This window comes from Tenrec ecaudatus, chromosome 18 (genome assembly GCF_050624435.1).
Source record: "Tenrec ecaudatus isolate mTenEca1 chromosome 18, mTenEca1.hap1, whole genome shotgun sequence".
NCBI lineage: Eukaryota > Metazoa > Chordata > Mammalia > Afrosoricida > Tenrecidae > Tenrec > Tenrec ecaudatus.
In genome coordinates, this window is record NC_134547.1 from 1424822 (window position 1) to 1568477 (window position 143656).

Genomic DNA, 143656 nt, shown 5'->3' on the forward strand with positions numbered 1-143656 from the left:
CTCCCCTGAGCTCTGCCTTATTCTTCCAGTTGTGCAAAAAGTTTTTAGTGGTCCTTTTCTCTGAAGTGGGCGCCGATTCCCTTTGTGTGGCCTATTCTTAGTCTGGAAATTCCAATGAAACTTGCTCATTTGGAACGAATAACTCGGTGTTGGAAATATACCTGGCATAGCTTCCAGCATCCCAGCAACAAGCGAGCCACCACAGGAAGACAAACTGACTAACTATTGCTGGAACATTCCTCCCTGCCTCACATTCTGTCCGTCCACAGGCCTGCCTCTTACCTGCATGGCCTTCCCAGAACCTCTAACATCTCTTCCTTTCGTGGGGAACAATATGTTTCCTAATTTTTACACATTGTAATGCTGCACAGACATTATGGTGTCATGTAGTATGGTGGCCGTGAATCAGAATTCACTGGCAATTGGAATGTATAAGAATGATCATGTACCTTGTGCATTTGAGAGACATGTATATGTGTGGACATACATGTGTGTGCATTAGACACATACTTACTTATATGATATAGAGTTGATGAAGGATTGTGTGCTTGGTTGTTTGGGTGTGATTGTGTAAGGGAGACATGCTAGGTTACAGGAAATGTAGGTTTGTAGTAATAATCCCATGATGGGATCCACCACAACATACCCCACTCTGCAGCCCCTTGATTAGATAAGACCTGGATAAAACTGAAAGTAAAACAAGGGTGTGGCCTGCTTTTTTGAATTCAGCTGATTTGCATAGTTAGTCACTTCAGTAGGGTCTGTGTGCTGCCATTGATTCATCTTCCTGCCTTCACATCGAATCTAGATCCTAGAAGCTCTCAATGGACTGTCAATTTGGAGTCATTCCACCTTCCACCAATCAGCCTGTGGCCATCTAGTTTCCTGCTAGTCAACAAGCCAGGAGAAGTCTGGAGCTTCCCATCTGACACGAACTAGATTGTTCTCAACAGCTCCTACAATAGGTACGTGGTAGAGGCTTATTGATTACAAATCCCTAGCTCTATATATGTAGGAGCATTCTGGCTCGAGAGCTTCAAGTTGGACTGGGATCCCATGGTCAGCAGTTGGAAACCACTAGCAGCTCCATGGGAGAAAGGCTGGGCTTAATATTTAGTAAAAATTTACTGTCTCAGAAACGCAACCAGGCGTCTCTGTGAGCCTCCATTGATTCCAAGGCAGGGAGTCAGTTATTCCTGGAGAGAGATGGCAGAATAATGTTCTTTCTTATTGAACTCTGCTTATACTTTGGGTTGTGTGTTTTGTACTCCGAATAGATTTATTTTAAGAGGACTATATTTGCGTGGTTGTTAATGGTAGTTATTTTTGCTCCATTTTAAATTCCTTTGCAGAATATGTTTTGCTTAATAGGCAAGAACCCATCATTTTTATTGCCTTGACAAATTTCATTGTTGGGGTAGTCTTTATACAGAGTAGGTCATGTTACTCCAAATGCAGACAGATGGTGTCAGTTTTGCATTTTTGCATGCCCTTGATTTCTGTTTGATGTCTAGTAGCTCCAGCTAAGACTTCCAGAATGGTATTATAGAAGTTGCTGACAAAAGGCAGGCTGTCTGGTTCCCATTGCAGCGCAGAATCATTTTTCTCATCGAATAGATGCTGATCCCTCATTTACTAGTTATGGTCATTAGCATATTAGAGAATTTCCCTTTCAATGCTACATATTGTCCTTTATAAAAGGTTAGTGGCCTTTGTCAGATGCCTTCTCTTCACTGATTTATATAATCGCCATTTCCGCTCCTGCAATGCGGAATCACCGGGAGTTGAGGAGGGCCAGCAGAGCCTTGAGTGCCTTCCGGCAAGCAGCCTGTACGCTGTCAGGACTTTTCATGACTGGATCCTCCCTGTGAATCCTCCCACTGTCTGCTCACACCTCGGTTCCACTGTGGAGGATCTGAAAACAGACTAGTCTATTTCTCTGATGATTTTTCTCTCGCAAACTTGCTCAGAGAGGGAAATGAGAGGGATTCGCTGGGGAACGACATTCCTTCAACTCCTCCCCTTGACTCTGCCCCCCCAGCGGTTCAAAAACTGTACAGCGCTAGAGCAGGTCCCGTCCCAATGTCACCAGGATGTGCTGTGATCTCGGTTTTGAACTTGGCTCGATTAGTGCTGGGTGGAGCTGATAGGGCTGCTGTATTGTGGACTAATATGAATATGGCCTGTTCTGCTTTCTGCAGATTACGTGAACAGTCCACCAAGAAATCATGAGTGCTCCGAAGATCCGCGGTGTCATCCAAACACAAGGACAAAGGAAGGGGATGGACAACCTGGGAGGAGCTTCCATTGAAATGGTGGAAGGAGAGAAGGAAAGCAGACTGGTCATGGTTTTCGACTCGCGTTCATTTGTAGGGGTTTTCGAGCTAAGTGCCATCACAAGGACCGTGTTTCAGGACTCTGGACAGGGGCACGTTTGCCTGAGTCTGGGATTTCAAAACAACTTTTCCATGAGCATTACGGACTTATCCTGCAGAGAGGCTGAGACGCTGAAGATGTTCCTGGGCACTGGGACAAAACGAGAGAAAAGCATACCCATCTGCAGGCAAAGTACTTGGCACAAGTCAAGGCATGCGTCCCTGCGTCAGGAAAACAACACAAGCGGACCGTCTGTTCTTGAGGAAATGCCTTCCATCAGGTCACAGTCACCAAGGCCTGAAGCGAAAGGGTTCACAAACCTAAAGGACAAGAGAGGAACAGAGCTGACATCTCACAGAGACAAGGGTCAGGGCATTTTGAAAGAGAATAGCTCTACACCCTTCAACACATTTGTGGACAAGGACTTAAATGACACAGAGAGCACGAAGAAGACGCGATGCCTTTTGGAGCATGGAGGAAACAGTACGAACCGAAATCATAGTCCATCATTCGACACCAGCTCCCAGAGAAGTCCTCTTCTAGATAAGAATGTTTTTGCCACTGGGAATCTCTCTGCAGAAAGACCTTTGGCAGTTCCATCAGAGCCAGATCGTGGTGACCAGAAAGAGCCTAGATGGAGTCAACCCCAGCTACCCCTTAAGATGCACCCCAAGCCATTCGGGCAAGGTTTCCCCAATATGGGGAACACCTGTTACATGAACGCCATTCTACAGTCGTTGTTTGCAGTGCCATCGTTTGCCGAGGACTTAACCCAGCAAGGAATCCCATGGGAGATGTCTCCCGCAGGAGCCTTCAGCCTACGCTTGAGCCAGCTGCTGGTGTTCAAAGATCTATGTGACACACAGACGAAGGCCGAGTTTCTGGTGGATATTCAAAAGTCCATTTCTCTGGTGTCTGACATCTACTCCAGCAACCGGCAGAATGATGCGCAGGAGTTTCTAGGACACTGTTTGAGCCAGCTGAAGGAGGACATGGCAGAGCTGAAGAGCACTGGCCAGAGAGTCAGGAAGACGGCTGGTGCGCACTCTTTAGAGCCTCAGGTGCTGGCTGCTCAGGCTGCCCCGAGAGACTGTGCTTGTCCTGTGAGGGCCAACTTTGAGGTGGAGCTGCAGCATTCCATTGTCTGCCAAGCGTGTGGTGCGGTCGTGTGCAACACAGAACCGAACAACTACCTCTCCATCAGCCTGCCCCAAGCACACCCAGGAGCGTGGTCTCTCCAAGATTCTCTGGACTTCTTCTTCAGACCTGAGGAACTTGAGTACAAGTGTGGGAACTGCAAGTATGGCCGTTCCGTTGTGATCCACGAAGTCAGTAGGCTCCCCAGGGTCCTGATTGTCCACCTGAAACGCTACACGTTAAGTGCTTCAGAGTCCCTGGTGAAGGACAAGCAGGCCGTTGGTATTCCCAAATATTTGAGCTTATCACCTCACTGCAAGGACGATGCCAAAGTGCCTCTCATCTTGGACAGCCATGCACACGCCGAGGAACATCAACACCTGAACGTGTCTCAAGACAGAATTTCTGGAGCTACCAACTCATCGGGTGGCTGTGAAAAGTATATGGAAAACAAGTTCTCCGGTGGATCTCAAAGAGCAGTTGAGCTTCTTCTCCAGCCTGCTGATAGGATGAGACACTATGAGGACTTTCAACCATCACGTCCTAAAGATCTTGGGCAAGCAGAAGTCTGTCCCCAGCTTCTGCCTCAAAGCCTCAACAAGGCAGACGCCCGGAAACACTCAGAGGAGGAGCCGATGAGATCTTCAGGCTTCCCGCGGCAAGACGACAACCTGAATCCCTCCAGAGCATTGGCAACTGGTGAGAACCCTGGAAGCAAGGGCAACGTAGAAATGGTGAAACCCAAAGTGGAAGCCAAGGATGCCAAGAGGAAGACAAGGAAGCGAAGGAGAAATCGAAGGAAGCCAGGAAATGGCGATCCCCAGAGTGGCCGCCAAGAGGACTCCCCAGAGTGGAAGCCAAGGGGAACGGGACAGCCTCAGTGTTCCTACAGGCTCATCAGTATTGTCAGCCATCTAGGGAGCTGCACACAGTCAGGCCACTATGTCAGTGACCTCTATGACTTTACAAAGCAGGCCTGGTTCACGTACAATGATCTGCGGGTCTCTCAGATCCAAGAAGACTGGGTGCGAAAGGACAGGTGTCAGGATGGCTACATCTTCTTCTACATGCACAACGACATCTTTGAACTTCTGCTCAGAAAGGCAGAGAACTCTCAGATCATGAGCGAGGAATGATAGTGAATGCAAGGCTTTTGCAGAGACTTTTAGGAGGGCTTCCCTCTGAACCATGGCCCCTGTGGAAGAAAAATGCTGAATTCTACCCATAGACACTGAGACAATAATCCCAGGAAAAACCCTAGCATATTTAATAAGGAATCATGTTTTCCAAAACTTGGGGGTGAGGTTTTTAAATGGTCATCATTACATGAAGTTATAGAATTGGGTTAAGAATTCAATTATGTCTCTGATGTGTGTGCCCACTTGGCTAGGGTGTGGTTTTCATATTAGATAATTCTTCTTCAGTGGTTGTGCTATGTCATTAAACTGTGTGGTATATCTAACTTCTAATATAAGATTGAGGTGTGAAAATGCTAGTTATTATGTTATTTTGCTACCCTACATGATAACAAAATTAAGTTGTATTTTGAAATACACCTTGTTAAGATCTAGCAGGCATGGGCCACATCGTTGAAAGAGGCCCGGACATTTACTCCAAACTCATCAATCCTTGACCTTGACATGTAACCTTGTATTCACATCTCGAGCCTCCCAGAACGTTGTCCAATAAAGGTCTGCTTATGAGAGGCTTCCATTTGTGATATTTCTGTCATTGCTAACGTATAGGGGAACCCATTTCAAATGCAAAATCTTGGGTCCTACTTCAGACCTGGTGAAACAAAAAACGGAGTGAGAGCGCTGTCTAATACACACAGTGATTGACCAGACAGTTTGAGAACCACTTGTGCTGTGCCTTGGCTAGCGGCCATCTAGCTCAGAAGCAATCAAGCCCACATGGAAGAAGCACACCAGCCTGTGCGATCACGAGGGACCGAAGGGATCAGGTAGAAGGCATCATCAGAACAACAACAAAAAAATCTTACCATCGTTCATGAAGGGGGAAGTGCAGAGTGGGGACCCAAAGCCCATTTGTCGGCCCCTGGAGATCGCCTTGAAGAGGGGTCTAGGGGAGGTGATGAGTCAGGCAGGGTGCGATGTAGCACCGATGAGGAATACAGCTTTCCTCTAGACGCTAATTGTTTCCTCCCCGCCAGAGCCCCTCCCCACTATCATGATCCGAATTCTACCTTGCAGGACTGGATAGGGCAGAGGTTGTACACTGGTGCATGTAGGAGCTGGAGGCTTAGGAAATCCAGGGTGGATGATGCCTTGAGGACCAGGGATGTGAGGGGCGATACTGGGAGGGTAGAGGGTGAGAGGGTTGGAAAGAAGGAACAGATTACAAGGATCTACATGTGACCTCCTCCCTGGAGACGGACAACAGTAAAGGGCGTGAAGGGAGACATCAGACAGGCCAAGATATGACAAAATCATAATTTATAAATTATCAAGGGCTCATGGGAGAGAGGGGAGCGGGGAGCGAGGTGGGAAAAAAGAGGACCTGATACAAAGGGCTTAACTGGAGAGCAAATGCCTTGAAAATGAGGAGGGCAAAGCATGTACACATGTGCATTGCACAATTGATACATGTATGGATTGTGATAGGAGTTGTATAAGCCCCTTATGAAACATTTAAAAAATAAAATAAAATCTAAAAAAATGTTTAATAACATAAAAACCTGCCATGCTCAGATGAGACAGGGTTGCTTCCTGAGGACGTGAAGCGCTTGCTGATGAAGATGAGAGATTGCAGCAACTCAAAGTAAAGAAAGGAAAAGTCTGATAGGTAGACCAATAGATCGCACCACGGTAAATCAGGGAACCGTTGGAACACTCTGGGATGTCAATTTGCTTCGATGCACAATCAAGGTCATTGGAAGCAGAGCTCAAGAGGTGAAATGACAATGGCCACGACATGTGGAACAGGGGACCCGTCTGTGAAACCCACGGAAACACTCCAGACCTCAAAGAGAAAAAGACAAACAATCCAAATGAAAACGGTGCGAAAACCTGACCAGACGGTTTGCCAAATAAGGCATCCTGGCAGCCAGCAAACACACGAAGAAGTACTCCAGATACATTATAGCCAATGGAGAGTTGCCAACATGACCACCAGCCATTGAGGACACATTCCAAAAAGGACAGAGAATAGCAAACGGTGAAGAGGGTGTCGATGGCAGAGCGGTCATGAGATGCGGTGCAGAGTCAACCTTTCAAACCACCAGCCATTACGTGGGGGGAAAGGTGAAGCGTTCTTCTTGCATAAAGACGACAGTTGTACCCTGTCCTACAGGGTCCTGAAGCGTCAGAATCGGCTCCATGGCAGTGAGGTCGGCAGGCATTTGGGAGAGGGCGCTGAGCTGTAGGACCCTCCGTAGGACTGTCACACAGTACAGCCGCAGTGGAAAGCAGCTTTAAGGTTCCATAAAGAGCCGGGAAGACAAATACCATAGGACTCACTGAGAGGTCTGCAGATTAGGGACCAAGGGGGTGGTTCTCTTCCCGCATGCCTGCACTAACAAGTCTCAGCTGTGCACGCTGCCCAATAAAGGGGGGAAGGAGATCAGGCACAGTAAGAGGACACCTACGGGAAAAACCCAAACTGAGCATGGGCACAGGAGAACCAGCTAAGGCCAGGTGAAACCAAGCTGGGGCAGAACCTGGGTCCATGACATCACACACGTGAGACTAAACTCAGCCAGTAAGGTCGGCCAACACCTTCAAACAGGCCTCCCCCGGTGGAGGAGGTGAAAGGCGGCTACAGGGAGACCAAGCCCCTTTCACCTCTCTCCTGGGCCCGCGTGCTCAGTAAAAGGAGGGTAGAGACTCTTGACCTCTGGGATTTCCTGGCTCCACAAGCATGGCGTGGTGCTCCAATTGCTGATCTTTCCCCAGGGGTTTAGCGTTCGGACTTGAACCCTTGTGTGGTTTCCACGCAGTCTTGGACGCTTTCCTGAAAGGAGCCTGTACTTTCTGAGACTGTAATCACGGAAATATGTCTTTGCCTCCTAAAAGTCACTTGGATTACAAACGTGCTTTTGCTGTGGCAATTGTTTTAGCACCTCCAAGCAAGAACCAAGGTACCCCACTCCAGAAAGCTAACATGACCAATCCCTCGACATGGTAAATGCCTGAAAGGAATCAGGAACACTGCACAAACCAATACATACACACCCATGTTCGTTGCTAACTAGCCCCAATAGGAAGAAGAAGGAAAAATGCCTAAATACCTAATTAGTGAAGAATCAATAAACAAATATGGGGACATACACAAATCAATATGGGGACATACAATACTGCTCATCAGTAAAATGTAATGATAAAACTGTGAAACAGCTCGTGAAAGAATGGATTTGCAGGACATATTGCCGGGTGAAAGCAATCAATCCTAAATGGACAAATATTATAAGACGCAAATGTAATATTTAAAAAAAAGCAGGATAAAGGTTTTCCTACAAGAGGAAACCAATTCTGAGAGTTACCAGGAGGGGAGGGAGAGGGAGGGAAGGTGGGCTGGCGGGTCTTAACTTGGGAGAAAGGGAAAGCCATATTCTACGAGTTGGAGAGGAGGGGAACCGGGCAACCCACTGGAAGATTTCATAAGTTGACCAAGCTATTCAAGGCAAAACTGGTATCTGCGATGTGACCCCCTCGTCCAACTATCAACAGGTAGATTTACATGTGAAAATCAAATGGCATACAGCTCTGGACAGATGTGCGGTTCAAGACCTCTTTAAAATGATCAAGAGCCAGATTGTCACTTTGAGGATTCCGGTGCCCCCGATCCAAACACAGTGTTTCAATTGCTTCCTGTGCATGTGAACGTGGGAAAACGGATAAGGAAGCTCGAGGAAGTGTTCGCGTGTGGGGCGGTGTGGTAGTTCCACAATCTTCTGTGGACTTCCTAGATAGAGTGATGGGTGGACTCAAGTCTGCCAATCAGGTCACAGGCAGTTGCTACCTTCCTTATGGGTGTGGCCTTTGCATCAGGAGGGTCCTGAATACTTCCCCCCCCCCTCTCTCAGTGTTTCACCTTCCTACCACCTTAGCAAGCCACTAGGAGCTATGCTGATGTAAGCCGAGCCCAGTGATGCCACCACCACCACTGGGTCCACAAGACTTTGCACCCACAGAATACAGCGAGGTTCCTGCTTTCTGCAGGGTTGCATGTGGCTGTGTCAAAATCTTCCTATCAGGACTAGTATTAGTCTTAGAGACTAGAATTGGACTTGGGGACTTGATCAAGACTGGGCTGGGATGTTTGCTTGATACACAAGGGGATACCCAATCCTCCAAAAGAAAAAACTACCTCTGCTGGGTGGCGCTTCTCTAGTACACACTTTCCAGCTGGGCAAGCATGGAGCAACTTGCCCTGAGTAAATGCACCCAGTGGCGTCCTCTGGGAAAGTTCTCTCTGGTCACAGCGGATTTTTTCAAAAGACAAGTGTTGCCGGAACCTAATTTTTTTTTGACGGCCGATTTAAGAGAACAGCATTTGCCTGTGATATTTGCTCCCTGCTCGGCAAAATGCCGCAGAACCGGTTGAGATGTTGAACAAAGATTACAAGGACAGCACTGTGGGAGTAATTTGGAGTGGTTTTCCCTTTTCAAACAAGTTGAACTGTGGATTGATCACAACCCTCACTGTGGCATCCATCACCTTCCCGAATGGACGAAAATGTCAACAAAAGTCATGCCCTCTGCCCTAGGACCATTGGAGAAATGGGGAAGTTGTGTGGACTCTCCTGTGGCTGCTACAGTGAATTTTAGTGGAAGATTTGAGGATGAGAAGAGTCACTGCAACACTGTGTCTCAGGTTCTGACCGACCAGAAAAAAATGGGTGGAGAGCAACCACACAGTGGTTTCAAAGAACAGCACCAAAGCAGCTCAGAATTGGCCCCAGGGTCGTTATTGGTGAGGAGACACGGTGCTACTCTTAGGACCCCAAAAGTAAATACAAATCAAGCCAGTGGAAGAAGCGATCATCACCTACCCCCTCAAATGCATCGACAAAAATCAATCATCAAAAATCAATTTTTATAGTCTCTCTGCGTTTATGGAAGGGCGATAGAGCGTTTGAAATTCATTCTGCCAGGACGGACTGTTAATCAATATGATTTAGAGATTTTGAAAAGATTGCGTAACAGTGTAGTACAAAAGAAGACTGATTTGTGGCAGACCAGGGACTGGTTTGATCACAATGGCAATGCGCCTGCTCACCAGGCAATCACAGAGTGCGACTTTTGGGAAGAAAAGAGCATGCCAACTCATTCCCCACACAACATACTCACTTGACCTCATTCCATGTCACTTCCTCTTGCTTCCTCCCATGAAGAGGCATGTGAAAGGATAGTACTTTGGAGATGAAGAAGAGGGGCTGGGCGGGGCGGGGGGGGGACAAATGAGCTGAGGTGCTGTCAGCCATCCAAACAGATGAGTTTGAAAAATGTTTACAAGAATGGAAGCTAATATTTGACAAATGTATTCCGTGCGTGGAGATGATTTTGATGCTGATAAGGTTGTTTTGTAAATTTGGGAAATTAGGATATATTTGTTCATGTGAGTACATGCAAACATTATACAGACAGGCACACATATCATATAAAGGTGGAAACAGCATGTGTTACTATATGTACGTGAATCTTTGTTTCCCAGAGACAAACTCTGTTACAGGAAATGTGACCTTCTGGACACCCTGTGTTGGTATTTACCATAATCCAATCAACTCAGACACATCAGCAGTTGGGTGATGCTTTCAGTAGTTAATCCTCAGGATGCAATCAGAGGAAAGATAACTCAAGGCTTGGCTGCCTTATTTAAGCACAGGCACACGCAGAGGGAACGCTCCTCCATTCTGTTGGATATGCATACTGGAAGAGGTGCTCAGACCTGCTACCTCATCCTGCGGACCCTGGGAGCCATCACCAGCCTGCAAGCCTTGGGTTCCTTGCCCTTTCCATCCACCGGTCTGTGGTCCTTCTGCTTTGGACTAGACCAGCAGCCCCACCGACACAACTCAGAGGAAGCCTGGACCTGACCCACAGAATCGACTTGGAGGGCATTTACCTGCTGCTACAACGAGGTGAGCCATTTTTTCCTTAAATAGCTGTATTGTTTCTCTACAGAATCTAGATGAACACACCACCTTTTGTCATCGCGGTGAAGATCAGTGTGTTCCATTCTATACAGTCTCCATCTGGATCTGGAATGTGTTCTATCTCATAGTGGCAACCTCTTGTTGTTCTTAGATGCCAATGGGGTTGATTCTGACATTATGCACTGGGTTCAATAGTGACCTCATGCGCGAGAGAATGAAACCCTGCCTATTCCGGGACCATTCTCACAATTGCTCCTGTGTTTGAGCCAACGGTTGCAGCTGTAGTGTCAATCCATCTCCCCTGAGCTCTGCCTTATTCTTCCAGTTGTGCAAAAAGTTTTTAGTGGTCCTTTTCTCTGAAGTGGGCGCCGATTCCCTTTGTGTGGCCTATTCTTAGTCTGGAAATTCCAATGAAACTTGCTCATTTGGAACGAATAACTCGGTGTTGGAAATATACCTGGCATAGCTTCCAGCATCCCAGCAACAAGCGAGCCACCACAGGAAGACAAACTGACTAACTATTGCTGGAACATTCCTCCCTGCCTCACATTCTGTCCGTCCACAGGCCTGCCTCTTACCTGCATGGCCTTCCCAGAACTTCTAACATCTCTTCCTTTCGTGGGGAACAATATGTTTCCTAATTTTTACACATTGTAATGCTGCACAGACATTATGGTGTCATGTAGTATGGTGGCCGTGAATCAGAATTCACTGGCAATTGGAATGTATAAGAATGATCATGTACCTTGTGCATTTGAGAGACATGTATATGTGTGGACATACATGTGTGTGCATTAGACACATACTTACTTATATGATATAGAGTTGATGAAGGATTGTGTGCTTGGTTGTTTGGGTGTGATTGTGTAAGGGAGACATGCTAGGTTACAGGAAATGTAGGTTTGTAGTAATAATCCCATGATGGGATCCACCACAATATACCCCACTCTGCAGCCCCTTGATTAGATAAGACCTGGATAAAACTGAAAGTAAAACAAGGGTGTGGCCTGCTTTTTTGAATTCAGCTGATTTGCATAGTTAGTCACTTCAGTAGGGTCTGTGTGCTGCCATTGATTCATCTTCCTGCCTTCACATCGAATCTAGATCCTAGAAGCTCTCAATGGACTGTCAATTTGGAGTCATTCCACCTTCCACCAATCAGCCTGTGGCCATCTAGCTTCCTGCTAGTCAACAAGCCAGGAGAAGTCTGGAGCTTCCCATCTGACACGAACTAGATTGTTCTCAACAGCTCCTACAATAGGTACGTGGTAGAGGCTTATTGATTACAAATCCCTAGCTCTATATATGTAGGAGCATTCTGGCTCGAGAGCTTCAAGTTGGACTGGGATCCCATGGTCAGCAGTTGGAAACCACTAGCAGCTCCATGGGAGAAAGGCTGGGCTTAATATTTAGTAAAAATTTACTGTCTCAGAAACGCAACCAGGCGTCTCTGTGAGCCTCCATTGACTCCAAGGCAGGGAGTCAGTTATTCCTGGAGAGAGATGGCAGAATAATGTTCTTTCTTATTGAACTCTGCTTATACTTTGGGTTGTGTGTTTTGTACTCCGAATAGATTTATTTTAAGAGGACTATATTTGCGTGGTTGTTAATGGTAGTTATTTTTGCTCCATTTTAAATTCCTTTGCAGAATATGTTTTGCTTAATAGGCAAGAACCCATCATTTTTATTGCCTTGACAAATTTCATTGTTGGGGTAGTCTTTATACAGAGTAGGTCATGTTACTCCAAATGCAGACAGATGGTGTCAGTTTTGCATTTTTGCATGCCCTTGATTTCTGTTTGATGTCTAGTAGCTCCAGCTAAGACTTCCAGAATGGTATTATAGAAGTTGCTGACAAAAGGCAGGCTGTCTGGTTCCCATTGCAGCGCAGAATCATTTTTCTCATCGAATAGATGCTGATCCCTCATTTACTAGTTATGGTCATTAGCATATTAGAGAATTTCCCTTTCAATGCTACATATTGTCCTTTATAAAAGGTTAGTGGCCTTTGTCAGATGCCTTCTCTTCACTGATTTATATAATCGCCATTTCCGCTCCTGCAATGCGGAATCACCGGGAGGAGAGGAGGGCCAGCAGAGCCTTGAGTGCCTTCCGGCAAGCAGCCTGTACGCTGTCAGGACTTTTCATGACTGGATCCTCCCTGTGAATCCTCCCACTGTCTGCTCACACCTCTGTTCCACTGTGGAGGATCTGAAAACAGACTAGTCTATTTCTCTGATGATTTTTCTCTCGCAAACTTGCTCAGAGAGGGAAATGAGAGGGATTCGCTGGGGAACGACATTCCTTCAACTCCTCCCCTTGACTCTGCCCCCCCAGCGGTTCAAAAACTGTACAGCGCTAGAGCAGGTCCCGTCCCAATGTCACCAGGATGTGCTGTGATCTCGGTTTTGAACTTGGCTCGATTAGTGCTGGGTGGAGCTGATAGGGCTGCTGTATTGTGGACTAATATGAATATGGCCTGTTCTGCTTTCTGCAGATTACGTGAACAGTCCACCAAGAAATCATGAGTGCTCCGAAGATCCGCGGTGTCATCCAAACACAAGGACAAAGGAAGGGGATGGACAACCTGGGAGGAGCTTCCATTGAAATGGTGGAAGGAGAGAAGGAAAGCAGACTGGTCATGGTTTTCGACTCGCGTTCATTTGTAGGGGTTTTCGAGCTAAGTGCCATCACAAGGACCGTGTTTCAGGACTCTGGACAGGGGCACGTTTGCCTGAGTCTGGGATTTCAAAACAACTTTTCCATGAGCATTACGGACTTATCCTGCAGAGAGGCTGAGACGCTGAAGATGTTCCTGGGCACTGGGACAAAACGAGAGAAAAGCATACCCATCTGCTGGCAAAGTACTTGGCACAAGTCAAGGCATGCGTCCCTGCGTCAGGAAAACAACACAAGCGGACCGTCTGTTCTTGAGGAAATGCCTTCCATCAGGTCACAGTCACCAAGGCCTGAAGCGAAAGGGTTCACAAACCCAAAGGACAAGAGAGGAACAGAGCTGACATCTGACAGAGACAAGGGTCAGGGCATTTTGAAAGAGAATAGCTCTACACCCTTCAACACATTTGTGGACAAGGACTTAAATGACACAGAGAGCACGAAGAAGACGCGATGCCTTTTGGAGCATGGAGGAAACAGTACGAACCGAAATCATAGTCCATCATTCGACACCAGCTCCCAGAGAAGTCCTCTTCTAGATAAGAATGTTTTTGCCACTGGGAATCTCTCTGCAGAAAGACCTTTGGCAGTTCCATCAGAGCCAGATCGTGGTGACCAGAAAGAGCCTAGATGGAGTCAACCCCAGCTACCCCTTAAGATGCACCCCAAGCCATTCGGGCAAGGTTTCCCCAATATGGGGAACACCTGTTACATGAACGCCATTCTACAGTCCTTGTTTGCAGTGCCATCGTTTGCCCAGGACTTAACCCAGCAAGGAATCCCATGGGAGATGTCTCCCGCAGGAGCCTTCAGCCTGCGCTTGAGCCAGCTGCTGGTGTTCAAAGATCTATGTGACGCACAGACGAAGGCCGAGTTTCTGGTGGATATTCAAAAGTCCATTTCTCTGGTGTCTGACATCTACTCCAGCAACCGGCAGAATGATGCGCAGGAGTTTCTAGGACACTGTTTGAGCCAGCTGAAGGAGGACATGGCAAAGCTGAAGAGCACTGGCCAGAGAGTCAGGAAGACGGCTGGTGCGCACTCTTTAGAGCCTCAGGTGCTGGCTGCTCAGGCTGCCCCGAGAGACTGTGCTTGTCCTGTGAGGGCCAACTTTGAGGTGGAGCTGCAGCATTCCATTGTCTGCCAAGCGTGTGGTGCGGTCGTGTGCAACACAGAACCGAACAACTACCTCTCCATCAGCCTGCCCCAAGCACACCCAGGAGCGTGGTCTCTCCAAGATTCTCTGGACTTCTTCTTCAGACCTGAGGAACTTGAGTACAAGTGTGGGAACTGCAAGTATGGCCGTTCCGTTGTGATCCACGAAGTCAGTAGGCTCCCCAGGGTCCTGATTGTCCACCTGAAACGCTACACGTTAAGTGCTTCAGAGTCCCTGGTGAAGGACAAGCAGGCCGTTGGTATTCCCAAATATTTGAGCTTATCACCTCACTGCAAGGACGATGCCAAAGTGCCTCTCATCTTGGACAGCCATGCACACGCCGAGGAACATCAACACCTGAACGTGTCTCAAGACAGAATTTCTGGAGCTACCAACTCATCGGGTGGCTGTGAAAAGTATATGGAAAACAAGTTCTCCGGTGGATCTCAAAGAGCAGTTGAGCTTCTTCTCCAGCCTGCTGATAGGATGAGACACTATGAGGACTTTCAACCATCACGTCCTAAAGATCTTGGGCAAGCAGAAGTCTGTCCCCAGCTTCTGCCTCAAAGCCTCAACAAGGCAGACGCCCGGAAACACTCAGAGGAGGAGCCGATGAGATCTTCAGGCTTCCCGCGGCAAGACGACAACCTGAATCCCTCCAGAGCATTGGCAACTGGTGAGAACCCTGGAAGCAAGGGCAACGTAGAAATGGTGAAACCCAAAGTGGAAGCCAAGGATGCCAAGAGGAAGACAAGGAAGCGAAGGAGAAATCGAAGGAAGCCAGGAAATGGCGATCCCCAGAGTGGCCGCCAAGAGGACTCCCCAGAGTGGAAGCCAAGGGGAACGGGACAGCCTCAGTGTTCCTACAGGTTCATCAGTATTGTCAGCCATCTAGGGAGCTGCACACAGTCAGGCCACTATGTCAGTGACCTCTATGACTTTACAAAGCAGGCCTGGTTCACGTACAATGATCTGCGGGTCTCTCAGATCCAAGAAGACTGGGTGCGAAAGGACAGGTGTCAGGATGGCTACATCTTCTTCTACATGCACAACGACATCTTTGAACTTCTGCTCAGAAAGGCAGAGAACTCTCAGATCATGAGCGAGGAATGATAGTGAATGCAAGGCTTTTGCAGAGACTTTTAGGAGGGCTTCCCTCTGAACCATGGCCCCTGTGGAAGAAAAATGCTGAATTCTACCCATAGACACTGAGACAATAATCCCAGGAAAAACCCTAGCATATTTAATAAGGAATCATGTTTTCCAAAACTTGGGGGTGAGGTTTTTAAATGGTCATCATTACATGAAGTTATAGAATTGGGTTAAGAATTCAATTATGTCTCTGATGTGTGTGCCCACTTGACTAGGGTGTGGTTTTCATATTAGATAATTCTTCTTCAGTGGTTGTGCTATGTCATTAAACTGTGTGGTATATCTAACTTCTAATATAAGACTGAGGTGTGAAAATGCTAGTTATTATGTTATTTTGCTACCCTACATGATAACAAAATTAAGTTGTATTTTGAAATACACTTTGTTAAGATCTAGCAGGTATGGGCCACATCGTTGAAAGAGGCCCGGACATTTACCCCAAACTCATCAATCCTTGACCTTGACATGTAACCTTGTATTCACATCTCGAGCCTCCCAGAACGTTGTCCAATAAAGGTCTGCTTATGAGAGGCTTCCATTTGTGATATTTCTGTCATTGCTAACGTATAGGGGAACCCATTTCAAATGCAAAATCTTGGGTCCTACTTCAGACCTGGTGAAACAAAAAACGGAGTGAGAGCGCTGTCTAATACACACAGTGATTGACCAGACAGTTTGAGAACCACTTGTGCTGTGCCTTGGCTAGCGGCCATCTAGCTCAGAAGCAATCAAGCCCACATGGAAGAAGCACACCAGCCTGTGCGATCACGAGGGACCGAAGGGATCAGGTAGAAGGCATCATCAGAACAACAACAAAAAAATCTTACCATCGTTCATGAAGGGGGAAGTGCAGAGTGGGGACCCAAAGCCCATTTGTCGGCCCCTGGAGATCGCCTTGAAGAGGGGTCTAGGGGAGGTGATGAGTCAGGCAGGGTGCGATGTAGCACCGATGAGGAATACAGCTTTCCTCTAGACGCTAATTGTTTCCTCCCCGCCAGAGCCCCTCCCCACTATCATGATCCGAATTCTACCTTGCAGGACTGGATAGGGCAGAGGTTGTACACTGGTGCATGTAGGAGCTGGAGGCTTAGGAAATCCAGGGTGGATGATGCCTTGAGGACCAGGGATGTGAGGGGCGATACTGGGAGGGTAGAGGGTGAGAGGGTTGGAAAGAAGGAACAGATTACAAGGATCTACATGTGACCTCCTCCCTGGAGACGGACAACAGTAAAGGGCGTGAAGGGAGACATCAGACAGGCCAAGATATGACAAAATCATAATTTATAAATTATCAAGGGCTCATGGGAGAGAGGGGAGCGGGGAGCGAGGTGGGAAAAAAGAGGACCTGATACAAAGGGCTTAACTGGAGAGCAAATGCCTTGAAAATGAGGAGGGCAAAGCATGTACACATGTGCATTGCACAATTGATACATGTATGGATTGTGATAGGAGTTGTATAAGCCCCTTATGAAACATTTAAAAAATAAAATCTAAAAAAAAATGTTTAATAACATAAAAACCTGCCATGCTCAGATGAGACAGGGTTGCTTCCTGAGGACGTGAAGCGCTTGCTGATGAAGATGAGAGATTGCAGCAACTCGAAGTAAAGAAAGGAAAAGTCTGATAGGTAGACCAGGAGATCGCACCACGGTAAATCAGGGAACTGTTGGAACACTCTGGGATGTCAATTTGCTTCGATGCACAATCAAGGTCATTGGAAGCAGAGCTCAAGAGGTGAAATGACAATGGCCACGACATGTGGAACAGGGGACCCGTCTGTGAAACCCACGGAAACACTCCAGACCTCAAAGAGAAAAAGACAAACAATCCAAATGAAAACGGTGCGAAAACCTGACCAGACGGTTTGCCAAATAAGGCATCCTGGCAGCCAGCAAACACACGAAGAAGTACTCCAGATACATTATAGCCAATGGAGAGTTGCAAACATGACCACCAGCCATTGAGGACACATTCCAAAAAGGACAGAGAATAGCAAACGGTGAAGAGGGTGTCGATGGCAGAGCGGTCATGAGATGCGGTGCAGAGTCAACCTTTCAAACCACCAGCCATTACGTGGGGGGAAAGGTGAAGCGTTCTTCTTGCATAAAGACGACAGTTGTACCCTGTCCTACAGGGTCCTTAAGCATCAGAATCGGCTCCATGGCAGTGAGGTCGGCAGCCATTTGGGAGAGGGCGCTGAGCTGTAGGACCCTCCGTAGGACTGTCACACAGTACAGCCGCAGTGGAAAGCAGCTTTAAGGTTCCATAAAGAGCCGGGAAGACAAATACCATAGGACCAACTGAGAGGTCTGCCTAACACTCACTGAGATGCCTGCACTAACAAGACTCAGCTGTGCACGCTGCCCAATAAAGGGGGGAAGGAGATCAGGCACAGTAAGAGGACACCTACGGGAAAAACCCAAACTGAGCATGGGCACACGAGAACCAGCTCAGACCAGGTGAAACCAAGCCGGGGTAGAACCTAGTCCCATGACATCACACAGGCGAGACTAAACTCAGCCAGTAAGGTCGGCCAACACATTCAAGCAGGCCTCCCCAGGTGGAGGAGGTGAAAGGCGGCTACAGAAAGACCAAGACCCTTTCACCTCTCTCCTGGGCCAGCTTGTTCAATAAGAGGAGGGTGGAGACTCTTGGCCTCTGGGATTTCCTGGCTCCACAAGCATGGCGTGGTGCTCCAATTGCTGATCTTTCCACAGGGGTTTAGCGTTCAGACTTCAACCCTTGTGTGGTTTCCACGCAGTCTTGGACGCTTTCCTGAAACAGCCTGTACTTTCTGAGACTGTAATCACGGAAATATCTCTTTGCCTCCTAAAAGTCACTTGGATTACAAACGTGCTTTTGCTGTGGCAATTGTTTTAGCACCTCCAAGCAAGAACCAAGGTACCCCAATCCAGAAAGCTAATATGACCATTCCCTCGACATGGTAAATACCTGAAAGGAATCAGGAACACTGCACAAACCAGTACATACACACCCATGTTCATTGCTAACTAGCCCCAATAGGTAGAAGAAGGAAAAATGCCTAAATACCTAATTGGTGAAGAATGAATAAATAAATATGGGGACATACACAAAATACAATACTGCTCATCAGTAAAATGTAATGATAAAACTGTGAAACAGCTCATGAAAGAATGGATTTGCAGGACATTATGCCGGGTGAAGGCAATCAATCCTAAATAGACAAATATTATAAGACCTCACTGGATGGCAGTGAGGTCGGCAGGCATTTGGGAGAGGGTACTGAGCTGTAGGACCCTCCGTAGGACTGTCACACAGTCTAAACCACTGCCCCTGTGGAAACATAATGCTGAATTCTACACATAGACACCGAGACAAAATTCCCAGGAAAAACTCAAGCACATTTAGTATGGAATAAAATTTTCCAAAACTTGGCATGACAAGCATCCTTCCCTCCTCAACGAGAAGTGTAGAAATGTTCATCATTACTTGATTTTATAGAATGCTAAGAATTAAATTATGTCTCTCTGATGTGTGTGCTCATGGTTCTCATATTAGGTCATTATTCTTCATGTGGTCACTCTATGTCATTGAACTGTGCTGTACAGCCTACTTATTAAAATATGATTGAGAAGCGATGGATGTTAATTAGATTATTTTGCTACCATGCATGATGAAAAAATTAAATTGTATTTTGAAATACAGTCTTTTAAGATCTAGCAGACCTTGGCCGCGTTGTTGAAAGAATGCAGGGACAATTACCCCAAACTCATCAATGCTTGCCTTTTGCATGGAACCCTGAGTTCACATCTGTAGCCTCTCACAGCGGTGGTCAATAAAGTTCTTCCTTTTTTAAAAAAAAAACAAACATTTTATTAGGGACTCATACAAATCTTATCGCAATCCATACACACATCAATTGTATAAAGCATATCTGTACATTCTTTGCCCTCATCATTTTCAAAGCATTTGCTCTACAGGTAAGTCCTTTGCATCAACTCCTCTTTTTTTTCCCTTCCCTCCTCCCTCCCCCTCCCTCATGAGCTCTTGATAATTTATAAATTATTTTGTCCGATCTTGCCCTGTCCAATGTCTCTCTTCACCCCCTTTTCTGTTGTCCGTCCTTTGGGGAGGTCACATGTAGATCCTTGTAATCTGTTCCCTCTTTCCAACCCTCTCACCCTCCCAGTATCGCTCTCACACCCCTGGACCTGAAGTTATCATCCGCCCTGGATTGCCTGTGCACTCAGCTCCTATCTGCACCAGTGTACATCCTCTGCTCTATCCAGACTAGCAGGGTAGAATTTGGATCATGATAGTTGGGGGTGAGGAAGTGGAAGAAAGCTGTATTCTTTATTGGTGCTACATTGCACCCTGACTGACTCATCTCCTCCCCTAGACCCGTCTGCAAGGGGATCTCCAGTGGCCAACAAATGGGCTTTGGGTCTCCACTCTGCACTTCCCCCTTCATTCACTATGGTAAGATTTTTTTTCCCTGATGATGCCTTATACCTGATCCCTTTGACACCTCATGATCACACAGGCTGGTGTGCTTCTTCTCTGTGGGCTTTGTTGCTTCTGAGCTAGATGGCCGCTTGTTTACCTTCAAGCCTTTAAGACCCCAGACACTATCCCTTTTGATAGCCGGGCACCATCAGCTTTCTTTGCCACATTTGCTTATGCATAAATTGATTTTTTAAAGAATATTTTCTCACAGATTCCTTAGGATAAACTCTAACAATATGATACCTATCTGAAAGATTGAGATTACTTTCCAAGTTTGGATTGACTTCCAGCAGAGTGAGTCCTGTGGAAGCATCTGTCCAAGTGTGGTCAGGGAGCATCTAAACACTGAGATAAAATATCGGGATCCCTTGATCTCATCCCCTTGCTGGGAAGTAATTATCATGCCTCTCATTGTGGTGACAGTGGGTGCAAAGGGGTTTCAGATGATCTCTGAAATCCTTGTGTGATTTGTACAAATCACTAAACCGTATTTAAGAGAATTATAAAATAGGTCACAACAGGAGAGGCATAAGCACATGGGACATGAACTAATAAAATCTGAAGGGAAGATGAGCGCCGAACGTGGAAATCTGTTCAGTGAAGAAGAAAGCTCAGCCAGTGTCTCTCCAGGAACTTTACGTGGATTTGAGGAGTCTATGTTCAAGATAGGGTGCATTTCCACTCCTGAGGACACTGAAACAGTGCAGGTGCGGGAAGAGACAGTGAGCGAATAGTGAGAATATCCAAGTGGTATAAATGGACATGAAATGTGTGCTGTGTATTTCAACAACGATTAATTGGGTACTGACTTATTAGTGCTGCCATAACAGGAATAACACAAACGAGGGACGCTCCCAAACAGACAGTTTTTATCACCCTTGCAGGGGATAGAAGTTCAAATTCAGGGTGCTGGTGTAGGAGCCTGTAAGAATTAATACTAACTACAGCAACTGGAATTTTCTAAGAACTAATCTGTGAAATGGAAGAAAGTGAAACCATTTCGTTTCAAATGGCTCAAAAAAAGCCTTAAACTAATTCTCTCAGAAACAGAGTGATGTCAATCAACTATCTAGACCCTAGAGAAAACATCTGAATTCCAGGGGATGTGCGCAAAGGAATAACACAGACCAAGATCTTCAAGTACATCTGAGGCAGCTCAACCTCATCCCAACACAAAAGATGACCTCAGCACTTCATCCTTTTCACGCTCTTTCCTCCTCTTTGAATCCTGCTGGTGGGGATCCGCATGGGAAGCAGTTCAAAATCACCAGCAGCTCCCAGCTTTCTACTCCATGGACAGCTACAGTCTTGGAAACCCAGACATGGGTGGTGCATTTGGCTTTGGCCCCTCCTCTCTACTATAAAACCCTTTGGCTTCAGATGAGCTTTCTGTTAAGGTCTTTTCACACCACTTCCTCCAGATCGCTGGCATCGGAATAAACTGCTTGTGAAACGATTCAATTCCTGTCTCTGTTCTTTGGCTTCATAGTGAACTCACTCTTGTGTTAGATTGATCAACCATTTAAGCTCAAAGGGGCCACATCTGATTTGCCCCAGGATGGAGGGTTGGAAAAGAAGGATGAGAGAAAGGAAGTAGGAAACCACGGGAGAAAGAGGGATACACCATGGTACATTGAGGGGATTTAAAATGAAGGAGTTGACACAAAATGTGTATACATCTTTAATGCAATGCTAGTGACCTACTTTGTTAACCTTCACCGAATTCAAAAGTAAACATTTAAAGAAAATTTTTAAACAACCAGGAGGGGTGATATTTGCTATAAAAGTTTTTTCTTTTTAAAAGTATATTATTTTTGCTGTTGTTGAAAATATGCATAACAAAACACACCAATTCAACTATTTCTATATGTACAATTCAGCGGCACCAATTACATTTTTTTAAATTTTTAATCATTTTATTGGGAGCTCTGACAGATATCTTATCACTTCACAATACATTCACATCAAGCAGTATTTCTATTAGGGTACAAATGCTACCACAATCCATTTCAAACCATTTTCTTTCTTCTTGAACTCCTTAATATCAGCTACTCTTTATCCCCTCCCTGCCCTACCCACCCCTCAAACCCCTTATTGATTCTCGCCTATAATAGTCCCACCCGCCACATATCTTACACATACACTTCCGTTATTCGATCCCATTGAGTGAGGTTATACAGTCACCAATGACATCAGCCACCTATTCCCCTTCCCACCCCCACACACTAATTATATATTTTAAGTTCTGCAGCTATCCTCATCCTCTTTCACAAAAGCATCAACATAAACTTGTGGCCCCTTAAGTTTCCTATCTAAATATTTGCAGTGGCTATTGTCAATTTAATCCCAAATAGGTAGAACTTAAAGAAGCACAATGCTCAAGGCAGACGTTCTTTACGGTTGTTGGTAAATATCTAGTCTGTCTGACTCATAGCAACAGAATAAACACTGCTGTGCCTGTGGTTAGAACACTTAGAAGATGTCCCTGTGGTTCTGCCAGGGTTGGAACAAACACAAATGACCATTTTGATTTGTGTGTTCTTGGAGAAACTGAGTACCTAAAACAATCCGTCATTAAATTTCATTGATTATTTAACTTTATTTGTTCATCAGGTACATGCATAGTGTTTTTTTTAACACATTAAGAGTAAGTTGAGAACACTGAATGCCTTGAACAATGAATATTTTGGTGTGTGTTTCCTAAATCAAGAGACAGTCTCTTGCAGAGCCTGATTACAATGTTCAAAACCTGGGAAACGTGATGTTGTTGTTGTTGTTGTTGTTGTTGTTGTTGTTGTTAGGTGCTGTGACTCTATGCACAACAAAAGAAAACGTTGTCTAGCACTTCACCATCCTCACAGTTGTTCTTACGCTTGAGCACATTGTCGCAGTCACTGTGACAATCCATCTACTTCGGGTCTCCCTGTTTATTGCTGACCCTATACTTTATTAAGCACGGTGCCCTTTGGAAGACATGTATATTACAGCAAAGTGTGGTGGGGAAAAAAATCAGATGGTACCTAGCTATCAGAAAGAATAGCATCTGGAGCCTTAAAGACTTGTCTTAAAACAAGCAGTTTTTTAAGTGAGATGACAGCTAAGTTAATACAGGGGCGGGGGGGGGAACACACCAGCCCGTGTGATCCAAAGACTTTAAATCCAAAGATTGTAAGTAGCAAAATCTAAATTCAGAGGAGGAAATGGTATTGCAGCTTAGACTCTTGACACCCAGTTTGTAGAAGGGTATGAATGCCAGTGAGAGCCCCAAATCCATTTCTAAGGTCCCTATTGGATGGAGCCTCTAGCAACTCTTTTTCTGACCATTGAACAGGGATGTAAATAGCCTTGCTCTGAGACAGAATGCATTGGGACTATGGCAAATGTAGTTAGGTAACAATTTAATACCTTATCATTTGTTCTCTCTTTTGGCCCATTTTAAATTTGTTCTACTGTTGTTCTGCTTTAAATAGGGTCACTATGAGTTGGAACTGACTCAATGGCACCTAACCACACCACAAATTTCTATTATTTTCTGTTATCTTTTCAACAGAGGTTTTCCTGTGTTTTATGTTCTTGTTGTTATTGGATTTTTGGGGTGTGTGTGTATAGTTTTCTATGAAATCCAGGATATACAAATAAAAAGACAGTAACTGGATTAGTAATTTCTTAGAATTACGAGAGGGGAGGTTCAAGGGAAATGAGGAGCTAATGGTGAGTATAAGAAAGAAGAAAATGTTCTAAAATTGATGGTAGTGATGATTCACAACTTTTTAATATGTAAACTATTGAACTGCAAATATGTGAATTATACTGTATGTCGATAAAATGGTTTTAACAAAATTTGTGAAATATGATGTCCTTTTCCAGGGAATGTTACCTCCAGACAACATGCACAAAGCACGTGAGACGAAGTCTACCCATGCTCATTTCCAATCGGCACTGTAGTGGTTATTTCTTCCAAGATAGATTTATTTGTTCTTTTATGATACTTCCAATGTTCTTTGGCAACACCATAATCCAAATGCATCTATCCATCTGTGGTCTTCCTAATTAATTGTCCAGCTTTCACATAAATATACGAGGTGACTAAATACAGGATGGCTTGAGTCAGGTGCATCTTAGTCCTTGAGTCTTTGCTCTTCAACACTTTTTTTAAAAAACAATTTTATTGGCACTTCATTTACATACCATACAATCAAGAAGAGTTGTATAATCTTTACCATAATCAACTTTAGAACATTTTCTTCTTCTTTGTAGTCACTAGTATTCAGGTATTTTTCTTCAAATTTGGCAAGAATACACTCAACAAAACATCCTCCAATTCAACAACTTCTACATGTATAATTCAATGTCATTGACTATACTCTTTGTGTTGTACAACCATTATTGATATCCATCTTGAAATTGTTTCACCACCATTAAAATCAATGTTCATTAAAATGAACTCAATGCCCCCTACTTAAAAACTATTCCTCCTTCAGCCATGATAACAATAGGGCAAGTTTGGTTGGGTTTTTTTTTTTTTTTAGTATTTTTCTTGATATAATACTGACATATCCTACACTTCCATGGTTAAATCGCTTTTTGAAAGAGTTGTGTATACATCATCACAATCAGTTCTAATTCCCCCTGCCCCCTCTCATCAATACTTTAAAGAAGTCTAGTGCAGCAGGTTTGTCCATTGCAATACATCATTTAACTTCTTGAATGCTGCTTCTATGAACATTGATGTAGATCCAAGCCAAATTAGATCCTTTTAATCTCATTTCCGTTTATCATGATGTTGTCCACTGGTCCAGTTGTATTTTGTCTCGATTCATAATGAGTTGTAATGTCAAGTTGATAAAATAGAATTAAATAATTCACAGATCATATCCAAATGCTGTCAATTGTTATATTAACATCTGTCATTGTTAACGTGCGCGATTGGGGAGAAGTCACCTCCCATCCGGAAGAGATGCTAACCATTGAGTGTAGGGAACCTAGGGGGACAATGATCCAGATTTTATGGTCATGGTGAGACACTACGAATACCTTTCTACCCAACCCTCAGTGAAGTATATGTCCTGGACACCATGATGTCCTTGGACCCTGACTTTTGTTGTTGTTGTTTGGACACTGACTTTTTGAGGGCAGCGTGGCATAAGCCAGGGACTACACCAGGAGTTAACATAGAAGCTGGGCAGAATGAACTGAGCCCTGCCTCCAAGGTGACTGCACCCTTGGAGTGAGAACTGCAGTATTCAGATGGGAGAAGCAGAGTGGCCCAAACCTGTGGAAGTGGTGGTCACTGGATCTTGGCGGGAATCCCTGGTTTGATGGGTGTCCAATGGAAAGGGACTCAGAATCACCATATATTTAGTACCTCAATGCCTCCTGAGCAGCGACATGACAGGCTTTGATCTGTCGAGTAGGGATTTGAACTTGGAAGAACTGATCCAGGGAGTTTCCACCTGGCACCAAGCCCCATGCTTAAGTTAAACAGAGCCCAATTAAATGGGAAATGGAATTGTGTGAAGCAACAACTCATGGTTTGCAGCTCACCCAGAACTATACTTGCATACACTCCTCATACCTACAGTGTGCAGTGATGCATCATTGCAAAAATTGAGGGTGTTACAAGTGCAATCGCATTATACCCCAGGGGGGTGATTGACAATGTTTTACTTTTCTGCTTCTATGGGTTTTTGTTTTCCTGCCTTTAGTTTACTTGCTTTTATCCTTTATTGTCTGCTAATTGGTTTATTGTTGTTGTTCAGGTGGTTGGTCTTATGGGGCTTTATTTTTTTACACATTGTTTTATGCTAACAAAACAACTTGTACATTTTAATGTTTAAAACTGAGCATCTTTCCTTTCCAGTGAAACAAAAAGTTTAAAATAAACAGGTACAAAATTACAATCGAGATTGTTAATTCCAAAGAAGATCCTACAGGTTCTGCTGATTCTCCCATTGAGTGGCAGGGTTCAAAGTCATCATTAGGAGAGAATTTTATTTTAAAAGTGTCATCTTAAACTGCAAGGATGTCCATTAAACATCACAATTAAACATGCCAAAGGAGAAGCCATGTTGTCAAAATGCCCACTTAACCCACCCAAACATCTCAAACCACCCTCAAAGACCCCCTTTTTAAAAAAGTGTTTTCCTTAAAAATAAAACAAAACAAAAAAAACACAAGAGAAAGTAGACAGATACATTTCGGTAAATGCTAACTGTCCATGTTCACATAGAGACATAGTAAAATCTCTGAGCCCAATATACAAAGAAAGGAGGAAAAAAGCTAGAATTCTATGCACTACTACACAGGAAGCTAGCAGCCTCCAGCTGCTAGCAGAGCCAAGGGGCAGAGGGCCTTTTTTTTCCTCACAGCACGGTGGTGTATAGATTCCATAGTTTTTGTTGAGACGGGAAGGGATAAAAATTGACAAAGAACAAAATTCATATCATTGTGTGCTCACCTCCATGATATGATCGCTGAAAACAAATGGGTGCATAAGCAAATGTGGCAAAGAAAGCTGATGGTGCCTGGCTATCAAAAAATATAGCGTCTGGGGTCTTAAAGGCTTGAAGGTAAACAAGCCTGGGGTCTTAAAAGCTGGAAGGTAAACAAGTGGCCATCTAGCTCAGAAGCAACAAAGCCCACAAGGAAGAAGCACACCAGTCTGTGCAATGACGAGGTGCCAAAGGAATCTGGTATCAGGCATCACCAGAACAAAAAATCCTATCATAGTGAATGGGGGGGGGGAATGCGGAGTGGAGACCCAAAGCCCATTTGTAGGCCACTGGACATCCCCTTACAGAGGCATCTCAGGGAGGAGACCGGTCAGGGTGCGATGTAGCAAAGATGAAAAATACAACTTTCCTCTAGTTCCTAAATGCTTCCTCCTCCCCCACTATCATGATCCCAATGCTACCTTACAAATCTGGCTAGACCAGAGGATGTACACTGGTGTAAATAGGAACTAGAAATGCAGGGAACTCGTGGCAGATGATCCCTTCAGGACCAGTGGTGTGAGTGGTGATACTGGGAGGGCAGAGGAAGGGTGGGTTGGAAAGGGGGAACCGATTACAAGGATCTACATGTGACCTCCTCCCTGGGGGATGGACAACAGAAAAGTGGGTGAAGGGAGACATCAGACAGGGCAAGATATGACAAAATAATAATTTATAAATTATCAAGGGTTCACAAGGGAGGGAGAGCGGGGAGGGAGGGAAAAATGAGGAGCTGATGCCAGGGGCTTAGGTGGAGAGCAAATGTTTTGAGAATGATGAGGGCAATGAATGTACAAATGTGCTTTACACAATTGATGTGTGTATGGATTGTGCTAAAAGTTGTATGCACCCCTAATAAAATGATTAAAAGTTAATTTGAACACAAGGGTTTAGAGACTCTTTTCCACTGTATTCTACTCAAGGAATTATTCCCATACCCCACCCCCCAAATAAGTTGAGAACCATAAGGTAGAAGAGAGAAAAGAGAACTCAAAAACAGGGCAACTGAGCACAAGAGAAAAAACAAACAAACAAAAAAAGACTGCAACTTGCTCCCAGGGATGGAAGAAAATTTCAAAAGGTTGGAATCCATCAGTGTTCTGTTAGTCATCATCTCCTTCATCCTCCACTCCTTCCCCTCCCTCACCATCATCTTTATCTTCTTTCCCTTCATCTTCATCCCCTTCATCAATGTTTTCTAAACCTTTTTCATCATCATCACCACCTTCTTCTCCTTCACCTTCATCATCATCCATATCAGGAACCAAATAGTACTGTAATGGATTTGGCCAAATATCCTCTTTGATGACTTCTCCTAACTCATCTGCACTTGGTTCTTCATGCTGCCTCTTGAATGTTTCATCAAGTCCTTTCCAAATTCCCATCTGATTTCAATTGATTTTGAAGATGGATCACCACTCTCTTTCAGATGAAATTCTTTGGAGAGAACTTTATTTTTGAAGTAAGCATTTTCAACAAAAGAAAAATCGATTCTGTAAACTTATTTAATATCTTCAAATTCTGTCACTTCAACTCTGGTCAAATAATGCAGTCCCTCTTCATCCTCTTCCCCAAGCAAGGCAGACACTTGTAGATGGTTGACAAATGTTGTCAGGCCCAAATTCTGGATTTGGGTGATCAATTCTGACCTCTTCTGAAAGAATGGTTGGCAGAGATTGTTATATTTCTCTTCTACTTTCAAAATCTCCTCACTGGCTTGTCCATTGCCTATTTATTTCATTCCATACTTCATCAAATTGCTTCCTGCTGCTCTTTTTCCTCCTTCGAGAGGCCAGAGTCCCCTGCAGCTTAGGTTTCTTCCTTTGAGACAGGTTCGAAGACTGGCGTTTAGGAGCCATCATGCTGCCTGTCAGCTGTCTGAGAAATGCAAAAGATGAGCTGCTAGCCTCTGAAGGAAACAGCCTAATAGTTAGTTCTGATAACATGGCCCTACTCGATACTCATCTTCATGAAATGATCATTGAAAATAAGGGTGCTACAACAAAGTGTGGTGAAGAAAACAGATGGCGCCTGTCTATTAATTGGAATAGTGTCTGGGGGCTTAAATGCTTGTATTCAAACAAGCAGTCATCTAAGCAAGAAGTCAACTAAAGTCCACATGGAAAAAACACCAACTTGTGTGATCCAAAGAGGACAGTAACAAAATTCAAATATGACAAAGGGAAAAGCATCAGAGCCTAAATTGAAAACACTCGATTTGTATGCAGCTATGGAAGACAGTAGGGGCCCAAAGCCACCCACCTGAAGACTATTTAGTCAGATTAAGCCACAGGCAGATCCACACTAGCCATAAACTAGTGTCTCAAACAGTTTTATCGGGTAGGGATCATTGTAATTGTGATTATACTGGATTGAACTTGACACTTGTCAGGTTGACCTCCCTCTTGACCCAACCTAAAATTCTTTTAGGTGCAAGTATCTCTTGATAGCTCCATGACAAAAATGTCTTCCCTGGTCTTTTAAATATTCACGGCAATCTTTTCTTTCTTACTATTTGTATTTTTACTTTTGCATTATGATTTTATCCTTACCACTGTTTCTGTTGGGTTTTCTAGTATGTGAAGCACAGGAGTAGATACATAGAGATAAGAACAGATGCAAGGGTTTATAGGGGAGGTATTGGAGGGGGTGAGAGATATGGAGTGGAGGGGTGGGATCACTAGAACTGGTGATTACACACCTCATTTTAAAAAGTGATTTTACCATGGGGGGTATTCTTAAATTAATTGTGGCATTGATTGTACAACTCTTCTTGATATGATTGAACTACTGAATTGTTTGATATGTGGATTAGGGGCCAATAAGACTGTTAAGAAGGAAAAAAAAAGGTCTGGCCATCTGCTTCCAAAAACTTCTGCCATCGGGTCTATTTCAACTCATCGTGGCCCCAAAGGACACTGCCCCTGTGGGTTTCCAATACTGTATACTTTGGGGTGAGCAGAAAGTCCCATCTTTGAAAGTTTGATCTTATGGATCACAATTGCATTCTAATATGCCTGGGGTCACCATGAGTCAGAGTGGACTTGAAGCACCTGTTTGATTTTGTTTTTACATCTAGACTGTAAAATGATATGACTATGAGAGAGACTGGATACCAGGTGTTAGTGAGGTGGTGATGTGACTGGATTACTCATACCCTGCTGCTGTGAATGTAAAATGCTACAACTTTAGAGTTCAGTCTGCAGCAGTTTCTTTTTTTAAATTACACATCCATCGACACTTTGGCCCCTCCTGTCCATTCCTAGATATTTTACTCAAGAGAAAAAGTACATCTATCTAAAAGCAATAGTTGATTCCCACCAGATCCAACATCTCTAACGTTCAGTGGTACCTGCCTATGGAACTCTGGTCTTCTCTACAGGTCTGAGAAACAGTGCTTCTTCCACAGTACTGGAGAATGTGAGGCAATCCCTAGAACAAGGAATTCAACTTGTGCTGTGCTCAATAGCACAGGAGGAGGATGTCAAAAATTTCCCTCTCAGGACATCCTCTGGGCTTACAAAAAATTCTCAGAGCTACATCACACGATTAGGTTCACAGAGCTCTGCGGTTCTACCTGGCACTTCCTGGGCAACATGAAAGTTAGGTCAGACTTAGCCAACAGCTGTTCTCTGCCATCTTCTCCCCATGATAGGCACAAAACGCTGTGGGGGTGGGGGGTGGGAGGAGCACAATAAGTTCCTCTTTTCATGGTGGTAAACCCAATTCTTTTCCCAACTCCCTTTGCACTATGAACAGAATACTACCCCCCACAAAAAAAAATGGATTACACAATAAGGCATTATACAAACCAGACCAGCAAGAGGAAGGCAGTTACAGGGTTAGGTGACTCAGAAGCAGGGAAAATTCATCACAGCTCACACATGTACAGCCAACATCATCCATGAAGAGGCACCTTTCTGGAAGCATTGAGTGGATCCCAGCTGAAAGCCTTTTGGCCAAAGTCATGCCATGTACACTCAGAAGCCAGTCATAATGGAGAAAATGATCAGCAAGTGTGCTCAAATAATTATGATTCTCTCCAGAATAGGAAAGAGAACACTGAAGTGTGCATCCCCAGATCATGTTGGGGTGACGGACACACAGTATGGGACTCTGATGACTGGTAGCTATAAGATGGCTTCCACCATAGGCACTGGCAGCGATAGAAACCTAGGACAACAACCCAGGAAAATTCAGAATGGAACTCACAAGAGCTTCCAACGTACATGACACTCAATGGGAATGTCCCCAGGGTGATCATCTGAATGGAAAAGGTTAACCTGCTGCCTAATAGCAATCTCACAAAGGGTACTCAGTGCTGAAAGAACTACTGAACTGAACAAGGTGATAGCCTATTCACAGAAAAAAAAAAGAGGAAATCACCTAAATGTCCATCAATGGAAGAATAAATAAACTTTGGTAGATGCGCACAGCGGAATACTATATAATGTTAAAGAAAAAACATAAATTTGCAAGATACTTCAAAACATGGATGAACCTGGATTACATTATGCTGAGTGAAACTAGTCGGTCACAAAGGGCAAATATTATATGAGAAAATTATTATTAAAAAAATCAAAACATTTCCATATAAAATAAACACTGATGGATACCAGAGGTAGAAGGAGGAAGTGTTAGTTTTGGTGAAGGAAAAGCCAATAGACTACAATGAGGAGCTTCAGAAAAAGTCATGGAGACAGGAGAAGACAATGAAAAATTTTCAGAATTAGAGGCAACCAAGGCAAATACTGTTATATACGCAATCTTGCGGTGGTGGTGGTCTATGAGTAGATGCTTGAATTGACACACGGGCTAAACAGGTGTAGGAAAGAGAGTGAGTGTATACCCACAAATGTGTACAGGTTTGACAAGGTTATCTGTACAAGGGTATATCCATGAATGTGGTGGAGCTTACGAGGGCAAAGTGTTTTATATATATATATGTGTGTGTGTGTGTGTATGTGTATGTATATATATATATATATATATATATATATATCAACTTAGATACAACCAAACAACTTGAGGGAATGAGGGAATGAGTTTTGGGGACTGGGAGAACCATAGTCTCAGGGTAAACAAAGGTCAGCTGGAATAATATAGTCAACAAAGACAATATTATATATTCTATTTTGGTGAGTAACAACTGGGGTCTTAAGAGCTCTAAGCAACCATCTAGGGTGTCTATATTAGTTTCTCTTCATCCAGAAAACTGATGGAAATCTAAAGATATTTTGTAAACAATTAGTCCAGTGGATTAATGTACACATAAACATCAGTCTCCACAACCATTAGACAAGAAGAATTAGATGCTTCCTGGCTATCAATATCAACTTCAGGTCCTGGAAAGAATGGAAGGAAAATGTGAAGCAGAACTCAAAATCATAAGAGACCTGGGTTACTGGTTGGACAGACTGGTAGGACCCCAAGACTATGGCCCTTAGTCACTGAACTCACTCCCATGTTAGAATAATCAAGCATTCAAGATCAAAGGTCAGCATCTCTCCAAGGACACAGTCCAGGTTAGGAAAGGAGGAGGAATGGAAACGTGTGATAAGCAATGGTACACTAAGGGGATTTGTGTATGAACTGTCAAGAGTAAAGTGGATGATCAGCTCTGTAAGCCACCTAATTCACAAAAATAAAAACGAAAAACAAGAGCAATGAAACAGTACATTTTATGCACGCATAAAATTATTCTAGTGTGAATATTTTGGTATAAACAATTTATAAAGCGACAGCTAAATGATCACCAAAATCATTGCAATCATGAGGCCTTTCACCAGTGTGTACTTTCTTGTGTCGAACAAGATGGGAGCTTCTGCTGTAGGCTTTCCCACATTCACCACACACATAAGGCTTTTCTCCAGTGTGGACTCTCTGGTGTAAAACAAGGCTAGAGTTGCGGCTAAAGAATTTCCCACATTCACTGCACTCATAAGGCCTAGCTCCAGTGTGGACTTTCTTGTGTTGGACAAGGTGAGAGCTACTGATGTAGGCTTTCCCACATTCACTGCACACGTAAGGCCTTGCTCCAGTGTGAACTCTCTGGTGTAGAATGAGGCTGGAGTTGTGGCTAAAGCATTTCCTACATTCATTGCACTCATAAGGCTTTGCTCCAGTGTGAATTCTCCGGTGGACAATGAGGTTGGAACTATGGCTGAACAATTTCCCACATTCACCACACTCATAAGGCCTTTCTCCAGTGTGGATTTTCTGGTGCTGCACAAGGGTGTCTTTGCGGCTAAAGGCTTTCCCACATTCACTGCACTCATAAGGCCTTACTCCAGTGTGAATTATTTGGTGCTGAACAAGTGTGTCTTTGCAGCTAAAGGCTTTCCCGCATTTGTTGCATACATAAGACCTTGCCCCTGTATGGACTCTCCGATGCTTAATGAGGCTGGAATTATGGCTAAAGAATTTCCCACATTCAATACACTCATAAGGCCTTGCCCCAGTATGGATTCTCCAGTGCTCAATAAGGTGGGAACTTTGGCTGAAGAATTTCCCACATTCACTACACTCATAAGGCCTTTCACCAGTATGAAATCTCTGGTGCTGAACAAGGGTGTCTTTGCGGCTAAAGGCTTTCCCACATTCATCACATTTATAAGGTCTTTCTCCAGTATGAATTCTCTGGTGCTGAACAAGGTGAGAGCTCCTGCTGTAGGCCTTTCCACATTCACTGCAGTCATAAGATCTTTCTCCCGTGTGAACTCTCTGGTGCTGAACAAGGGTGTCTTTACGGCTGAAGGCCTTCCCACATTCGTTGCAAGTATGATGCCTTTTTCCTGTATGAAATTTCTGGTGTGTTCTAAGGTGGGATAGGTGAGTGAAGGCTTTTCCACATTCCTTACACACATAAGCTTTTTCACCACCGTGAGTTTTTCTGTGTTTTATAAGAGCTGATTTCTCCTTGAAGTCATTTCCACAGGTGAGGCATCTGAAGGGTCTTTCAGTCTCAGTGATCCAGTTGTCGAGCAGAGCAAAGGTCTTCAGAAAGGCTTCCCCATACTTGCTACACTTGAAGAGGGTCTGTCCAGCATGGGCATCTTGGTGCTGCCCCAGAGCTGAATTCTGAGGGAAGGATTCTGTGCATGAAGTCCTTTTGGATAAACTCATCCCAGTCTGTTCCTGGAAGAGACAAGGGCTGTCCAGGAAGTGCATCTCTTTCTCCCTGTACATGAAAGGCCACCTTGAAATGTAGACTGCACAGCTCTTTTCAAATGAGGCCTGACAATCATCCTTTCTAAAAGGCTTCTCTATATTGTGTTGCTCCTGCTGCTGCTCAAAGTTTACACGAGGAAAGAAGTCTCCTCCACTTGACCCACAGATGTGTGTTTTCTGCGTGAGAACTGATCCCTGGTGCTGAGCCAGTTGTACAATGTCTTCTAAGAATGGGCCACAGTTCTCACAGAGGTGGGCTCTCTGGGTGGGCAGAATCATGACCTGTGACATTCCTTCCACAGAAACATCCTGTTCAGATAGTGTCTCCTCCTCATCACGCCAACAACCTGAAAGCAGAAACATGCTGGTGAATACAGACTGACTTGGGTGCAGAGTGGAAGGCTCATAATCAAAGTGTGTGTGACATAACTAGAAACTAGCCTATGGGATTGTTGGTGGCATTGGAGAATTAGAATCAGTGATTACAAGTCAATGCTAGGCCTCTAGGGTTCACAAAATGAAGGAACATTGGGTAAAGACACAATGATGGTATATAGAACAGAGAGGAGAAACAAGGTCCAAACCCTTGCAGCTGTCAGGTGAGCCCTGTGAAGAAGTGTGAATTCAGGCTCAGGAAATTGTGACTGCAAGGAAACAGCAGGTGTTCAAGGATATGTTAGTCTGGGTGGACTGAAGAAAGAAATTCATAGACACACATATGAGGTTTATACACAAGAGGAATTGAACATTGAGAAAACCCAACCCAGTCCAGTCCAAGGTTTTAAGTCCGATATTAGCCCATATGTCCGGCAGCAATCTAAAAAGTCCTCTTCAGACTCACGAAAACACATGCAATGACACCGAATGTAGATCACAGGCCAGTGGGTAGAAAGTCTTTGGTGGTAGAAGCATCTCAGCACTGGCAGGGGTCTCCACGTGGCCATTCCAGATCTCAGGGCTGCATCAAGGTAGGTCCATGAGGCATCTCCTCAGGGATGCCTCGCGGGAAGTCAGCTTTGTCAGTAGACAGTCTCCAAGGGAATGAACCGAGAAAGATAGAGGCTCCTACCTCCAAGAAGGAATTTCCAGATTTCCCAGAATTCTCAGGAGAAGGCTATGCCCCCATAGACGTCTCACTGGCTATCTCCAGATTGACAGGCTAGACTCCACCCCTACACTCTTAATCCTTAAACTGACACCATATTAGGTGACTACCACAAAGGACTAGTAAGGTTATGTGCACACGGCATGACACAGGAAATTTAGACAATGCTGCAGAGCACAGAGAGGAAGTGTGAAACAATAAGTCAAAAGAAGTGGGGGATATAGTTAAGAGCTGAAAGACAGAAGAAATGATCACTGTTGAGGTGAAAATAGGTGCTTACATGTGGCCTTTTACCTTGGCTCTTTGGAAAAGGAGCTTGAGAGATTTTTCCATTAAGCCCTGCGGAATTACCTTTGCTTGGTTGTGCTGTGAGATGTGCATTGGCTGCTAACTCTAAGCTCAACGGTTCAACACACCAGTCACTGCACAAGGAAGATTGCTGCTATACAGATTTGGTCTTGCAAACCCTGTATATGGTCACTGTGAATCAGCATCAACTTCATGACAATGGGTTTTGTTCTCTACCCCAGAGAATATGTTATATTTCCTGGGTAATTTGTAAACAATTTGGTTTGATACTTTTTGCAAGGTTCTGAGCTGTAGCTTGTCCTGTGATTGGTATATACCTTGACGGGATTGATCAATAGATTATGTAAATTAACTTAGTCATAACCTACTATGCAAATGAGGTCTACTGAGAGAGAACTGGTCAGTTTGAGGCCCTGCTGGGATGGGGTGGGTGGGCAGGGGTCACGCTTTGAAATTAACAAGAAGTTGTATATATTAGCAGTCAACCCCACAGAGAAGCAGACGAAGAGTGAAGAGAATGAGAGATGGCAAGGAGCCTCCTACAAGAGTTATAACATGGGCCAACGGCTTTCACACTGAAGATAGCAACAAGGCCAGAAAAAGCCCAGCAGCAGAGTTGGCAGTGAAGACAGCAGTGCTAGGAGTGACCGTAAAGCAGCCTATCCTGAGGAACCAGAGAGGAGCTTCCTGTGAGGGCTGAGAGGAGACATGCATTGCCAATAGGTAACAGTACGAGATCCTACGAGAGAGTAGAGGAGCAGGCTCATGACCATGAGGCAGAGTAGTGAGTTTCTTGGTCCCTGACCCACAGAACAAAGCAGAGGCTAAAAGACCATGTGGCTGAGAGGCCAAATATCACAACAACATAACTGCCAACATGGCTAAGAAAAGGTGCTGTGGACAAAGGAATGGTACCCTTAATATTGTGTGTCCTGTTTGCTTCCTCAATAAGTTTCATAATTGTGATGATTTTCTCGGTGTTGTCATTCCAATGAATTATCATCCCCAGCAGAGAAGTGGAGTCCCATGGGAGGGATGACTGCTCTCAGAATAAAGTAAAATAGGATGGAGGACGGAGGAAAATCAAGCCTCTGCCTTAAGGCAATTAGCCTTGAACTGGTGTGGAGTTGGAGTCTCCTCTGTACAGTCAGAAAAGGTCAGACGTGGCCCCAAAGAATTTCCTCCGGGCCTGTGGAAAGCAACCTTTGATGCCCTGATCTTCTTGCCTTTGTGGAAACCTCCTAACTGAATTGTACGGTAAACTAACTCATTTCTAAAAATCCCACAGCCGTCAAGTTGATTCCAACTGTTAGCAACACTGTAGGAGAGAACAGAAGTTCCCCCTCTTCCCACCCAGGGTTTCCTAGGCCGCCATCGTTACAGAAGCAGGCTGCCTCGTCTTGCTTCTGCAAGCAGCACATAGGTTCCAAACGCTGACCTGTCCGTTAGCAGTGCGCACTTGAAATCACTGCCCCAGCAGGACTCCCCATTTCTAGGAATAGAATATGACAAACAAAATGGAATGCCATTTTTGAGAGAAGAGTATGAAAGAACTGGATTCAATCCTGGACACTCTCTCTTGACTTTTCTGAGAAAAGCTAGCGTCCATATTATGGGGATGCTCTCATGACAAGGAACTAAGGCCTCGGGCTAACAAGGGACTACTGTTCACAGACCAAAAACAGTGAAATCTTGCATGCAATCACGTGAATAAGCTTAAACGTGGATTCTTCTCCAGGTGGGCCTTCAGATGAGGCCACAGATGTGTTCAGGAGCTTGACTGCAACTCATGAGAAACCCTGAGCCCAAAACATCCAGGTAAGCTGTCGCCAGCTTCCCAATCCTTTTAAAAAAGAGGGAAAACCAATTTCTGTTGCTTTTGACTGCTAAGTTTTACAGTGACTTACCACTTAGCAATAGATAACTAAAATAGGAACTTACCCAATGAGGCCACCAAGGCAAAGTTCTCCAGCATAACATCACGGTACAGAAGTCTCTGAGCCTCATCAAGGAGCCCCCACTCCTCCCGGGAGAAGTACACGAACACATCCTCGAAGGTCACGGAGTCCTGTGAGGATGGGGACAACTCAGCCCACAGGTAACATCTCTCCCAGGGCTCCCAGGCTCCCCACTCACACATCGACCTCCTGCCCACTCTATTAAGTTCAAAAGCAGGGGCCAGGCCTCATCTGAGCTGATCATCTGGTCTTTTCTCCCACAGAGTGACTGAAGGCTTCAAATCGCCAACCTTGCGGTTAGCAGCCAAATGCTTAACCATTGTGCCCTCAAGGCTCCTAAGCCTCCAGCACTGGGGTCTTAAGGAGTTGAATTCATGCTCCTCCCAAACCCCGGCTCACAGCATGTATATAGCATCTTCCATGCCACTCTACACATGGCACCTATGGCGTGCTTGTAGCACTTACATAATCCGTTGTCAATTTGAGATGATTACAAGTGAAGGGGTGGAGTTTAGCCTGTCAATGAGGTCGCAGCTTGATGACCTCATTTGGAGCCACTAAGCAGATAAATAGCTCACTGGAGGAGGGACACACGCTCATTCCCCGTGAGACATTCCTGTTGAGAAGACACATGGAGCTACGCTAGAGCTCTGGAGCTGAAAGAGTCAAGTAGAGACCCCTGCCAGCGCTGAGATGCTTCTACTGCCACTGGATCCACAAGACTTCCCAACCTCTGTCCTGTGCTCTTCCTGCATTCAGTGTCATTGCATGTGTTTTGTTTGTCTGAAGAGGACTTTATAGATTGGTATCGGACCTTAGGGACCTGATCTGGACTGGGATGTTTTCTCAATATTCAATTGGTCTTTTATATAAAGCTCTTTCTTATACACGAGTGTCTATGAATTTGTTTCTCTAGTGATCATCTGTCCTTATAACACTCAAACCTCAGGTGCCCAAATAAGAGACTCAGTGAAAATTAAAAAAAGACCCAGTCTCCACTTTCTTATTCCCTTGTTCACTACTGGCCCCGCCACCACGACTTGAAGATAAACCAGTGCTGCTGAGTTGATTCTGACTGATGGTGACCCAGTGTGTGTCAGAGTAGACCAGTATTGTACAGTCTCTTCAATGGCTGTGGGCTGCCAGAAAGTTGAACAAATATGTTTGGGAAAATGTACATTCAGAATGTTCCTCAGAAGCAAGGATGGTAGTAAAGATGCTTCATCTCGTGTACTTTGGGTGTGTCATCAGGATGAATCAATTCCTGGAGAAGGGCGTCATGCTTGCTAAAGCAGAGGGTCAGCAAAAAAGAGATAAGCTTTCAGTGATATGGACTGACAAATGGGCTCAAATATGGACACAATTGTTGGCAGAGGATTGGGCAGCTATTGCGCTGTGGTACCGATGGGCCACTATAAATCACAGCCAACTCAACAGCCTGTACCAACAAAACAGGATCATTCAGAAGCTTATCAGGAGACCGTCTGAGGTTCCTCTGGTTGCACATGAACTCTTTGGTAAGTTACCAAGTACAGCATGTTCCCGACCCAGAGATTACTGACCGGATTCATGGTTCCATCTGACTCCACTGAACTACTACCCAGGACCTACATACCCAGCTAGATGCCTCAAATGAGGGCGTCTCTGGAACACCTCAAAACCAACTCCTGACCCAGTCCCTGAAAATAGCTCTTAACCATCAGCTCCCTCAGCTGATGACACACCCATCATTCTTCCAGCTAAAACCAAAATGCCTAGGAGCCCTCCTTTCTCCTTCCTTCCTCTAGCTCACCTCTCGAATCAGAAAATCTAGCCAATGAACTTAAAAATCAGATAGTGAAGCCAACCACTTTTACTTCCCATCACCATCAGCACACATGGGACCCATTACAATGGGCTCTTGCCTAAGGCTAAGTTAGGTCAGCTGTCTCATCTCCGCACCATCCCTGGCTTTCTCCACCCTCAGAACATAGGCTCAGCTCTTCAAGCAGATGTTCCTCCTGACTCTAGTCCCCTGCTCTGTTCCAAGAAGCACAATTAAGACACTGTTCCTTGAACACAGGAGCCCTGATGGTATAGTGGTTACGAGTTGGGCTGCGATCTGCAAGGTCAGCAGTTGGAAACCACCACATGCTCCATGGGAGACAGACAAGGTTTTCAACTCCTGTACACAGTTACAATCTTGGGAATGCATAAGGGCAGTTCTATCCTGTCCTGCAGGGCTGCTAGGAGTCACCATCAACTTGATGGCAGTTAGTTCTGTTCCATCGTCCCTTGAACATTCCCAAATAATCCTCACCTCCAAGCACCTAAAAATGCCCATTCCTGGGTCTATTATACTCTCTGGTCTTCATCCCACTGGTCTCCAGAAATGGGAACCTCTCCATTTAAACCTTTGGTCTGAATTCTGGAACCAGGGTCCCCAAAATCAAGTGAAGACAAAGGGCAGTAAACCTGGTTGGGCCTACTTAAAAAAAAAAAAAAAAGCATACAAAATCAACCCACTTCTCTAACTTCCATAGCCACCACTCTGGTCCCTTGACCTGGATTACCACCATCATGAGTATTACTGCAGCAGAGAAGTAGACTCTGTCCTGGCCTCCTACCTGTAATGGTTAGAATCTTGTCAACTTGATATACCTGTGCATAGGTAGGGGTGGAATCCAGTCTCTCAATCAGTCCATAGCCTGGCGAAGCCCCTTTGGGAGTGGGACCTTCTTATTAGAGACACTGAAGAGGATGAGCTCTCTTGATATTCACCTACCTACTTGCCTAGGTGGCCCTGGGCGCTGGGGTGCCACACGACTCTTCCACTAGCCTGTGATCTCCCTAGTTCTCCCTTCACTTTTCTGCCTTATCAGCGGGCAGCTGCATCAGTCTGAGAGGGTTCCAGCTAGCTGCGGACCCACCTTTTCATGATACAAAGTTCACCCTAATATATATTATATATATATGTCACTAGTTTTGTTTCTTTAGAAAATTCAGTCATCCCAATAGTGTCTCCACTCTGCAGACAGAGGCGACTTGCTACGGTGGGAACTAGAACATTTTCAGTTTCTGTAACAAACCTGTGTGGTCCCCACACAAGTTCACCTCTCCGGTTCGCCATGTCTACCCGTCTCCTATCCTCTGGATCTCTCACACCAAGAGCCAAAATTAAGACTCCAGGATCCCGAATTTGTCCAAGGATTTGTACAAACTGGTTCCTCCGCTTTGGGCACCCTTCCAGAGTTCATCCCACGGATCGCCGGGAACTGGAAATTCTCCCACAACCCCCGAGAGCGATTGCCCTCCGGGGGCCCAGGTACTGGAGGTGAAAACTCAACTCAACTCACTGCCGTCAGGGTAGAACTGCGGACGTCGTCGGATGTAACGCTTGGCAGGCGCAGGCAGCCTCACCTGTCTCCCGCGGAGCAGCCTGAGAGAGGAAAGCGGCGCGCGCCAAGTCACACCATCCATCCCCGGCAAGTGAGCGGGGGGCGCACATGAGACCCTCTCTCACCTGAGCCCGGTCCGTCCGCGGCGGCGGCGCCATGGGCTCCCGCGGGCTGAACCGAGTCCCGGGAGACTGACAGACGGGGCGCGTCGCGACCGAAGCCTGACACCCCAGCTGGCCTGTGACCTCCGGCTTCCGCGGGGGAAATGGCTGCACCCTCGGGGGGCCGCGAGGTCAGGCGCGGCGACCCTCACCGACCTGGACGCGGTTCGCAGCAAAGGCGCGGGGAGGGTCCTGCCCTCGTCGGGGCCCTTCCCAGCCCAGTTCAAAGCAGAGGCTGCGAACCGGGCTGACAGAGGGGCGCCCGCAAATGACGTCAATGGCGGTGACGCCGGAAGTACCGCCCTAGCAGCCTGGAGCGCCCATGTTCTGGGCTGCCATTGGCTTAATGTGCCGCGATGACTTATGGGCAATGTAGTCTGTTCGCTGCATCCAAGCCGACGCTTAGCACCCTTCCCTAGCTGGGAGACAGTGGTTTAGCGGGCTGCAGCCTTCAGTGGAGAGTGCACAAGCCCGCATCCTGAAGCGACAAACTCCTTTAAAAAGGGACACACCATCCGCCCCCACACCCACCCTTAACCCAGGAGGATGAACAACAGAAACGTGGGTGAAAGGAGATAGTGATCAATGTGAGATATGAAAACAAGAATTATTTATAATTTACCAAGGGGTCATGAGGGAGGTGGGGGAGGCAGGGAAAAAAGGGCTGATATCCAGGGCTCAATAGAAAGTAAATGTTTAGAAAATAATGATGGCAACATATGTACAAATGTGCGTGATCAATTTGATGGATGGATTGTTGTAAAAGCCCCACGCAGAGTGATATTTTTTAAAAAAATAAAAAATAAAGAGGACACACCAAGATTGCCCTGGCCACCAAGGACAAGGCCAGGGCGCTCAGAAGTCTCCAAGCAGCTGGGAGGTTGGGGGGAAATGGGTAGCTAATAACGATGAGGACAGGAGTGGAGAAAATGTTCTAAAACTGGTTGTGGTAAGGATTGCACAACTCTTCTTGATGTGATTGAACTGCTGAATTGTATGCGAGTTATATGCCAATAAACTTGTTTAAAACACGATGGGGGGAAATAAAAGGATCTCCAGCAGGTGGTCACTTCATCCCCTTCGCACCTGAAACTTTGGGAGAACTCTAAGCTTTGTGGACTGTGATTCAAACTGGAAAACGAATGAGTGGACCTTAACTGTGGGATGGTGCAGTGGTCATGCATTGAGTTGCTACTCGCACGGTCAACCGTTAGAAACCATGAGGGGCTCCTTGTTAGAAAGCAAAGCTTGCTGCTCCACACAGAACTGCCGTCTCGGAAACCCACACGGGCAGTTGTACTCTGTCCTACAGTCACTATGACTCAGAATCAACTCAATAGTGGTGAGTTTTTTAAATGTTTTCAGCAGCACTGGTGATGGTGGCATAGTGGTTGTCTTAAAAAACAAACAGCCAAAAGAAAAAATTTTTTAAACAGCCATTTAACCCATATGGAAGAAGCACACACTGTGTGATGGAAGCATTGTAAATAAAACCCAAATCTGAAGGTTTCAGAGTTTAAATTGTGAACACCTGGTTTGCAGATTATGGAAGCCCAAAATCCATTTGCAGGGTCCACATACGGAGTAAGCCCCAGTGAATGCCCTCTGACCAGTGGAAAGATGTGACTAGTCTTATCAGAGACACTGGATTATGGCAAATGTAGCTAAAATGTAATACCTTATCATATGACCTCACTTTTGACCCATTTTTAATTTTTTCGGTTTTTTTTATCTGTTCACTGTTGAGCTTTTTTCATTTGCCTCCTGTTTGTGTTTTGCATGATTTTCTTCATGTGAAATCCAGGAAAGGTGATGGAATGGCAGGGAAGGATAAGGGGGAATGGAGAGCTGATGTACCCCAGGAGAAAATGTTCTGAAGCTGATTGTGGTGATGACTGCACAAACCTTGATATGACTGAATGATTATATCGTGTGATGTGATATATATGCCAGTAAAGCATTTATAAAACATGATCTGACACGTAGACCCCCAAAATAATCCACTAAAAGTTTGGGAAGAATTGGAAAAAAAAATTGCTACCAGGGTTGTGACTGTACAAGTTTATTCCAGACAAAATGTGTTTTCATGTGTTCCTGGGATTAGTGGATGGCAGCAAACTACTACTCTCGATAAGACACTTCATCTTAGTTTTGTTTAGGTGCCTTTTAAAAAGGTCCGATTGGAGCAGTGGATTCCACAGCAATCTGCTGGGCCAGTTCAATTCAGGGCAGAGAAGTCTACTCAAAAGGTTGTCAACTGTTTGGGGGGGATTCCCAAGAGGCAATCTTAGTAGATATCCTCAAACGACACAGGATGATCAGTTTATTAGGAAGACTTTAAAAATAGATAGATAGATAGATAGATAGATAGATAGATAGATAGATAGATAGATAGATAGATAGATAGATAGAAAAAGTAAGTAAATAAGAGCATCACTAAGAAAAAGGCCAGGAAATTTGCTGAGTAATTTTTCTTCTATCACAATGCATGTGTCCGTTCTTTGCACATAGCCAGGGCTGTGCTACAAAAATTTCATTAAGAATACACACCCCATCCACCCTACAGTCCTATCTTGCCCCATTGAGACTTTTTCTCCCCTAAACGCAAAAGTTTTTCAAAGAAACACAATGACGTATCCTGAGGGTGTCCAAACTGTCCTTTTAATGTGGTGTAAATGCAAAAGCAGATATCTTTAGGGAAAGGACAGAGAGACGGAAACAGTGCCGTCATTAAGTGTATAGAGCAGTGATTCTCAAGCTGTGGGCTGTGACCCCTTTGGGGGTCCACTGACCCTTTCACAGGGATTGCCCGATTCATAACAGTAGCAAGATTACAGTTATGAAATAACAACAAGGACAATGTTATGGTTGGGGGTCCCCACCACATGAGGAACTGTATGAAAGGGTTGCGGCATTTGGAGGGCTGAGAACCACTGGTGTAAAGGGTATATCCAGACACAGTCACTTTACATTCTAATATTTTTAAATAAAGGTTTCTAAGATTTTGTAGCAATAGTCTGGTTTTCCTTTGTACATACAAATCAATGACACGAGATCCTTCCACTTCTGACGTCCCACTACCCTTCCCCACAACAGGGAAAGGACAAACTGACATAGGCTTGGTAGGAAGCATGACGTAAACTGGTTCCATGTGTTTCTTGTTCTACATCCCCGTTCTTTAAAAAAGTCATCCGGCGGTAACTGTGGAGTGTAACCGCAGAGGAGAGATGTGGCCAAAGGTTCTCCTAAGTGCACAATAACCACTTGCTCTTCGCCCTTAATCAATTCTCAGATGTGGAGCCAGTCTCGAGGTGGATTCGTTTCTAAAATGCCTCTGAAGACTGGTCATGATCTGCCTGGAATGCTTTCCCGATGGGGGTGAGTCTATCGGGAGTTCCCTTTGGTGTAAATGATGAGCTACCGAGTAAGCCGTTTCCTCTGACCAGTTTCCTCAGTGGTTACATTCAGAGAGTCTCTCCCCAGGGGCAGGCCTGGGAAGTCGACTCAAGCTTTCTCATTTGTGAAAGGTCTTTCCATGTCTGGTGCGCTCACAAGACTTCTGTCGCTATGCGCCTTTTGGTGCTGCGTGAGGGACGAGCTGTGGCTGAAGGCCTTCCCACATTCACTGCACTCATGGGGCTTCTGCCCGGTGTGAACTGCGGAATGTCGCATGAGGTTGGTACTTCGGCAAAAGGCTTTCCCGCACTCGGAGCACTCGTAGGGCTTCTCCCCGGTGTGAGTGCGCTGGTGTCTCGTGAGGTGTGACCTGCGGCTGAAGGCCCTGCCGCACTCGGTGCACTCGTGGGGCTTCTCCCCGGTGTGGATGTTGTAGTGGCGAATGAGGTCCGTCCTATCGCTAAAGGCCTTCCCGCACTCTCTGCACTCAAACGGCTTCTCCCCGGTGTGGCCCCTTTTATGGAGCACGAAAGTTGAATAGTGGGTGAAGGCCCTCCCACACTCGCCGCACTCATAAGGCTTCTCCCCGGTGTGGATCCGCTGGTGTTGCTTCAGGTGTGAGCGGCGGCTGAAGGTCTTGCCGCACTCAGCGCACTCGTAGGGCTTCTCCCCGGAGTGGATGGCGGAGTGTTGCACGAGGTCTGCACTCTCACAGAACGCTTTCCCACACTGGTCGCATTCAAAGGATCTCACTCCAGTGTGAGTCTGCTGATGCCAGGTGAGGTGTGCCCTGCGGTTGAAGGCCTTCCCACACTCGGAGCACTCGTAGGGCTTCTCTGCTGTGTGTATGACACAGTGTCCGATGAAGCCTGCCCGGTCACGAAACGCTTTCCCACACTCTTTGCACACAAAAGGCTTTTCTCCCGTGTGGCTCCGCTTGTGCAGGACAAAAGTGGAGCGGTGGGTGAAGGCCCTTCCACACTCAGTGCACATGTAGGGCTTCTCCCCAGTGTGGATCCGCCAGTGCCGTGTCAGGTGTGACCTGCGGGTGAAGGCCTTGCCACACTCAGTGCAGTCGTAGGGCTTGTCCCCGGTGTGAATAATATAATGCTGAAGAAGGTGTGTGCTCTTGCTAAAAGCTTTCCCACACTCTGTGCACTCATGGGGCTTTACCCCAGAGTGAGCCCGCTCGTGTACAACAAGGAGGCAGTTCTCATCAAACACTTTGCTACATTCTTTGCATTGACAGTGATTTTTCTCTTCTTGAGCTGAGGGATCTTTACCTGGTCCTGCATTATGAACAACGCGAGTATCTCCTGGAGAGATTCGCTTTTGTACGATCCACGGATGGGGATTTTCATCTGTCCACGCGCCATCGGGTTCTGGACTCATGTTTGTGGGGAGCAGCTCCTTCTGGCGGTCTGTCTTTGGAGTTACATTGTCTTCCTGAATACACCATGGTCCTTTCTGGTCTGTGGTTCTCTCCAACCCGAAGCTCCCTGGGGTACCCTGCTTCAGTTTGTCCTGGGATAACACTTCACCAGACAAGGCCAGCTCACACGGGATAGGTTTTGCTGTCTCATCCGTCTCATTCTCACCTGAAGGGAGTGCAGTGCACAGATTAGTTATCAGTGATTAGCATAGCACCCATGAGGCTGATACAGAAGAAACAATATCACCACTTCAGTGAGAACATGTAAATGGAAATCATGCCTCTGTACTTGCTGCGTTTTGATATGCCTAAAAATCGGGTTTGACACTTCTTTTGCTTCTTATTCAGACTTAAATTAAATCTTTAAAGAGAAACCCAGAGGGCGAGCCTGGGGAGGAGACACAGAGTCTAGCATGGAGAATCATGCTTATAGTCAAGATTGGCACCAAGAGGCCAGAGGAATACGGTGAACATACTCCAAACCAGGACATCTCAAGGTGCTACAAAGAGTCATGGAAAGGGGGCTGAAGGTAACCCGGCTGGTAACAGAAGAGATCCCGGGGATGTCACAAAAGAGGCATCTTATAAGATATACCCTAACAGAGAGAAAGGATAGATTGAGAAGGGTGACACGGAGGTCACTACCACTCCTAAGCCAGGGTTTGAGAGACAGAACTAAACGGGATCTGGGTGGACATGCTGAGGTCCGGTATGCTTGATGAAAAGACTAGCAAAAGTGACATAATCTGATATGATTTTTGTCTTGAATGTCTTTAAGGCAGGCATTAAAGATCTATAAAAATAGAGATCCTTAGAGGGGTTTGAGAGGGGAGATGGGTCAGTCAGGGTGCAAGGTAGTACCGATGAAGAACACAGCTTTCCCCCAGATCCTGGATGCTTCCTCCCCCCAACTACCGTGGTCCGGATTCTGCCTTGCAGGGCTGGATAGGGCAGAGGTTGTACACTGGTGCATGTGGGGGCTGGAGGCACAGGGAATCCAGGGTGGATGATACCTTCAGGAACGGGTGTGAGGGGCGATGCTGGGAGAGTGGAGGGTGAGTGGGTTGGAAAGGGGGTACTGATTACAAGGATCCACATGTGACCTCCTCCCTGGGAGAGGGACGGCAGAGAAGGGGGGGAAGGGAGACTCCGGATAGGGCAAGATATGACAAAATAATGATGTATAAATTACCAAGGGCACATGAGGGAGGGGGGAGCGGGGAGGGAGGGAGGAAAAAAAAGAGGACCTGATGCAAAGGGCTTAAGTGGAGAGCAAATGCTTTGAGTGAGAATGATTGGGGCAGGGAATGTATGGATGTGCTTTATACAATTGATGTATATATATGTATGGATTGTGATAAGAGTTGTATGAGTCCCTAATAAAATGTAAAAAAAGAAAAGAGGAGGAAAAAAAAAGAAAATGATTAGGGCAAAGAATGTACAGATGTGCTATACACAATTGATGTATGTATATGTATGGACTGTGATAAGAGTTGTATGAGCCCCTAATAAATTGTTTTTTAAGAAAATCTATAAAAAAGAGACCCTTAGAGGGGTTTAGGAGAGGAGATGGGTCAGTCAGGATGCGAGGTAGTACCGATGAAGAACACAGCTTTCCCCCAGATCCTGGATGCTTCCTCCCCCCAACTACCATGATCCGAATTCTACCTTGCAGGACTGGATAGGGCAGAGGTTGTACACTGGTGCATATGGGAGCTGGAGGCACAGGGACTCCAGGGTGGATGATGCCTTCGGGACCAGGAGTGTGAGGGGCGATGCTGGGAGTGTGGAGGGTGAGTGGGTTGGAGGGGGGGAGCTGATTGCAGGGATCCACGTGTGGCCTCCTCCCTGAGAGATGGACAGCAGGGAGGGGGGCCAGGGGGGACTCTGGATGGGGCAAGATATGACAAGATAACAATGTATGGATTGCCAGGGGCACATGCGGGGGGGAGCGGGGAGGGAGGGGAAGAAAAAGGAGGAGAGGACCTGATGCGGGGGGCTTGGGTGGAGAGCGGATGCTTTGAGAATGGTTGGGGCGGGGAATGTATGGATGTGCTTTGTGCAGTTGATGTATGTGTATGTGGTGGGAGTTGTATGAGTCCCTAATAAAATGTAAAAAAAGAAAAGAGGAGAAAGAAAAGAGGGGGATGATTGGGGCAAAGGATGTGCGGGTGTGCTTTGTACAGTTGATGTATGTGTATGTGTGGACTGTGGTGGGAGTTGTGTGAGCCCCTAGTAGAATGTTTAAAAAAAAAATAGAAACCTTAACACATAAGGAAACAGAATGTGAAGATGGCAATATCTACTAAAAAACTGAATTTATATGTAATACAGTAAGGATTAAAAAACAAATTCAGGTAACTGTTGTTTCTGCAGATGTGATAGTTACATAATCTGTTGTCAACTTGAGACTCTCGAGAGTGAAGTGGTACTTAGCCTGTCAATCAGGTCACAGCTTGATGACCTCATTTGGAGGTGCTCAGGAGATAGCTCTCTGGAGGTAGGACGCACTCTCACTTCCTGATGACAAGGTATTCCTGTTGGCAAGACACGTGGAGCTACATGCTGATAGGAGCCAGAGCCCTGGAGCTAGAAGAGACACGTGGCGACCCCTGCCAGCCCTGAGCTCCTTCCACCGCCACGGCATCCACAGACTTCCCACCCACCGCCTGTGATCTTCCTGCATTCAGAGTCATTGCACGTGTGGTGTGAGTCTGAAGAGGAATTTATAGATTGGTATTGGACATATGGGCTAATATTGGACTTATGGACTTGATCTGGACTGGGATATTTTCTCGATATTCAATTGCTCTTTCTCATACACATGAGTGTCTATGAATTTGCTTCTCTAGTCAATCCGGACTAACACTGCAGAGGAAACACAAATGGAGGAGAAGAAGACAGGCATATCGGTGGTCAATGTACACAGGACTGTGCTCTAATGACTCTTGTAAGCCAGCGGTGACATGAGTGTAATACTTCCCATGCCTTTTAAGTGGCTGCTATTATTACATTTTATTACCAGGGACTATAACTCCGAGAGGGTTCTGAACTGTACAAGGGAACATCCACAGGTGAACAGAAGATGTCAGCAAAGTAGGCACTGCTGTACAAGACAGAGGAGCCCCTGTGGTGGGCACAGTGCTTGTGAGCTGGCCTGCTAACCAGAGTCAGCAATTCAAAACCGTTGGCCAGTCCTCCGGCTTCTCTACTCAGAAACCCACAAAGGGAGTTCTACCCTGCCCTCTAGGGTCACTGTGAGTCAGCATCAACTTGACAGCGGGGAGTTTGGTTTTGGTTCTAAAATGACTAACTATATAATGTGTAAGAAGGAAAAGAAATGATGCGTTTGTCCTAACTAGAATATGACGTAAGTTGGGGACTACTTGTGTTTTCATTCTTGGGTTGGCTAACGTTATTCAAGGCATTATTTTAAAATCGAATGAATGAGCAAACTAAAAACTACTTAAGTCAGAAGCATCCACGGACCAATGATGAAAGGGTGTCATTTTAACAGAGGCTTACAATTTATCTCAATCAGTAAGTCTGAGGCCCAGAAAAGAAACTTAGAGAATAATTGAGTACTATGATGGCGTTTGCACTCCAACCACCAAAGAAACCTAGGCTCAAGTCGCAGAAGAACTCACTGTAAGCCACTCAAATGCCTACGTCTCCGTTTTCCCTCCTAAAAAAACAGGTGAAAAGAGTCCATCTACAGAACTGTAACATGGATAACCTTGAACAGTGACCATACCATACTCACTTTGATTATGGGACAGTCAAGTAAAATGCAGCTAAAAAAGAAGTTGTTGACGGTGTACGCACGTGTACAATAACCCCGAGGAGTAGTATAAGATTAGGCTGCAAGATGCCTAATGAAGTCAGAGTCGGCGTGTTAATCAGAGAACGAGCTCCAGGGAGAACTGGGAAAGAAAGGCCCACACACGACGCCGTGCCGTGCCGCACACTAAGTGCATGTCATCCAGGGATTGAGAGTGACTCAGATGGCATTGGACACATTCTTTACTGCACTTCTAAGTCTCAAGTTTCTCATCTGACAAAGGGAGAAACTCCCGGTTCCGGCCTCACGGCCTGTCATGAGAGTTGAATGGGAAAGTGTTTGCAAACCGCTCTCTCTGCACAGAAGCAGCAGAGTAGGGTGTTTGGAGCTCTTAGTCATTGCCGCTGGAGGATAGGTGTGGCCTCCTCAAGGAAGGTTCCCATGCGCCTGTGCAGAGGAAGCTCACATCTGGGCCTCACAGAACAAAGGGGACGATATTACCGAGTGTGAATGAAGAAGTGGAGCAATGAGTCCATTTCCACAAGGATAGTGGGAGTCGGAGATGGTACAGTGTAGGACAAAGAATCTGATTTGACCTTTCCTACTAGGTTTCTGCAACTAGCCGGAGTAGTTAGGGAGCCTGGTCTTTCTAAAATAACCACACAGAGGCTGCATGGGCCCCATCCCCGATTAACTAACTTCAGGAAGACGCAGAGGCATGACGCAGTCATGCAGCTTCCTGAGTGGAATGTTCACCAAACTCACTGCCACCAATGCCGACTCACGACAACCATAGAGGACAGAGCAGAACTGCCCCGTGGGCTCCCCAGGTTGAAATCTTCATGGGAACAGAAATCTCTGCTTTCTCTGAGGTTTGTACCACTAACCTTGCAGTTAGCAGCATGCCGGTCATACACATGCACTGAAGCCTTAGAACACGGTCTTGAGGCTTCTGGGAGCGATGTCCATCCCTAAGTAGAAGACAGTGCAGCACATCCTGGGAATGGGAAGCCTCTTGTTGGGAATTCTCCCAGACCGTGCCTGAAGGGGTTATAGTACTGGGGTCACTAACTGTAAGTGCAATTAGCAGTCTATAGATCTTGTGGCACTACAGTGAATTAACAAAACCACATGAAGAATGAGTCAGCAGGGACTCTCCAGAGGACAGAGTTCATTTGCGCAGATCCAGCTTTGGCTGGCTGAGAAACAGAAAAGTTGCACACACAAGCGAGAGGAGGAACAGGGGTTAGTGGGAAGGGGCTGAGTATAGTTAGCCTAGAGCAGGATCTTGCCGCAAGCATTCCACTCTTCTCCAAGAAACTCAAGAGTCTGAAGGGAGAGGAAGACAGATGAAGCACAGGGCAAAGGGCTTCCAGGCACCCACATCCCTAGGCAGGTAACCACACAAAGCACCTTGAAGTCTGCAGGCCCTCCACCCCCCACCTGGCTGCCTTCCAGTCACTCACCTGGACAAGCGCTTTGGGTCAGGTCTTTTTCCGTGGTCCCTGCTGCCTGCCTGAGCTTCAGCTCGTCCATCAGCTCTGGCCTGGGCACAGGACACCCTGTCCATAGAGAAAATGGGTACAATAACTTCTGTGAGAATAAATAAAACCACTCAGTCTACTCTGGGACCCTGGGATAGGAACAAGACCTTGGAACAAGACCAGTCCCATCAGAGCAAACAAAATGTTGACCTGTGCTGTGTAAACCCAGGGCAAACACCATCTCTGCGCCCCAAAGCTGCATCTTAGTCATCAGTAGTCTAAAGTAAAAGGAACACAAAGGCCTCAGGGAGCCAATATATTTCTGATCATTCTGCTTAGAATATTGATTGGCAGTGATATAAACAGTCCATCCATGACCCATGTCCCTACTAGCTGGGCTGTGGAAACATTTGCCCAGACCAAATTTGGTTGGTCAAATCCCTGTGTAGAGTATAAAATAAAAACCTAAGCTCGGAGCAAATGGTCACAGGCAGTGTGAACTGGAGTGGCCATTTTCTACGTCAAGAACACCCTCACCGTGGGTAGGCGCAGAAAGAAACCATAAAAACATGCAGACGAAAGTAGAACGGAGAACTCAAGAGGCCTCAGACAGCAAGGTCTGAAGCGGTCACTGCTTGCCACCCACTTGGCAAAAAGAGCCGAGGATACCACACAGCGACCGAGAGGGGCTCGCAAGCCAGGGCTTGATGCCGGTGCTTCCTCACGACGTCTACGTCATTCTCTCACGCAGAGAAATCATGCCCTGGTGTTCCACGAGACGCCCCCAATTCCTCCCAACACACCCCTTGGGCCATTTTTAAGGAAGTAAATGTCTTTTCCAGGAACCCTCCACAAGAAGATCCGTCCAGCCACGGGCAACAGTGCAGGGGTCCCTATTCTCTGGGTCTCCGGCATGGTGAGGCCGCCAGGGCTTACCCAGTGAGGCCAGGAGGCTGCAGGTCTCCAGCATCACCTCCTGGTACAGGGTCCTCTGGGCCAGATCCAGCTGTCCCCATTCCTTCTGAGTGAAGGTCACGGCCACATCCTCAAAAGTTACAGACGCCTGGCAAGTCAAAAGAGGGGCAGTCGTTTTGAGAATGCCGGATGGGGTGCCTGAGGGAGGTTCCAAGTCAGCCAGCACCTCCTGGAGGGAACTCGGTACTTGGGTACCGATTTCAGAAAACAAGGAAGGAGAAGAAAGCTTCCTACAGGGCGAGTCTTTAGAGAGCAAGGATAAGTAAGCACCGCGAATATCAACGAATGAAGACGACGATAAATACAACACCACCAGTTGCGGTAACCAAGGCAGTAACTGAGCCTGCCGGCCCTCACCGGTTTCTCCAAGATGCTACTGGGTGGGTTCAAACCGACAACCCCCAGGTGGGCAGACCTAGCGCAGGCCAACTTCGCATTTAAGCAGCTGCTAGACTCTAGCAGCTAGGAGTCTGGCTGAGGCCCTGCAATGAGGGCAATGCATCCGGCAGACGGGCCTGGCCAGGTTGGTGGCACCTTGGAGAACAGTGGGCACGGGAAAGCTGGAGGGGGTCAAGGTTGGAGATGGGCAGATCTGGTAGGGGTCTCAACATGGGAACTGGATTCGTTTAAGAGCCCAAAAGAGCCGGAAAGGGCACCATTCATCTCTCAGCCACTGCGGCCCCGCCACGGCCACTCGCACTGATTAAACAGAGACCGGCTCCCCTACGGGCAGCAAAGCAGCAATTCCAAAGGCATCGTCCACTCACCTGCTCCTGTTCCCTCGGCTCCGCGGCCATCGCGGGACCCCGAGGGCGGGCAGGTCTTCCGGCGCCGGCTCCCCGAGCTCAGCCGATGCCAGGCCTGTCCGGAGCGGGGCGGCCTTCGCTGGCTCACACTCCAAGCCCGTCTCTCGAGGGAACCGGCGCTCAGGCCCCGGGCGACCAGCGAGGCTCCGGCGGGCGCAGCGCCCACCCCCGTTACCGGGCAGGGGGCAGGTCGGGCTTGTACCGAGGCGCGGGCGTGGGCCCCTTCCCCCTCGTCATCCTGCCCTCCTCAAGTTCCCGGGAGAGCTAGGCTTAGACCGCACGGGTCACAGCCAAAGGGACCCAAAAGCCGCAGGTGTGTGACGTCATCACGACACGGGAAGCCCCGCCCCGAACTACGCCTCCAGGTAACGCCCCATTCTAGACCGCCATTGGCCAAGTTGCGGCCCAAGAATCAAAGCCTTCTGGGCAATGTAGTTCGGCCCCCTTCTAGCTAGGATCCCAGTGCCTTAACCAAGTCTCTCTGCAAACAAAGCAAAAAGAACCAAGGGGCCAGTTCGCTCCGTGGAGGTGAACAAGGAGAAAGTGTAAAGCTATCCTTGGGACTCAAGGAATCCAGGCTGTCAAGAGGCCACTGACCCAATACCCAGGTAAGTACCAAGGTACCTGGCTGGTACCACCTCTAGGTCTGAGATGCCTGTCCAAGTCTCACCACGCTTACCCTCCCCAAATATCTCCTCTACTGACACCGGACCTGTCTTATGGAACTATGGGTAAGCCAGCAGCTAAATGCCCACTGAAAGGTGGCCTCTGGAAGTCCCACGAGGACCCAGTTATATCCCACAGGCAGCCCTCTCCAGTTCTGAACAGGAAGTATGTTTGGACTGTGTATACTCTGCGCTTGTTGGCAACTCCACAAAAACATCGATCTGTCGTCCTGAGCCTGCATCATCCTTACAAGGATGGCACAGAGGGCTCAAACGTGATTGTGAAGGTGGGGTGGAACTAGGAGGCAACTGTGATTGTGAAGATGGGGTGGAACTAGGAGGTTGTGACTGAAGGAGGGGAAGTAGGAGGCTGCTGTGATTGTGAAGGTGGGGTGGAACTAGGAGGTTAAGATTGTGAAGGTGGGGTGATACTAGGAGGCTGTGTGATTGTGAAGGTGGAGTGGAACTAGGAGGTTGTGATTGTGAAGCTGGGGTGGAACTGGGAGGTTGCTGTGATTGTGAAGGTGGGGTAGAACTAGGAGATTGCTGTGATTGTGAAAGTGGGGTGGAAGTAGGAGGTTGCTGTGATTGTGAAGGTGGGGTGGAAGTAGGAGGTTGCTGTGATTGTGAAGGTGGGATGGAACTAGGAGGTTGTGATTGTGAAGGTGGGGTGGAAATAGGAGGCTGCTGTGATTGTGAAGGTGGGGTGGAACTAGGAGGCTGTGATTTTGAAGGTTGGAGGAACTAAGAGGTTGCTGTGATTGTGAAGGTAGGGGTGAAATTAGGAGGCTTCTGTGATTGTGAAGGTGACGTGGAACTAGGAGTTTGCTGTGATTGTGAAGGTGTGGTGGAATTAAGGGGTTGTGATTGTGAAACTGCGGTGGAACTAGGAGGCTACTGTGATTGTGAAGGTCGGGTGGAACTAGGAGGTTGCTGTGATTGTGAAGGCAGGGTGGAACTAGGAGGTTGTGATTATGAAGGTGGGGTGGAACTAGGAGGTTGTTGTGATTGTGAAGGTGGGGTGGAACTAGGAGGTTGTGATTGTGAAGGTGGGGTGGAACTAGGAGGCTGCAGTGATTGTGAAGGTGGGTGGAACTATGTGGCTGCTGTGATTGTGAAGGTGGGGTGGAAGTAGGAGGCTGCTGTGATTGTGAAGGTGGGATGGAACTAGGAGGCTGCTGTGATTGTGAAGGTGGGATGGAACTAGGAGGCTGCTGTGATTGTGAAGGTGCGATGGAACCAGGAGATTCCTGGGATTGTGAAGGTGGGGTGGAACTAGGTGGTTGTTGTGATTGTGAAGGTGCGGTGGAACTAGGAGGTTGTGATTGTGAAAGTGGGGTGGAACTAGGAGGTTGTTGTGATTGTGAAGGTGGTGTGGAACAAGGAGGTTGCTGTGATTGTGAATGTGGAGTGGACCTAGGAGGTTGTGATTGTGAAGGGGGGTGGAACTATGAGGCTGCTGTGATTGTAAAGGTGGGGTGGCAGTAGGAGTTTGCTGTGATTGTGAATGTGGGGTGGAACGATAAGGTTGTGTTTATGAAGGTGGGGTGGAACTAGAAGGCTGCTGTGATTGTGAAGGTGGGGTTGAACAAGGAGGTTGCTGATTGTGAAGGTGGCATGGAAGAGGAGAATGCTGTGATTGTGAAGGTGGGGTGCAACTAGGAAGGTGCTGGGATTGTGAAGGTGTGGTAGAACTAGGAGGCTGCTGATTGTGAAGGTGGGGTGGAACTAGAAGGTTGTGATTGTGAAAGTGGGGTGGAACTAGGAGGTTGTTGTGATTGTGAAGGTGGGGTGGACCTAGGAGGTTGTGATTGTGAAGGGGTTGGAACTAGGAGGTTGCTGTGATTGTGAAGGTGGAGTGGACCTAGGAGGTTGTGATTGTGCAGGGGTTGGAACTAGGAGGTTGCTGATTGTGAAAGTGGGGTGGAACTAGGAGGCTGTTGTGATTGTGAAGATGGGGTGGAACTAGGAGGTTATGATTGTGAAGGTGGGGTGGAACTAGGAGTTTGCTGTGATTGTGAAAGTGGGTTGGAACTACGAGGCTCCTGTGATTGTGAAGGTGTGGTGGAACTAAGAGGTTGTGATTTTGAAGGTGAGGTGGAACTAGGAGGCTGCTGAGATTGTGAAGTTGGGGTGGAACTAGGAGGTTGCTGGGATTCTGAAGGGGGGGTGGAACTAGGAGGCTGTGATTTTGAAGGGGGGAGGAACTAGGAGGTTGCTGTGATTGTGAAGGCGGGGTGGAACTAGGAGGTTGTGATTGTGAAGGTGGGGTGGAACTAGGAGGTTGTTGTGATTGTGAAGGTGGGGTGGAACTAGGAGAATGCTTTGATCGTGAAGGTGGGGTGGAACTAGGAGGTTGTGATTGTGAAGGTGGGGTGGAACTAGGAGGTTGCTGTGATTGTGAAGGTGGAGTGGACCTAGGAGGTTGTGATTGTGAAGGGGGGGTGGAACTAGGAGGCTGCTGTGATTGTGAAGGTTGGGTGGAACTAGGAGGTTTTAATTGGGAATGTGGGGTGGAACTAGGAGGCTGATGTGATTGTGAAGGTGGGGTGGAACTAGGAGGCTGCTGTGATTGTGAAGGTGCGATGGAACCAGGATGTTCCTGTGATTGTGAAGGTGGGGTGGAACTAGGTTGCTGGGATTGTGAAGGTGGGGTGGAACTAGGAGGGTGTTGGGATTGTGATGGTGGGGTGGAACTTGGAGGCTGCTTTGATTGTGAAAGTGGGGTGGACTAGGAGGTTGTGATTGTGAAGGTGGGATGGAACAAGGAGGCTGCTGTGATTATAAAGGTGGGGTGGAACTAGGAGACTGCTGTGATTGTGAAGGTGGGGTGGAACTAGGTGACTGCTGTGATTGTGAAGGTGGTGTGGAACTAGGAGGCTGCTGTGATTGTAAAGGTGGGGTGGTACTAGGAGGCTGCTGTGATTGTGAAGGTGGGGTGGTACCAGGAGGCTGCTGTGATTGTGAAGGTGGGGTGGAACTAGGAGGCTGCTGTGATTGTGAAGGTGTGGTGGAACTAGGAGGTTGTGATTTTGAAGGTGTGGTGGAACCAGGAGGCTGCTGTGATTGTGAATGTGGGGTGGAACTAGGAGGTTGTGATTGTGAAGGTGGGGTGGAACTAGGAGGCTGCTGTGATCATGAAGGTGGCGTGGAACTAGGAGGCTGCTGTGATTGTTAAGGTGCGATGGAACCAGGATGTTCCTGGGATTGTGAAGGTGGGGTGGAATTAGGAGGTTGCTGTGATTGTGAAGGTGGGGTGGAACTAGGAGACTGCTGTGATTGTGGAGGTGGGGTGGAACTAGGAGGGTGCTGGGATTGTGAAGGTGGGGTGGAACTAGGAGGCTGCTGTGATTGTGAAGATGGGGTGGAACTAGGAGGTTGTGATTGTGCAAGTGGGGTGAAACTAGGAGGTTGTTGTGATTGTGAAGGTGGGGTGGAACTAGGAGGTTGCTTTGATTTTGAAGGTGGAGTGGACCTAGGAGGTTGTGATTGTGAAGGGGGGTGGAACTAGGAGGTTGTTGTGATTGTGAAGGTGGTGTGAAACTAGGAGGTTGCTGTGATTGTGAAGGTGGGTGGTACCAGGAGTCTGCTGTGATTGTGAGGGTGTGTGAAACTAGGATGTTGCTGTGATTGTGAAGGTGGGGTGGAACTAGAAGTTTGCTGTGATTGTGAAGGTGGGGTGGAACTAGGAGGCTGATGTGATTGTGAAGGTGGGGTGGAACTAGGAGGCTGATGTGATTGTGAAGGTGGGTTGGAACTAGGAGGTTGTGATTGTGAAGGTGGGTTGGAACTAGGTTGTTGTGATTGTGAAGGTGGGGTGGAACTAGGAGGTTGCTGTATTGTGAAGGTGGTCTGGAACTAGGATCCTCCTGTGATTGTCAAGGTTGGGTTGAACTAGGAGGCTGCTGTGATTGTGAAGGTTGTGTGGAACTAGGAGTCTGTTGTAGTGAGAGTCAGAGGTGCCTTCAGGGCACTTAACTAAAAGTGAAGGGGTTACAAATGGGAGCAACTTAAGAGATCCCAGGACTCTGATTTCAAGCATGGTCAGTATGAAGTGGCCCCCAAGTAGCTGGATCACAAACATAGCACTACATGAATGAAAACAAGACCAGATTTGAGAGGTATTTATAGCCATGTTAGGTGAGATCACTTAAGAAATGAATATAAATGGAAACCAGAATGGCCAAAGGACCCACCCTAAAACCGGCCTGTCATTGAGTGTTGACAGCAAGAAACCAACGTCGTGTTAGAAGTTCAGCCAGCCATCCCAGAGACATATTAGAAAAATTGTTGACAGTGCGATTAGATGTCTCAGATGGCCATGTCTGTTACTGAATGGCCCTGAAGCTTTGGAGTACTGGCTACAGAAGGACTGGAGCACCACATGCACAGGGAGATTACAGTCTAGACTCACTGACAGTGGGACAGTGGACATTTCCTGTATAAATCTCTGGCGGAGGTGAGTGTTTTTCCTTTGTCTTCTTTTTCTCTTAATCTGAACCTAGCAACTCCAAATGCCACAACTGAACTCTCCCTGGGTGTCCACCTTGGACACTTTTCTCGGTAGTCCAATCCATGTATGTAACTGAAAGGCTGACCCAATGGTATTCCTAATGCCTCCGACTTGCAACTGTGGACAAGGAAGAAGAGGGCCTGTGGCCCAATGGTTAAAGCATTTGAATGCTATCTGAAACGATGGCAGTTAGGGGCAGTTCTACTCTGTTCTCCTGGGTTGTTATGAGTCTATGACAAAGTGTTTCCTCAGAGGAATGACATTTGTGAGCTTTCCCTTTGGAATGAAAGATTGAGAGCCAAATAAGGTGATTCACTGGGCTAAAGAGTGTCAGTCAGTGTGAATCCACTGGTGCTGTGCAAGATGTGACCTGCAGCTGAAGGCCTTCCCACACTCGATGCACTGTTTACATTTAAAGGGTTTGTCACCAATAGCAGTCCTTGGATGTGGACTGTTTGCTCATTTGTGAAAGATCTGCCTACATTTGTCACACTGTTAGGGCTTCTCCCTGAATGAACCCTTTGGTGCTGAGTGAGGTGTGACTTTCGGCTGAAGGACTTGCCACACTCAATGCACTCATAGGGCTTCTCTCCGGTGTGGATGCTGTAGTGTCGAAATAAGGCTGGCCGATCCCGAAAGGCTTTCCCACACTCCTTGCAGGCAAAGGGTTTTTCCCCGGTGTGGCTCCGCTTATGTAGGATGAAGGTGGAAAGGTGTGCAAAGGTCCTTCCACACTCGCTGCACTCGTAGGGCTTCTCCCCGGTGTGGATGCGCTGGTGCTGAGTAAGGTGTGCACTCTGGTTGAAGGCCTTCCCGCACTCTGCACACTCGTAGGGCTTCTCCTCAGTGTGAATCCGCCGGTGCCGTGCAAGATGTGACCTGCGGCTGAAGGCCTTCCCACACTCGATGCACTGGTTGGCCTTCTCTGTGTGACTACACTGGTGTCGCAGAAGGTATGAGTTGCGACTGAAGGTTTTCTCACACACTGTGCACTCATATGGCTTCTCGCCAGTGTGAATCCGCTGGTGTTGTGCAAAGTGTGACCGGTGGCTAAAGGCTTTCCCACATTCTGTGCACTCATAGGGCTTCTCCTCAGTGTGAAACTGCTGGTGTCGTGCAAGGTGGGCCCGGAGGCTGAAGGCCTTCCCACACTCTGTGCACTCAAAGGGCTTCTCCCCCGTGTGGATCGCATGGTGCTGAAGGAGGTTTGTGTTCTTGCTAAACATTTTCCCACAGTCTGCGCATTCATAGGGCTTTGCTCCTGAGTGAGTCCGTCCATGCTGAGCAAGGAGGTGTCTATGGTTAAACATTTTGCCACATTCTGTGCAAATATAGATTTTCTCCTCTTTGTGAGTCATCACATCTCCAACAAGTTCATGTGCGTTGCCTTCATGAAGAATATCTCCAGGAAACACTTGCTCTGGTATCCCTGTTGAACACACTTCATTATCTGTCCCCACACCGTCATGTTCAATGTTTATTTTTACAGAGAGCTGCTCCTTCTGGGGGTCTGCCTCTGGTCCCTTGCATAGGTCTTGCATTTCTGGTGGCCCCTCCTGACTCCTGTCTCATCTCATGTTGTAGTACCTGGAGACTTGGTGCGTCAGATGTGCCTGGAATAAGACTCCTGTTGAGATGGGCTTGGGAGCAGTTGCCTCTGTGGTCTCAAGTCTTGCTTTGTCCCCTGAAAAATATCAGACATACAACAGGATGTATTAGTAATGACAATTAAAAAGCCAAACCACCAAACCTAGTGAGAATATGAAAATAAAAACAGTACCTCTATACCTGATGTGTGTTGATACCTCTTAAATCCAAATTGGCCATTTCTGGATTTCCTGATCCTTGCTTCTTTCCCTGCTTAGAAGAGAAGGAAAGGGGAGAGGCTGATGAGACAGGGACAAGGCCTCCTCACAATCTGGACAGGGAGTTGGTGGGCACAGTGGAAATGACAGTGTATGCAGTGAGGTCCCTCTCGGTGATTGTCTCAGTGGGACCCTCTCATGGTCAACAGGCAATTACGATCACAAACTCAGATTTCAAAGATGACTCAGATTGGCAAAAACCACCACCACCACAACAACCCCCAATAACCCCCAAACCATATGACAATGAAGGGTCAATCTCCTTAGTAATAAAGAGATGCAAATCAAGACCATATGAGGTAACATTTTGTCTCTGCTTGCTTGCAAGAAAAATTATGTAAGTGTACAAAATCTAGTATTGAATCCAAAAGACATAATTGTATCCTCTCCTACTTTCCTGGGGGAAGTGAAACTCGGCCTAACATCATAAAAATATGAGAATTACCTTTAACAGTTGAATGTCTACTTATCCTGTAGCCCTAAACTCCCATCATACTAGAAACAGTATCAGAGAACACCTGAAACATGTTTTGTGTGGAGACGTGTGTTTGACAGTTCAAGATAGTATTGATTATGAGAAGAAGAAATACAAAGGAGCTTCAAAGTTCAAAATGTCCACAGAAAAATTATCTAACCCTTTAATTCCATTTCCCCACAAACTGTTTAAATACCCGGTATCCATGCGGTGAAAAGGACGTGACATAATGATGCAATGATACGAAAGGGTGTGCTGCTGCTGTTGTCTCTGCCTCGTAGCAACCCTCCAGGACAGGCCAGAACCAGCCCGTAGGGCTTTCTAGAATGCAGTCGTATGGGAGACACAAGGTGTTTTCTCCCTCAGAGCAGCTAATGGCTTCAAGCCACTTACCTTTAGGTGAGTAGCCAAACTCTTAACCACTGACCGACTGGGGCTTCCAAAGTATAGCACAGCAAAAAATGATTTGGAAAATCATTGACTGACCACTTGAATGAAATGGACAATTTCAGTTTATTTATTAGCTCTTGAGCGATCTAGGTTTTCAGTATTACTAAAAATAGTCATAAGAACTGGAAACTTATAGCTCTAGAGCTGATAGACTGATTATATGCATAAAAACATTCCCCGAAAGAAGGGATGCAATCAAAACCCCAAAACTGAGGCAAAGGGTCATCTTCGGGGGTGGGGTTGAGAGTGGGGAAAAGAATAGGAAATAAGGGGGGGGGAGGAGAAAAGGAAGAATGTACATTAGAGATAGGTAGGGTATTAAATAATCTTACCATTCTTGAGTTGTACAATGTTCAGGATATCAGAGTATAGATTAATAAAAATGAATTAATGAAGATAAGACTAGACTATGTGGGCTGTAAGAAGAATGGACAAGAGCGTGGGTTTCATGTTAGGGTGTTGAGTTTTGAGGTATCTCTTGAAGAGTGATAATGAAGCTGTAAGATGGGAGACTGGGTAAAGTTTGAAATAGTCTCTGGGAGGTTGAAGAGGCTAGGCAGAGACTGGGGAAAGTGGGAAAGGTAGAATGCAGAAAAGAACTAGGAGAGGAAGAAAAGTTCTTTTCTTCACAGTTCAATAGGAAATTAATATTTTCATATAAGTCAATTCATGACAAATATTAAAATCATTATAATATATGATACTATATAGTATATAATACCATATATACTCAAGGCTAAGCCGATCCAAATATCAGCCAAGGCACCTAATTTTACCACAAAAACTGCAAAAAAAAATGTGCTGAAAAACTCAGATAATACATGAGTATATACAGTATATCGATATTAGTGTTAAAGAGGTCTTTACTGCGGGTTAGGCATGTGCTAAACAGTTTCAAGCACTATTTGATTTTACCCTCAAACAACGTAATGGCATAGAAACTATTATGTCTATCACTTCAGAATAGGCTAGTGCAGATAACCAAGATGTTCCCCAAAGCACTTCTCCAAGCACACAGCTCAACCCCACTGCCGAACCTTTCTTGCCTAAATGAAAGCCAGCGAATGAGAGTAGAGCTGTATATGGAAACGAGTTGAACATTTCTCCAAACATTCTCGTTAACCCTACACCAGCTGGAAGATGCCAGAGCAATCTTAAAAGCCACCTGTTGCGGAAGGACCTTGGGCCTCTACTCAAACACTCCCTCAATGCATGAATACCTTCTTTTATTAAATTGGAACTCTATGATGCTCACTCTCCCGACACAACGGCTGGAGCCAAAGTGGGTGAACAAGTAAATGTGGTGAAGAAAGCTGATGGTGCCCGGCTATCAAAAGAGATAGTGACTAGGGTCTTAAAGGCTTGAAGATAAACAAGCGGCCATCTAGCTCAGAAGCAACAAAGTCCACATGGAAGAACACACCAGCCTGTGTGATCGAGTGGTCCTAAAGGGATCAGTTACCAGGCATCAAAGAACAAAAAATCTTATCATTGACTACACACCTCCATGATAGGATCGCTGAAGACAAATGGGTGCATAAGCAAATGTGGTGAAGAAAGCTGATGGTGCCCGGCTATCAAAAGAGATAGTGTCTGGGGTCTTAAAGGCTTGAAGGTGAACAAGCGGCCATCTAGCTCAGAAGCAAATAAGCCCACATGGAAGAAGCACACCGGCCAGTGAGATCACGAGGTGCCAAGGGACCAGGTATAAGGCATCATGAAAAAAAAAAAGATATAAGTGTGTGTATGTATGTGTATATATGTGTATATGTATATATGTGTATGTATATATGTATATATATACCATATTAAATGAAGGGGGAAGTGCAGAGTGGAGACCCAAGGCGCAAGTGTTGGCCACTGGAGATCCCCTCATAGAGGGGTTTAGGAGAGGAGATGGGTTAATTAGGGTGCGAGGTAGTACTGATGAAGAACACAGCTTTCCCCCAGATCCTGGATGCTTCCTCCCCCCAACTACCATGATCCGAATTCTACCTTGCAGGGCTGGATAGGACAGAGGCTGTACACCGGTACATATGAGGGCTGGAGGTACAGGGAATCCAGGGTGGATGATACCTTCAGGACCAAGGGTGTGAGGGACGATGCTGGGAGAGTGGAGGGTGAGTGGGTTGGAAAGGGGGAACTGATTATAAGGACCCACATATGACCTCTTCCCTGGGAGAGGGACAGCAGAGAAGGGGGGAAGGGAGACTCCGGATAGGGCAAGATATGACAAAATAACGATGTATAAATTACCAAGGGCACATGAGGGAGGGGGAAAAAGGGAGGGAGGGGAAAAAAAAAGAGGACCTGATGCAAGGGGCTTAAGTGGAGAGCAAATGCCTTGAGAATGATTGGGGCAGGGAATGTATGGATGTGCTTTATACAATTGATGTATGTATATGTATGGATGGTGATAAGAGTTGTATGAGTCCCTAATAAAATGTAAAAAAAGAAAAGAGGAGAAAAAAATGATTAGGGCAAAGACTGTACAGATGTGCTTTATACAATTGATGTATGTATATGTATGAATTGTGATAAGAATTGTATGAGCCTCAATAAATTGCTTAAAAAAAAAAAGAGATGAATCTGTCAAAAACCTCATGACACGGACAGAATTGGAGGTCGCTGAGCTCAGCAAAGTTAGTAGATCTCATGAAGATTAATATTTTGTGACACGTGTATTATAAAAGAAGAAAGAAAATAAAAATGATTGCACACACACAAAAAAAAGCCACCTGTTGACATTATAAAGTACTCGGGTTTTGGAAGAAGGAAACTAAAGACTTAAAATAAAGCAGCCTATAGGACTAGAGGTCTACAAGCATTACAAGCTCATCTACACTGAGACCAGAAGAATTAGAGGGTACTCAGTTACCTTTATCCAGGTCACAACACATGGATCCTGGTAGATTGGAAGAAATTTGTGAAACAGAACTCAAATTCTTTAAAAATTTTCAGACTTATTGGATCAGCTGAGTCTGGAGGACTCCCCAAGATGATAGCTCTGAGATATTCTTTAAACCAAAACTACTCAAGGACAGCATTTAGCTAAATAACAGCTTGGGTCACAAAATATAAGAATATTACCAAATAAGTATTGTGCTCCTTTTAAAATTCACCTCGTGGTATCAAATGATCTACTACTACTTTACAACAAACATGAAAAGGAGTCAGGGAAGTTGGATGAATGGAAATGGAACAAAAAGAAGAAAAAGAACAAGGCTTGTCACACATTGTGAAGAATATAACAAATGTACTGAACGATTTCTGTATAAATTGTTGACTGGAAACCTAAACTGTTGTGTAAATCTTCATTGCAAACAGGAGAAATAACCTCACCTCCGGTTCTGAAGACCAGATCATTAGGTGACAATGGAAGATGAGTACATCATTATATAACTGCAGAACCACTGAAGATCATGACCCAGCTAAGTTGACATATAACATCACAAACAATTAAAGGTGTTAGTCTTATTTCACACTTCAGTGTTTGTTACTGCCGGGCCTATGCCACTAAAACACACAATGTCAGGTAGTAGACTTATTACTGATAAAAATACGTACGTCAACTTTGACACTGCAAACGACTGATCATCAGTCATCTAAGGTAAAACAGGTGAAGGCCACTGGAACAAGTGCAAGCTTCACTCCAGGAAGGAAAACTGAGGGGACCTGTCACCATATGGTCCTGCAACATTCAGTGACTACTTCCAGAGAACCCACTTGAGGACCAGGAACAAGGGGACGATGCAAAGAAACAGAGTTTGGGGTTGTCGCCCACCCACCAGGAGCCAGTCCCACCCCTGAGCTTCTCATTAGGTGCTTGTCAGGCTTTGGGATTTTATTAATCCTTGAATCCCTATACCCTCCTCTCCAAATCGACTGGATGGCAGCGTGCTTGTTATTGATTGGTCTTTTGTTGGTTGCTGATTGACACTCATAACTCCATGTGACAGAACACACCCGCCCCACAGGGTGCCATAGACGATTAGGCGGAGCTCATGGGTGGAATCAAACCGCAGACGTTGGCACTGTGTGCTGTCAGGATTCCTGGACCCTCGCAGTGCCTGAGGAAAAACTTACCACACCAGCTTAGCATGCCGTGAATAAAATGCTGCAGAGCAAGCCAGCGATGTGCTGGGCTCCCGGCCGGTCCAGGCCCCGGCTCCCACCTGGCCGAGAAGCAGCCACGACCCTAGACGCTCTCCATTCACCGCGCCCGGCTCCTTACCGCCGCCGCCACCGTGGGACTCCGTGAGGAAACGTGTGATGCGGGAGAGGCTAGCAACCAGGGTGGGCCCCTGGGGCGCCCATACCAGGGACGCTGTGTCTTCGCCCTCCTGAGGCCCTGCGCACCGCCTCCGGGGTGGGGGGACCCGGCGAACACTGAGGTCACGTCTCCAGCGAAGGCTCGGAAGGGAGGGGGACAACAAGCCAACAAGACTGGAAATGATCACAAGTCAGCGTTCCAGTCTACTCTGTTTCGGTTCTGAGGAAATCCGTCCCCGGAAGATGACGTCGTTGACATCGAAAGGCAGGAAGTCCCGCCCCCAAGCTATGTTGGGCCGTTATTGGCTCGCAGAGTCAAAGTGCACAGCCTTCTGGGTAACGTAGTCGTTTCCCCGCGACCAGCCCGCTAGGGGGCGCCAATCATCTTCTTGTCTTGTCCACTGTCCGCGACTCCAGTGGAAACCGAGGGTCGGGAGGACATCGCCCAGGTGCCTCGGCAAGTGCTCCGGCGTGGGAGTAGCCACGAGCCTTTCTCTCCTCTCTGGGCCCTCTCTCGTTTGGGGCAGGGATATAAGACCAGCCCAAACCACGGCCCCAAAGGCCCTCGGAAGCCTTGCGCAGAGCCCGGCTGCACACGTGGGCCGCCCTCGCCAGGGGCTTTGACCTGGTGTCTGTTAATGTCTTCCGTGAATGTCGTTGCCAAGAGCAACATGAAGGTGGATCTGTCCCTATGGGAACCTTGGTTGCACTATGGACTAACTACAAGACTGGGAGTTCAAAACCACCAGCCCTCGCCTGGGGAAAGATGATGCTGTGGGGTGCTGCTGCTGATTAGGATCTGAAGGGACTGGATGACAGTGGGTTGGGTGGGCATTTTCAAAGCGAGGTGGCGGCAAGTGGAGGCGACCTGGAGGAAAACCAAAGGACTTCAGTTTCCAATGTTAGGTGCCTTCTAGTTAGTTCTGACTCACTGAGACCCTACTAACTTAACACAAGGGACCAATCCTTACAGTTGTTTGCTTGGAAATATCCGGGAGACCCTAAAGTAACTTCCTCAAGTAGATAGCTACACAGGAAAGCTGGGAGGCTGTTCTGGCTGGGAGATATAAACATGAGAGTCTGAAGCTTTCACTTTTAGTTTCTTAGAATGGTTGAGCTCACTCACCATCGGAATGAATGGATGGAAAAAGGAACCGGATCAACCCCTGGAGAGCTCATTATGTGGCTGGCGACAAAACCCATCAAAATCATGCTAGGCACTTTATCAGTCATGGGGGAAATCTTCCATGAGGCCCTGAAGTTGCCAGGGGGGTGGGGTTTTGTTTTTGTTTGGACTGTATGGCCCTGGAGATGAGTCCTAGCAAAGAATGGAAGCACTACATGCACTTGGAAATTTAAAAACCCAAGCCGATCAACAGAAAGGAGAAAATCTGCATAAATCTCTAAGGCTCCTTACATTGTTTTTCTTTTCCCCAATTTGAACCTTCCTTCCCCAAATACCACCCCCAAACCTTCCCATTACTCTCAGCTTGAAGACTTGTCTCTGCTGTCCGAGATTCTTTTACACAACCTAACTCTCCAGGTGAAGCTAATCCTCTCCCAAGTGCTTGCTCCTCACTTCAGGACTTGGAACATCCAGAGCCACGGGAAGTTTCTTGTGGAGACTGGCAGATATTGCCAGATTTTCTTCTCTTGCCCTGCAGCTACCCAGTTTCCACTGTAAGGCACTAGCTGACAGCAGCCTTTACAGGGATCTTGAGTGTCCACCTCCACTTCTCGGGACCCTCCCCATCTGCCTCAGTTCTTCACATGGGCCCACTCCCCTCACTTTGCTCTATTCAGCCCTTCCTGGTTAATTCCTATTGTACTTTCTCAAACACAAAAGCAAAAAAGAACACACACAAAAAAAACTTCTCTCCATTTTTGTCTTCCCAGTGTTGAAATCCTGTAACAGAGACCTTGTTTCCAAATTGAGCCACTGAGAATTTTATATAAAATTCATGGCCATGGATTAAATGCTGTCTCAAAGGGAGTAAATGCTGTCTCATGGGGAGCACCTGTGGGTTCCTGAGATTGTAACTGTGTCCAGGAGTAGAAAGCCCAGTCTTTTCTCCCACGGAGCTGCTGGTGGTTTCAAAACTGAGCACGAGGATCATAGCCCAATCTGAAACCACTACACCACCAGGGCTCCTAGTTTATAGAACAAAGGAATCCCCAAACTCCCTAACCGGAGACATCATCAGGGGACTCGATCCATTCATTTTGACACACACTTCTACTCATTTCCCCACCCCACCCTGAGTTTTGTTTCACCTTAAATATTTTTAAATACCATACTTTATTGTATTTTCCATGAAGATAGTGTACACAGTTTAGGTTCCCATTAATCAATTTCTACAAAATTGTTCAGTCAAAATTAATTACCTCCTTCACACAGCATGCATAATCAATCTCACTTCCATCCTGGCGATATTTTAATTAGTCTCTCGGCTTCCCTTATAGTCTCATTTTAGTTTTCAAGTTAAATGTAGATCATTTGGTAGCTGAATTTTTAAAGGAGCACAATACACATGGGCGCTATTCAGTCAATCTGTTACTTAGCTACAGGGTAGCTTTAGGAGTTAATTCTAGTTCAAGAATTGAAGAGTATCTTGGGATAATAACTTCTAGGAGTCTTCCTCCCAACCAGTCTACTAAGTCTGGTTAGTTTTCCTTTTTCTTTGAATAGAGGCTTTCTTCCAAACCTGTCTGCAGTCTACCAGGGCTCATCTATTATGGCAGGGTGAGATGAGGCCAGCCTTCCGGCTGTGGCTTACAGACACTTGTCTTGTCCACTAGTTTTGAAGCTTTGGTTTCCAGATCTTTTTTGCTCCGAGTAGAGACCAATAGTTTTATCTTAGATGGTTGCTCACCAACTGTTAAGACCTCAAATGCTACTTAGCACACTAGGGCGTACACAATTTTATTGACTGAGATGCCCCACAAGACTATGGCACTAATACTTCAAACCCACCCCACAAAAACAATCCAGTGAGGTGTTTGGGTATGTCTAAGTAATATTCATAACTATACTGTCTACATGCCCTAATATACACAAATATATGCAGTTATATATACACACATCTAACACACAATATTCACACATAATTTTTTTCAAAATTATATATGTAGGTACTTAGAGGCCACCTTTTTTCCTCTAAATTTATTTGTTGTTGCGAATATACACAGCAATCCAATTTCTACAGTTTAGCTGCATTGAATATTCCCCTCGTGTAGCAACCATTCTCACCTGCTTTTTCTGAGCTATTTCCGACTTCCTAAGGTCTCTCTCAGCTTTCAGGCTGCTGTTGTCAACTTGCTACCACGGTTCTTAAAAGAGCATAGTGCTCAGGCAGACTTTTAAAACTAGTTAGGCTATTCATTTTTAAGATGACAAGTATTTTGGCTTGATTTTAAAGATTAACTCAGGGAAATTTGGAGGGGGGGGTGTCACCCATTCTCCAGGACTCTGGAACATCTAGGGTCCGTGTGAATTTGAACTTGTTCGCGATATCCTTTGTGTGAATTTGAACTTGTTCGCGATATCCTTTCTAATCAGGATTTATAGAAGCTTTGATCAAAATGTTCAGTGAAGGTGGCTGAAACCTGCAGTGCTGACTCGCCACCCATCCCGTCAGCTCTCTCGGCCAAGGGGACCATTGGTAATGCAAGCAATGAGCCACAGTCTATCTCCTCAGCCTCTTCCACTGCCGGCCGTGCCCTGTTGTTCTAGATCAGAGGTGAGGAATCTTTTCTCAGCCAGGGCTCGCCTGGCTAGGTATTAGAGCTCCAATTAGCGCTGTGGCATTAACGTTTTGGTTTATGCAGCCCAGGGGCTGGACTTCGCCCACCTGTTCTAGCAGTACAGAAGCTGGCTCTTATGCCTTGGATGGCTATTTACATGTTTTCAGGCCCTAAATATTGCACAATTATGTGGAACAGATGCATCCAATATATTGTTAGGTCGATTAACTGAAATGTCCCAATGAAATCATGATTTGTAAACCTCCAAACCAAGGAACCAAATTCAGTGTTTGGCTGTACATGAGCAGAATCAGCAGCTAGTTGGTCACTGTAAACATGCAACTTTTGCCAATGAAAGTTATCGCAGCTGTACTTGATAGCAATTATAATTGTACAGCCCTGCCCTTCATCAATGTGACTTTCCCATCACTTTTAACCTCCCCACCGCCTCTCGTTCCAGGCCCTGGTAAGCAATCATAAACTTTGGTCTCTATATTTGCCGTTTCTTGGTACATAAGCAGGCCACACAGTATCTGTCCATTCATGACTGGCTTAATGACTTAATGTGACATATTGAAGTTCCACCCATAGTGCCACGGGTATTTAGATGTCATGTCTCCTACTGGCTGAATCGGGTTCCATTGTATACAAGTACCACCTTTTGTTAACCCACCAGTTGATAAACATTTAGGTTGTTGGGTTATTGTGAATAGTGCTGCAATTAATAATGGTGTACAAGTTTACACTTTCATTTTGGGGGTATATACATAAAGTGAAATTTCTGGGTCACAGGGCAGTCTTTGGTTTTTGAAGGAACACCTGCAATGTTTACCACAATGACTACATCATTTTCCATTCCCACCAGCACCAGTTGAAGGTTCCATGTTCCCATACTCACTTTTCTTTTTAATTCTAGCCATCCTAATGGGAAGGAAATACCTTATTGTGGTTTTGATACACATATCCTGGCTATTGTTGCTGGACATCTTTTGAGCATCTTTTCATGCATTTGTTAGCTACTTGAATATCCTACTTGGTGAAATGTCTATATTCTCTTGTCCATTTTGAGTGGGTTAATTCACATCAAAATTGTTCATAGATTTGTTATTGGATTGTCAGAAAAATGGCTTCTGAAGACACCCCACTGTAAGCTTCTCTTTTCCCATTGCAGCCCGGGGCAAAGCCACTACACCACCAGGGTTCCCAATTCTTCCCACTCTTTTGGTGTAAGTCTGGTGACTACAGGTGTTCCATTTTGATGAAGTCACACTTACTTTGCCTTTTCCTGTTTGTGCTGTTATTAAATATTGCTGAAAGCTAGGCCTCGGTGTTGCCCTTGCTTGTTCATGTGAGAATCATGTACTGTGCTTGTAAATTTAGTCCTGGATCCATTTTGATGTTCTGTGTATGGTGTGAAGATCCTGTTTCATTTTTTCTGCATGTGAAAATCCAATTTTCCCCAGCACTATTTATTGGAGAAACTCTTCTTTCCCCACCAAATGGACTTGGTCACAGGTCTTTTCATCTTGTACGCATTTTAAGTGAAAGTGTCTGCCTTTCATAATGCTGTGCACACTGTAACCATTTACTGTGATCTTTCTCATTACCAAAAATAACAAGTGTGAGTTAATCCCCTCGTGCCACCCCAAACCCCTATAGTAACCATTAATTAACATGTTTTCTGCAGATGTACCTATTCCTGGTGTTTCATAAGTGTGAGGACATACTTTTTTGGGGGAGGGAGGTTACTGGCTTATTTACCTCAACGTCCTCCAGCTTCAGCCACGTTCTAAGATGTTGTTCTAAGAACCCATTTTTATTGCAGAGTAATATTCCACTGTATGTACACACATTTTACTTTTCAACTGCTGATGGGGCATTTTCTCTTTTTCTTATTGGGACTAGTACTACGATAAACACAGGTGTGTGTCATGTTTCTGGTCACTTTGATTACACCCCTAGAGTGTACACTTAGGAATGGAATTCCTGGGTCATTTATCAGCCTTACCCAAAACTTTTTGAATAACTGCCAGGCTATTGCCCACCAGTTATACCATTTTGCATTCCCATAAGCAATGGATGAGGGTTTCAATTTCTCCACATTAGCCTTAAGACCACCCCCACCCCATGTCACCCATATTAGTGGAACCAATATACTATCTCGCATTTGCATTTCACTAATGGTTAACGATGCTGAGCTGCTTTTCATGTCAGCTGGCTATCTGAATATCCTCTCTGGTGATGTGTCTCCTCATGTTCTGTCCCTCTCCCATTTGTGAATGGGTGGTCATTCTGTTCTTAAGTTGTATATATTTTCCACATTAGCTATTAGAGCCTCTGTGGTTGTACTGGGCCAAAAGATTCTTTCCAACAATGCAGGTTCTCTTTACTCTTTTGATCAAACTACTTAATTTTGAAGTCTGTTATCAATTTTGTCTTCTTTTCTTCGAGCATTTGTTTTTGATCATCTATCATTGAGGAAAAAAGAATCCAAAGCTTGCTATATTTTCTTCAAATGACTTTATAGTTTTAAGTTTAACCTTTACATCCTTGAGCCATTTTGAACTCCTTTTTATGGATTGTATTGTGTGAAGTGTGAGTTATTACATTTTTCTGCATGTGGAAATCCACTTTTGCCAGCACCATTTATTCAAGAGACCATTTCTGCTCCATTAAATGAATTTGAATTGGCTGTTGACAATCAACTGACTAGAGATGTTTGGATTTATTTCTGAGTTTTCAATTATTTTCCATTGGTCTATGTGTCTGACATTAACCCAGCGCTGGCTGACTATTGTAGCTGTGTAATATGTTTTAAAGTCAAAATTGGGGCTCCTTTGCTGCTGTTTTCAAAAATGCTTGGATTTTGGGGGGGGTCTCTTGTTTTTCCATAAGGAGCCCTGGTGAAAGTTAGGTTAGCACTGGGCTGCTAACTGCAAAGTCAATGGTTCAAGCCCATTAAACTACTACATCTGAGAAAGAGAAGCTGCTTGTCGGCTCTCACACAGATTTACAGTCCCCAAAACAGTTTCTTGGGGTTGCTATGATTCAGGATCAACTTGATTGCAGGCAGTGGGCTTGGTTTTTGAGTTTTCTCATTCCAGATAAAACTGAGGATTTAGATTGTCCATTTCTGTATCCACTCACTTTCAAAGCTAGTCTTCACTCAATATTTGATAAGATGTAAAATATGATTCTTTCTGGATTTTTCTCCCACAAGTTTATCGTGACCCTTTAACTTAATTTAGTTATATATGCTTTGTTTGGGTTATAACACAATCTCTAGAAAAGGCCAAAGATAAGACTTGGAGAAGTGTTTCTACAAAACATTTTAAAATCTCAGTGAAAAAAGGCGAACTGGTCATCTGGGAAGGGCTACATTGTCACCACCTTCTACAGAAATGGGAAAAACATCCCACTATTCTATTGAGATTCAAAAAAAAAAATGTTAGGCAATTTACCTACTTGAAGAAACTTTGTGTCCTTACAATCTGGCCATTTGTATGTGTATCCTTATCTCTTTAAATAAAAACTGCATAACTTAAGCCTTCACATTTATCATAGATATATGTATCTAAGGGCACAAAAATGATGCAAAGCAAAAAAAATATTTCAACAAAATTTTCAGACCTGCCTTCAACTGATACATACCACTGGCATGAGACCAGTGAATGTATAATAGAGATGAAACCCTTTATCCTCAAAGAAGGAAACGTTGACAATTGTAACAGGAATGCCTGAGAACTCTGAAAACTGCGGTGTTTCTATATTGCCTCTGCTTCCTTATTATTGGCTTACGAGTTCCTGAGATAACATTGCAGAATGCCTGAACAAAGACATGGCTGAGCATCTTCCTAGGTGCAGTGTCCACAAGGTCTCTCTCCTGGATAAACGTTCAGGTGTACAGTCAGACTTCAGGTAGGTCAAGGTCTAATAGAACTCTTAGATTAGAAGTAATGGTGCATGACAGAATGCTTGGGAACTTTTCCTTTGTCACAAATTAACAGTACCTGAGTAAGACTGGTCCTCTGGCCAAAGATTTTCCTCAGTAGTTACATTTAGAGTCTGTTCCCAATAGCAATCCTTCCATTTTGATTGAGGTCTGCTCACTCTTGATAGGTTTTCCTACATCTGCCACACTGTTAGGGCTTCTCCCTGAATGAACCCTTTGGTGCTGAGTGAGGTGTGACTTTCGGTTGAAGGCCTTGCCACACTCAATGCACTCATAGGGCTTCTCTCCGGTGTGGATGCTGTAGTGTCGAAATAAGGCTGGCCGATCCCGAAAGGCTTTCCCACACTCCTTGCAGGCAAAGGGCTTTTCCCCGGTGTGGCTCCGCTTATGCAGGACGAAGGTGGAGAGGTGTGCAAAGGTCCTTCCACACTCGCTGCACTCGTAGGGCTTCTCCCCGGTGTGGATGCGCTGGTGCTGAGTAAGGTGGGCCCTTTGGTTGAAGGCCTTCCCGCACTCTGCACACTCGTAGGGCTTCTCCCCGGTGTGGATCCGCTGGTGCTGAGCCAGGTACGACCTGTAGTTAAAGGTCTTCCCACACTCGATGCACTCAAAGTGTTTCTTTTCCGAGTGAATCCGCTGGTGCCGTACAATTTGGAACCTGTGGTTGAAGGCCTTCCCACACTCACTGCACTCATAGGGCTTCCCTCCAGTGTGGATGGTGTAATGCCGTAGGAAGCCCGGCCGATCCCGAAACGCTTTTCCACACTCCTTGCACTCAAAAGGTTTTTCTCCTGTGTGGCTCCGCTTATGCAGGACAAAGGTGGAGTGGTGGGTGAAGGCCCTCCCGCATTCACTGCACACGTAGGGCTTCTCCCCGGTGTGGATCCGCTGGTGCTGAGTAAGGTGGGCCCTTTGGTTGAAGGCCTTCCCACACTCTGCGCACTCATAGGGCTTCTCCCCGGTGTGGATGACGTGGTGTTGAAGGAGGGTCGTGCTCTTGCTAAATGTTTTCCCACACTCTGTGCACTCAAAGGGCTTCAATCCAGAGTGAATCTGCTCATGCTGAGTTAGCAGGTGTCTGGTGTTAAACGCTTTCCCGCATTCCTTGCATATATAGGGATCTCTCTCTTCGTGAGCCATAGCCTGTTTAGCTAGTCCTTGTGAGTCCCCATTATGAAGAATATGTTCTGAAGAGACTTGGTCCCATAGAATCCTTGAACAAGCATCACCTGTCCCCAGGTCATCAGAGTCAAGGCTCATTTTTGCAGAGAGCTGTTCCATCTGAGGGTCTCTCTCTGGTCCTGAGTGTCGTTCCTGCATTTCCAATGGCCCCACCCGGGAGTCCCTGGAGGCTTCCTGTGTCAGTTGTCTCCAGCCTGATGGTCCTTCAGACATGACTGGCTTAGGAGCAGTTGGCTCTGTAGTCTCAAGTTTTGCTTTCTCCCTTGAAAGACATCAAACAAAGGGCCTATTAGTAATGCTAACCAAGACCCAATCAAAGCACCTCTCCAATTAAAACACACAAATACCTGCTGGGCTTTGACACCTATGACCTCAGGTGCATACCTTCTTTCCAGCTCCTTACCTCTTTCCTACCTTGGAACCGAGCTCAGGAGCAACAGCGTGAGACATGGAAACCCTCCTCACAGCCCAGAGCAGGGGGTTAGCAGGCATGGAGGCAATGACAGTATGTGTGGTAAGTCTTCTTAAAACAAGACTTGTGGGAACAAAAGGAAGAAGTTATGGCTGCGAGATAGGAAGAGATCAGAGGAACCTTCCCAGATGAGATACCCCCCCCACACAGAGAGGGATGAGTTGTTGGTGAATGGGGAGGACCACTGCGTTTTTAGAAAATAATAAAGAAAAGCAGAATCTTTAGAAAACTGTCATGTGGACAGGAGGGTGTTGATGAGAAAGCAGAGAAAGGGCCAGGGGAGGCTGATTCCCAAAGTAATTGTAATGATTTTAAGAGCGGCTGATTTTAAGAATGGCCACTGCCACTCCCAGGGCAGGGCTAGTAAGGAGAACTGAACAGGATGTAGCTAACATTTTGAACCAGTATGAATAATGAACAGCTAAGTGAAGACAAGCAAGACAAACACCATCTACAGCAGTGTTTACCAAAGCGTGCAGGACCGGCCCTAGGGGCGTAGAACAATTCAGGGTGGCTTCAAAGCCAATACCTGCACTTCATCCTGGATTGTGGGTTACAGTACACACGTTTTCATGGGGGTTGGGGGGAATCTGAGCTGTTTGGTTTTGTTTTTCTGAAGAAGGGGTAGGAAGGAGGGCCAAATAAGTCTGGGAACCTATAATCTAGCTAGAGAAAAGGATAACATAAGGGTATATTTTATATCTATTTGTGCATTAGAACCCCCTGGGACTGTCTAGCTCAACTTCATTTGAATATCAGGTTAAACTGGTCCAGAATACAAACCTCACTTTGAAGTGAAATATACAAGTAACCAAACATTGATTTGGCACAAGGAGAGAAGATTTAGAAAATTAAGAAATAAGGGATACTACACTGGGGATGTTACTGAATCTGTTTCTCCATCCATAAAATAAGAAAAAAACATTACTAACAATCTCTTACTACAAACAAACAAACACTAAAACTCACTGCCACTGAGTTCAATGCTGACTCATAGAACTCCCCCTGTGAGTTTCCAAAACTGTCACTCTTGAGGTGAGTCAAAAGCCCAGCCAGTCTCCTAAGGAACAACTGATGGTTTTGAACTGCAGACCTTGCAGTTAGCAGCTCAATAAGTAGTCACACCCCACCAGGGTTCCTCATAATCTCTTACAGCATTTATGGTTAAAAATCACAACAAGTTACTAGAAGATATTAAAGAACTTTGATATAAATCAAGAAAATAATACAAATGTGTAATAATAAATACCCAATATACCAACAATACTAGTAGCTAAATACCAGTGATGAAGAAAACCAAAACAATACACTCGCTACAACTTCATATGTACTGAATACATACAATACTTCATATGTATTGAATACAGCTTCATATGGGTTTCATCCTAGAACAAGCCAATTCTAAATATTTTATAACAGAGAACAGGTGAAAAGATATCTCAGGAAGCTCAAGAGAGGGCTTTACCACATCAGGTAACAGAATTGTGATAAAATCACGAACATCAAGGCATTGTTGTTTTTGTACTGGCACAGAGTTAAGACAAGCTGACCATGGCAAAGAGAGAGCTCATTAACAGACTTTCCTGTACGTGGAACTGATACATGGCAGAGGCAAGGCAGCTCAGAGAAGGAAAATGGTATCTTTCTTCCTTCTCATTAATCTCAGTCAGGGGTCTCCATCTATCTGTACATTAGAACCACCCAGGGCTGCCTAGCTGCGTACCACACAAAACCATACCTGAGGTGCAATTCTGGAAACAAGTCGATTTTCGGAGTCCTCAGGAGACGCTGACACCCAGAGAGGGTTGAAAATCACTAGTCTCCTCAACTTTGCAAATTGCATCTCTGGAGCATCCTACTTGTGTGAGGGAACCCACTGGATGTGGATGGAGGCGGGGGGGGGGGGGCGGGGCAGGGGAGAAACAGAGATGTGGGTTGTCATCCCTCTACCCAGACGCCAGCTCCAACCTTGGGCGTCTTTCTGAACTGCCATCAGAGTGAAGTCCACGTGAACCGGTCTCCTGTTAGATGCAGCCAACACAGCGACAGCTGTGGGGAGTGAAGACACGAGGCCGATGTCACGAAGTCAATGGCAGAGGCACCAAGACTAAAAGCAGGCTAACCTGGCAGAACTTGAACAAGTCCAGCCCAAACCTTATTTAGGAAGCAGTGAGTTTGGGGTGCTGAAAAACGTAACAATAGGTATTCGTGATGGCTGAGCAGAAATTAACTGATGCCACTAAAAGATACAAGTCGAAAATGTTGTGTGAACTTGAAACCAAGTCTCTCCACAGGACGGAAACTTGCGGTGTGAGTCTAGGCCGAATGGTTCCTTGTTTGAAGAGAAGTCACTTTACACTGTTCTGTGATACAATGCTGTCATTTCTAGAAAAAGGTTCCCATTGTAGCTTTACCTCAATACAAGTAACTTCTGAAAAACGCAGTTTTACTCGCCCTACAATAAGTTAAAAATTACCAACATTAAAAAAGAAAATTAACAAGATTCTGTACAGGTGTTAAACACTGTATGAAATGTGACTTCAACAACTAATCTGATTCTAAGAAAATGCCCTCATGCCACAGCCTCATCTGTGATTGCCGTTTCCAAACCTCTATTCTAAGTCACCTAATCTCTGACAAAATATGCTAACACAAGTCAGCCTAGTGACACTGTCCGGTAAACGCTGGACTGCCAGTCACTGGTGTGTGACTCAAACCCACTAGCCCTTCCATGGAAGAACGATGAGGCTATCTGCTGTCATAAAGACTTACAGACTCAGAAACTCTACACAGCATTGCTATGAGCCAGTCGCCTTGACGACAGTGAGTGGAATGTGAAATAAACACAAAATTAAAATGTTTCCTTATCAACCCGGTTTCTCTCTTCTTGAGCACTGGAACACTCAGCAGTTTTAATTATAACCATTCTATTCCTTCAACAGACTCCTGGGAACTCACCCATCATACGTTACACTCCTACAGTTAACAGAAGCTGAAAATGCCTCACTGCCAAAAGCCATGTCACTTGAGTGGTCAACTAACATCCTGTCACCCAGCACTATCCCAACAAGGAAGCTCAAAGTCCTGCCCCCTGCAGCTCTGTAAATGTTAACCAATCCAAACTCCTCCGGCTACACCACCTTTGCATGTGGATTTTGTCTTAAAAATTCAGAGCTGTACTCTACAGCACCTTGAAGCGTTTTGCCAAAAGCATCTATGTGTTCCCGTGTTCAAATTGTTCTTTTTCCATGAATAACGCTCTTCGTGTTTCCTTTAAATCAGTGGTTCTCAACACCCACCCCCAACCATAACATCATTTTCGTTGCTACTTCATAACTGTAATTTTGCTACTGTTATGAATTGGGCAACCCCTGTGAAAGGGTCGCTCGACCCCCAAAGGGGTCTCCACGCACAGGTTGAGAACCGCTACTTTAAACAGACTTGTCTATAATTTTGTTTTCCTTTCTTTAGCTGTCAGTCTCTTCAGACAATGTCAAGTGACTTCGGAGGTGGAGTCAGTATCATCTCAGTTGAGAACTACTGGCTTAGAAGCTGGGGGAGGGGGGAGGGTGGGATGGGAGAAAGGAAGAAACCCAGGGAGAGGCTGACATGACATCTGGTGATCAGAATATAGTGGGCGGAGAAGTGGGACTGTACTGAGAGGGTCCAGCCCTTTGAAATTCTGAAATGCCGGAAAAAACACACCAGACATGGAAGAGGAGCGCAAAGGCTAAATGTGAACGTTCACTTGGGGAAACTGCAGGAACCCCATAATCACTCTGTAAGCACCAGGCTGCTTTTACCCAAAGCAGCCTATCAAAATGGAAGATGATCACATCGGAAACCAAGATGGGGATAGTGATACAATCACATAACTGCTAAAGCCCGTCATGATATAACTGCCAAGCCACTGAGAATCAAGGCCCAGTCAAACTGACACCCATCATGGTCAGCATTACTCTTGCCTTGTATCTCAGAGTTCTCTACAGCAAGACACACGCTAATGTGAGAAACAGGCTTTTTTACGATTGCTGGAAATGTGAACTGGAGGACAACAATGGAGGGGTAGGTGGAGGTATGTGTCAGCCTAAGCCGAATATGAGTTTCTTTAGCCTTGCTTCTTGGGAGAAACAGATGCGTGGGGATACCTACTAATACACTATGGAAATAAAGGAACTACATGCAAACAAAATTAATGTAGCTTACTATACAAATGAATTATCTGTAGCCCACTGAAATGGGAGAGAGGATTGGTCAGTTTGGGGCCCTGAGGAAGCTCCAAACATTGGCACCGCCATTTGTTCACATGGGTAGCCAACCACACAGGGCAGGGGTGAGCAGAGGGGAAGAAGGTACAGAGAAGCGGAACAGGAGAGAGCAGCAGCAGCAAGCAGGGGCAAGGAACCTTCTGAGAGGTACAACACAAGTCAAGGGAAGTCACGCCAAAGTGGTGAGAAGTCCAAAAGGTGCCTTGCCGCAGACCTAGTGGGACAGGTCCCAGAGGGACCCTAAGGTAGGGTTTGTTGGCGATGGCAGAAAAAGGTCAATAGGAACGCAGTTAAGCACGTAGGACAAAACTGCCACGCTATGAAGCAATCAGTGAGCAGTGGAGAGGCTGAAGGGACGGCAGGCTGAAGGCCGAGAGGCCTATCCACCAGAGACCAGCATGGCTGAGAGTGGTGTGTACTGCAGAAAGGAAGGCATGCTTGCTTGCAGGACTGGAAGTAGCTGAGAGCTGTCCTGCCTAGGAGGGAATGTGATCTTCTCTTAGAGGGACTCTTGTATCTGACCCTCCTAGTTGGAGCCTGTGTACCCTGTTCAGTTGTTGAGAAACCACTTAATTGCTGGTGTGATCTATGAGTTTTGCAACGCCTTAGTAATGGATTATCAACACACCAGTGCCGTAGAGTGTTCCTGGCAGAACTGTTGGAATGTCAGAACTGGTAAACAGGATGAAAACTGGGGGTTATGTCTGACCTGGGCCACATAGGATTTAGCTTTGAGCTGATGGTCCTGAGGAAAAACAGGTTCTTATGCTGTTACTATTATCATTTTATACCAAGTTTCAAGAAATACCCTAGATTTCTAACCTTGACTTTGCCCAAGAGTGAACTGAAAAGGCAAAGGCTGGGAGATGATAAAAACTTAACATGATCAAGTTTATGGGGGCGGGGAGTGGTGAACAGGGAACGACAAGGTTCAAGGTTAGCAGTGTTTGACCAAGGCGGTGGGGGTGGGGAGGGCCTTCCTGGTCATGCTGGGGGTTGGATTCCCTCTGAAGTGACCTGGGAGCACCTGTAGTGAGCACCCTTGGTACCACAAAGATTCGCTAATCAACTATAGGAGATGCTGCACTCCTCTGCTGTAGTTTTCACAAACAAAATAAAAATCAAGAACAACTCAGTGCCATCAAGTCAATTCCAACTCATAGCGACGCAAAGGGGTTCCTGAGGCTGTAAATCTTTCCGCGAGCAGGAAGCCGAGGGGTTCAATCTGCTGACCTTGCTGCTGGCAGCTCAATGCACGCGCACCACTCGTACCAGTTAAATTTAAGAGTAGAACTGCCCTCGTCGGGTTTTCTGAACTGTAAGCTACCAGGGAGCAGATCACCAGGTCTTTCTCCCATGGAGCCAATGGCTAACCGGTTAACCGGGAAACCCGGACACTGGCAAGTCAGCTCTAACTACTTGCCGTGAACGAACATCATTAGAGAGACTTCAAGGGCTGTTCTCGGCTTTGGGGCAGTCCCGGAGCCCTCTCCTACCTAGCGGAGAAACTGATTCCGAGGACCTCCTCCACACCTGTGCGCGGTTCCTCAGCACCGTCGCCCCTGTGGGACCACGGGGACAATGGAGCGATGCTGCAGAGGCTGGCGACGCGACCTGACCCCACGGGCTTCCATGCCACGATCGGGGTGACCTGTCTCCCCGAGTGAAAAGACAGGCCCAAAGCGCCGCAACACAACGGAGACTGCGAAAACGGCGAGCGAGCGCGGCGGAAGCAGTCACCGGAGCACCCACGGGAGCGGGGGCTCACGGAACACGCCGTTAGAGGAGGGTCCCGGCTGCTGCTAGGGCGCGCAAAGGGGAGCACCACAAAACCGAGCGCAGGAAAGCGACAACAGAAGGCGTTCCGGTCCCCAAAGCTTCTGTCGGGGACAACTGTCGCTTGCCAATGACGTACCCACCACAGGCCCCGCCCCGACGCAAACGTCTCGCGGCTTGGCAATCGTATACGTTCGCAGACGCACAGTGCACAGCCTTCTGGGTAACGTAGTCGTGTCCCCGCGACCGGCTCGGTAGGGGGCGCCAATCTGCGTCTGTCTTCTGCACGTGACCGCGCCGGAGGCTCAGAGGCCCGCCTGGGGCCTGAGGCGCGTGGGAAATTGCTGTGTGACGCCCGTGGAAACCGAGGCTGGGGAGGGCACTGCCCAGGTGCCTCAGCAAATGCAACGTTTGGAACTGGGCCCGAGTCTTGCCCGCTCTGGTTCGCTCCTCTCCGGACCCTCTCGCTTAGGGTAGGGATATAGGACCGGCCCGAAGCACCGCCCCCAAGGGCCCTCGGAAGCCTGCCTCGCTCAGAGCCCACCTGCACGCAGGTGCTACCCTCTCTACAGGCTTGGTCCTGGTGGCAAGATTGCGTGTGAGCCGCTCTGAGTGGAGCCGCTGAGAGGCGCAGCAGCCCCACACGGTCGTTTTCCAGGCAAAGGGGCGGTCTGGAGGGAAGCCCAGGACTCTCAGTTCCAGTGTGCTCGATTTGAAATGGCTGCGAGACCCCAAATTCCGCTTGTGGCAGAACGAGCTGTGTTGGGCTCCTAATCCCACGGCCTGCGGTCGGAAACAGCCACGCCGGCTGCACTGAGGGAGAAAGCAGAGACCTTCTGCTCCCATGAAACGCTGCAATTTAGGAAACGCACCGGCGTCGTTCTACCCAGTTCAGAAGGGTCACTGTGCACCAGAAGAGCCTTCCCAAAGTGAGTCTGTGAAGAGGCACTTGCAGTGAACGACGCGGCTCTGGCTTGGAGGTGTACACTGGAGATGTGTAAGCTGACATTGATACTTGACATTGAGAGAGATCAAAGCAATCCACGTAGGTGGAAAATGAAATCAACAAGCATCAGCCCAGCAGGATGCGGTTGGAGACAAAACCCAGTACTCCCTTAGGAATCCTAACAGTTACCCCCAGAGGGATCCCGACAGACTTATAAATCACCATTGGATGTTCGGAGCGTTGTTGTTACAGCCCTCACACTTTGGAGCACTAGCTCAAGGTGGGGCCGCTGGTGTCCAGAAGACAGTAATTAACATCCAGACCCGCCAACATAAAGACACTCTGGCGCACTCTCCTTGCGTTTTTCCTTTATCTTCTCTCAGATACCCCCACTGCTTCCACCATAAAGGCTTTCTTCTGCAGTTCAATGCAACGACCCAAGGGAAAACCCCGCTCCGACCCCCGTGCTCTGCTGGTGCCATCTCCTGGTTCTTCCTTCACACTTTAGGAGGTGATTAAAGTTTCAAAGCGATTTCCCTTGGGCTGAAACAGGTATATATGTACATTGCCCAATGTCTTCTGGCCCACAGACACCTAATTGTCTTCTACACAGGCTGAACAGCAGGCAGCAGCAGCCAGGGATCCTGCCTGTCCACCCTCCATTTTATCATCACATTACTCCATTCCCCTTCACACATGCCCAGCCCAGGCCACTGCACTAGCTCACAACACAGGGAATCCAAGACAGATAAACCTCTCAGAACCAATCATGAGAATAGCAATATCAGGAGGGGAAAGGGAAGAAAGGGGGTGCAGGGGTGGGGGAAGAAAGGGGGAAGCGACCACAATAATCAACATACAACCTCCTAGGGGGATGAACAACAGAAGAGTAAGAGACAGTGGTCGGTGTTAAGGCATGAAAAAATACTTTATAAATTATCAAGGGCTCAAAAAAAATAGGGTTCAAGAGGGAGGGAGGGAAGAAATGAGCTGATACCAAGAGTTCAAGTAGAAATAAAATGTTTGAAAATGATAATGGCAACATATGTACAAATGTGCTAGACACGATGGATGGATGGATGGATTGATTGATGGATGGGCGGACGGTGATGAGAGCTGTAAGAGCCCTCAATAAAATAATTTTTAAACGCAAAACAAACAAACTTTTGTACAATTCCATCACCTAGGGTCAAGTGTAGGTATCTGCTTTTGTAGACCCTTTAGACAGATCATTCCAGCACCCCTCAGAGGAGGGATGCCCATTTAGGGAAGCACTGGTCTACAGAGTGTATCCCCACCTAGTTCACCACCTGTGGAACACTAATCAACATTAGTTTCTATATATTTGAATGTCTTCTCAAAAACAACTATGTACTTATGTTTGGAATTCTTGGATTTCAAATTTTATTTCACCCATCTACATGTCTATCGTTCCTCCACTGCATAGCTCTTTGGTAACTGTAGCTGTGTAATACGCTTTCAACTTCTTAAGTATGATGTCTTCTGCTTTGTTCTTCAAAATCAATTTTACTATTTGCATATAAGATTGAGAATTAGATTTTCCATTTCCTCATGATTCCAGAAGAAAACGACTGGAACTAGTTGAATAATTTAGCAATGTTGCAAACTACAAGATCAACATTAGCAAAATCAGTTGGGTCCTCTACACCAGGGGTCCTCACACTTTTTAAACGGGGGCAGTTCACTGTCCCTCAGACCTGTTGGAGGGCCGGACTATATTAAAAAAAACTATAAACAAATTCCTATGCACACTGCACATATCTTATCTTGAAGTAAAAAAACAAAACGGGGCAAAAACACCCGGTGTCTGGATAAATGTCCTTGGTGGGCCCCTGCTCTACACTAACAAAAATTACTCTTTTAAAAAGTCAAGAAAAAAATACCATTTATAGTAGGCCCACCCAGAGTTGATAAAATACCTAAAAGTTAACCTAATGAGGGACACAAAAAACTTACACAAAGAAAATTATAAAAGACTACTTAAAGACACTAAAGTTACTGCCACTGAGTCCATTCCAACTCACAGTGACCCTATAGTACAGAGTGAAACTGTCCTTTTGGGTTTTGAAGTCTAAATCTTTATGGGAACAAAAAGCCTGGCCTTTGGTTTGAACTAAAAGAGACCAACAAAAATGGAAAGACATCCCATGGATCAGAAGACTAAATACAGTGAAAATATTAATTCTACTTAAAACAGATCTATAGCTACAATACAATCCCAGTAACAGTATTTACTGATGTGGAAAAAATAAATAACCAACTCTTAAAGGCTTGAAGATAAACAAGAGGCCATCTAGCTGAGAAGCATCAAAGCCAACATGGAAGAAACACACCAGCTTGGCTCACCACGAGGTGTAGAAGAGACCAGTTATCAGACATCAAAGAGCTAAAAACCATATCAGTTCTCAAGGGTGCTCACCTTCCTGACACAACCACTGAAGACAAAGCAGGTGCATAAGCAAATGTGGTGAAGAAAGCTAATGTGGTGCCTGGCTATCAAAAGATATAGCTAGCACCTGGGGTCTTAAAGGCTTGAAGATAAACAAGCGGCCATCTAGCTAAGAAGCATCAAAGCCCACATGGAAGAAGCACACAAGCCTTTCTGACCACGAGGTGCAGAAGGGACCAGTGATCAGACATCAAAGAGCTAAAAGACATATCAGTGGGAGCCCACCTCCCTGATACAATCAATGAAAACAAACACATGCATAAGCAATTGTGGTGAAGAAAGCTGATGGTGCCCAGCTATCAAAAGATATAGCATCTGGGGTCTTAAAGGCTCGAAGATAAACAAGTGTCCATATAGCTCATAAGCAACAAAGCCCACATGGAAGAAACGCACCAGCCTGTGTGACCACGAGCTGTCGAAGGAATCAGGTATCAAGCATCAAGGAACAAAATATCATATCCTTGAAAATGTGGGTGAGTGCAGAGTGGAGACTCAAAGCCCAAAGCTAGCCAACTGGACACCCCTTGCTGAGGGGCTGTGGGGAGAAGATGAACCAGGCAGGATGTAGGGTAGCAACGATGAAACATATAACTTTCCTCTAGTTCTTAAATACTTCCTCTCCCCCCTCCCCCCCTCTATCACGATCCCAATTCTACCTTGCAAATCTGGTTAGACCAGAGGATGTACATTGGTACAGATAGCAACTGGAAACACATGGAATCCAGGACAGATGACTCCTCCAGGACCAGTGATGAGAGTGGCAACGCCTGGAGGGTGGAGAGAATGTAGGGTAGAAAGGGGGAACTGATTACAAGAATCTACGTATAGCCTCCTCCCTGGGGGAGGGACAGCAGAGAAGAGGACGGGGGCGGGGGGAGATGTCAGACAGTGTAATATATGACAAAATAATAATAATATATGAATGATGAAGGGTTCATGAGGTAAGGGGGGTGAGGAGGGAGGGGGAAATGAGCAGCAGATATTAAGGGCTCAAGTAGAAGGCAAATGTTTTGAGAATGATGATGGCAACAAATGTCCATATGTTCTTGACACAGTGGATGGATGTATGGATTGAGATAAGAATTGTAGGAGCCTCCAATAAAATGATTAAAAATAAATAATAATGACCAACTACATAGGGAAAGGAATGAGAACTCCAACCAGTCCAAAGCAATACCAAGGGACTCCAAAAAGTCCCACGAACAAAGTCCATTATCTTTCAGTTCCGCTCTCCCACAAAGTGTATGAAGCACTTTTGTACTAAAGAGGACTCATCTGCCCCACTATCAAAGGACCCTCTTCAGCCACTGTAATCAAAACACCCTGATATTAGTTCACTGTGGTAGTCCAGGATGACTAGAGAAACAAATTCCTAGACTCTCATATGTGTATAAGAAAGAGTTTTATCCAGGGGCTTAAGTGGAGAGCAAATGTTTTGAGAATGATGAGGGCAATGAATGTACAGATGTGCTTTACACAATTGATGTATATATGGATTGTGATAAGAGTTGTATGAGCCCCTAATAAAATCATTTTAAAAAGAGTTTTATATAAAGAGTAATTGTACATTAAGAAAACATCCCAGCCCAGTCCAGATCAAGTCCATAAGTCCAATATTAGCCCATATGTCTGATACCAGCCTATAAATTCCCCTTCAGACTCACGCAACACATGCAAAAACACTGAGTGCAGGAAGATCACAGGCCAATGGGTGGAAAGTCTTGTGGATCCAGCGATGGTGGAAGCATTTCAACACTGGCGTGGGTGTCCACGTGGCCCCTCTGGCTCCATCAGTGTAGCTCCATGTGGTCTGTCATCAGGATTGTAAAGCAAAGAGAGTATGTGTCTCGTCTCCAGGGAGGAAGACAGGAGTTCCCACAAACTCTCCCAGGAGTTCTCAGGAGAAGGCCATGCCCACCCAGAAGCCTCATTGGTTATGACTTGATTGACAAGCTAGACTCCACCCCTTCACTCAAGTTGACAGGGGATTACGTAACTGCCACATTCATCAAGAGACTCAAAGACCAGTTGAATAGAATTGAGAACTAGAATCACACCCAGCTATCTATGGTGGGAACTCTGGTAGCGCAGTGATTACATATTGGGCTCCCAACTGCAAGGTCAGCAATTTGAAATCAGCTATTCTAGGGGAAAAGATCGGGTTTTCTATTGGCCCCTGGAGAAATGTAAGTATGGAATCTAGACTATCAATGATTTCCTAATGATCATTGCAGCATCTGTCTTCTTAGCGTATCCATTGCACTCCGTGATACCTGGGAAAACGTGCTAATCTCTTCCTGGTACATTGTAAAAATTGCTTCTTTCGCAGAATTTCTTGCTTGACTTTCACAGGATTTTTTCGAAGGGTTCTGGAGGTAATAAACTTCACGGTTTCCTTCTGTGACTTTATTACTTCCTTTTGGATTTCTTCTTGGGGACGGCCAGGAGCTCAAATAAAGTATCCACCAAGACGCCTCTAAGAATGACCTACCTGTTGCTCTTTCCACACAAGGACTACCCTGCCTGTCCCTTCTTTGGCCCACTGCTGTGATGACAGGGTGCCCGGATTTCTGTAAATCCTCCCTGGGAGAGTGAATCTTCCATCCCATCCAGCAGGCAGAAAACATCCATTGGCCCCCAGAGGAACATAGGTCTGATGCCCTGCCTGCTGTAAAGCATGTACCTCAGCAAACCCCACGGAGCAAGCAGTCCCACCAGCTAACTTAGTGGTTCTCAACCTTTGGGTCGCGACCCCTTTGGGGGGTCGAACCACTCTTTCACAGGTGGTTCCTAAGACCATCGGAAAACACATAAATATTGCACAATATATAATTACATGTTGTCTTGATTCATCACTGTGCTTTTATTATGTTTAATTATGTTCAATTTATAACAATGAAAATACATCCTGCCTATCAGATATTTACATGACAATTCATAACAATAGCAAAATTACAGTTATGAAGTAGCAACGAAAATAATTTAATGGAAAAAAAGAAAAGAATGTTAGGGTTGGGGTCACCACCACATGAGGAGCTGTATCAGAGTGGCAGCATGAGTAAGGTGGAGGACCACTGTCCTAGAGGGTCACTATGAGTCAAAATTGACTCGCTGGCAGTAAGTTATCTTTTTGTTCTTTATGTCTACTCCCAAATTTAAATATCTTTTGATGACTTTTTGTCATAGCATTCCTTTTGGTTGCCAATTTGTTAAAAAGGCAGATTAACACCCTTAAAGGCCTGGCCTGTAACGCAAAGATTACTGCTTTAATTTGTGAAAGTCATCTTGCTATTTTAACTGCTCTCAGACAATTCATTTAACTTCTTTCCTCCCTAGCAAGATGAGCAGTGTTCTGTTTTTAACTATAGCTTGGGTGGAAGTTTACAGAGCATGTTAGTTCTCCATTGAACAATTTGTATACATTTTTGCAGTTCCCTGTCCTTTTTTTGTCTTCTGGGTTTTGTTTGGAGGCAAATGCCGCCGCTTTTGGTCTACTATAGCTCATCCTTCTGATGAGAACATTCTTCTCAGGTTGTTACTTAGTAAATCTGTCATTTGGGTACCAGGTGCTTCCTGGGAGTGATTTCAGATTTGAAGAAGACCAGTCTTGGGGGTTCCATCGCTCTCTGCCAGACTAGTAAGTGTGGACTCCTTATTATGACTTTTCATTTTGTCCTATGTACGTCTCCTATTCTGTCCAGGACCTTCCGTGGTCCTGATCAGAGTGGTTGGTAATGGTAGCTGGGTACCCTCTGGGTCTCCTGGTCTTAGGGTAGTAGAGGCTGTCATACACATGTGTCATCAGTTATTTCTTTGAGTCCTCGATTTTCTTCACTCTGGATTCCTCTGGATAGGGAGAGACTGATAGGTGCCTCTGAGATGGCTCTTTGCTAGCTGAAGACCTCAGTTGCTACTCACTGTCACAGGATGTAGAACATTTTCTTTGTGAGCTGTTTTAGGACAGTTGGTTTACCAAGATTGCCCGACAAGACTGTCAGTGTGTGCATTTTAAGACTGCCAATTAAAATCACTGTTTCTTGAATATGATTGGCGGTTTTTACATTTGAAGGGCTTCAACTTGAATTGAACCGACCTATAATCCATCGGTCACCAGATCCCCCCATCGAAATGGGTAGAGTGTGCTTTAGAAGTGTTGGCTTAGTGGCGTTGTGTCAGAGAGTTTGTAGTTTGACGTCTCCATGTCAGTGTTCTTCTTTCCCCTACACTTCCCTCTGATGTGGGATCATTTACTTTGTTTGCTTTGCCAAATAAAACCTAGCCACATCCCTGCGTGTTCGACTGGGTTGTCTACAGAAGCAGAACCAGTGACGTAGAAAGAAATCTCTATCAAAGTGGTTCACACAGCTGGAGAACAGGTCAGTCCTGTCTGGTTCAAGTCAGCCTGTCAGCTGTTAAGCTAGAGACATTTCCTGACTCATGTACCTTGTCATAAAATATTAATTATAATTTTTTGAATATTGTATTTTTGAACATATATTTGAGACCAAAAGGTCAACCAACATTGTAAGGCCTAGATGAAGAAGGTAGGGGCTTTCCGGGACTGGGTGGGGGGGTGATACTAGGTTACTGGCAATGGAACTAGACTGGAACTGAGAATATTGATATAATGTGAAGAAAGTGAGCTATATCACTGAACAATGTGTAGAAATGGTTGAATGGGAAAAAATACAATAGTATAAATATGAGAGAGGAGGGATTTCCAGGAAGATGGTGACTGAGTAACCCATACCAGAGAGACTCTGCAGAAATCAGCCTAGGAGAGTTACTAAGAGGGAAATTCAACACTGATTGATCACAGGAGGAGAATCATAAAGATAAGTAGACACAGATCCACAAGATTTTGAGGGGCTGGGAGCTTTTGGCTTACCACAGTGGAGTACAGCTAGGGCTTGACCTTAGCCCCGCCACTACCTCAGCCAGAGCTGGGACCATTTGGAGCTGGTGCAGGGGCGTTAAGTCAATACAGCCACAGCTTGCCACTGCCTCAGAGCAGGGATTAAACCCTAGCAGCCAAATAAATAAATAAACCCTTGCAGCTCCATGGGCAGGGATAGGGGCTCAGCTATATTATTACTTTTGCTTCCCTCTCGTCTCTCTATCCCCCCACAATCTCAGTAAGCTTAGTTTATAATTTTTTACCTACTCTTTGACTCTTCCCTGTTCTACAACATTCCACTGCTGACTTCCAGACCACTCCCCTTAGCCTAGGGCATTTACCCCTTCCCAACACCCAGCTATGTGAGCTCCACCCTGTGCAGCTGGCCTAAGGCTGGGGAAAGAACAGCCAGCCTCCACCAGGGGCTATTCTGCCCAACTTCTTACTGGGGAATTCCTGCCCTTGTGGCTGGGGGAGATCCTATTTTTCCTCTGTGGGCCCAAGTGACTGAGGAAACTTCCTCCCACCTGCCTTAGTGCATCACATGCCTAAGGCAGTTTGGCCAACAATCGCCAACATTCCAAGCTGCTGCAGGAACCTCTTCCCACCCTGCACAGTAATCCACCTGACCAGGGAAATTTTGCCCACCATTCGCGGTGTTCTACACCAAAGCAGGCAACCCACCAGCCTTCTGGGGCTCTGCTCTGAGAGGGAAGTCACAGGAGGATAAAGTGGTAGGCTAATTCCATAGTGAAATTAGCTGTAGGCAGGTCAAAGAAGCATTCCTACAAGTCCTACAAGCATTCCTACAGTGCTCTTAGACTCCCTGGAAAATGGCACCTGGCTCCTCTAAAACAACACAACGCAAACAGCCATCAGCCCAAACGACCTTAATGAAAAAAAAAAACTGGTGAAACAAAATGCAGATGATAACAAAAGAAGAACATAATTACATGCATAGAAGAAGCAGACGTTGAGCTGCCACAGAAAGAAATTTTTAGAATGCTGCTTGGAGTCATACAGGATATAAGGGAAACAATATGGGAAAAGGATGAAATGATAGAGGCGATAAAGTCCATACACCAAAGGGAAATACAAGAGCTTTGGGGGAGATAACAAAATCCATAGACCTCGAGAATCAACGGGAAGAAGCAGAGAACAGCACCCAGTGACTTGGAGGACAGCCAAGCAAACTTTAATAAATGTGAACAAAAATCGAATAAGATCATCAGAGAAGCTGAAGAAAACCTAAAAGCTAGGTCTGATGCTATGAAGAGGAACAACATTAGAATTATTGGATTACCAGAGGAGGACACAACAAAGAAGTAATCTGCAACAACAGTAAGAGAATTATTGGAGGAAAACGTCTCCAGCTTAATAAATGAAAAACAGGCAACCATTCAGGAGGATGAAAGAACACCAGCTAGACTGAATCCCAAGAAGTTACTAAGTCACACAATAGTTAAATTATCCAACATTGAGGAAAAACAGAAAATCATGAGAGCAGCTAGGGAAAAACAAGAAATCACATATAAAGGTTACCAAATAAGAATATGCTCAGACCTATCAGCAGAAACAATGAAGAAGAGGAGAGAGTGGAGGAACATATTCCAAAAATTCAAGAAAAACAACGCAAACCCAAGAATACTCTATCCAGCCCCATTATCGATCAAGATAGGTGGAGAAGTAAGAGTCTTCCCAGACAAAGAAAAACTCAAAAAATGCATTAGAAGAAACCCAGCCCTACAAAGCATCCTTGCCGACCCAGTATGGGCAGAATAACAACCTTCACCAAGCATAAATAAGAGACTGCCACATAGAACACCTCACCCAGAGGGCAACAAAGAGAAAAAAGACTCCAAGATAGCATTGGCTTAAGGATGGAAAGAAGTCAAGAATGGTGCGCGCACACACAACACACTAGTAAGAAACGAAGGTAGGAAAACACCCATCACAAAAGGTGTAAGATGACAAGACAGGGTCTGCAGAAGGAGATAAGAACCCTGAATATCAAAGGCCTGAATTCAGGCATTAAAAGATTGAGGCTAGCAGACTGGCTTAGAAAACACAATCCATCAACCTGCCACCTACAACATACACATCTCAAGGCTACAGCAAAAATAGACTGCGAATCAAAGGCTGGAGAAAGGTATATCAAGCAAACAGCAATTAAAAAAAAGCAAGGGTTGCAATCCTAATCTCAGATAAAATTGACCTCAAAGTGCAAACCATAAAAAGCGATAAGGAGGGACCTTATGTAATGCTCAAGGGAATGGAAGACAAAGAACCACTACACCTGGTAAATATATATTCCCAGAATGAGAGACTCACTGAATACGTCAACCAAACACTCCAAAAGTGGAAATAAGAAATCACAGCCTCAACAATTATACTGGGTGACTTCAATACACTGCTCTCTGAGAAAGAGAGATCATGCAGAAACTCAACAAGGATGCTAGAGATCTAAATACTATAATTAGACAATTTGACCTGATAGATATTTATAGAACTTTTCATCCAAATACAAAAGAATTCACATTTCTTCAAACCCACATGACATATTATCAAACATAGACCACATGTTGGGGCATAAGGTGATTTTACATAAAGTTAAGCACATTGATATCATACAGACCTCTCTCTCTCTGATCACTGTGCCATAAGGTTGGAAATCAACAAAAGGAAGACGAAGAAAACAATTGGAGGATTAATAACTCATGCAAAAGGAGTGCATAATGGCACAGATCAGAAATGAAATTAGGAAATTTCTAGAAACCAAAGAAAATGAGAACACAACATACCAAAACTTATGGGACACAGCAAATGCAGTTATCAGAGAAAGTTTCATAGCAATACATGCACACCTGAAAAAGAAAGAGAGGCTCTTGATTGATATGCTGGCACAAAATTTACAACAACTAGAGTAGAGTCAGCAGAACAATCCCACTAATAGCAAAAGAAAATAAATAATAAAATCAGGGATAAGATTCAGGAGTGGGAAATAAGACAACTATGGGAAAAAATGAATGCTGCTAAAAGTTGGTTCTTGGAAAGGATAAACAGAATCGACAGACCATTGGCAAACCTCACCCAAAAAAAGTAGGGTACAAATTTCAGTAACAAGAATGAGGGATGAAAGAAGGGACATTACAACAGATCTTAATGAAATCAAAAGGACAATTACATGGCACCATAAAGGATTGTATTCCAATGATTTCAACAACTTTGAAGACATTGACACATTCTTGGAAAACCAATCCCTCCCTACACTCTCCCCAAAGGACGTCAAGAATCTCAACAGACCCATAGCAATAGAAGAAGTAGACAAAGTCATCAAGGGATTACCAATAAAAAAATCCCCTAGACCAGATGGCTTCACTGGAGAATTCTTCCAGAACATAGAAAAAGACAGCAAACTCCCGAACTCCTTCTATGAAGTTAGTATAACCAAAATAGGGAAAAGATCCGACAAGAATTGAGAAATATAGACCAATAGACCTGATGAACATTGATGCAAAAATCCTTAACAAAATACTGGCTAATAGAATACAAAAGTATGTAAAACAAATAATTCACCATGACCAAGTGGGATTCATACCAGGGATGCAGGGATGGTTCAACATACGAAAGACCATTAGTATCATTCGCCATAATGACATGAAAAACTATAAGAACCACATGATAATATCAATAGATGCAGAAAAAGCATTCAAAAACATCCAACACCAATTCCTGTTTAAGACACTTGAGAAGATAGAAGTAGAAGGAAAACTCCTCAAGACAATACAAGCTATAAGTAAAAAACCAATAGCCAAAGTGGTAGTGAATGGAGAAAAGACGAACACAATCCCACTGAATAAGCGGACCAGACAAGGATACTCCTGGTCTCCACTCTTATTTAATATCATACAGGAGGTTTTAGCTAACAGCATTAGGCAAAGAAAAGACATCAAAGGTATTCGTCTGGGGAAGGAAGAGAAGAGGTGAAACTATAGTTATATTGCAGATGATATCATTTTATATATGGAAAATCCCAAAAGCTCCACAAGTGGAGTATTGGAAGAATAGAGGAGTTTGGCAGAGTGGTTGGATACAAGATCAGCAAAAAGAAGTCCATCAGACACTGTACACATTGGATAAGACCACAGAAGAGGAGATAAAAAAGGCGGTACCCTTCACAATTGTCAAGCACAAACTCAAATATCTAGGAATATACCTGACTAAAAGAACAAAATATCTATATGTGGAAAACTAAAGAACTTTATTACAAGAAACCAATAGTGACCTCAACAAATGGAAGAATATCCGATGCTCATGGATTAGAAGACTCAACATAGTAAAGATGTCAGTCCTGCCTAAGGCGTTATATAAGTATAATGCAATCCCGATACAATTACCCTCATCTTTCTTCAAAGAAATGGAAAAACTGGTTACCAACTTCATATGGAGAGGGAAGAAGCCCAGAATTAACAGAGAATTCCTCAAGAAGAAGGACACAGTGGGAGGGCTTGTTTTAGCTGATGTTAGCACATACTGTACAGTCAGTTGTCTAAAACCGCATGGTTCTGGTACAGTGACAGATACTCAGACCAATGCAAAGAAACTAAAAATCCAGAAATAAAATCATCAGCATACAGACAACTCCTCTATGATAAGGACTGAAAAAATATCCAATGGGAAGCAGATGCCCTCTTTAACAAGTGGTGGTTGAAAAAATTATCTACCTGCAGAAAAATGAAATGAGACCCTTACCTCACTCCATGCATAAGAATAAACTCAAGGTGGATCACAGACCTTGAAGTTTACTCCAAACTATTAGGGCCATCAATGAGGGAATTGAGACCAAATTGAGAACTTTGGCACAGGGAATATATAGACTGTTAGAAATAAGGAAGGACACAAACACAGAGGACGCCCGAATTGACAAATGGATATACTGAAGATAAAACACCAGTGTAAAAAAACAAACACCGGGGGGCGGGGGGGGTGGGGAAGAGGACCTGATGCAAAGGGCTTAAGTGGAGAGCAAATGCTTTGAGAATGATTGGGGCAGGGAATGTATGGATGTGCTTTATACAATTGATGTATGTATATGTATGGATTGCGATGAGTTGTATGAGTCCCTAATAAAATGTAAAAAAAAAAAAAAAAGAAAAGGAAAAAAGAAAGAAAAGAAAATGATTAGGGCAAAGAATGTACAGATGTGCTTTATACAATTGATGTATGTATATGTATGGATTGTGATAAGAGTTGTATGAGCCCCTAATAAAACGTTTAAAAAAAAACACCAGTGTACATCAAAAGAATTCACCAAAAGAGTAATAAGAGAATCCATGGACTGGGAAAACATCTTTAGCAATGACATATCAGATAAAGGACTTATTACTAAAATCCACAATACTCTGCTGGCTTCCCAAAAGAAAAAGAAAGGACCTGAACAGAAGTTTTACGGGGGCAGAAATCCGAATGGGCAATAAACATATGAGGAAATGTTCCTGATCTTTACCCATAAGAGAAATGCAAATTAAAATAACAATTCAAAAAATCAGAAAGCAACAAATGCTGGGAGTCAGGAACTCTCATCCACTGCTGGTGAACCTGTAAGTATTACAGCAACTATGGAAATCAATCAGGCGATATGTAAAACAGATGGAAATCGAGTTACTATATGACCCAGCAATCCTCCTACTGGGCATGTACCCGAAAGAGGAAAAAAACAAACCACGGCCAGACATCTGTGTTCCAATGTTCATCGCAGCACAGTTCACAATTGCAAGGAATTCGAAACAACCTAATTTTCCATCAACTAATGAGTGGATTAAAAAACTGTGGTGCATACGTACAATGGAGTACAATGCATTGTTAAAAAGAAGTGATGAAAATATGGAGCACATCACTGCTTGGGAAGAACTGGAGGAAATCGTGCTAAGCGAAGCAAGCCAAGCACAAACGGATAAGTAAGTACAACATGAGTCCATTGAAGTAAGCTTTAAAAAAATTCAAAAGGGGCATAGGGATAAAGCTACTATATACGAACATTCCTGGGGTGAGGACGAGGTAGTATGGCAGGGGCAAGACCAAATCCAGGGATACATATGGCAGCCAACTAAGGAATGGGGGTTAAGGAAAAAAATTTAAAAAGAAATGGGCAGCTGGGGCACAGGGCACTCACTAACCCACCCAAGGGGAGGGTATTGTTTATATCTCCACAGAGAAAAGAGGGACCAGACTTCAACCCAGTGCTCCAAGGTGTGAATGCAACATGCCAACATGGAGTAGGGAACCAGTGGAGAGGTCTGAGGGTCTGGCCCCAATCCCAACTACATGGACAGCTGACCCTCCCCCAAGAACAATTTATTTCAGAGGACAGCACTGAATTTGCAGCTCCAGACGAGGGACATGTCTGATCAGAGCATAAGGGAACAAATGAATGGGGAGAGAGTGGAGCACATCATGGCCCACCAAGCCATGAGGATGATATTCCCACTCAGAGCAGCCAATCTACAGAGAAGACCACATGGCCGACCCCAATATGAGACGCGATATCCCTCACTGATCCATGGCCCTATAAGGGACAACACTAGAGACACAGTGAGGGAAATCTGCTCGATCTGATCCCACCACACCGAAGCAAAACACTAAGGGAGTGGAACAGAACAAGGGGAGGAGAGCAAGGAAGTCCCCAGGGAATACAAAAAATAGACTTTGGGGCCAGGTCTTGGTGCCCCAACAGACTTGACTGGAAAACACTCCTAAAAGCCAACAAACAGTCCTTGAACTAACTACAAGCTTTTCTTGGTGCTGTATTTTGTTTTCATTGACTTATTGTTGTTTATGTTGTTGTTATTTTATTTTGTTGCTTGGTTTTCCTGTCTTGTCTTTGTGCATGTTATTATCTCCACAGGTCTGTCTAAATAAGATAGGCTGGATGAACATTCTGGAGAAGAAAACAACAGGACCAACAGTTCCAGGGAAACATGGGAGAGGGGGAGGTGGGCGGGGGAAGGTAATGGTGGTAACAAACCCAGGGACAAGGGAAGAACAAGTGATCCAAACCAGGAGGGAGTAGGAAGCCTGGTAGGGTGTGACCAAGGGTAATGTAACCGAGAGCAATTACTGAAATGCAAATGTAGGCTGAACATGATAGTGGGACAAGAGGAAAGTAAAAGGAAATAGAGGAAAGAGCTAGGAAGTAAAGGGCATTTATAGAGGTCTAAATAAAGGCATGCACATATGTAAATATATTTATATATGAGGATGTAGAAATAGATCTATGTGCATATATGTATAGATTTAATATTAAGGTAACAGATGGACACTGTGCCTCCACTCTACTACTCCCTCAATGTAAGAATACTTTGTTCTATTAAATTGGTATGATGCTCACCTTCCCCACACAATTGCTGAAAACAAAGCGGGTCCATAAGCAAATGTGGCTATCTAGCTGCAAATAAGCAGCCATCTAGCTCAGAAGCAACAAAGCCCACATGGAAGAAGCACACAAGCCTATATAATCAGGAAGTGCCAAAGGGGTCAGTTATCAGGCATCAAAGAAAAAAAAATCTTATCATTGTGTGCTCACCTCCCTGATACGATCACTGAAGACAAATGGGTGCATAAACAAATGTGGCGAAGAAAGCTGATGGTGCCCGGTTATCAATAGATAGTGTCTGTGGTCTTAAAGCCTTGAAGTTAAACAAGCGGTCATCTAGCTCAGAAGCAACAAAGCCCACATGGAAGAAGCACACCAGCCTATGTGATCATGAGGTGTTGAAGGAATCAGGTATCAGGCATCATCAGAACAAAAAATCCTATCATTGTGAATGAGAGCGAGTGCGGAGTGGAGACCCAAAGCCCATCTGTAGGCTATTGGACATCCTCTCTCGGAAGGGTCTCGGGCAGGAGACGAGCCAGTCAGGGTGCAGTGTAGTTACGATGAAACCTACAACTTTCCTCTAGTTCCTAAATTCTTCCTCCCCACCCCACCCCCCAATATCATGATCCCAATTCTACCTGGCTAGACCCAGAGGATGTACACTGGTACAGATAGGAGCTGGAGGCACAGGGAATCTAGGGCGGATGATCCCTTCAGGACCATTGGTGAGAGTGGCGATACCGGGAGGGTGGGGAGGAAAGGGGGAACCGATTACAAGGATCTACATATAACCTCCTCCCTGGGGGACGGACAACATAAAAATGGGTGAAGGGAGATGTCAGACAGTGCAAGATTTGAAAAAACAAAAAATTATAAATTATCTAGGGTCCATGAAGGAGCGGGGAGCCTGGAGGGAGGGGAAAAATGAGGAACTGATGGCAGGGGCTTAAGCGGAGAGCAAATGTTTTGAGAATGATGAGGGCAATGAATGAACAAATGTGCTTTCCACAATTGATGTATGCATGGATTGTGATAAGAGTTGTATGAGCCCCTAATAAACTGATTTAAAAAAGAGAGAGAGAAGGTAAGGGCCTACCCCCAAACACACCAACTCACACAGCATTACAAAATCTGGTGCAAATGAGTCCACTTTTATTATTATCTTACAACATAAAACAAAAGACAGGTGAGGTAGCAGAGTCAGGTAGTCCTTCAAACCAAGAAATGGCCGACCAGGCTCAGGCAACCATATGAGTCGTGGGAGGCAACACCCTCCGGGAGTGGGCCTGGACCCAAGGGTGCTTCAGAATCTGGGCCGGAGTCATTCGCTCCAAGGGATGATATCTGAGCAGCTTGGAGATCAGGTCCTGGGCCCCAGCAGGCATGAAGGAGGGAAAACGCATGTCCACCTTAGGAGGCCAAGGAGAGAAGAAAGGGGAGTCCAGTTACTTTCTTCGGTTGAGCTTCTCCCTGTTGCTTACATCTTTTCCAAGGACTATGCTGGATGTTCCTAGGTAAGCTTCGTGTGCCCCCCTACACCTTAGGTCCAGCAGTCAGGACCAGCTAGCATGCCCCGGGATGCCCACAGGTTGTCCTCACACCTTGAGGATGCGCTCGTAGGTTTCAGCGGGGGTGGGGCTCTCAAAAGGAGGACTTCCCACCAGCAGCTCATAGCACAGCACCCCGATGCACCACAGATCCACTCTCTCGTCGTACGTGTGCCCCTTGATCATCTCTGGGGGCAAGTAGTCCAGAGTCCCACACACTGTCTTTCTCCTAGAGGAAGGCACAGCAGGACACACTGAAAGCATGGGCCTAGTCCATAGGAGGTCAAAAATGCCACACTGTCCCTTTGCCCAGCAGAGCACACCCCTGTGACGAGGATGGGGTCGAGGTCCCGGAGAAGGCAAGTGCCGATCCTTTACTTTAGAATTTATACATATATTTCTTCAGCCCAGTGTTGCACAAGAATATTCTAAGCATCACGTGCTTTGGGACAAACATCCGTGACCTGGAGATCATTATATATGTGATGGTTCGTGACGTGATGAAATGCCTCTGAGTTATGGTGGCATGGTCCTTAATTTATTTGCATGGAAATTTACAAGTAAAGTGAGAGATTAAAATAGAGAGTTGCAGGGTCTAACTGAGCCACACGGTTTACCTAAGGACATAGGTATCAGTTTAGGGATGAGGACAACATCCTTAGTAAAGCAGAGGGCCAGTGAAAACAAGGAAGACCCCCAACGAGGTGGGGGATTCACACAGTGCCTGCACCAATGGGAAAGGTGCACGGCCCAGTGGTCGTTCTTTTTTTTTAATGGAGTTTATACAATTCTTATCACAATCCATACATATATCAATTGTGTAAAGCATATTTGTAAATTCATTGTCCTCATCATTCCCAAAACATCTGCTCTTCACTTAAGCCCCTGGCATCAGCTTCTCATTTTTCCCCTCCCTCCACGCTTCCCCGCTCCCTCATGAGCCCTTGATAATTTATAAATTATTGTCATATCTTGCCTTGTCCACCGTCTCCCCTCACCCACGCCTCTGCTGTCTGTTCCCCAGGGAGGCGGTCACATGTAGATCCTTGTAATCGGTTCCTCCTTTCCAACCCACCCTCCCTCCACCCTCCCAGCACACCACTGGTCCTGAGGGGATCATCCACCCTGGATTCCCTGTGTTAAGAGCTCCCATCAGTACCCATGTACATCCTCTGGTCTAGTCAGTTTTGCAAGGTAGAGTTGGGATCATGATAGTGGGGGAGGAGGAAGCATTTAGGAACTAGAGGAAAGTTGTATGTTTCATCATTGCTACCTTGCACTGACTGGCTTGTCTCCTCCCTGAGACCCTTCTGTAAGGGGATGTCCAGTGGCCTAAAATGGGATTTGGGTATCCACTCCGCCCTCCCCACCTCATTCACTATATTGTTGGGTTTTTTCCTGATGATGCTTGATACCTGATCCCTTTTGACACCTCGTGATCACACAGGCTGGTGTGCTTCTTCCATGTGGGCTTTGTTGCTTCTGAGCTAGATGGTCGCTTGTTTACCTTCAAATCTTTAAGACCCCAGACACTATTGTCTTTTGATAGCCGGGCACCGTCAGCTTTCTTCGCCACATTTGCTTACGCACACGTCTGTCTTCAGTGATCCTATCAGGGAGATGAGCACACAATATGATTTTTTGTTCTTTGATGCCTGATCCCTTGGGCACCTCGTGATCACACAGGCTGGTGTGCTTCTTCCATGTGGGCTTTGTTGCTTCTGAGCTAGATGCCTGCTTATTCACCTTCACGCCTTTTAGACCCCAGATGCTACATGTTTTGATAGCCAGGCACCATCGGATTTCTTCACATTTACATCAGCGATTTTGTCAGGAAAGTGAGCGCCATAGAATGCCAGTTTAATAGATGCAAGTATTCTTGCATTGAGGGAGCACCCATGTGGAGGCCCAATGTCCTTCCATTACCTTAATACTAAACCTATAAATATATGCACACAGATCTATTTCCCTTTTCTCATATATATATATATTTGCATATGTGCATGCCTTTATTTAGACCTCTATAAATGCCCTTTGCCTCCTAGCTCTTTCCTGTTTCCTCTTGTCCCACTATCATGCTCAGTCTTCATTTGGGTTTCAGTAATTCCTCTTGGTTACATTACCCTTGATCACGCCCTACTAGGCCTCCTACACCCTTCTCCCCACCAATTTGGATTTCTTGTTGTTACCTTGTTCCTGGGTTTGTTAACACCACTACCTTTCCCCCAGCGGTCTTTCATACAACTCCATTCTAACAGAGACGACCCAGGATTGGAGCTAAACCTCAATGCAGTGGTCCTCAACCTTCCTAATGCCACAGCCCTTTACTACAGTACCTCATGTTGTGGTGACCCCCAACCATAAAATTATTTTCGTTGCTACTTCATAACTGTAATTTTGCTACTGTTATGAATCAGGTGACCCCTGTGAGTCTTTCAATCCCCAAAGGGGTCACGACCCACAGGTTGAGAACCACTGCCTTAATGTGGGGGATGAATTAAATCAGATCATTCCCCCAGGACCAATAATAAGAGTAGTGTTACCAGGAGGGGAAGGGAATGGTGGGGGTAGAAGTGGGAATGCACACAATGACCTACCTATAAGCCCCTTCCCAGGGGGATGGGCAACAGAAAAGTGGGTAAAGGGAGACATCAGTCAGTGTACGACATGAAAAAAATAATGACTTACAAATTATCTAGTGTTTGTGAGGGAGGAATGGGACAAAAATGAGGAGCTGATACCAAGGGCTCAAGTAGAAAGAAAATGTTTTGAAAATGATGATGGCAACATATGTACAAATGTGCTTGACACAATGGATGGATGGATGGATTGTGATAAGAGCTGTACGAGCCCCCAATAAAATGATTTTTTTAAAAATCAGATCATTCCCAACCAGCCCCAGCCCCACCTACCTTAGAGAGGGCGTGTGCACAGACCAGCCAAAGTCTGAGATCTTCACCTCACCCCTGAGCCCCAGCAGCAGGTTCTCTGGCTTAATGTCCCTGTGAATCACCTTCTTCTCGTGGCAGTATATCAGTGCGTCTGCCAGCTCCTCCATTATCTTGTGAGAAAATGAAAGGCCGCTCATAAGCCTTGGTGGCTCAAAAGCCACAACCCACGTGGACCTTGGAGCCCTCTCCTCCATCAGCACCACCCGCTGACCGTGGCTGTGCGCTGCTCATCGAATCTGCATCTGTGTTTCAGCTCCTTGTAGAGCTCGCCCCTTGGGGCGTACTCCAGAATCAGGTACACCCGCCGAGCGTCGTGGAAATAGTTGTAGAGGCGCAGGATATTGGGGTGTCTAGAGGAGGGATGGAGACTGGTCAGGGTCCTCCCTGGGGCCTAAACCTATGATGCTGCCCCAAGTGACTGGGCGTAAACCACCCAAACCAAGCCTATTGCCATGTAGTTGATGCCCACCTTACAGTGAACCTATAGGAGGACTCCCCACCTTGGAAATTTTAAAGCCGTAATCTTCACACGAGCAGATCAGCTCTCTTTCTCCCGCAGACTTGACTGGTGAGTTTGAACCGCTGAGCCAATCGTTGCCCAGTGCTGAACCTAGACGCCCCCTCCTATTCCGCCCCCCCCCCGCCCCCAAACCCCTTCCCTCAAGTGCCCCTGAAGACAAAGTGTGCTGGGACCAGAACAGCAACATTCCTGTCTGGGAGTGAGCAAGGGGACCGGCAGAGGCACACAGTGGACCCTTACATGGACTATCTGCGTGGAAGTGCGGTGAATATAGGGCTCTGCCTGCCGTGGGAAGCAGAGAAGGTTGGGTGGTAGAAACCGGAGGGAAATGGGCTCAGACTCGTGTGGGAGCCTCGTCCAGAGTTAGTCCTTACTGTAGATGGGCCTGGATTTCAATTTCCCGGCGCAGCTGATGCTCCAGCCCTTCCTTCTCGATCTGTGACTTGAAGAGGACCTTCAGGGCCACAATGAAGCCGTTCTTCTTGAGCCGAGCCAGGTACACACTGCCAAATTTCCCCTTGCCCAGCGGACGCCCAATCTCAAAGTCATCAATCGTTAGGCGCGGCCTGAGAGGTCAGGGAGACAAGAACGGCACTTCGAGAGAAGGCACAGGGGCACAGGTGTTTCGCTGACATGGCAAGGGCCCAGAGAGACAAACCAGTGTCGAGCCAATGCCAAATGCCAACGTGAAAAACCGCATGGAACCGCTGTCCTTGAGTCGATCTGAACTCCTAGCGATTCCACAGGGCAGAAGAGAACTGCCCCGTGAGGCGTTCGAGGCTGCCCGAGCTGCAACCGCACCTTCCAGCGAGCAGCACAGGGCTTTAACCACGGCACCACCAGGGCTCCCCGATGCTTGCTTTCAATGGATGCTTGCTTTCAATGCCGCGCATTCATTCACACGACACGCCCCCACCCTGCCGCGGTCTCCTCTTCATCCCACCCTCCTCCAGGTTCAAATGCAAGGGGTGGCGGCACATGCTGGGCTGCTTTGGACGCTCTGTCGTTACTGGGACGGAGGAGGGTGGGTGGGAGAGGGGAAGCGGTGGGGAGAAGGAGGTGTTACTACTGAGTCTGCGAACGAACGAACACACACACACACACAGAGAGAGAGAGAGAGAGACAGAGAGAGAGAGAGAGAGAGAGAGAGAGAGAGAGAGAGATACTGACGCTCGGAGTCCACCGACCTTCCCGGATCCTGGTTCTCATCGGCTTCCCCAGTTGGCTGAGCAGGGCCCAACTGGCTGGCGGCTTTCCAGGAACTCATACCTTCGGCCTGTCAATGCCGTCCGTCCTGGGCCCTCGGGAGCCGGAGCTCGGGGCTCGGCTCCTCGGAATCCTGGCAGGAAGACCACCAACCCGGAGCAGGCAAGCCACCGCCGCCTCCCGGAGCGGCTTCGGCGACACGCACGTCGCCCCGCGACGCCTCTGCCCGAGGCCTGGAGGGAAAGTCGACACGACCCGGAAACGGCGGTTAAAGTGCCCGCCCTACCCAGTTCCCATTGGTTGGCGTGTCAGAAGTGGGCGGTAGCGAGGCCCAATAGGAGAGAGCAGGGGCAGCCTCGGGACGGCGGCCGAAGGTGGTTGGTCGCAGAGACGAGGGGCGGGGTCCGGGCCGGGCGGTCCGGGCGGGCGTGGCTGGGCGGGCTCCTCCTGGGGAGACCAACCTGGGGGAGGCGGGGCGCAGAGCGGGAGGGCGGGTTCCGGGAAGGGCAGGAGTTCGAAGGGCGCCTTTTATTTTATCCCCTTTAGACAAAATTGGGTTCTGAAACCAACTCTTGATTGATATGCTCAAGAACCCTGAGAACCGCCTCCTGTTGCTAAGGAGGAAGCTGATCGAGCGCATAAAACGGGAATAATGATCCTCTGCCTGCCCCTGCCTGTGGGTGAGGGAAAGATGACGCTTTCTGTTACAGCCTTGGAAACCCAGAGGGGAAGTCCCACTCTGCCCTCTAAGGTCACTTTGGGCTAGAATCTGATGGCAGTGGGTTTGGGTGGCATGGTGGGTTTCGAGTTAGGCTACTAACCCCAAGGCCAGCAGTTCAAAGCCACCAGCTGTTCCATGGATGAAAGATGAGGCTGCCTGCTCCAGTAAAGATGTACAGCCTTGAAAACCCACAGGGACAGTTGTACTTTGACCTGTGGGGTTCCACTGAGTCAGAATAAACTTAAAGGCAGTGTGTTTGAGGTTTTTGGAAGCTCCGTTGAGCTTCTAAAACACGTAACCTGGACCCTGAGCAATAAAACGCATCATTAGCAGTAGGCGCGGTCACGTCATCTCTGACTCAAGGCGGTCCCTCATACAACAGAACAAACTCTGCAGGGGTCCATGCCATCCTCATAATTATTTTAATAAATGTTTGAGCTCATTGTTTCAGCCTTTGTGACAATCAATCTTGTTGAGGCTCTTCCTTCGTTTCGCCACGCCCCCTCCCACATCTACCCCCTTCCCCCCCACCAACACACAAACCTTTTTAAAAACCAAACATTGTTACTCTCCAGAAACTGGTTTCCCTAGTTACTAAAACAATCTTGGAAATTAAGGTTCCCACACGAACTAGAGTAGACAATTAGCACATATATTCCCCATTGTAGTCTTCTCCTTTCAGTGTTTGCTAAATGATACCATTTGATGGACCAATGAAGACCCTAGTGTAGTGCATTAAGTGGTGGGCTGCTAATTGAAAGATCGGGGGCTTAAACCCCCGTCGGAGAAGGAGGAGGGTGTCTGCTCTGGTAAAGATTTACAAACTTGGGAGCCCTGTGGAGTGGTCCTCTCCACACTGTAGCACTCTCTCTAGTACTATAATATCCACACTACAGTACTATAGTACTCATTATAGTACAGGCTTGCTTTCAGTCAGAATCCACTCGATGGTGACAGTGATATTTGGATGGTCGTTACTGAAATTTGTACCAAGAATTATTTAGGAAAGATAACCATTTAAATGGCAGAATCACAATGATGTAACCATTTTTAGCTAATCTATGAGGTGAGACTTTTACTGACTTGTAATCGTACACAGCGTTGACTTTATGTTTCTTCAGACTCAGGTAGACATTATTCTGGTGTGTTTTTTCAGTTACCGTATTTAATTGGGGAGGGAGAGGGCACCGATATTCTCACTGTGGCATATGCTGAGTAAACGCTCTGATTTGCTCCTGTCACTTGACGATGATTTCACCCTAGAACAAGGCCGAGGTTCACAGGCATCAAAGGGTCGAGAGCCTCACAGTGAGGTGGAGGGCCAGGACTGGGGGACAAGTAAAGCTCCTTAGGAACCCCTGGTGGGTCAACTGATTAAACTCACAACTACTAGGTTTGCACCTACACAGAGGCAGCCCTGGAGACAGGCTTGGCAATATGCTTCTGAAGTATCGCAGCCTAAGACGCAGGCCTACTCTGAACACCTGGCTCAGCAAGTAGTAAGTAGCCTCATCTGGAGTGCATCTTGCACTTGAATCTCCTCTTTCGACAGTATCTTATGTGTGGACAGTTTTCTTATTTTAAAAATCATTTTATTGGGAGCTTGTTCAACTCTTACTACAATCCATCCATCCTGTCAAGCATATTTATACATTTGTTGCCATCATTCTCAAAACATTTGCTTTCTACTTGAGCCCTTGGTATCAGCTCCTCGTTTTTTTCCCTCCCTCTCCACTCCCCTCACGAACCCTTGGTAAATTATTATTTTGTCATGTCTTACACGGTCCAATGTCTCCCCCGACCTCTTCTCTGCTGTCCATCCCCCAGGGAGGGAGTTATACATAGATCCTTGTGATCAGTTTCCCCTTTCTACCCCACCTTCCCAGTATTGCCACTCTTACCACTGACTGGTCCTGAGGTTCATCTGTCCTGGATTCCCTGTGTTTCCATTTCCTATCTGTACCAGTGTACATCCTCTGGTCTAGCCAGATTTGTAAAGTAGAATTGGGATCATGATAGTGGGGGAGGGAGCATTTAAGAACAAGAGGAAAGTTGTTTCATTGTTGCTACACTGCACCCTGACTGGATAGTTTCCTCCCCGAGACCCTTCTGTAAGGGGATGTTCAGTTGCCTACATATGGGCTTTAGGTCTCCACACCACAATCCCCATCATTCACAATATGATTTTTGTTCTTTGATGTCTGACACCTGGTCCCTTCGACACCTCATGATCACACAGGCTGGTATGCTTCTTTCATGTGGGCTTTGTTACTTCTCAGCTAGATGGCTGCTTGTATATCTTCAAGTCTTTAAGACCCCAGACATTATATATTTTGATATCCAGGCACCATCAGCTCTCTTCACATTTGCTTATGCACCCACTTTGTCTTCAGCAAATGTGTTGGGAAGGTGAGTATCATGAAATGGCAGTTTAATAGAACAAAGTGTTCTTGCATTGTCGCAGTACTTGAATGGAGGCACAATGTTGTGGACACTTTTCTACTGCCTCAGCCTGCCAGTCAACCCCCATTCCCCTCTTTATAAACGACACCACCGGATGTAGGCCGCTCTTCAGGGTGTAATGTAGCAGCCATGAGACCACTGGGAAGTGGCTGAGGCTCAGGAGACCTGATCTGCCTTATTAGCATTTTATAAATCCATCTTCAAAGTCTAACCTCACTCTCTTCTTCATAACACCTCTTGCAAGTTCTAGAAGAGATTCTGAGCTCTGCATAATGAGATGGGCAAAGTCGCTGTCTTTTGTCTCCATCAAAGTCGTTGCCTACTAGGCCAAGCCTGGAAATTGTTCTGTCTAGGTGCTGGTAATTTTAAGAAACTAACTTCAATTTGCCTGTGAAGTGTGACTTGGGAATTCCCCTTCCATCCCCACAGTGGCAGGATCTGCTCTTGTGTGTTAGAGTAAACTTAATGACATAGAAAATGGGAGTTAGGTGAGAATTGGGCAAGCAAAAGGGAAGTTTATAATGGGTATTGTTTCAAAAGGCAAGTACGTTGCTAACTGGATAATAAAACTGCCCACTCTTACACCACCACTGAATTCTCCATTTACTTCATGTAGGGATGTTTAGTGATATCTCTGAGAGTACACTGTGCTGGTGAACCTTAAAAAAATCAAGGTGCTAGTATGTATATCTGCAAGGTCAGTAGTTCAATCCCAGTAGCCACAGCATGGTAGAGTCAGCATCGACTGGATTGCAGTGAAGTTTTTTGAGGATATTTTAATAGGGTGGCTTTAGATCTAAATCAAAACTTGATTTGAAAACCATTCAGATACCCCACACTCCATCAAAGTGTCACTGCTCTAATAAGCCAAGCAGACAAGAATCAGAATCTCTAACTTAGATAAAGGGTCAGTTTGTTAAACCTGCTAACACAGATGCTCCTTGAATCAACAGGTGAATTTGTGTGAGCAATTGGTCACTACCCCTTAACCAGGTAAATGTTTTACATTTCAAAGACTTCTGATTGGAGTTGATTCAACATTTTCTTCTTAACGAAATGAATCTGTTTCCCATTGCAAGGACTTTCACTAGAATTCACTTGATCTACATTCAATCACTGAAATGTTTGACAAAACAACTGATGACGACCTAGAAGCACCCTCTAAGTCTATGGTCAGGCATGTGGAAGTTAGCGACACAACCAACCAACCAACCATAGCAGAGCTGTACTGTGCGCCTTCCAAAGAAGAGTGCCCAACAACCGAATGTGAAAGTTTGTTAACCATCATTATTTTCACATGCAAGCAAAATTCTGCCGAAGATAATTCAATAATGGTTGCAGCCGTACATTGACAGGGAGCTGAGAGTAAGCCAAGCTGGATTTAGAACATGTGCAGTAACAGTGCTAATGTCAGAAGGACCTTGGCTGAGAGAATACCAGGAAGCTTACTTGTGCTTTATTGACTACGCAAAGCACCCAACATTGCAAAGAATGGTAATTCCCGAACACTTCATTGTGCATATGTGAAAGCTGTACATAGACCAACAGGCCGTCATTCAAACCAGACGAGAGGCATTGCAGGAAACGTGTTTGCCAGGGTTGTATCCTTGTACTTTATTTGATCTGTATGCTGAGCAAATCATTCAAGAAATGGGAATTCTTGAAGCTGACAACCTCAGGATTGGAGGAAGGCTCATTAACAACCTTTGATATGCAGATGACACCACCTTGCTCTATGAAAGTGAAGGAGACTTGAAACCATCTCCGTTGTTTTACAAATAAAAATGATTTCTAATACAAGGCCAGGCACTCCATCTCTTAAACTATATTGTCTTCTCTTTCATGAAATCCATGAACATAACTTCCTTTCTAAAGGGGCATTAGCCTAGAGCTTCCACTGAGACAAATTGAGGCAGCTAGACCTGCCTCAAGAGGAATTATCAAAATAGTTGACTACATAGTAATTCATTTCCTAACGTTACCTTGCTGCCACCAGCTGCCAATGCTGATTCCACAGTCATATGTGCTCTTGCTCCAAACCCCATTTTGGGTCACCCCTCCCCTCCATGCAGTTAATTCTTAGCCTTCTCACACCTCTGCACTGATGCCCCTAAAGCGAGTCGAGTACACATTTGAGAGTTAATTTGTTCAACCAGCTTCAATGTGCCTGGGATTGTTCAGGAAGCTTGTGTCCTATTGCTCTATGGGCTGCGGCAGTGCCAGATCGATCATTCTCAACAGACCAACAGAAGATCAGCTTGGTTTACACATGGTGGTCCCAAAGTGGGAGAGGGGACCCACGGGAGGCAGTCCTGCATTTTCCTTGGGGAGAGCGGGGAGATGGGTAGAAGAGGGTGTTGGTCTCTCTATGAACTTCTTTCTGTATCACCTTAGCTCTTTTTTCCTACCAGACACGGCACTTCTTGGACTGCAAATCATGGGTCCTGGAAGTAGGAACGGTCGCCAAGCAAAAGACGTCCCTTTCAGCTGGAATTCTTCAGTGCTCCCTGGGCTGGATGGTGCCTTCGCGGCACTTGGCAAAACTGGAGTGATCAACAAATGTGGGGGTGTCGCCTGGCAGTTGAGAGCCCACTGGTTCTGTTCCCAGGTGTTTCTGCTCTACATGAATGGCAATGGGCTTCAGGAGAGGCACCTGCTAGATCAATAATGCTACTAGCAAATTGGGTCAGAAAAGTGGCTATACAGTCACAAGAAAACCCATGAGCCAGTGGGTTCTACCTCACGGCAACCCCGTGTACCACAGGGTAGATCTGCTCCATGTTTCTCTTCCTCATATTCGCAAACGATCTTTACCACTGGCATGACTTTGGCCTGGGGAGTAGATGGGTAGGTTTGAACCGCCAACATTTACCAAGGGCTTAACCACTTTGCAGCACAGGGGTTTCTTTGAAGCCAAATGCAAACCATTTGCACCAGTCAGGAACTTTGGCTTAGTCAAAGTTGGAAGTTCGTTTGAAAGTTCCTTCCAAAGGTGGAGAAGTTTGGTTCGCAATGACAGATAGGGAGGAGAAATAGTGACTGAGGGGAAAGGAATTAATACAGGCAAATCACAGTGTGTTGCGCCTTATTTTATTGCGGCGTGCACGCAGATATGCCCCTTCAAAGCAAAGTTTGTGGCAACCTTGCAGAGTAAGTCTGTCAGAGCCATTTTTTCCAATAGCAAGCGCTCACTTTGTGTTTCTGCCAGGTTTTATTCATTTTCACAGTATTACAATTTTTTATGTTATTGCACGTCATAGATGACAGTGTGAACATGACTTCTCTAGTCACTGGAAAGATCAAGTCACGTGACTTGCTTTATTGTGATGCTCTACTGAGGTGGTCTGGAATGGAACCTGCAATCTCTGAGGGATGACTGCACATGAGGGAGATTCAGTGTTGCACTGGCGCCCTTAGAGGCTCAGAGCAAGGGCAGGTCCTTAGCACTTGATCTGACCAGATGCCTACAAGGGATTTCTAAAACCACCCATGCTTCTGGAGCCCGGCAAGGTAGAGTGGCTAACCTAAGTGACACCATTTTGGTCATTCAGCGACCGACTGGATCAATCCTAAATGACTGACTGGGACGCTAATGTGCCTGCCAGTGTCCACTCAGACCCCATGTTACATGTATGACAGGCGGAAGCTTTGGAGAAGGCATTTTTAGCAACCATTGGAACAGGTAAAATTCCCCTCCGATGGGATATTGTGCAACTCTAAACCTGGTTGTCAAGGGCAAAATCGAGCCAGTGGCACGGTCCCCAGGCTAGGGTGTTCTAGTGATACGCATTACTCTAGTTCCTATGGGTGGCATCCTACGACACTGAAGGGAACCAGTACTTCCGCCCTAGGCCATTCTAGCATCCTTAGCGCCTCTATCTTCCTAACTAGGTCTCCTCTGTTGCAGCCACGGTTGTAATCCATCTACACAAGTGGGCTACAAAAGCTCATGGGAAAATGTCATTATATTTAATTCCAACTTTGGGAAGTAGGTGGCAGAGGTGAGGAGCTCTCCTACTGAACATCCTCTGTACTGTCATCAAATTAAATCCTGACTGGCTTGCTTTGTAGGTTCTAGTGTGACTTAGTGACGGGTGTTTTTTGGGGGGGTGGGTGTGGGTACTACAATAGTTACATCAGCAGTTTCAACCTGTGGGTCGCGATCCCTTTGGAGGTCGAACAACCCTTTCACAAGGTTGCCCGATTTATAATAGTAGCAAAATTACAGTTATCAAGTAGCAACAAAAATAATTTTATGGTGGGGGGGGGTCACCACAACGTGAGGAACTGTATTGTCGCATTAGGAAGGTTGAGAACCACTGGCTTACATAAGCCTTCACCTCAGAGCTGTGACTTACTCTTTTTAAATATTTGTTACAATGATCTGAACTTTCTGAGCATTTTGGCAATGCTTAAACCACTCTGGAAATAAATAAATAACATGGTCCTGCTGCCCTTTGGATATGGCGAGGTTCTTCCTTGGCTGATGTTTAGGATCCTTGGTTTTGAAAGCTTCCGACCACTTGGTTCCTGAATTGCTTGTGCAGACACCATGGTTTATTCTGAATGCTTTTTCCTTCTGGTCATCTATTGTGTTACTATATGGTAGACCAGCAGTTCTCAACCTACAGGTTGAGAACCTTTGTGGGTCGAACGTCCCTGTCACAGGGGTCACCTGATTCATAACAGTAGCAAAATTAGTTATGAAGTAACAATGAAAATAAATTTTATGGTTGGAGTCACCACAACATGAAGAATTGTATTAAAGGGTCGCGGCATTAGGAAAGGTGAGAACCACTGTGCTAGACCAAACAGCAGTAGTGTGAGCAATCCTCAATACAAATCCTGGGCACTGAATCTCTGACGAGCTTCCTTGGTAGACAAGTACTCTGCTACAGCTTGCTGCTGCAGGTTAAAGTAAGCACGTGCTGTGTGAGCTCACTGGGATGGAACTCTTGATGGAATCTTCTTTGACTTCAGCACATGTACATTAAAAAAATTTTTTTTTATCCTTTTGCTCTAGCAAATCACAACCTTGTATATGACACTAAGTAGGGTCATGTCAGTCTTCCCAGAGTCAGAATCTGAAGTCATTCCCTATGTTCCTAAACCCCGGCAATTACCCAGATCAGCCATATGCAGGTCAAGTGGATCTTCTTGAAGGTCAATATGCCATATATACATGCTGTACATACACGGTGCCATCTGTCTACAAAGCTTTGTGAAACTTTAAAAATACTTCCAGCCAATTACATGTATGAAGTGAAGGAAGGTCTTCTACACAATAAAGGCAGACTGTTTTTCCAGCACCAACTCCAAAGCCCAGCGTCTATCTTGACTCTGCTTTACTCTCAAAACATACTGCCAACGAGTCAATTCTGACTTACCATGGCCAAATAGGACAAGATAGAATTACTCCTGTGGGTTTCTTGAGACTGTTAGCTTTTTTTGGGAGTAGAAAGCCCTTTCTCTCACAGAGAGAAGGGTGGTTTTGAAGTACTGGCCTGTTGGTTAGCAGCCCAGTGTAACCATTATGCCACCAGGGCTCCGCATCTTCCACAGAGAGATGCGGAATACTGTGCAACCAGCAAAGCAAGATCACATGTTATTACGTTACCATTCAACCTACAGGGAGGTCAACACTGCCAAATGAGAAAAACCCACGTCAAATTCACTGCCACTGAGTCAATTCCAACTCACACTGATCCCACAGGAAAGAGGAAAACTGCTGCAGGAGGTTTCCAACCCTATACCGTATGTACTCATGTACAAGCCGAGTTTTCCCAGCACCATTTTAATGCAGTCCTGGTGGTACAATTAGGTGCCTCGGCTGATATTCGGTGAGGCTCATACTCGAGTATATATGGTAAATCTCTACAGCAGCAGACTGCCATGTCTTTCTCCTGCAGAGCAGCTGGTAGACTTCACTTCCTGAACTTTTCTGTTAGCAGATAAGTGCTTTGACCACTGTGCCACCAAGGATCCATAAATGAGAAAGTTAGAGGGAAATTCTTCTTTTATGATTCAATTTTAGCTCAAGGGTGTCCAGGAAAATCAAGCCCCACCACGCTATGTGGTCATTGGTTCTGGAGTCAGACTGGACCCCAATTCAAGGATTGTGCAGCCTCGTATATAATTCCTTCAAGTCTCGGTCCCTCCGTTATCTGATGAGTGAAACAGAAATAACATGCCTACCACATAGAGCTGTTGCGAAATGTAAGCGTTAGCACACGGCGACATTCTGCATGGTTTGTTTGTATAATGATGGATGCTTATCTGCAGAGCCATGGACAAGGCTACACGACACACACAGGCTCAGTGTGCACGAATGCAGGGAGGGTATGGAAGTGTGACCAGTGGGTGATGGCCATGAGAAATATTCTGCCAAGAGACATAGAATTGGGGATGCTCTATAGATCACCATCAGCAAAATTCTCTGAGAGAGAATCATGTCACAGCTGAGAGGGGCAATGGCCAGAAACAAATCCTGGGAATCTGTGGGAAACAGAAAGAGTTCTCCCCATTTGTCTCCCCCAAATACATGCCAAACTTACCTGCTTGCGAATGACTACACATTTGAGGCCATCAAAAGTAGATCAGCAGTTATTCTCCCTAAGGGTTATCAGCCAGCTAGAGCAAGCAGACACCACTGTTTATCCCACAAGTAGGGCCCAAGCCTGTCTGATAAGGATAGTAGCTGCTTCCTTGTAGGAGACCCCAGAGGTCAAGCCCACCCAAGGATGGCCAAGGTTAGGCCTCCATCATGAATCTAGGGTCCGCCCATCTTGTCATATATCATGTATACAGCCCTAGCTGTCACACTTACACCTACTGTACAGCCCCTATGTGTATGCCTATTATACTGCCCCTTCCTGTGACGTGAGGTTACCTGTAATCATAGCCCCCTAAGTAGTGATAACCCATGGTGAGAACAGTGTTTGAGCCTCTCCTGCTCTTGTTCTTGGGCTTTTCCCACGAGGACCACCAAGCGGGGCTGAGGTGAGCATGCTACCTTGAATTGTCTGACTTCATTACTTCAGTCTCTCTTCTCTCATGCTCCCTATGACTTCACTATAACCTTTACTTATTATCGCTGTACAATTGTACCTACTGGACCAGTGATGATTTGTTGGGGGCCCTCTTCCCCCCACACCCCCCCACAAATGGCGCCTGTTATGTGTGGCCTTGTAGGAAAATAACTCTTTTTTGAGCTATATCCCATTGAACAATTATACAGCCTCATCGGACAGAGATGAATCGGGAAAAAAATTTTTTGAGCTGTTTTTTTAGGTGTGTTTTCTGGTCCAAGTGAGATATGGGTCAGGCAAAGAGCAAGGACACAGAGTATGGCATCACGCTTTGCCACCTCTTGAAGAAACAAAATGTAGTGGTAACGAATAAGAATGAAAGTTTCTTCAAGTGGTAAAGAAATTTAATCCTTCTTTTCCGGAGTCAGGAACCTTTGAGATGGAGATCTGGGATATGGTAGCCATGAACTTAAGAAAGGCCCACAGGCAAGGACAGAGCATACCTACCCATGGAGACCTGGGTCCTGTGGGTGCAGATTAAAGCAGTGTCGGAGCCTCTGCAGGGTGAGAGCAAAGGAACAAGACCAGCAGAGCAGTGAGAAGCCTCTAAGCTACATAGACTTCAATCAGGTGAGAAGCAGGCAAAATGAGTATCAGGAAGATGAGAAGTTTTTAAAGGGAGCTGAGAAAATGAAGTCTCAATCAGAAGGAGATAGCAGACCAGAAGCATCTGCGCCACCACCAGAGTATAGCATAGGGAATCACAATACAACCAAACAAGTCAGTGCTGGAGGGAGATGAGATTAGATCCAAAGAAAAGCAAATGGAGCGATTTAATATAGAAGGTGAGGTTTGAGGAAGTGAGAAGCAAAGAGGCAGGGAGTAGGAAGTCACCTTTGCTTTCACAGGTAGAGCATAGCGAAGGAAGCAGATTTAGAATTTAGAATGTCTTATCCTGTTAGGGAAACACCCACAAGGAATTCACAGTGCCCTCCTCTCTGAGTTGCTGAAAGATCTCAAGGAGGCAGTCAGTGATTATGTCCCAGACTCACATTTTGTAATTAGCATGGTAAGGGCTTTATCAGTGTCCAAGAGATGCCTACAGACTGGAGAGTTGCGGCAAAACTGGCTTTATCCTTCAGAATTTTTACAATATTGTTTGTATGTGGCGGGATTTTAAAGCCCATTCACAAGCTCAGAAGAATGCTGAGGATGGGATAGATATAGGAATTCATCAATTGCTAGGGGATGCGAATTATATCACAGTTGAGTTCCAACTACAATTTACCGAACAGACAATAGGACAGATACGTGAGGTTTGCCTAAGGCCCTGGGAAAATATAACTTCATCTGAAGAGAGAAAGCCAAGTTATATGGCTATAAGACAGCAGAATGAACAATCCTATGCTGACTTTGTGTCCCGTTTGGAAAATTCTATTTCCAAATGTGTAAAAAATATCCAGGCAGTAAGAGACCTACTGCATAGCTATCTTACGATTTCTCTAATGAACACTGTAAAAATGCCTTGCGTCCCTACAGGAAACAGGGCACGCTGTTAGATTATCTTGGGATATACAGGAATGTAGAGACAGAGGAATACAAGGCCAATAGCATGACAGCTGCCTTGGCAAATTACACCAGACCTAAAAGAAAGTGCTTTAGTTGTGGAAAGACAGGTCATCTTCAAAGACAGGGTAGGCAGTGCAGGCCAATCAGCCTGGCCACGAAGAGCAGGCTGTGGTCTGTGTCAGAGCATGGGTTTAAAAGACCCTGAACTTTGACCCCACTGTAGGAAGGAAATAAACTGGGCGAGTCAATGCTGTTCAAGATTCAACAGGAAAGGATGGCCTTTAGCAAAGGCTTCCTTCCCGACAGGAAAATAAAGGAAGGAGCTGGATCCAAGTCCCGCCCAACAGAGCTCAGAAGGCAAAGCCTCTGCCCAACAGAGCAAGAGAATCTTCGAATGGCAGCAATCCCAGGTATCCCCCAGTCTCACAGCAGGAGACCAGACCTGACCAAATAGGCAAAAGCCCAGCCCGTTCTCACGGCAGTGTTTGACTAACCAAGAAATGGCTCAGAAGTCCTTGCAGCAGCCTGTTGATTCCAAAGAGCAGGAGCCTCTGTATGAAAGAATAATAGTTTCTTTCAGGAAGATTTAACCTAAGTACTTAAGGAATTCAAATCGATACTGGAGTTGATCAGAGTTGTGAGGAAAAGCCAAAAACTGTAATTAAATCAGAAGTTACAAGCAGTAATTGGGGTCCACTGCCTGAAAGAACTATAGGCTGATTATTAGGAAAGTCTAATCTAAATTCTCAAGGTGTTCAGATTGTTGCTGGAATTATTGATCAGGATTATGAAAAAATTAAGGCAGCGATAAAATCTGATATACCATGGTTTATAAAGAAGGAAGATCGCTTAAGTAAATTTTTGCTTCCTTGCATTTCTAAAGTAAAAATGTCAGGTAGCTTAGCCTAGGGAAGTGGGAAGTCCATTTACGCATGCCCAGGAGAGCCAGCAAAGGACAAAAGCTGGATTTTCCCATGGGTGGGCCCAGATGGGCGTTACACTTGGAGCAGCCCACCTGGGCCGGGTGATTGCAATTCAGCCAATGGGATCGACCTGGGGTCGTTCACCACACCTCCCCCTGGGAACCCATAAAAGGCAGGGACCTGAAGGGAGAGTGTCTCTTGGTCTCTTGGTCTTGTCTTGCTTGGGTGGTCTGGTCGTCTTTGTGGGAGAGGAGAGATCCTTGTGTGTCCCGGAGCAGTCTCTGCCAGGCCGCATGGTCAAAGGAATCCTATGGGTACCGCGTAAAACCTGATGCTTCTTTGAACTTTCATTAAATTCACTTGGATCACGAGCCTGGCTTCGGCATAAAATCTCGCGCGGAGCCAAGGACCGAGGCTGAGATTTAGGCCGGAGAGAGAAACCTAACAAAAATTTATACCTCTCAGGAAAAAGTGTTTGATAAGCCTGACCACCCTATATATCAAGGGGTCTTTTGGAGTGCTGTTGTGGAGAAACAACAGCGCCCCCCACATGGAATTAGAAATTGGAGAAAAAAGGTTTTCAAGCTCTGCATATGGGGTCATTTTCTTAGGGCATTCAGGAGTGCTTAAGACCCGCCCATTAACCTTCCCTAAAGGAATGAGAGACGTTAGCCAGATCAGAACATCGCAAGACTGTAAAATCATACAGTGTAAAGAACCTGTAACCTTATTGGTAAATTTGGAGAAAAAAAATTGTCTGTTTGGTAAGTTACTTCAAGAATAGCCGGACAAATTTATTAAGAATTTTTTCAATCTTTCAACTCATTCTGAATGGAGTAAGAAGTTCTCAACTAGTAGTTTTACTGGGTCAAAGCCTAACAAGTTAACTGAGATTGCCAGCAGTGCTTTAAAATCTGCACTGTTAAAACAGAACGGGGAGAAGAGGAATCTTATGTGTGACAAATTTCATCTGGTCATTTTAACCAAAGAATCTCTCTCCTTACTAAAAGTTTGTAACAAAATTAAGGCAGATAAACACATCTTCACTTCCACAGAAGCAGCTCCTAAGGAGTCCCAAGAAGATGGACATCGATTTGGGATCCAGGTCCATTTGTCACCTGGAGAAAGGGCTATACATTCATGTTTGTGCAGAATGAAGCTGATGGACCCCTTTAGAAGGATACAATCACCTTTGGAGAAAAATGAACACAAAGGAACCACATCTTAATCATATTATCTTTTTCCAGATTGCTGACACCCCAAAAGGAGGGGATATTTGCTTATGTTTCTACAGGCAAAGAAGATAGGTGGATTTCTTTTCAGCAAGGCCCAGAGGAAAGACGGGAAGCTCATGCTGTGCTCTTGAAAGTTGAGGGAATGGCCAGACATCCTGATGAGCAAAGCAAAAATCTAATTTCTCTCTGGGTCTTGAAACTCTGTCTTATGTGTGGGCACCAGCCTTAGCTGTTTAGCCATTAACTCTCAGGCATGGAATAACTGGCTGATCTCTGAAACCAGCTATGGCTTCTATATGATAATGGGGGAAGCATTTGCAGAATATGAAAACTCCACTAGTGTGGAGGGGAGAGGAGATATGGAAACCGGTAAAGTTAGGCGTTACCGGCATGTCGCTGCTGACAGACTCAAATGTGGAAAGGTGTTCAGAAATGACACTGTTCAGAAATAACATTGATTGTGGCCCCCACGGAAAGTTTCTAACTAACTACTCAGAGGAATCCAATTTCAGCTCACGTGGTAGGTAATTGTGAGTGGCAAAAGACTCCACATGGCACTGCCACTACCAGGTCAAAGTTGATGGCCTGGCATGGAGGCCTGGCACCTCCCCGCCCCAGGTTACTGAAGCCTGTGACAGGATATGAAGTGGGACCTGTGGAAATTACCGCTTGCCACGAAGCCTTTAACAGGCTATACAGGAAGCTTTACTGGCACCAGTCGGTCTGGCTGTACTTTTACTTTTCACAAGAATGAGACTCGATAGTCTGTGTGTAAAGCTCCCTTACGTGCTCACTGTAGGAAAGATCATTATAAATGAAGCTGCTCGCAGTGCCACTTGCCACAATTGTAAACTGTTCACTTGCATTAACCATACTCTGCTTGTAAACCTTTCAAAAGACAGCACCCTCATCCTAAAGAGCAGGATGGGGTGTGGATCCCGGTGGAGATGAAGCGCAGATGGGAGAGCTGTCCAGAATCGTCCTTCTTGATGCAAGTGGTGTCGGAGATGCTGAGAAGACCTCGCCGACTCGGGGGAATGCTGATCGCAGCTATAATCGGACTCACAGCCATTGCCACAACTGCTGCCGTCGCTGGGAGTGCTCTACAGGAGTCCATCAAGAATGAACATTTCGTGCAGAAGTGGCAACTGAACTCACATCAGCTCTGGGCCACTCGGGCAAAGGTGGACGATGAACTGGGGGGAAAGTAGCGGAGCTGCAGCAAAGTAACTGTCCAGTGGCTGGGAGAGCAAATTATGGACTTGCAACATCAATTAATGTTAAAATGTGATTGGAATGTAACTGATTTTTCTACAACCCCTGTTGTATAACTCCATATAATAAGGCATTGCATGATTGCGACTTGATTAGGAAACACTTGTGAGGGTTTAAGGGAATTATTTCATTAGATGTTCATCAGCTTAAGGAGGACATTTTCTATACATTAAAGACAAGCTTGAGGAGTCTCCTGGCTCTGACATGATTAAGCCACTGTTGGATAACATGGGTTGGATCCGCAAGCTTGGGTTCAAAATATTTCTCACAGCCTGGGTTCCAGCTTAACAGTGCTGCTCATAATCATAAATTTTGCCCTAGCTATCACATGTTGCTTCTAGAGAAAGTTGAGGCGTGTGAATGAGAATCATACGGCCTCTATGGCACTTTTGAAGTTCGCGCATAGAGCAAATGCTGTGGGAAGCAGACAACGGGAAGAGAGTGTTTAAGGACAAATCCTTTATTCTCACAAAGAAGCCTGGCAGGCTAGGTATCTAGAGGTGGAGGGGGAACCTTCACCCTGTGAGTTGTAGGTAAGTCCTAATCACATTCTCATGATATTGTTCCCCACTTTACCCTCGTATATGGTGCTGTTTTGAGGTTGTCTCTTATTAGCTGCTATAGTTTATTGTGCCAGCCTGGCCGATAAACACAAGTAGGATTAACTGAAGGGCAGAGGGATAAATGGCTCGGTGAGCCTCACCTTGGTTGTTCTGTGCCTGTTTAAAGGGGTACACTACCTGTGGGATGCCTAGCCTGTGGACTGTCGCTCTAAGTTGAGGTCCCTTTAAGCCCACACGATTGGAATGTTCATCTCTGGAGCTGGGGACTGACAGTTGATGACAGTTGGGGACCTGCCTTTCTGTTTGCTGCCTGGGTATATATAGCCCAGCTCTCTCTACAGAAGGGGACTGGCACCTGGCAGCTCTCAAAACTTGAAGGACTGCTAGTGTCTCACTGCTTTATAATTTAACTGTTAATTTATTGTATTATCTATCTGTATATTATTTAATGGTTTATTTCTTGAATTATATATCTATCTTTATAAATATATTTATATATAATTACTAGCAATCTGGTTTGTCTCTCTAGAGAACCCTGTCCAATACATTAGCACACAGCTGATTTCTGTGTGGCCAGAAGCTTTTATTATAGAAGCGGACACTCCTATTTGGTCTATTTCTTCCTGCCATGGCATTCAGGCCCTCTCATACCTTCCTCCAATAGTAGATGGGCACAGGGGAACTTTATCCCCCGTGCCTGGATTCAAATTGTTTTCTATAAGCCTGACTTTTTGGCTATATTAATTTGGTCACTAAATTTGTCTTGACAGCTTTCAGTTTATAGAAAATAACCACGTAGCCACTGTGGCTCTTTTGAATTTTATGTATAAAACACAAGGGGGAATTGTGGGAAACAGAAAGATTTTTTCCAAGTTGTCTCCCCCAAATATGTACCAAACTTAGCTGCTTGCGAATGGCTATACACTTGGAAGTCATTAGAAGCAGATCAGGGGTTATTCTCCTTAAGAGCTGTCAGCCATCTAGAGCAAGCAGTCACCACTGTTTATCCCACAAGTAGGACCCACTCCCTTCTGATAGGGATAGTAGTTATGTTTCCTTATAGGAGACCCTAGAGAGGTCAAGCCCGCCCAAGGTTGGCCAAGGTTAGGTCACTGTCATCAATCTAGGTACAGTCCATCTTGTCACATATATACCTCTAGTTCCTCCCCTTCCTATCATGTGTACTGCCCTAGCTCAACCCCTTCCTGTCACACTTACGCCTATTGTACAGTCCCTTCCAATGATGTGTATATATGCCTATTGTACTGCCCCTTCCTGTGACATGTGGTTACCTGAAATCATGCCCCCCTAAGTAGATATAACCCTTGGTTAGCAATAAATGGGGTCTTGGAATCTCCTGCCAGGTCTCCAGCTGGCTGCTGAGTCTCTGCCCCACCTAGAGGCCCACGCTGTGAATGGACCTGGCTGGGAAGATCATGGCCATCCAGGAGGAGAGCATGCCACCATGAAATGCGTCTGACTTATTTGGCTCTTCTCTCATGCTCTCTATGACTTCGCTATAATCTTGACTATTATTGGCATATAATTGCGCCTACCGGACCAGTGATGATTTGTTGGGGTCACTTCTTTCCCCCGCAGGAAGCAAAACTGTGTAAGAGATGGTAGAAAGACACAGCGCATCCACAAATGAAGGTGGGGAAACCACAGGCTCCAAGAGATGCCTTGTAAGTCATAGAAGAGAACCATCAGTACACAGGGCCAACAAGGAGGTAAAAGGCAACAGGGACCTCTCTGAAGCATGTTTTAAGTTAGGTAATGGTGGTGGAAGACACTCTGATGATCTGTGGGACAAACAGCAAGAGGAGGATGTAGACACACAGTTCACAAGCCATTTGCACAAGTGGCATTTGTTAGTGAAAGGGCAGGCAGAGTAGAGAGAGGCTGCAGTTGAGCCTGAACACATGAACATAGCTATAGACAGTGAAGAAAGAGTTGCTCAAGTTGAAATAATCGGTGCATAAAAGGACAACGTTGAGAGGTCTTGGACAAGTTGGGAGGGAACATGGTCAAAAAGAGAAAAAGGGTGAACGAGGAAGAGAGGCGACCCATTCTCCTTTGAAGCTCCAACAAGACCTCGCGAGTTCTGTGGAACTCCACACACGCACCAGGCCAGGAGTGCATATCTGTAAACCATGTGAAGATTTCCCTAAGCTGTACATTCTACTCTGGAAGTATCTGGGGAATCCCTGTGTGGAAGACCATAGGTCTCATATCCCTGCAAATAACTTGGCATTTTTAATAGTAATACAAACGACCAAAAAGTACTACGACTTTTGACTACACTGTTTTGTAGTCCTTCTAAGGCATTGCAAATGCAGCAAAGAAAGAAGGTTTAAGAAAGAACCACATGAAAATGATAAAACAAATATACTGAAACTCATTAAATAAGCTCAACTGCAGATTAGAGATGACAGAGGTAAGAATCAAGATTAACAGCAAATAATAAACAACAGAGAGAAAATCGACTGAGAGGCTCAGGGATCTGGGGGAAACTAACAAACTAAGAAAAGAATATTTTGTTGAGAATGATTGGGGCAGGGAATGTATGGATGTGCTTTATACAATTGATGTATGTATATGTATGGACTGTGAAAAGAGTTGTATGAGCCCCTAATAAATTGTTTTTTTAAAAAAAGAATATTTTGTGTTAATAGAAGAGAGAGGGTGATCCTTAAAAAAAAACAATAGCTGAAAATACTCCAAGAAGTTTAACAAATGACAACATATCTGCATATTTTAAAACCTGAGTAAATACCAGCCAAGATAAATTATAAGCCAGAAGTACAAGTTGATGCATTATCAAATTCTGAACATTACAAAGGAAAACATTTTGAAAGGAGCTAAGATAGAGTGATGCTTGGTACAGAAGGGAAGAAACTCTTCAAGTGGCAGAACATTGCCATCTGAAACCACACAGACCAGAATCGAGTGGGGCCATGGTTTGGGGCACTTAAAGAACTGACAACCCACATTCATGTCCCCAAAACAGGCCCTTGAGGACTGCAGGGGGAAATAAAGGCACATCCTAAGAGGTCAAACAAAAACAGTTTGCCACCAGCAGATGCAAACAAGAAGGCAGGCAAGAGGGAGCACTCCAAAATAAAGAGGTGTTAGAGAAACTCCTCGGGCCCCAGGCTGAGTGAGGCAAAGGGAAGGTGGGGGGAGAATGGGGGAGCCGATCACAACGACCTACCTATAACCCCCTCCCAGGGGGAGGGACAACAGTTAAGGGGGTAAGGGAGACACCAGACAGTGCAAGACATGGAAAAGTAATAATAATTTTAAAATTATCAAGGGTTCATGAGGGAAGGGGAAAATGAGGAACTGATACCAAGGGCTCAAGTAGAAAGAAAATGTTTTGAAAATGATGATGGCAACAAATGTATAAATGTGCTTGACACAATGGATGTATGGATTGTGATAACAGTTGTACGAGCCCCCCAATAAAACAATTTTTCACAAAAGGAGGTGCTAATGGTGAGTCTTGAGATCTCAGGTAGGAAGAAAGAACAATGGAAGAGGTGAAAGCAATGAAAGACTATCTTTCTCATGAGCTTCAGAAAAATGTTTGATAGTTTAAACCACAATAACATTCAACATCCAATTAAAAAAAAACCCACAGTCATTAATTCCAACTCAAAGTGGCTCTGCATAGGGCTTCTGAGACTGTGACTTTTCTATGACACCTCTCATAGAGCAGCTGTTGGTTTGAATCCCTGCTTGCAGCTAGCAGGCCAATGCTTACCAGACTCCTTATTCAATGTACTATGTAAGAAGATTGGATATTTAAAAAGACCAAATAGAAGGTTTCTATACATCAAAGTGCTAAAATGTTAATACCAGACTATAAAATATATACATGTTAAAATTCTAAAACAATTACTAAAGAACTCCAAAAATCCATAATACTGGAATTATAAATACATTGATATAATTCTGAAAATGTTGAAATAATGAAGCATAAAAAACCCAAACCAGCATGATAAAAAACAACAGAAGCAAAAGAAACATGAGAATTAAAAAAATAAGAATGGCAGACTTTATGTCTCAACATATCAAAACAACACACACAAAAAAACAGATCTTAGATCAAGAATTGCTTTAAATATAAAGGGTTTAAATACATCAGTGAGAAGACAGGAATCAGCAGAATGGATAAGCTGTTTAAAGGAAACTTACTTCAAATATAATGATATAGGGAAGGTTGGGTATAAATTGATGAAAAATGATAAGTCACAAAAACATTGATTATAAAATGCAGAAGAGGTTATGTGAGAGCCAAGAAAATGAACAGGCAGAAAGAAGGACATTACATAATGAAAAAAGGATCAATATATAATATATATGCATCTATACATAGCAATCTTAAATATCTATATACCCAAGAACAGAACTTTATATAAAGTACATGAGGTTAAACTTAACAGAAAGTAAAAGGGGAATTGAAACATTGACAATTACAGTTGGGGACTTCCTTACCACTCTCAGAAATAAAACAGAAAAATTAGACAGAAATTCAGCAAGGGTATAGAAAATCTAAATGACAAAATCAACCAACAGGATCGCATACACATTTATACAAAATACAACACAACAGTGGCAGAATATACATTTTTATCAAACACTCAAGGAACATTCAACCAGAGGTACCATTCATGTTCTGGGTCACAAAACAAACATCAATAATTTCAATGCTTAGAAATCACACCGAGTATGTGTTCAGATTGAACAAGAAACAAAAAAAGGAATCAGTAAAGAAAATACACCAGGAAATAATATACACTTCTAAATAATCTTCGACAGGGAGGGTATCTCAAAAAGAATCAAGATATATTTAAAACTGAATAAAAATATTAAAACTTATAGAAATGTGTGGGATGGTTCTGAAATACTGGGATGGAAACATGTGGAATGGAAAGTCAAAGGAACTAAGGATGCTAAATAAACTTTGAATGCATTTCAAAGATGAGACAGAAATCACTTTACCCAATTATAATATTTGCCACATAGCTAGAGCAAAAAAACTAAAAAAAAGTAGGATAGGATTAAGAAAAGAATGTTCTGTTAAAGTACATTAATAAAACAAGTCCTAACTGTGCAAGGAAATGTACCCATTTGTATGTGTCCTTATTAAATATCAAAGGATCTCACGATAATGCTACATATTTCTCATACATTTAAGCTCCTAGAGAATAGAGCCAATACTGTGGAACAAAGGCTTTCAAAGGATTTTCTGCCCTGCTCTCAAATGACTAAACTCATCTGACAAACAGGCAGGGTTGTACATCCAAGAAACGAAAGGGAGACAAGGCTCTTTATCTTGCACCACCACTCCCCGACCCCAAATAAAACAAGAAAGTAATCACAAATTGTCATAGACTTGGCAGAAAATCTGAAAAAGTTCCCCCTTTTTGCTAAATTCTCTTTGACACTTCCTTATTAAAAAAAAAATTCCTGAGGTAACGCTGCACTGTAAACCAAGGAGTAAAATGCAGCCGAAGGCTTTCCCAAGTGCACAGTGGCCACTGGGGGTCTCTTCTAGGCCATGCTTTCAATGCAGAGTCTAGGTCGTCCATTTCTAATAGGCCTCTTTAGCTACAGATCACGTCCTCACAGGGATGACACGTGCACGCTTTCCCTTTGCTACGAGCAATCAGCTGCTGGGTAAGACGGTTCCTCGGGCCAGAGAGTTCCCTCCCTGGTTACATTCAAAAAGTCTTTCCCTAGGAAGAGTTCTTGAATGTTGACCGGGGTCTGTCGCTTGTTAAAAGGCCTCTTCCCATCTGTCCCACGGACAGGGTTTCTCCCCGAATGAGCCCTTAGGTGCTGAGTGAGGGAAGAGCTGCGACAGAAGGCCTTACCACATTCACGGCACGCGTAGGGCTTCTCGCGCGTGTGGATGACAGAGTGTCGAATGAGATTTGTGCTCCAGCAAAAAGTTTTCCCACACTCACCGCACTCGTAGGGCTTCTCCCCACTGTGAATGCGCTGGTGTCTTGTAAGGCCAGACCTGCGGCTGAAGGCCTTGCCACACTCAACACACTCGTGGGGCTTCTCCCCAGTGTGGATGGTGTAGTGGCGAATGAGGTCGGCCCGACTGCTGAAGGCCTTCCCGCACTCTTTGCACGCAAACGGCCTCTCCCCGGTGTGGGCCCTTTTATGCAAGATGTACGTGGAGCAGTGGGTGAAGGCCTTTCCGCATTCGGAGCACACGTAGGGCTTCTCCCCGGTGTGGATGCGCTGGTGCCTCTTGAGGTAGGACCTGTGGTTGAAGGCCTTGCCGCACTCTGGGCACTCGTAGGGCTTCTCCCCGGTGTGGATGACGGAGTGGTGAATGAGGGCCGCGCTCTCACAGAAGGCCTTCCCGCACTCACTGCACTCGTAGGGCTTCTCCCCGGTGTGCGTCTGCTGGTGCCACATCAGGTAGGACCTGTGCTTGAAGACCTCCCCGCACTCAAAGCACTCATAGGGGTTCTCTCCGCTGTGAATGAGGTAGTGCCGAATGAAGCCTGGCCGGTCACGGAACGCTTTCCCGCACTCTTTGCACACGAATGGCTTTTCTCCAGTGTGGCTCCGCTTGTGCAAGACGAAGGTGGAGCGGTGGGTGAAGGCCTTTCCACACTCAGTGCACTTGTAAGGCTTCTCCCCACTGTGAATTCTCTGGTGCTGAGTAAGGTGAGATCTGCGGCTGAAGGCCTTCCCGCACTCTCTGCACTCGTAGGGCTTCTCCCCGGTGTGGACCATGTGATGCTGAAGGAGGTAAGTGCTCTTCCGGAAGAACTTCCCACATTCCGTGCACCCATAGGGCTTCACTCCAGAGTGAATGCGCTCATGTTGGGCAAGAAGACGTTTCTTGTTAAACACTTTCCCACATTCCTTACAGATATGGGGATCTCTCTCTTCATGAGTCGCGGGATCTTTAGCAGGTCCATGTGAGCTACTTTCGTGGACCGCATCTCCCGCAGAGATTTGTTCCTGTGGAGTCCTTGAGCACACATCATTACCTGTCCCCAAACCATCATGCGCAGGGCTTTTCCCCCAAGGGAGCTGCTCCTTCTGGGTGTCTATCTCTGGTCTCAAGTGTTGGGCCGGTATTTCTGGTGGTCCCTCCTGACACCTGTCTTGTCCCACCTGAGAATCCTTGGAGGACACTTGTGTCAGCTGTCCATGGACTAAAGTTCCCTCAGAGAAGGTCAGAGCAGGAGTGCTTGGCTCTGCGGTCTTAAGCCTTGCCTTGTCCCCTGAAAGATATAAACGAGCCTATTAGTAATGCCAACATAAAACAAATCAAACCACCACTCCAGTGAGTAGATGGAAATAGTGCTTCTGTGCCTGCTGTCCTTTAACATCTCTGACGCCCAAGTTTGCAATTGTTTTCCTTTGTCATCCTTGGACTCTTGACACCTTTATAGACCAGAGGACAGAGGGTCTGAAGTAGAAACACCTTTCTGATTCCAGAAGTGGTGAGAGAAGACAGAGTAATGACACTGTGTATGGTGAATGTGCTTGAAGTGAGGACATCTCAAGGTGTTAGGAACGGGTACCTAATGTAGCCCAAGGAGACGGGGAGAGATTTCCCCAAGGAGGGGCTGCAGGTGTTCCTAATGAAGACATAGGAGCTGACACAAAGAATGGGAAGGGTGATGCAGCCTCAGGAGACAGAGCACACAAGGCACAGAGTCTTCGGAGAAGACAGGGAACATCTGTGCAGAGAAGAGGAAACAGAAGGCAGGCAGGGCAGAAGGGAGGCTGCATCTCAAGACTCTACTCTTGGGTGACAGTGGAGATGGTTATGGTTACTCCTATGTGTTAGTCTGGGTAGACTAGAGAAACAAATCCACAGAAACTCATATGTGTATAAGAGAGAGTTTTATATAAAGGGCAACTGTACATTAAGCATCCCAACCCAGTCCAGTCCAAGCCCATACGTCCGACATTAGCCCATATGTCCAACACTGATCTACAAAGTTCTCCTCAAACTCACAAAACACAAGCAATGATGCCGAATATAGGAGGAAAGCCAAATCATTGAGCATATAAGCATCTCAGTGCTGGCAGGGGTCTCCACATGGCTGCTCCAGCACCCAGGGCTGCATCAGGGTAGGTTCATGAGGCTTCTCCTCAGGGATGTGTCGCAGGAAGTGAGTCTTGGCAGCTGAGGCAGAGAACTAGCTAGGGCAGCTGCAACTGCTCTGACCATCAGAGAGCAAGAGACCATACAGACGAGGCTCACCAAGCCATTTATCTCTCCGCTCTTCAGTTAAACTGCCCTTCATCAGCCAGGCTGGCACAATAAACCTTAACTATCACGTCCTAGGACCCAACTTATAACTCCCAGAATATGGCTTCTATCATAAGCAGAATCTAAATGGACACAGCAAGTCTAGTAAGCTTGAGGAATGGCTAGGTGAAAAGACTATAGCAACATAAATATTGTCTAAATGAGGAAGACTTCAACACTTAACACATAAAAGAAGTCTAGACCCAGAGAACCAATATAAAGCTGACATTGCAGCCAAATCAATGTCTGAGTTCAATACATAAAACTTCATATGAAATTCCAATTGGGTTCACCATGGAACTTAATAATCTGATTCCACAATTCATGTACAAAAGCAAAGAACCAATAATATCCCCTTAGGAAGGAGAGGACTCAACCCTGTAAGGTAATAGCATTATCATGAAATAATACACCATTGAGGCGCGTAGTCCTGGCACAGGGCTGAGACAAACTGGCCAAGGCAAAGAAGAGCGAGCTCAGTCACAGCAGAAGAGAGACTACATACCCAACAGCTAGAACATTTGGTTCCTCAGCCGAGGGACACATACAACTACACACTATATTCAAACCAACCTCCAAGCACCCAATTTAGTGTTTCTGATATAAAATAAATGAGAACATCTTCTTGATCATGGAGTAATGCAAAATTTTTAATAAGTAATTAAATCCTTAAATTTTTTATAAACTAAACTACACCAAGATAAGAGCCTATTCAAAATATACTTCAAAGAGAGTGAACAAATTTGTTAAAAATGACCAGAGTGCTTGGCCCTGAATCAAGGCTGACAGTTTGATGGAGCTGTTGGCTTCAAGCAGGCGCCTAAAGAAATGTCTTCCTATGGTCTGTTGGCCATTTCAGAACTTGGAAATGTAATGGTCAATTCATTAGAAAGAAACATCTGAGAAAAAAAAAGAAGAAAAAAAAAGAGAAAAAAAAGAGAAAAAAAAGAGAAAAAAAAGGAGAAAAAAAAGAAAAAAAAGGAGAAAAAAAAGAGAAAAAAAAATGACCAGAGTGCATTTCCAGCAAATATAATTGATAAAAAAGTTACCATCAGGAATGTACAAATACACACATGAAGAATGAAAAACAGCTAATATAAAAATCTTATGAACTAGTATTACTGAGAAGATATAGATGGAAAAATAAAATAACAAAACTGCAGACCCAGAAAACCAAAAATAAGTAAATAAATAAAAAGATATCCACAAAACATATTAAAATGTTCAAATTCTCTAAGAGAGAAATACAAATCAAGACCACTAAGATGGCACTTGGTATCCACTTGACTGGCAACAATTAAGGAGCCTTACAGTCTCACATATCAGATCAATGAAACCTCCTGCATTTATTTCCCTTGTGAAGTTTAAATTGGTTATAAGGCCTTGGGAAACAATGGAAATTATCTTGTAACACTGAATATTCACATAGTCTGTAATCCCACTCTTAGAAATGTCACTATCTGTATTGAATTGTATATCCAAATACTGTACACTGGAATTCCTAACACCTGTATGTGTGGCTATAATCCGATTTGGGAATAGGACCTACTTTGTTGTTAATGAAACCACATCAGTGTAGAATATTTTTTTCAGGCAATCACTTTCACGCTATAAAAGGAGCAGCTTAAGACAAAAAAACAAGCAAGTATCAAGAGGAAATGTAGAAGCCACATGAAGATCACCAAGAAACTAGTAAATGGAATAAAGGATGGATGGTATGTTGTGGGGATTGCAATCAGTGAGGTGAAACCAAGTGTATGAATTGTTGAATGTAAAACTGATGATCTGCTATGTAAACCTTCATTTATAATACAAATTTTCTTAATAAATAAAATTGCTGATTTAAAAAAGTGATGTGTACACTAGAGTAGTCCCAGGACAATATACAATATACACATATACAATGAATAGCATTAGGTAAAACCGTGGAATTGTGAGAAAATGACCAAAATGTGACAAAGGCATGAATCGAGCACAGGTTTCAGAAACGTGTCCCGAACAGACTTGCTGCTCAGAGTGGCCATAAACCATCCATCTGGACGTAAACAAAGACACGAGGCCGCGTCTGCGAAGCCTCACAAGGCAGGGTCTTCCTGGTGCTCTCCTCCTCCAGAGCAATGAAGCACACGACGGGGGAGAGGGCACACACGTCAGAGTCCCTACATCCTTGGGCCGGGGGAGCAAGTAGGGTCAGCGGTCTCCTTCCAGTCTGCAGGGCCTCCCACTTGCCCAGCTCCCAGTCAACCCACCTGGACAGGGGCTCTGGCATAGGTCTCTCTTCACGGCCTGCAACTCTTGCCCAAGCTCCAGCTTGTAGATCAGCTCTGGCCGGGGCACAGGACACCCTGTTCATGGAGAATGGAAAGGCCACAGAGGTGTGTGAGAGAAGAACTTCAACCGCGGTCCAGTCTGGGGCTTCAGGATGAGAAAGAGACCTGGGAATGAAGCCACTCCCATCCAAGCTGCCAAGGCCTGCAACTCACTGAGGACACACACACCACCCATGGGCCCCAGAGACAGGCTGCTCAGTTAGCACCATTCCTTCTGACCTGCCGACTACAGAACACCCACACTGTTCACAAACAGCCCAAGACCCACAGAAATGAGCCCTTCTTCCAGAGGTGCTGTCTAATTCATCTCAGTCCGTGGGTCTCCCCTGCCAGTGGAACTGACTGGTTCCTACTCACAGACCAATGGAAGCGACTCTGGGGCGAGGGAGCCTGAAGCACAGCAGACTTCACCTTCTCAGATGATTCGTGGCTCCCTTCCATGTGCACACTGCATCCTGATCATCGGTCATTAGAGGTGGGCGCGTGACCAGACTAGCCACTCATTCAAGTGTGAGCCTTCATTCCAGAAAGCAGATTGAGGGGACCTGCCACCCCTAACACCCTGCAACCACTGCCAGAGAACTCACTTGAGGAGCAGGACCAAGGAAAGGAGGCAAACAAACAGACCTGGACTGTGTCATATGTCCTACCAACCTAGGAGTCCCCTCTGCCCCTGAGCGTCTCATTAGGTGGCGTAATGTATTTCCATCAGGCAGGACCTCAAACAGGTTTCAAATTGCCACCTTAAACGAGGCTGCATGATGCACGTAGGGAGCAGACAGTTGTGGCCTGCTCAGAGATGGCGCCAACCACACTCTCTCTAGGGTCCTGCCAGGAATGTGTTTCACCAAAAGTCCGGTCACAGTTCTTCTGCCAGAGTGCTTTTGGAGCCCACTGCAGGATTTCATTGGCTGGGCTCTGGAGAGCAGGCAGCACACACTCACCGCTGGCATGGCCAGTAGGCGTCTTTCAGCCAGGCACAGTTGTTTGGTTTCCTGACGCTGGTTGCCCGGGAGGCGCTTCTGGCGCACAGCAGCCCTTCGAGGCCAGAGCAGAACTGTGCTCCAGGATTTCTGGGCGGTTCATCTGAACAGGAGCAGACCTGCCTCATCTTTTTCCCACAGAGGCGCTGGTGGGTTTGAACTGCCGATCTTCCAGCTAGCAGCTCACTGCACTACCCAAGTTCCTGCTTGTTTCCTACTCAGATGAAAACACCCTGGGCACCAGACGTGGCCGGTACGCAATGCAAGCACAGCGCTTGTCTACGCTACGAGTGACTGGCCCGGTTTGAACCAGTTTGGAGCCCTGCCTGGAGGTGACCCGTGTGAGCCCAGCATGTACTAACAGATGCAGGGACAAAATCCCGATGACTCTACCGGTCAGCTAGTAGCTGAGGCACCAGACCCACAGGAAGTTCAAAGGCCAGAGCCTAAACCACAGGCCAAGATCTAACCAGCGAATGCTCAGCAAGTGCAAGCTGGCATCTGCGGAAAGCTTAGCCCGAGCTCAGTAATGGGAAGAGGAGGGGCGGCTTCCTCCTCTCTGGGGGGAGTCACGCTCCTCACAGCCAGGGCCTTTGCAGCCATGGGCTCCTCCACCTAGAATGCTGCGTGCCCTGCTGGTGCCTTGCTCCACCTGCTAACTCGGATTCTCTGGGTCTCAGCCCAGATGCCACCTCCTTCAAAGCCTCCGCTGCAATACGGCCCCAGGTTAACGTATTCCGCAATGTGCCACGCTGCCACAGAAGTTTCAGCCCCGATAAAAACCAAACCCTTGGCCGATGGTCAATTCCAATTCACAGCAACCCTGAGAATGAAGTCGAACTGCCCCAGAAGGGGTTCTTCAATCACTGCACTGAGGGCTCCCCTGAATCCTAGTATGACAACGTGTGGGGTGTAACTAAATCCCCAAAGTCGCAGTGACGAAGCACTCGGCTGCGAACTATAACTAAGGTCAGTGGTTTGAACCAACCAGTGTTCCCTTGGACAAAAGTGTGGTGGTGTGCTTTTGTGAGCTTGGGCCCTCGGGGCAGCTCTACACGTTCACAGCAGCTTTTCTGAATAGTGCCTCCTGTTAGGGCTCTTGCTGTGGAGTGCCACTGAGTCGATGCCAGCCCACAGGGGCCTCGCAGAGAGCAGACCTGCTCATCAGGTGTCCCAGGTGGTGATCTGAGCTGCTGGGTGGGTCTGAATGGCCAACCTTCCTGTTAGCAGCTGAGCTCACTCGACGATGACACCACCAGGGTTTCATGGTTCTTAGATTTCTTCCAAAATGGAATAACCTTTTGTTCCGGGTACACTGCAAAAGCAGAGCCACTTGCCGGTGTGGCGCATCCAGGGAAGATCACGCCCAGTCTGAAACGACACTAGGGGGTTCCAGGAAGCACGGGCGGCCTGCTCGGGGCTGTGAGTGTAAGGAAGTTCCTGCTTGAGCACAGACTCAATGCTCAAGACGTGGGAAAGAAAAGGGAGGCAGGCATGGCTTTCTTGAGTGTCCTGAAATGTCAGTTAACCATGACTCCTGCTGCAGCCTCTTCCCGAGCCGTCTCTGCGTACCCACAGAAAACGGGGCAGAGCGGCCTCAGCAGGACTGATGTACTGGTCCTGAGAATCCTTTGCTGTGTGTGGCCTGCACACTTTAAGGGTGCTCAGCGCACTGCAGGTCTGGCACCCAGGGGTGGCCCTAAGAAAGGTGTTCAGGCTCTGTCAAAGGAGCCCTGTGGCATAGTGCTCACTCGGGCTGAGATCTGCATGGTTGGAAGTTTGAAACCACCAGCTGCTCCAAGGGAGAAAGACTGGGCTTCCTACGCCCATAAACAGTTAAGAGTATAGGAAACCCACAGGGGATCGCTCTGAGCCAGCGCTGATTCGACGGCAGCGAGTTTGGTTTTGGTGGGGGTGCTATCTCCCCACGGGCTCAGGATGGTGTAAAAAGGGTGGTGAGAGAATGAGAGCATGAAAGAGCAGGCGCTGGCATGGTATTTGGCCTCAGAAGCAGGTGAAGGTTCTAGTGTGCTCCCAAAGTGCCAGACCGCGTGACTTCGCCGTGAGCCCCCACCAGGCAGCAAGGACAGCAAAGTCAAAGGCCCACTGTGGAGGTGCACTTGGGAAACTGCGCAGTGAAAACTGGAAGTCAGAGGCTCATGGAGAGAAGCCAGGACACAACCAGAATTCCTGCCGGAACGCCTGCCTCTGGGTTCTGTGAGACACCCCATTTCCCTCCAGCACCCCCATTCCTCTGGAGGGAAGTCAAAGGGGAATGGTGTTTCTTGCCCAAGAGACCGAGTCTGGACAAAGACAGTCGCTGTGGGGAGGATCTTACCCAGAGAGACCAGCAGTCCACAGTTTGCTAGCATCACCTCCTGGTACAAACTCCTCTGAGTAAGGTCCAGCTGTCCCCACTCCTCCCGCGTGAAGGTCACAGCCACGTCTTCGAAGGTTACAGGCACCTGAAGAGTGTAGAGAGCGGTAGCAGTGTTAGCACTGGGAGGTTTGGGGTTGGGCTTGGAGCCCCTTCGGCACACCGATATTGCTGGAGGGTCTCCAACGGTCTTTCCAAGTACTGCAGGTGAGGCGGGTATTGCGCTGGACAGAATCAAACCAGGTGGAAAAGACAGCATCCACCCAGGGCTCCTGGAGAAGAGCAACCTGCTTCCACCATGAGATGCAGAGGGTACAGGCTTTCAGATGTCCCAGGGAAAGGAGGCAGTAATGACTAAGACCACCACTCTCCCTGTGCTGAGGGCTTAGCAGGGGTGCTAAAGCAACTACCAGGCCCACTCTGAAGTGACGCTCCCGTAGCGTTGACTCCAAACACCTAAATCTGACACTTGGCTGCTGCATCATCTTGAGGTTCTCACTTCATTGCTCTCATTGGACTGTCCCACCAGCAGCACTGAGATTTCCAGATTCTGGTCCGGGCATGGTGGGCTCTGGGTTTACACACTCCCAGTCAGCAAGGTGAACATCCTCTCATTCTCTCCAGGACACAGCCAGGGAGTTGAGCAGAGCAGGACTTAAACCCTCTACTCCAGGCTCCCAGAGAGTAACCCCAACATCCCTCCTTCATCAAAGCCAATCCACAGTCTAGGAATTTCGGCTGCCAAACCCATTTCAGCCACTCCTGAAAATATTTCTGTGAAAGGGGACAGAGGGGAGGGGCTCTCATCTCTGAACTCCCAGAAGAACCCCCATGGGAGGTGCCTGCCTGAGCAGCAGCAGGGGTGGGTGCTTCCAGCACTCCGGCCCCTCCTAGCCTGGGAGACTTCCAGGGGACCACTCTCCTCTTTCTCCTGTCTCGCCAGGTTCTCACTTCCCTGAGGCCAAGACGCTTCAGGCCACAGCACACAGGGGGCAGGGACAATGTGGAACCCGGGCCACAATGTTCATACTGACTGAAATGTGAACAACATTCACCCTCCCGGGCCCTGTCGCTACAGCACCTGAAACAACCAAAACCCTGCCTTTGCCAGGCACATTGGTCAACCCTCGGCTGCTAACTGAAAGGTCACTGGTTGGTGCCCACCAGCTGTACAGTGGGGGGAAGATGTGGCGGGCTGATTCTGTAAGCATCCATAGAAGCTCTACTCTGCCCTACAGGTTTGCTAAGAGTTGGAATCGACACAGTGGCAGTGGGTTTGGGATCTGAAATGACCCACCTCTATTCCCCAATGCTTAAAGTCAAGGTCACTTTAGGGGTCATCATGTAAAGGAGTGGTTAAAAGCACAGGCTCCAGTTATCAGCATACAGCATGCAAGTTTCTGGTGCTTCCAAGCTATATGACCTGGAGCAGATAACAAGGGTCTCTGAGCTCCAAGTGCACATGATATTACTATTCAACTCTGATAAAGTAAGGGTTAACTCAGGTGATGTATGACTGCACAACTTACAATACCAGAGACTCAACAAAGGCCGGTCACCAGGTCTCATCTGTTCTGATGGTCTACTCTCCTGCTTGCCCACACACCCTGGAAAACCTCAATCTAAACCCCCAAAGCCATGGCCCTTAGTCACCTTTAAGGTCAGAAAGCGAACTCACCCTCATGGATCAATTTTCAGTTGCAAAATAGATAAGTTATTCCACTAGTGAGGTCTGTCCTCTGTAACCTTCAGCCCTTTGAGACCAGAAGCAGAGTGCCTGCCCAAAGGCAAAGTTCAGAGGGCAGGAAGGGGTAGGAAAGGTGAATGAATGAAAAGAAAAAATAAAGGAGTAAGTGAGGTGATCTTGCCACTCAATGACATGGAATAAAACGTATATGGATTTTTTTTAACATAACACCAAATTGCTCTGTAATTCTTCACCCAATTCACAAAGAAACTTAAAAACAAAACAAACCCTCAACCCAGCAGGCTTTAGTAATTTTTCCAGATGGCTACACCAGAGGTGGGGAAGGTGCAGCCAGCAGGCAGCACAAAGCCTGAGGAGCCATCACACCAGCTAACATCCCACGGCTCCCCAAAGAGTAGCAGTTCCAGCCTGCACACCCGGAGTGAGTTAATGAAATGTTTGACCAAATACAGGGTCATTTTTCAGTGGATGATCCTGTATGGCCCTCACATGATGTTATAAATATCCAAAGGGCTCTCAGAAGAATGGTTCCCCACCCCTGCCTTACACAAAAAATGCCAGACTACAGACAAGTAGGGCAAGTGCTACTTTAGCAGGAAGTGCCAGGAAGCCACTCCAAACGATGGCACCTAAGAAGGGGAGCACGCCAGAGATGTAGCGCCTGTGTCCTAGTGAGCTGTAAGGATGAAGGATGCCTCTCCCTTTCCCTACCATCATGGTGACCATGGCCACCACGCATCCTGGCTCAGTCTTTTCACTGCCTTTCAGGAGCAAGCAATTCCTGGCCCAGAAACAAAGGTGGAACCATCCCATTACTCAATGGGTTTGCACGAAGACTAGTGACAAAACCAGGCACCATTCCAAGAGGAGACACTGGAAAAGAACTGAGCTGGCTCTCTAAGGAGGGGCACGGGGGATGGCAGGCCACTAGCATTCCATCAGAGCATGCTTCCAATTTGAGCAGCATCTGATCAATTGAACACGCATGGAGGAAATTCTGATCCCTGCCTTTGTTTTTAATGCATCTGAATTAAGAAGCTGACCGATAAATCTGGAAGTTCATGGGAAAAGTGGAAATAAAAGACACTGGCATTTTCCCATGGTGTTTCTGAAGTCCCTTTCCTATGTGCGACCTTTGGGGATAAAGGCTGAAAAGAACCTCGCACAGCCAAAATGGTGTGCTTGGAGAACAGGGAGAAAGGAGAAAATGGGAAGACAAGGTTGGGAGGGGACTGGTCCAGGTGTATGAGGTGGAAACTTGCAGGTCAAGGTAGGGAGTTGGGTTTAAGTCACACACAGCATAAACCTTTAGAACAAAGGCTCCCAAACTTATGAGCGAATTTCTCCCATTTCAGAAAAACAAAACAACTCAGGGCTTCCCTAGCAGTTAAAACCGTGTGTACTAGAACCCAGAATCGAGAATAAGGTGTGGACATCTGCTTGTGCAGCCTCAGGGCCAGTTCTGGTGGCCCTGGGTAATATTCCCCACTCTGGGAAACAGGACTTCGGAGCGAGCACCATCCATTCTTCAATCAACCACTACACACGAGAGTCGGCCACTATTCTACTGTTCGGTGCCAACAGCAGATTCAGACTCATAGCGACCCCGTGTGACAGCACAGAGCTAGCTGCCCCATACCCTGCTCTCGGCCGAAACTTTTACAGGAGCAGGTTGTCAGGCCTTTTTCTCATAGAACTGCCCGCCAGTTTGGGACAGTAGCACGTTGCTGAATGAACCGTTGTGCCAAAGGGTCTGGGGTGGTGATGGTATTTATTCTTTTATTCTAAGTAGGGATTATAAGAGCCCGTGGAAAGAGCTTCATACTGAGCGCGGGTCAGGGAGGAGCCCTGCTGGCGTAGTGGGTTACTAGTAGGGTGGCAAACTGAAAGATCGGCGGTTCGAAACCACCAGTTGCTCCACCGGAGAAAGATGAGGCTTTCTGCTCTGGGAGAGACTGAGTCTCAGAAACCCAGAGGGCAGTTCTCTGATCTCAGGGGATCGCTCTGAGGCAGAATCCACGGGTGTGGCAGTGAGTTGGGGGGGTTAGTCAGGGTCCTGACACTGCCCTCGGGCTAGGGCTTGGGCCAGCCCACTGGACAGAATCCACTGATTTTCCAGGCTCCCAGGAGCTCAGCCCACGTCCCAAACCAGAGTCCAGAGTCGAGTCGACCCTAACTCAGAGACCCATTGGGTCTTCGAGGCTGTAAGGCGTCACGGGCGCGGGCGGCCTCACTGCCCTGCTGTCCAGCGGCTGGCGGGTTCGAACCGGCGACCTACAGGTGAGCCGCCGAAGTCTCACCAACACCCGAAATCCGCCCGCGCTCACCTGAGGCGGGTCCATCAGCGCCGCCGCCATCGTGGGGCCCCGGAGGCCAGGAGGGGGCCCCCGCAGACCCAGCCTGCGGCGCCCTGGTCAGGGGACAGGGCTGAGCGTCGCCCTCCGGGCCTCAGTCTCCCTGAGGTAAGACGCGCAGGGCTCCGGGCGCCGCCCTTGGCGCCTGAGGAGGTGAAGCGGGAGGCACGTGCCGAGGGGACGCCCGGGCCGGGGCTCACCCCTCAAACAAGGGTTTGGTCCCGACGAAGGAAGAGGGGCGAAGCCCCGGATAATTTCTCTAGGGGTCAAGACCAGAAGGGGCAGAATCGCCACAGGCAAATGGCGCACAATCCGAAGTAAACGGAAGTCCCGCCCCTTTGACGTGGATTCCGGAAACGCTCCCCTCCTCTTAGGCCGTCATTGGTCCAGCCGGGCGGCCGACGCACGGCGCACGGCCTGCTGGGTCATGTAGTTTCCGACTACGTCCATGCCTGAGAAGAAGCGCTTCTCCCCGTGTCCTGTTCAAGGTGAAGTGGACACACGACCCGGAGTTGGGCCGCAGGGCCATCCATCCTGTGACGGGGAAACCGAGGCGTGGAAAGCGGGAATATTGCAGCATTTAAATCAAGTGCAAAGATACCCAGGCTCTCCTGTAGGATCCTCATCATATCCCAGTACCTTACCGATCCTGTGAATCCTCTTAATTGGTGGTGTTATTTGTTGTTTCAACAAAAACACTGATTCTAACGCCTGGCAAGCTCAAGTGTGCCAGTCCAACAGCATAAGGTTCATGACTGTGAATGTTAGAAAGCAGCTCTCCGGGGAGCCCTTTTCTTCCAAGATACCCACCCCTGGGTGGGTTTGAACCACCCAACTCATAACCATGGAATGGATACCAGCCCAGAGGGATCCTACGCGACAAAGTAGAGCTGCCTCACGGGATAGCCTACGCCGTCATCTGCAAGCCTTTCTCCCACAGAGCGGCCAGTGGATTTGAACCATCAGCATTGCCAGCCTTTCAGCTAGCAGCTGAGTTGCTTCACCGTTGTACCAAGAGATCCCTTAAAAATTCACTACCACTCTGACTTAAAACACCCAACAGGATGTTATTCATGAAACGTATTAGGGAAAACTGGCATAAGAAAATTATTAGAAGGAATCTTTTTTTGGGAAGGACTTACCAAAGATCACCCCTTTCCGCCAATAGACACGAAGAAGATGCTGGGGTCTTGAGGGAGCTAATCTACTTGGGTGAAGAGCCCAATTTTTGAACACCTTGGGCCCACTAATATGGTGCACAGGTATTTGGGTGATAGAGTTTGCTTCAGGTGCTGGGAATATGATCTGAGATGGTGGGACTGCAAGTGGAGGAAGCTTGTTAACTGCCCTGCCTGACTCATGTCAGTCTTAAAGCCACAACAGCTGAAATGCCGCACGGTCCCGGACCATACGGATAATGAATGGAGGATCAGACAGTGGTGGCCCTTCAAGTTTTCACTGCCAGGTTTGGGGATGTAGATCACCAGATCTTTCTTCCTAGATGTTGGGGAGGGATAATGAACTTGGTTTGTCAGACCCTTCCTTATAAATAACGAAGACCATGCAAAATGAAAGGTTGTTAGTTGCTACCGATTCCATTCCCAATCATGTCAACCCGTGTGTGCAGAGTTGAATCCCACGGGGTTTTCAGGTTTGTGAATTCAGGAAGATTACCAGGGTGGGTTCGAACCACCAACCTTTATGACTAATCGTCAAGTGTCACCCAATAACCTAAAGGGAAGATGATGTGCGCTAGTGAATAGATTATGACTCAGAGAGCAGAGTTCTCTGTTCCATGGGGCTTCCTAGGCCAGGTCTTTCCTCCCAAGGAGCAGCTGATGGGTTTGATCCACTGGTCTCCCCGTGAGCAGCTGAGCAATGAATAAGCAAGTCCAACAACATACAGTTTCATGACCGTGAATGTTAGACAGCAGCTCACTGGGGGCGGGGGATGGGCTTTTCCAAGGCAACCATCCCTGGGTGGGTTTGAACTGCCCATTTTTTGCTTAGCAGCGGAACATTTAACTGTTTGTACCAACCAAGGATAAGATAGTTCACATGTCTGGTTTTCCCCCAAACCAAAAAACAAATTCGCTTCCATAGAGTCAATACTGACTCCCAGCAAGCCCCTGGGGGTCCCCAGATGGTAACTGTTTATAGGAGTTGAAAATACCGCCCTTTCCCTGCAGAGCCGCTGCTGGTTTCAAACTGCTGAGGCAATGATGTGTCCTCGGGCTGGTTGCCGCAGGGGTTGTAATTCAGGGTTCTATTTCTACAGGTGATCTAGTCCTTCTCAGTGGTGTACTCAGTGTCTCACACCTCAGACTCTCCGGTACTGGAGATCCACTGGGGGCACAAACCAGAAGAATGGAAAGACAAAGGTGGTTTTAAAAAAAATCATGTCTTTTATACTTCAGAAACCTAAATCAAATGATGTCAGATATTTGGGTAAAGCAAGACCTTTGATTTCCCTTTCTATAGGTGGTTTGTAGTCTGGAAACCACCAACAGACACAATGAGATGTGATGCCACTGTCAGCATATCATTGTTTGAGCACTAGCTGTGTCGGGCTTTGAGCTAACTGCTTTATAAGTTGTGACCTTGTGAAGTTAATTCATTGTTAAACTTCAGTTTCTGACTTGGATATAATAGGTACCTGTCTGAAAATACAGGAGCTGTATTGTCATAGTGGATAACAAGTGGGGCTGCTAACTACAAGGTCAGCAGTTCAAAACCACCAGCTTCTCCTCAAAAAAGATGAGGCTATCTACTCCCATATTCCAATAAAGAGTTATAATCTTGGAAACCCACAGGGGTGGCTCTACGCTGTCCTGTAGGGTCACTATGAGTCAGAATTGACTGGATGGCAGTGAGATCTCAAATCAGGGTGAAATAAATGAGATGGTATCGGTAGCAGTGTCTTGCACTTAATTATGTTCTGTGGGAGCAAAAACATATTTTTCTTCATAGCAAGATAGCACAGTCACATGTCATCCTAGCTCTCGAAATAAGTAAAACCCTTAGCATTCCCCTAAGTTGCTGAAACGCCGTACAAAAATAACCGTGTGGTTGACATTGATCATGCTGATGTCTGAAGATGCATGACAACCTCTGTGCATATTACAATCACCCAAGGAAACTGCTGTTTTCCATCATGATAAGACTAATGTACCCAGATAACCGTGATGATTTTATGCCATTACTTCCCCTAAATGACTTTATTTGGAATTATTTGTATTTACTGAGAAGCCCATCTAATGACCCCATTTACTTAAGAAGGGGGAAAAAGTTTAATTGTAAATTGGTTGAAAGTTTATAGACTAAATCCGTTTTCCATTCAAACATTCATACATGTTTTGTTTCACAGAATTGGTTGCAATTCCACTGTGTAACTTTGCTCCTCCTTGCCTGCTAAACTTTGGCCTTGGGCAAATGCTGCCCTTTTGAACTCAAAGGGTAGGTTTTTCTAAGTAGCATTTACCTTCCTAGCATCTTTGTTCTGCTGAAAATTGAGCCACAGGGGCGAGTTATTCCTGACCTGTGGGGTCATCATCTCAGGGGTTCCGTGCTCTCCATTCAGACCAATAAGTAAAATATGATTCTGTTACAAATGTTTTTTAGCAAGTAAACCTTCTCCTTGTGCCATGCCTCGACATTGAGACCCATCCGACTGTAGTCATCGACATTATTCCATATGAGGACATTTGTTAGGGTCTCGTCCAGCGAGACCTTCACGCAGTGACCCGGAGGGGCAACGAACCTGGATGGGAAAAAGAAAGAGAGACATGGGGCAAGACAAGTGCTGATCAAGCCCGTTTATTTTGCCAAACCTCTGGGTATATATTCACAACAGAGAAGGAAGTGGGAGGCACATATTCCAATGAAGCACACTGTGTAACAACCAATCAGCCACATGTTCCCAATAAGGTACAAAGGGTGCGCAACAGTACTCAAAGACATCGTGGTGACGTACGGGTGAACTTATCACTATGTTCCTAATATGGTATGTCTGCAGTTCAATGGGTGCTCAGTACTTTGACTAATGGCAACAAGGTCAGTTATCGGAACTGCTCATGCTACAGTAGCTTGGAATGTGAGGGCAAAGTTGGGCAGGAAACAAAGCCTTGCTGTTAGAAAGCGGCCAAGTTTCTGCTACGTGTCTGAGGCCAGGATCTTAATGGCTATCGGCTCCCAACAGACATTGAGGCTCACAAGAACGGCGGTAATTCCTCAAGGGCACACAGCTCCTAAATAGGAAACACGGGATTTTCAAGAGTATCTTAAGGCCCAAGCGCTGCACAGGGAAAGACTCCCTCGCACTGGGCTTCTGTGAAAGAGAAGCTTCAACAACAGTGTAAGGAGTGAAGTGAAGCCGCAGGACTGCCGCCAGTTTCTTGTCCACATGACGTCCTCTGAGACCTTTAACTGTAGTCTGCTCTCACTCCGACAAGCCCACGGATGGTATTGAACTCACGTGTACTAGCCTTCATTTGGCATTAGTCTATGGGCTTTCCTGCCACCCTCACCACAACATTTTAATATAGTTACTTTATTAACCTATTTTGAATTATTCAAATTACAGCATGCCATGTTTCTCTCTAGGCCAGTGGTTCTCAACCCGTGGGTCCTGACCCTGTTGGGGGTCGAGCAACCATTTCACAGGGGTTGCCTGATTCATGACAATAGCAAAATTCTGTTATGAAGTAGCAATGAAAATAATTTTATGGTTGGGGGGGTGGTCACCGCAACATGAGGAACTTTATTAGAGGTCCTGGCATTAAGACGGTTGAGAACCACTGCTCTAGGCCAAGACTAGTAAAGAACTAAGGGGGTGGGGAATGTAGATCAAAGGTAGAGGGCTTCTGTGTCATTTTAAGGATTTTAACTCAATGCAGACATGCCTTGTTATTATCGAGGTTCACAGATGTTGCTGTGTTAAACAAATTAAAAGTTTATGGCAACCCTGTGCTGAGGAACAAGTCTTATCAGCACCATTGAGATTAAAACATGCCTATAAATTAAGGCACAATCCCAATTTGTCTATTTCTTTATGTCATTTTATTAAGCAAAAGCATTAGGACATTTAAAATTATTAATGTTATCCAGAGAGACTAATACAAATGTAGGCTAGAGATGCATAGATTCATATATTTTAGAAAAATAATTGTAACTTGAATATTTATAAGTATAGGGCATTATGAATACATGCACATTTTAGACAATCAAGGAAATACACACACATTTTAGACAATAAATTTTAAATGAATACAAATGCAGCTGAAAATCAAACATTTTCTGCATAGGAAAACATTCCTCCAAAAATACTACTTTCACAGGTTACTGGATGTCATATTTTTGAGTATATGGCCCTCGCCCAATGATATTGGTTCTATCTTTTTTTGTTCTTTTTATGCGTGTGTGAAATAATGAGGCTTCAAATTTTCATAGAAACATTCCACAATCTACACTTTTTGAAGCTTTATGGTATATACGAGACAAAGGTGATAGAAATCAGGCACACGATTCCTTAATAAATTAAATTAGGTTTCCATAAGCCTTCACTTTGTTGAAAACAGCAACATCTGTGAAGCACAATACAACAAGGCATGGCTTTATTGAGTTAGCAACCTTAAAATGACACAAAGCCCTCTACTACTGAGGCACCCCCCATATATTATTTAATAGAGTAATGGTTAAATTGTGTCTATTATGTTGTCGATTTATGTCGTGTGTTTTCACCAATTCATACACGAAAGGCTTCCCTGCTGAGCTTGTGTTCACCAGTGTGCAGTGAGCCGTCTATTCTGGGAGAAAGAGGGGCCACGCTGATTACCTCCTGCGCAGGTTCTCACGTGAAGCCGGAGCTGGCAATGAAGGCTGTACACATGGAGTCCGCTCACAGGGCTTTTCCATAGGATACCGTCTCTTCCGTATCTGTAGGAAGCACCCTATTGAGGAAGAAGCTTTTCTACGTTCCGTACAGCCATAGGGTTTTTCTCTGGTGTGAGAGCTCTCCTGTTTGATGAGCCATGACTGACAGCGAAAGGATTCCCGACACTCACGGCGTACACAGTGCTCCTCATCATTATGGATTTTCATGTGATGATCGAGGGATGCGTGATCCCTGCAGGCTTCCTCGAACTTAGGACAACTAAAGGGCTTCTCTCCACTAGGAATTTCTTTAGACACCGTGAGTCGTACCTTCTGAACAAAACCTTTCCCACGTGCATGACATTGGCAGCATTTCCCATCAATATGAGTTCTATCCCGTAGTAAAAGGTATGACCACGTAGTGAATCTTTCCCCACATTTATCACACTCACAGGGTTCCTCATGTGCAGGAGTTCTCATGTGCTGTGCAAGGGGGTCAGAACAGCCAAACACACCCAAGCAGCAGTGATACCAAAAGCCAGGAGGCTAAGGGAAGGAGGGGAGCCTATATGGGATCCCAGGGATAAACAGATAAAGAAGGGACTCCTTCCAACATATAACATGAGGCCCGAGCTATGAGAGGAGGGACCAAGGAAGAAACCAGAAAGAGCAGGAGCGTTCAACATTTTAGAAGGAAGGACGCAGCTGGACAAGCTGGAATGGCACGGTCCTTACAGAATCTGGAGTCAGTTTGAGGATTAAGAGTGAAGGGGTGGAGTCTAGTCTGTCAATCAGGATATAGCCAATGAGGCCTCTGGGTGGGCATGGCCTTCTCCTGGGGATTCTGGGAACTCCTGTATTTCTCCTTGGAGACCGGAGACACACTCTCTTTCTCTGCTCACTCCCTGCAAGGCATCCCTGTGGAGAAGACACCTGGAGAGAGGCTGATGGAGCCAGACCTCAGGAGCCAGAGATGCCACATGGAGACCCCTGCCAGCGCTGAGATGCTTACACCGCCCATGGATCCACAAGACTTCCCACCCACTGGCCTGTGATCTTCCTGCATTTGGCATCATTGCATGTGTTTTCTGAGTCAGAAGAGGACTTTACAGGTTGTTATCAGGCATATGGGCTAATACTGGACTTAGGGACTTGATCTGGACTGGGCTGGGCTGTTTTCTCAACATTCACTTGCTCTTGTACAAACCCTCTTTCTTAGACACATATGCGTGTTTATGAATTTGTTGCTCTCGTCTACCCGGACTAACACAAACGCGCTAAAGGAGATGATGACAACGATGACGGCTTTTGTGTAAGAAACACTCATGGGGAAACAGAGTCACCAGTGATGGGCATAGGGCTGGAAGACAACACACAGCAAAGAGCGGGTATTGTGTCTTTCACGTTTCAGAAAGCTAGAGAGACCAGCGTGAGGACTGATGCCCCCAAGGGTTTGTTCTTGTGTTTGGCACCCTCAATAAGTTTCCTTTGCCCATTTTCAGGGGTCTCGGCCTCAGGAAAGGAGCACTGGTAACATAGTGGGTGAAGTCTTGGGCTGCTAATGGAAAGGTTGGTGGGTCAAACCCACCAGCCGCTCCAAGCTGGGGGAAATGAGGCAGTCTGCTTCTACCATGCTTTGCTGTCTCTGAAGTGCTATGAGGCAGTTATCCTTTGACCTATCGGCTCGCTTGAGTCAAAAGTGGCTGGATGACAGTGGGTTTAGCTTTGGGGGCCTCTGAAGCTACTTTTCTCAATCAGGAACCCCTCACAGATTTCCACTGTCTCTCAGCTGCCAGGTGGAGAAGGACTCACCAGGACATTGCCTCCTTGGCAGTGCTTTCCTCTCAGTCCAGGGCTCCCC

General features: G+C 46.0%; 5 protein-coding genes and 1 non-coding gene across 7 annotated transcripts; 1 reads left to right on the forward strand and 5 right to left on the reverse strand.

The window, feature by feature from the left end:
* Positions 1–22208: 22208 nt before the first annotated feature.
* Positions 22209–40926, reverse strand: LOC142432502 (uncharacterized). 2 transcript variants are annotated; one of them, XM_075537764.1, is made up of 3 exons: positions 40638–40926; positions 37119–37245; positions 22209–34110 (listed from the first exon to the last, which is right to left on the reverse strand). In XM_075537764.1, the coding sequence occupies exons 1-3, from the start codon at positions 40668–40670 to the stop codon at positions 32324–32326; spliced, it is 1947 nt and encodes a 648-aa protein (XP_075393879.1). In that variant the 5' UTR covers positions 40671–40926; the 3' UTR covers positions 22209–32323. The 2 variants fall into 2 exon arrangements, with proteins under 2 accessions (XP_075393879.1, XP_075393880.1); XM_075537765.1 differs by lacking the exon at positions 37119–37245.
* Positions 40927–43312: 2386 nt separating this feature from the next.
* LOC142432448 (uncharacterized) lies at positions 43313–53052 on the reverse strand. Its single transcript, XM_075537682.1, has 4 exons — positions 52509–53052; positions 51703–51829; positions 50749–50844; positions 43313–45667 (listed from the first exon to the last, which is right to left on the reverse strand). The coding sequence occupies exons 1-4, from the start codon at positions 52536–52538 to the stop codon at positions 44178–44180; spliced, it is 1743 nt and encodes a 580-aa protein (XP_075393797.1). The 5' UTR covers positions 52539–53052; the 3' UTR covers positions 43313–44177.
* A 4057-nt stretch (positions 53053–57109) lies between these two features.
* Positions 57110–76925, reverse strand: LOC142432564 (uncharacterized). Its single transcript, XM_075537790.1, is given in 4 exon segments — positions 57110–59292; positions 72542–72594; positions 72596–73927; positions 75876–76925. Coding segments are annotated over 3 exon segments (2583 nt in total). The 5' UTR covers positions 73879–73927; positions 75876–76925; the 3' UTR covers positions 57110–58045.
* Positions 76926–97004: 20079 nt separating this feature from the next.
* Positions 97005–102293, reverse strand: LOC142432457 (aurora kinase C-like). Its single transcript, XM_075537694.1, has 6 exons — positions 102075–102293; positions 101262–101453; positions 100579–100717; positions 100329–100477; positions 97471–97645; positions 97005–97278 (listed from the first exon to the last, which is right to left on the reverse strand). Exons 1-6 carry the CDS (start codon positions 102152–102154, stop codon positions 97108–97110), a joined length of 906 nt encoding a protein of 301 aa, XP_075393809.1. The 5' UTR covers positions 102155–102293; the 3' UTR covers positions 97005–97107.
* Positions 102294–122265: 19972 nt separating this feature from the next.
* Positions 122266–136246, reverse strand: LOC142432446 (uncharacterized). Its single transcript, XM_075537679.1, has 4 exons — positions 135898–136246; positions 131824–131950; positions 128422–128517; positions 122266–125132 (listed from the first exon to the last, which is right to left on the reverse strand). Exons 1-4 carry the CDS (start codon positions 135925–135927, stop codon positions 123535–123537), a joined length of 1851 nt encoding a protein of 616 aa, XP_075393794.1. The 5' UTR covers positions 135928–136246; the 3' UTR covers positions 122266–123534.
* Positions 126938–127073, forward strand: LOC142432940 (small nucleolar RNA SNORA2/SNORA34 family). Its single transcript, XR_012781018.1, has one exon. It is a non-coding gene; the product is annotated as a small nucleolar RNA SNORA2/SNORA34 family (small nucleolar RNA).
* Positions 136247–143656: the final 7410 nt, after the last annotated feature.

What these genes read in the sequence shown, in the direction of transcription:
- LOC142432446 (XM_075537679.1), bottom strand. Translation starts at nt 135,927, where the DNA reads ATGGCGGCGGCGCTGATGGACCCGCCTCAG. An exon ending in TGGACTGCTGGTCTCTCTGG is followed by an intron (nt 128,518 to 131,823) that starts GTAAGATCCTCC and finishes CTCCATGAACAG; the next exon opens with GGTGTCCTGTGCCCCGGCCA. An exon ending in ATGCCAGAGCCCCTGTCCAG is followed by an intron (nt 125,133 to 128,421) that starts GTGGGTTGACTG and finishes TATATCTTTCAG; the next exon opens with GGGACAAGGCAAGGCTTAAG.
- LOC142432448 (XM_075537682.1), bottom strand. Translation starts at nt 52,538, where the DNA reads ATGGCCGCGGAGCCGAGGGAACAGGAGCAG. An exon ending in AGCCGAGGGAACAGGAGCAG is followed by an intron (nt 51,830 to 52,508) that starts GTGAGTGGACGA and finishes TTGACTTGCCAG; the next exon opens with GCGTCTGTAACTTTTGAGGA. An exon ending in CAGCCTCCTGGCCTCACTGG is followed by an intron (nt 50,845 to 51,702) that starts GTAAGCCCTGGC and finishes CTCTATGGACAG; the next exon opens with GGTGTCCTGTGCCCAGGCCA.
- LOC142432457 (XM_075537694.1), bottom strand. Translation starts at nt 102,154, where the DNA reads ATGAGTTCCTGGAAAGCCGCCAGCCAGTTGGGCCCTGCTCAGCCAACT. An exon ending in GAGAACCAGGATCCGGGAAG is followed by an intron (nt 101,454 to 102,074) that starts GTCGGTGGACTC and finishes CTGACCTCTCAG; the next exon opens with GCCGCGCCTAACGATTGATG. An exon ending in ATGAGCAGCGCACAGCCACG is followed by an intron (nt 100,478 to 100,578) that starts GTCAGCGGGTGG and finishes TTTTCTCACAAG; the next exon opens with ATAATGGAGGAGCTGGCAGA.
- LOC142432502 (XM_075537764.1), bottom strand. Translation starts at nt 40,670, where the DNA reads ATGGCGCCGCCGCCGCGGACGGACCGGGCTCAG. An exon ending in CGCGGACGGACCGGGCTCAG is followed by an intron (nt 37,246 to 40,637) that starts GTGAGAGAGGGT and finishes CCATCCTCACAG; the next exon opens with GACTCCGTGACCTTCGAGGA. An exon ending in TGCCTTGGTGGCCTCATTGG is followed by an intron (nt 34,111 to 37,118) that starts GTAAGTTCCTAT and finishes TTCTGCTTTCAG; the next exon opens with GTTGTTGGCGTGATGAGGAG.